This window comes from Colius striatus, chromosome 11, assembly GCF_028858725.1.
Source record: "Colius striatus isolate bColStr4 chromosome 11, bColStr4.1.hap1, whole genome shotgun sequence".
NCBI classification, from domain to species: Eukaryota; Metazoa; Chordata; class Aves; order Coliiformes; family Coliidae; genus Colius; species Colius striatus.
Genome location: NC_084769.1, coordinates 16,186,153 through 16,312,393, shown reverse-complemented (window position 1 = coordinate 16,312,393; position 126,241 = coordinate 16,186,153). Strand labels below are relative to the sequence as shown.

At 44.1% G+C, this 126,241-nt stretch overlaps 1 protein-coding gene across 8 annotated transcripts; it reads left to right on the top strand.

Annotated features, from left to right (window-relative positions):
• The first annotated feature begins 5,561 nt into the window (after positions 1–5,561).
• Positions 5,562–103,286, top strand: BIN1 (bridging integrator 1). Of its 8 annotated transcripts, XM_062004550.1 has the most exons (18): positions 5,562–5,676; positions 48,097–48,177; positions 55,159–55,213; positions 55,647–55,741; positions 57,542–57,637; positions 61,778–61,885; positions 64,496–64,588; positions 69,585–69,670; positions 71,999–72,074; positions 74,023–74,105; positions 81,507–81,657; positions 85,956–86,084; positions 88,856–88,963; positions 90,755–90,778; positions 93,953–94,045; positions 94,814–94,924; positions 96,290–96,391; positions 99,614–103,286. In XM_062004550.1, the coding sequence occupies exons 1-18, from the start codon at positions 5,593–5,595 to the stop codon at positions 99,719–99,721; spliced, it is 1,683 nt and encodes a 560-aa protein (XP_061860534.1). In that variant the 5' UTR covers positions 5,562–5,592; the 3' UTR covers positions 99,722–103,286. The 8 variants fall into 8 exon arrangements, with proteins under 8 accessions (XP_061860534.1, XP_061860529.1, XP_061860530.1 ...); XM_062004545.1 differs by lacking the exon at positions 64,496–64,588; XM_062004548.1 differs by lacking the exons at positions 5,562–5,676; positions 64,496–64,588 and adding an exon at positions 21,157–21,259.
• Positions 103,287–126,241: the final 22,955 nt, after the last annotated feature.

Genomic DNA, 126,241 nt, shown 5'->3' with positions numbered 1-126,241 from the left:
CTGACAAAGCTCTCAGCCTTGGAGTCTTCTCTATGCTATGCTATTAGGTAATTTTTTTTGTGTTTGAGACCCGTGAAGAGTCACTTAGGTATCATCTTCTGTTTCGCATTACAAGATAGCTAAGAGATTGATCAGAAGTGAGTCTGAGAGATGAGAGACAGAGAAAACCTCCCGGACACTTATGAAATCAAAGTTGTTTCATCTTGCTTTTGTTTTAAGGGACAGAATACATAATCAACAGGTTTAATCTATTATTTTTATGGCAGAAACTTCCTAATCCTTCCCAGCACCTTTCTATAGAAAAACAAAGGGAGTGTTTGCATGAGAATATAGTCAGTCAGAAAGGAATGCTAAAGCAGACTAGATAGTGGTGAAACTGATGTCTGAATTGCCCCGATAATGTTTTCAGGCTAAAAGGAAAGATAGAAGTCACCTTTGCAAGCTTTTCCTGAGTGTTGGAGGAATGTGAGATATGCAACAGAAAGAAAACAGTGAATAGGCTGTTCCAGGCAAGCAGGGCTGCAGTCAGAACTCGGTTAGATCTTGCTATCTAATATATTTTGTGTCATTTGTTGTTTTTGAGGCATTGGATTTACTGCCTTAACTTCATCCTTCAACTGATATCACTAGAGCAAAGGAGTGGTGCCGGCAAAGAGTGAGGCCAACTGACTTATAATGCTAAGGCTACAGCCAGAACAGGACTATAGATCCAAATAACCAGAGGCTTTGGGGTTGTTTAAAATGTGAACCTCAGCTTTGCACACAAACAAGATAACATGATTGAAATAGACCTATCCATACTCAGGAAAAAGGGCTTTAGAGCTCTTGGAGTAATTTACTGCAAATAATATTACTTAGTATGAATGAAAACATTTTCAGAATTCAGTAATGATATATTTGTATTTTCCATAAACATCTTTAACCGAGATCTACTAAGTATTTTTTTAAAACAATAGTTATAGATGTAAGAGCAGAACTGTTTTCTGAAAAGAAAAAACCCTACATTTTACTGGGTTTTAATCTTCTCTGTAACTGGAACGTGTACTTCTAGTTCCATGGGCAGTAGAGACCAGTGCTATCGTCACTTAAAATGATTTTATTTAAACGAATTGGATTGTACATGAAAGATTTTGCCACCAGTAGCAGAGAAGCAGACACATTTTGTTATCACACCTTGTAGCTCTAAACACAGGAGCTACAATTAAAAAGTTCAAGCCATAAAAACTAAAGATATGTTAATGGACACATTGCTGAAATAACTTTTAAAGAGTAAAATCTTATACCAATTTAAATTAGGAATCATGAAGAAAACATCCTGCTCCCAGATGGACAAACTTAGAGAAACAGGAATAATAATAATAACAACAAAAAGAGATGTAGCAATGAAGCAATTTGTGCAATGAAGGGAATAAATTGTACCTAAACCACAAAATAACAGACTCCAACCCAGCAAGCACTTAAGCATATGCTTAATTGTAAACAGGTGAGCAGTTCATCTCTCTTCAATGAGGCAACTGAGAAATGAATTGCACTTATGGGGCTAAGGCCTAACATAGGCATTATTGAGTAGAGTATAAATCAATTAAGAAAGCAATAAAGCAATGGCAGATATGGACATGTTAAATATGTGTGTTTGACAGTTTGCTTCTTCCTTATAAACTATGTAAATAAATCATATTGTCACCAATGAGATAGACTACAGGTGGGTTTCATAATCCACCTGGCTTTCTTAACTTGAGCTATTAAGCTATTAATCTAATCTTCCTCTGTAGCTAGAGGGGGATGGGAGAAGATTCTAGAATCATAGAATGGTAGGGGTTGGAAGGGACCTTTAGAGATCATCTAGTCCAACTCCCCTGCAGAAGCAGGGTCACCTAGATCAGGTCGCACGGGAACATGTCAAGGAGGGTCTTGAAGACCTCCAAGGAAGGAGCCTCCACAACCCCTCTGGGCAGCCTGTGCCAGAGCTCCCTCACTCTCACAGTGGAATAGTTTTTTCTTATATTTAAGTGGAACTTTTTGTGTTCCAGCTTCATCCCATTACCCCTTGTCCTGTTACTAGCTACTATAGAAAAAAGCAATGTCCCAACCTCCTGACACCCACCATTTAGATATTTATAAATGTTAATAAGATCACCCCTCAAACAACCTGTTTTACCTTTTGTTATCCTTTGGAAGTATTGACTTTTCTCTTTCTACTATAAAAGAAGCCTAGATGACTCGGCTTAAATTACTGGTTACAGTTAGGTGAAAGGAAGTGTTCTAGGATCTGGTGTTAGGGTAAATGAGACAACTATGCACATATTGAACTTAATTTCATTGCTGGAGATGGATATAAGCATGAAGTTCTATTTCTTTCAACTCCAATTGTGCAGAATCCATCAGTATCAGTTTCTAAAAGGTTAGACAGCTCTGTCTTGCCATGATGCAAAGCACAAATGAATTCAGCATTAAGGTGCTAGCCTGTGTGTTTGTTGCTATGTGCAGTCCTATTGACACAAACAATTCTTTACAAGATCAGAAAAAATCTGGAAGTTTGAGATCAGAACCATGGTGGATAGATGTGACCTTGAAACCTGTCCTGTCCTCAAAGCCACAACCTTCAGCATAGATCACCTGTCTAAAATGGCTTATATGTTTATTCAAACACATAGCCACTCATAGTATGTGCTTTTCACCAGGTCATGCTAAGGGAATATCTTTTGCAACACACCTGGAGTCCCACAAATGCTTTGCAGCTTTGGTGCTGATCCAATCAAGCACAGAAATAACTGGGAAATGACTCATGCTGAGAGGTGGATGCTTGCTGTTAATCCCAGCTGTCAAAATGTACATGGTTTGTCATCATTTTTCATTGTGGTGAATATGTGTGTCTGGCCGCTTTTGTTTCACAATTATCTGATATTTGCCATGGACTCTTTTCAGCTCATGAGCTGCAGTCATTGGCTTTTCACTTGAAAGGACATACTAAGACAAAAATCCCTTCAACACCAGATTCACTGAAGAAAAGACCTAAGCAGGAGAAGCATGAGGTAGGATGGAGAGGAATGTGTTCTGGCCCTGAAACATCTGCTTTTTTTAAACATGATGTAACCACGTATACATCTTTCACTCTTAAAAAGCTCATCTGAGGAGAAGGAGCCTGGGAGCAAGACACAAAGAAAATGGAATATTAATTATGTTCCCAGGTGATAATGAGCAATAAGATGCTGCAAAATTTCAGATGGTGCTGGACAAGAAAAGTAACATGAAAATACTGAGTAAGGCTGAAATTATGAGGAAAATTAGGTGCATTTGGGAATAAATATACAGTTGTGTGTCTGAAAAAAAAAAACCCCAGAAACACGAATACTAAATGTAAAGCTGGAAAGGAATGTAACAAAATTGCAGTTTGCAAACCAGTGTGGCATCACAGGTATGCATGTGCTTGAGTCTGAATCTATCTTCTCTCACCACCCTTTTCTCATATGCAACTGAAGCACATGCCCAAGTATTTCATTAAACAGGAGTAGCGTATCTACTAACATAACTGAAGCATAGCCTAGATTTAAACTGGTTTCTGAATGAGGGCTTTTGTAATAAAAAAAAAAACCATTGTCATAACAGACAAGAAATGCAGAGGCACTATCTCAGGAAGCCTCACAAAGAGGTGTTGACAGGTTCTCTGCCCACAGTTTCTAAGGGCTCTGGCAAGACAATTGTTTTTATTCCAATTTCAGAATGAACAGGAATAGTACTGTGGCAGAAATGGGAAATAAATGAAATATAGAAATCTTGCCTAGCTCCCTCAAATAGTCACCTTCAACATTTTTCTTCTGTCATTTTAGATCATGATAGCGAGCGCTACACTACTCCTTGTCCATCTAAAACTCTGGAAATAACAATCCTCATCTCGTAAAATAAAGACTGAAATCATTCTTGGAATACAGGTAGGTTTTGGCAGCATCTTTTGATTAAAATAGGTTTAAGAGATGAGAGCCTCCACCTTAAAGAAAGGTAAATGCAAGTTCCTTAAATAGCTAAATTGTCTACAGAGCATTGGTTTGGTCAATACTGTACTGGGTACTGTGTGCACACTGAGCAGCTGTAAGCTCCCACAAAGAAGAGGGCAAGTGTGCAGAAGCAGACTGGGAAGGAAGTTTCCCCACCACCTGACTGAGCCCCAGTGTGTGGAACTGACCAAAGCTTTGGGCCCAAGTATTAGGATGTGAGTAACAGTGCTGAGGTGGCTTCCTGTATTCCAGGAAGCAGAACTTTGTCCTACGTTGTCAAGGAAAGAGTTTCACAAAAGGTATTTGCCCAGTAGGTCTAGCAAAGCATGACCAGAGCCTCACTGAGATGAAAGTGGTAGTGTAACTGCAGCATACACAGCCAGGAAGTCCAGGCTCAGTTATGGAGGAGAAGGGCAGGCAAGGGGCAAGGTGCATGTTTGGGCCAGGAGCAACAACACAGAAAAGCAGTTGAGTCACAGCTGAAGAATAATACCATACAGACTAAGGTAGCAGGAATTCAGGGGAAGTTAGGCATATAAAACTGTCTATGCAGTCGTGATTGTTTTTTTCCTGGTCACTGCTATCTTCTGCAGTGGAGACCCACAAAGTACCTCACTCCACTGTCACCATTACTTCCTAACTGGAACAGCCATCTCGTGCAGCCATGCCAAATGCAAATTCTTGTGCAAATCCAAAAAACACTTAAGAAGCAGCACATTCAAGGTTCTGTACAAGTATTAACTAATTAGCTCTCTTAAAGTTCCCATGAGACATGCTGGTCAGTTGATAACTCTAGATTTCAAAGAGACAGGGCTGAGGTGAAAGCATTTACCTGACTGCCATAATAGGCTGGTACAGTAAAGGATGAAATCTTCTGAAATTTCAGCTCAATTTTAAAACCAGAGGTTTAATTCACTTACAAGAATGCAAATTTCTCACTTTGTGTCTGGAAAGATCCAGCAATAATTTGAAAAGTGTCATTGCTGTATAAACGTAGGAGTATGGACAAGCAGCAATAGCAATCGGTGATACACATCTCTTTAAACTAGCAAGAACGCTGTTTTGCTGCGGGATGAAAGACAACTGCAAATTCCTACAGGTCAGCCTCCCTAAGATCAATCACTCCTTACTGTACAAGCAGTCTCTAATTGTGAGTGGAGGCCAGGAGGCCCCCTCGGTGTCTCTTCCTCCATCCCATCTCCCTCTTTGCAATGATGCTTAAATTTTCCACACCCTGCCTGCCTTCTCTGGGACAGGCTGCGGCGGGGTCCCCCGCCGCAGCCTGTCCCAGAGAAGGCAGGCAGGGTGTGGAAAATTTGGGAGGTGTCTGCTCCAAGTTCTTTCTCCTAGCCAGCATCATCATCACCATCGCACACAAGCTGCCCAGCCGTGCTGCTGCTGCCCCCTCCCGGGGCGAGGCGCGGCCCCTTTAAGGCGGCGCGGAGGTGCGCTGTCCCTTTAAAAGGCGGCGGCAGGCGGGTGGGCGGGAGGCGGCGGTGGCGGCGGCCGGGGCCATCGCTTGCCCGCCGGGTTTTTTTCCCCCCCGCCCCTTCTTGCCGGCCCGTCGTTTGCTAACCGCCCGTTAAAAAGAGGAGGCAAGATGGCCGAGCTAGGCAGCAAAGGGGTCACCGCCGGGAAGATCGCCAGTAACGTCCAGAAGAAGCTGACCCGGGCGCAAGAGAAGGTAAAGGGGGAATAGGGGGGGATGTCTCTGTGTGTGTGTGCGCGCGTTGCTATTGCCTGCGATGCGGGTACCGATGCGGGTACCGATGCGGGTACCGATGCGGGTACCGATGCGGGTACCAGGGGATGACAGCCCTCCCCGAAGCAGAGATGCGTCTCGCAGGGGGTGCAGCAGCGTCTCTGCCCTCCCCTTTCCCCCCGGAGGTGGGGAGGCTGGCAGCTGTCTCTTGTGCCTGCGGATTTAGGGCCCCTGTGCATCCCGAGAATGCGAAATACCACCGTTGTGAGCTGGAAGGGTTTACCAGCCGCCTGCGCGCTCAGGAGGAGCAGAAACATGGCATCGGAGGGAGAGAGGGACGGAGCGCCGCACGCTTAAGTGTGTGGATGCTTATTGTCTCAGCAGGAGGAGAGCTGCCTTCAGCTGGTGTTCAGGTTGTGCTTCATGCGGCGGCTTCAGGAGCAGCGCTGCTGTGTTTTGCGATAGCGCTAAATACGTAGCCTCAGAGGCGGACAGGGAAAGGAGATGGACACTCGCTTCCTTATTTTCTAACAGCATAGCGTGATAGCTGCTCTTTGCTTTACTGACCTTGAGCTTCGATTTTGGAACGGTGGTAAAGTAAAAGCTGCACGGTTTTTAAGGATTGGGCCGATGCCTGCTGAGGGAAGGGTGTTTTTTTAATGCCGCGAGCCCTTCGCAGCTCTCCACCCACCCCTGTGTCAGCAAAAGGTGCCAGGAATATGCAATGGATACTTTTCGTGTTCATCTCTCTGGCATGCTGCATCTGATGCCAGATGCCCGCTCTGTGTAGGGATTATCGGACGTTTTACGCAGGGACATTGATCAGCTGCTTTTATCTCCGGCACACTCATCTTGGTTTTCAGTGATTTGCTGCGAGATGACATTGACTGAATAAGGACTGGTGCATCTTCGAGGGAGGGAGGGCGAACAGATCTGCCCACTGCTGCTCTTATTCCCTGGAAGTTATCTTTAGCAGCTAGATTTAATCTAGGAGTTTTGGGATTGGATGCAGCGCTGGCCTGAGCCTCGTACCAATTGCCAGCACTGTTGCAAAATGCTGCTGGGTCAGAATGGCAACCCAAACCTGTGGGGCCTAATGTTGCATATGCTGCTTCCACCAGTTAAAGCTCATTTACAGAGTCTAAGGAGCGTGATTTGAACTTGTCTGACTGCCTGGAAAAACTCCCAAGTGAATAGTAGGAACTGGCTGCAGCAACAAGGTCCTGGCTTTGCTCCCTACACCCCATCTGAGTGGCCCCATTTTCGGTTTCTCCCCTTACAGGTCTCCTGGTATCTGGTCCACCCTGAACTCATCATAAATGCTAAATTCAATCAGTGTTAGCCACCAGATGGCAACCATATTTTTAGTTAATCTTAAGGTAGGTGGTTAGTAAAAGGCCAAGCTCCTTGGCCTGCTGATGAAGTTGTATTTATTGGTGCAGCTTGGAGCCAAGTGTTGCCTGCCAGGCCCTTCCCTGGCTTCTTATCTGAACCCATGCAGGTTCTTTTCCTAGGCAGAGTTTTCCATAAATTCCTGTCAACTGGAGATCCAGTTCACTTCCTTGCTTGTTCCCTGGTTGTGATTGGGGATGTGGGAACACCAACAATAATAGAGAGTTTAATTGTGTATTGCAGGTGATTTGCACAATCTAAAATCTGTTGTTTGTCCCTACACAGAAAAAGCACAGGTCATTTCCCTCTAAGGCTAAAATCTAAAGCACTTGCTTATTAAGTTAACATGAATTCTAGGTCCTTCAGCTATTGTTATCCTAATGCAAACTAAGCAACTTTGATCTCTGGGCTCTCAAAAGTGCCAAAAAAAAAAAGGCATTGCTTGCTTCATCATCTGACTTGCCTCTTCATACTGCTACAGCTTTGTCTCTAACAGCTCTGTTGTGGAGTATTAGGTATGTTACCCTTCTCCACTGAGGCTAAAATGTGAATGTTAAATTTCAGCTCGTGCGGGGAAAAAAAAATGTGTTAGATTTTATGAAGGGATGCTGACTGGGGTTGAACTTTCCTTTTTGAGGCCTAAGCAATTTCAGTCTAGGTTAAAAATTCTTCCCTTCAGAGTGGTACCTCCTTCTTGATTTGAACTCTGAGGCTTTGACTTCAGCAGTTTCCTTCATGGTGAATTTAAGCCTTGTGTTAACCAAAGAATGGTGTCTTTCTGTTGGATGCAGAATTCACACTGAAACATTGTACACATCCTTTTTTTCCCCTTTTCTGAGATGGCTATTATGTAAAGTATGTAAGATATTCCTTCAGAAGTACTGTTTGTTTTGAGCCTTTCAGCAAAACTATTGACTATTTTTGGAAGACACTTTCTCAATTCCACAGGAAATATGGGGCAGAATGGTTGACTGTGCTGTTTGCAAATGGGCTGTGCACCCTTTTAACCTCTGTCTGTTCAAAGCCTCAAGTACAATACTTGGCAATAATTTGCCCATTGTCCAGTGCAATGTATCAAATAAGTCAATGCTTCTGTCCAGAAGAACTCACCTAGCAGAAAGGACTCGTGCAACTGTTGCTAATTCATATGTTATCCTTTGAAACTAACAATTAGGGAGATTTGGCTGGAAGTCATGCTTTATTCATCCTGTAGTTGGTTGAAGGATTTTAAGACCAAGATGTTGAGCTCTGAACATATGCTAGCTCTAAACTTCTGAAAATGGAGTAAAATCGTGTTGCCTCTAATGTCACAGTGTCTTGGAGAGAGCCTCATGTTTGCAACTGTTTTAAAGTTTGCCAGTAAGGATTTGAATTTTTTGTTCTCCATGTGTGTAATCCATCATCTTGGTTAAAGTTTATGTTTCCGCTATATGGTTAGTTTTTATCTTTTGACATTTCAAAAACATCTCCCCAGTTTCCACAGTTCTCAATTGTTTCGAAGAGCGTCCTGATTCTAGGTGTGTCAGTCTGCACGTGCACAAACATTTCTGCTTTGAACAAAATAAAACAGCGTGGTGATTTGATAGTCCTGATCCAAGGGTAACTCCCACGAGGTTCCGGGAGGATATTGAGCTTGGGGAGCCAACTGAATGGGGTTTTGTCGCTTGGCTGGCAGCGAGGATCCTCATCAGAGGATCAAGCTCTTTGCTTTCCTCCAGCAGATTAAGCAGAGATTCAGGGTTGAGAGACGGTATTGACTGTGTGGTCGCTGACTGATGATTTAAATTACATGGAGATTAGTAGGCATGTCTAAAGAGGTGGGTTGTAAAGTTGACATTGGAGAGAGAGATTTTTCCTCAGGAGATTTCTTTGTGTGGAGACTAGAATAGAGTTAACTGATTTTGTTAGTTTCTAGATGGAGGAGCTTCCCATGCACAGTCTGTCCTACAGGAGTGGTGGTCTCTTCATTCCTTTTTCTCCCTCTCTGTACCTAACCAAGCAGAGGGTAAGGCTTTGTTCGAGGACCTGGCAAAGTTTAGTTTGGACAAAGTCCCTTGCATTAGGATGTATCATTTAGGTACTAGACTCTGCTGCTGACTTGCTGTGTTGCCATTAGATATGTCACTTCTGCTTTCTGTTTTTGACTGACATTGTTTATCCCACCAATGTTTATCCACATCTGTGTTTGCAAAGTTTCTCTGATTAAACCTTCTGTCAGAGCAGAGTTCTATTTTCCTTTGGCTGTGCAGTCCAAGGAAGCTGGAGTGTAGTCTTGGTCTCACAGGGCTAGTAAGAGCATAGCTGTTGATAGCCAGGCTTGATGATGCTTATTCCCTGCGTGCTACGGTGCAGCAAAAGATTTATGTGCCATAAGTCTAAGGCTTTACTTAAAGAATTTACAGCCCAACAAGGAGAAATAACTGAGGACACTGGCCCTGAGAAGGAAGGCAGGCTTGCTTTTGGCAGGCCTTAGTGGCTTGATGTCCCAATGCTTCTTCCAATTAATTTGTCTTGTGTAGCAATTGTAGCACAGGCTGTGTCCAAAAAGTATCTTTTCCTTTCCCAGAACCTTAGACTTTGTTTCTTTCCCCTTGTAATTCCTTGCTGGACACGAGGAGATTGTGATTTAGGTGGAACAGGGTTTTGCATAAGGCATGGCTTGTGTTCCGAGTTTGCCCTGCTAAGACTTTTTCCCTCATAAGACATGCCCCAATAGGTGGAGCATGGCAGGTGAGAACACCTGGAATAAAACCTCAGCCAAGCTAAAGCAGATTGGAATCTATACCAATGAGCAGCATCCAGGAACCTTGACCAAAATTTAACTACAGCTGTCTTCAGGATTCATCTGTCAGAGGCTGTCTGATCTGCAGAGCCTCTGCACATGGGGAGGGAGGCTTTATGTAAGAAGTAGTAGATGCAGAAAGTTCTCTTAGTGAAAAGTAAGATCACATCTTGGGAGGAGAAGTTCCTTATTGTTTTTCCTTTGGGATTCTTCTGTCTCTTCAGAACTTCTATGTTTTTTGCTTGGCTTTGCATAGGACAGGATGGTTTGCTGGCATTCTGCTTTGTGTCAGTGAAGTACAAATAGCCTGAAGAGCTCCAAGAGTTGGAACAACCCATATGACAAGGAAAGGGCGTTTTACTTGATATCTGTTAGCGTGCTTTCTCAAGAATGTAGGGCTTAGGTTGACAGATAGAGCCTCTTTATGCCTAAAAGTTGCTGGAAAACAGGCACTGGATAGAGGAGAGAGATCTGAATTCATGCTACTAACATGCAGATGATTCCAGTATGAGCTCAGACTGTATTACTGAGTATCAGATAATATACATGAGAGGGACTAGGTGAAATAGGAAACCAGGCTCCATATGTTTCCTTGCCCATGGAGTGGTTTGATTGGCAGGGTGCTTACAGTGTCCTGCTGAAGGTGCCCCTCTGTCTGGGTGTTGGCAAAAGATTTCTTTTAAGAAGCAGAATCTCATGGATGGATGATTTTTTTCTGATTAGAAAAGTCTCAGCCTTATTCCTGGTCACTTTATCTTCTGTCTAAGTTCTACTCTCAGAGGCAGTCTTTCTCAGTATGCAGTTCTTGTGAGATCAGGTTCCTAAACTAGTATCTGGAAGATCTCCTTTCAGTGGAGACTTTTGGTGAGGCTCTAGGTGGGGTAGAGTTAGTTACGTATTACTAAACTCATCCATCAGGGGGATGCCATCAAACTTATCTGTCCTCTCCTTCCATTGTGCATGCTGATTGTTAAGTAAAGTTTTGTCTTTCCAGGCTCAAATGTTTTTTGCAGCATTGTGAATGCTCTTGACACATGACTAGCTAATGATATAGTGAGCCAAACCATTGAGGAAAGCTGTGTGCAGCCTAAGGTTTTCAGCATCTAACTGGGCTGAGGTATTTGGGGCCAATGCAAGTTTTCCTTTGTTCCTCCCTCTTTGGTCAGAGAGACAAGACCCTTGCTTGGGACCAAATGTGTCATAAAGCTCTGGTTCTATAAACTTTTAGAGTGACAAGATGATCGCTTAGGTTGACAGGTATCACAGTAGCTGTTTTTTTCTGCTGTTGTGATGGTGATCAGACACCTGAGCTGCTTGCTGTGTGAGTTCTGCAGCTTGGTAAGGATCATCTTACAGTCCTGGCTGTCTACCTGTGCATACAGGGGTCAAACTCTCTTCCCAGAAGTGTTGTACTGGCAACTTGATGTTATCGTGAAGATAGACTGGATTTGTCAAAGCAGAACAGACTTGTGGCCCTCATGTCTTCAACTGGTCACAGCCCAGCTCAGCTCCCTAAGTGGGCCGGCAAACTCACTGTGTGCAGACCTTGTGCTTCTGTTGTGGGATAAGACTCTATTAATGTTGACCAGGAGACTCTGCATTCTCTATCCCAGAGCAATGAGATGGGAACAAATATAAAAGTATGAATAAAACCTCATCAGAGAGCTGCTGGCAGGGGGAATAGTGCATCAAGGTCCATTTTGATGTTAGCCTGTGTTTTAGCCTTCTCTTGAGGGACTGTATATTTGCTTTTCTTAAACAATTGCAGTATTGATTATGTGAATGCCAGCAAACCTGTACCATTCTGTCATTCATACTGCTGAGCTAAAAGGGAACATCGCTCACAGGAAGGGTTGGAAGAGGGAAGTAATTTATGTTGTCTTGCTATTGAAAATCGATTTAAAATATGGTATTAGTTGACTATTTATACTGTCAAAACAGGAGTGAGGAATCTCTTCAGATTTGCCTGAGCTGTTGGCAGTGGTGCAAGAGATAAATAAATCTTGGCAGATTTTTTTTGCAGCAGGTGCATGCGAATGGCTGATGGACCTCAGACAGTTCAGGTTTCCTTTGGAGCAGCTCCTGGCTTTACTAGCCTCTGAACCTGCTTGATCTTCATAAAGCTGCAAGTACTGCAGGATAGGTCCTGGCCCACATTCCTGGAGAAAAATTGGAAATGCAATTATTAGCAGAAAGTAGGATTAGTGGATCTTTTTACATTTTAGGTTACATTCACATTATGGCAACTTATTTGCATAGTGTTATTTACTAGCTGCTTCTCAGAAGGTACCTCTCTTTAGATTTGTAGTTCTATGGTCTGAAGGAACAGCCCTGGTAAATGGGAGCAGAAACTGCAACCTGAATAGGATGTGCAGTTGTTTAATTTCCCCCTCACCCCCTTTTGTTTTTCTGTAAGTTTCTCCTCAACTTTGTTGGGAGCTTGCATTCAGGGAGACTTTGGACACTGGTTGTGTTTTGAGGAAGACTTAAAACCCACAGCTTGGGGAATTACATAGACCTGGACAGGGATCTCACAGAATGACTGTGAAGCAGCTTTATGAAATGAGGAACAGGTGCTGTGTTTGCTTGGACTTCTACAAATACACATGTATAACATAGTTTTTTGACTACTATTTTGGCTGTGCTGGAGTAAACCCGTGTCTGGCAGGTTAAAGTTTTTGAAAGTCAGCATTTCCAAAGGGGTGCAGTTAGAGTCATAAACTCCAGATAGTGTTGCTTTTCTTTGTGTCTGTCTCTGTAGAAGAAAGGAGAAGTCTGGGTTGCAGTTTGTTCTTAATATAGGCTGCCAGGCAGGATGGAGACTGCAAACTTTACCAATAAGGAGGAGAGCAATACTTGACAACTAATCCCTCTGTGAAAACCATGGGCTGCATTTAATCTCCTGCTGATACACAGGTATCAAAGTCTGAAGTACTGGCCTCCTAGCAAGGATTTGACATGCAGATTCAGAAAGCTGGTAACCTGTTCTGAAATGATACATTTTTTGGTAATTCTTCACTGATCCGATTTGGTTTGTTTATTTTAAGTAGGTTTAGAACTTTTAAAGCTTGCTTGAAGAGCCACACTATTTTCTCAGTTCTTTTCTAAGTTAGCTTTTCAGGAGGAAGATTAGAGGTTTACGTAGCTGAAGTACAAACATTTTTCACTGAGCAATTGCTAATACTCTGCTTTGAAACTGTGTTAGACAGAACTGCAATGCTTGTTTGCCAGCAGGGACGGAAGAGGAATTTCAATGGTACAGTAACTACAGTGTTTGAAAACACAGCTTAAAGTGTTTACGCTTCTTTTTCTTGCCTTTATGTTACTTGGCTTGATTGCACATTCTCTCAGGCCAGAAACAATAATGTGTGACTTACCTTCAAATTCATCTCTGAGATGGTTATTTGCAAAGTGAATTAGTGATTCTGTCCCCTTGGATTTACTTGGAGTGGTGCCATGGGCAGATGTGAATGTATACTGGGTAAGGTATAAAGCTTGGCACTTTCTTCCATGACAGAAATGCTGGTCCTGTAGCTATTCGGTACCCTTGTAGGTAATATTACATGTTCCTATAAGTTACTGTAAGTCTTTTGATCCTGCCATCTCCCAAAGCCTTGAGGGTGGGAGGACCAACCTTGTTTCCCTTCCTACTTCCTCAGCCATTATAGGAAAAACAGGGCAAAAAATTGACAGGAAAAAAAAAAATGGAGGGAATTCCTTTCTTGGAATTTGAAAGTTCAGCTCATTAATTTTGGATTTTCAGGCAGTTGTGTGATATCTAGGGGAGGGAAATTTTTCCCCTCTGTCTGTGGGTGCGGCGTGTGGCCTCTCTGCTCCAAGTGTTGATTCTGATACAAAAGACCGCACAAGGGATGGAGTTACTGTGGTAGGGAACAGCATGTCTTGAAGGTTGCTTTCAAAATATATTTTGGAGAAATTCTGGTGAGAGGGATGGCAGGTTCCATGAGTGCTTAGGAGAAGTTTAAATTCATTCAGACGGTGAAACATACTTGGGTTCTGCGTTGGAAACGCTCCTTAAGGCGTAGGTTCCTCATGACATTTACAGTGGGAGCATACTAGGGATTTTTTCTCTTTTTGTATCTGTTTAGACTGAATAGCCTTTGTGAAAGGCCAAACCTACCTGTGTGTTAATAAACTGGAGCTGTTGAAAGCACGTACCCACTCTGATAATGTTTCCCTTCTCATACATAGAGACAGTATGATTATTTCTTAGTACCTGCAATGTGAATGTGTTATATATTACCAAAAATAGCCATTCCCTACCCTGAAACAATTTGAATGTATATATATGTTGGATGATCTCAGTTAATTAAGATGCTTCTGCTTTGGTTCAGTAAAAGTCTGTATTTCAGAAGACTATTTTTTATAAGCAAAATTTTAATGAAAATAATTAAGCTGAAGAAATTGGAAGAAAATGATTGGCTTCTTTTTCTTGAGAGGAGGAGCAGCTGTATGTGCAGGGCTGGGAGGGAAGCATTTGGAAGACTGACTGTGGTGTGGCAGTCACAGAAAGTCAGAGGGATGATGTAATCAGTCATAGGGTCACGTAGTGCTGTTCTACATTCAGTTCCTCTTGGTGTGGGGCTTGTCGGTGAGTGAGTATCAGAGTCAGTTACTAGACTAGAAATTTTTGCTAAGCTGGAGGTTTTTGTGCTCCTTACTCTCTGACCTTTGGTGAACATAAATAATTCAGGAGAGAAATGTGCATTATCAGGGCTGCCATTACAATGAGTCTGTGGGTACAGTGAGTTGAAAAGAGATGTGTTGCTGTGCTAGATGAAGGTGATTAGCTTAGTGACTTTAGTTTGAGTTCTTGGTCCCAAGTGCCTGGTTGAGACCTTAATTTCTGAGAAGCAGAGTGTTGTGCTTTTCCTCTCCAAAGACAGTGTGGCATAGATTGTCAGCAAATACTCTGGCAAAGAAGCTGGTGGGATTACACCCATTCACAGTGGGAGAACTTGGCTTATCAAGCCCAGTTCTCAAATTTGTTGTTATTCATCCTTCACCTCTTCTGAAGTACAAGCAGACCTCTTGAGTGGAAAGGAAGAACTATTCAAAAGCCAGTTAGGAAGAGCCAACAAGAGCTGATCATCAGTGTTGCTCCTATGTTCCCACTTTGATGGGACAAGCCACGCTCTGTAACCCAGCCTGTGGAAGGCACTGTTCCTAAGTCTGTCCCCCATTTCTCATCTCTTGCAGCTATTGCTGTCTGTCTCGGGGAGTCCCAACAGCTCATCCAAATGTCCGTATCTTTTCCCTTTGCCCCATCATGCTTGTTAGTTTCTTAAGGGCTTTGCATCCAACTCGTCCCTCTAGTGTCCCTCTCTGATGTCCTTCTGCCTTATAAGACCTCTTCTGCCCCTCTCCCTTCTAGCACACACCTGCTCCTTTATTTCTTTCTCCAGCTCGGGCAGGGCTGCAAATGCCTTTTAAGTTTTGTCCCAGTTTGGTTGCTTCATTTTGCTTTAGGGCCTGCATAAAAATAAAAATACTTCTTGCTAACGTATCAGCATTTAAAATGAGTGTTGTAGAGGAGGAGGCGGAGGACTTGAGAAGGGGGATTTGTGCAAACAGTACTATTTGTGCTACCAATTCCTCTTGCTAATATTACTGTTGGCTATAGATAGGATTTAATTAAGCTGTGTTGAATGCCTACCCAAGTAATAGACATTGATGTTGCTGAAGTCCTGTTGCCTGGAATGTCACATTCATGCCAACGAAGTGTTGCTCTTCGGCCTTATTAACTACAGAGCTGTATTGTAGCTACTGTCCAGCTCCACAGTTGTTGCCCACTTTTTCTGGTCTCTGATTTAGTATCTCCTTGGGGCTGGGACAGACAGAAGGTAGAGTGGAAATTTACCTGCTTTCTTGGAGACCTTTTGATGTTTCCTGTTTCTTTATTTTCAGAGTAATGATAGATACATATTCTCCCCAGTCTCTGGTTTGCTGAGAAGCGGGAACTTGAGGGAATTCAGTGAAATTCAGGTTCAGAAAACCTGCCTGCTTTAAATAAGAGCAAACCACTGGGAAAAAGAATTGCCCAGAAAGTAATGAATTAGGCCTACAACTGCGTATGGCCAAGATGGCTTGGTTGCATAAACATACTTAACAGCTGTGGTCTGTGTCTCAGTCAGTTTTGTGGTAGAGCGGTAGACACGAGCAACTTGTGCACCTCAGATTCGACAAACCAAGGCTGAATGGTCAAGATGACCCTAATAGAGCCTGCATGTCTGGTGGTGAAGCTGTGAGTTTTCAGCACCTCTGGTATTGGGCCACCTGCTGAAGGTATCAAAGTTCAAGTATTTGAAATCTGAAAACTCTAGCTTAAGCTCCCAAGGTTCTTAATCTCCCACGCTTCTTGAGATAGATGGCTGCTTCTTGCTCTTGAGCTTGTTCTGGTCGAAGAGATCACCATTTCTGAATGGTTATCTTGCTGCCCCACTTCCTGCTCTCCACACCTCTGCTGGAGTGCTTTGTGCAAGTCTCCATCTGCTTGCCTATAGATAAAATCTCATCTTTGTCAGACCACAGTATGAATTGACCCAGCTACTTCCACTGAAGCAGCAGTTTTGCATCACTCTTAAACCACACCTAACACGGAGACATGTAATCTCCATCAGCTTTTCTCTTCCTTTCTGTGTACTGCTGCTCTGCTACCATCCCACTGGTTGTGATGCTTTACCTGTTTTTCTTTCAAGTCTCTCCTCACAAATAGGTGCATCGGATAGTAAATTGTGGATGGGGAACTAGAGGGGCAGCTACAAGCACAAGGGCAGGGGAAAGACAAGCAATCCAGGGTGCTCAAGAGAGGATCTTCCCTGAGATACTGGTAAAGTGGAAGTAAGCCCAAGTTTGACTCTGCCATGTGGCTGAATCAGCAGGACCACAGGGCAGTGGGGTGGTCCCTAAGCTGGTGCATTGGCCTCTTTCCCAGCTCAGCTCAACTAGGCCTATAGCTAGCACCTGGCCTTAATTTTACATTCTCTTTCCTTTATATTCTTGACTCTCTGAAAGCCCTGACTGAAGAGTATAAAATATATGGGGGAAAAAATGGAAGTGAAATCTAAATGATATTTACCAGAGTTCATTTCTATTCTCAGAAGCTTGAGTGGTTAAAAAGGCATTTCTGTGTCCTTAAAGATAAATAGGGGGCCAAAGAATAAAGGGTAGGAGAGGGAGGTATCTATGCTTGCTTTTTAACTGCTGCAATCTGTCAAGCAAAGAAAAAGATAAATAAACCCCAATATATTTTCCCAAAACTTTCGTGAAGCAAGCCAAGCTCATGCATTTCTAGTCTACTTAATGACACGGTGTGTTAGGCCTGGAGGGAAGGTGATATACCACTCGAATGTTTGGGGGTGGGTGAGGAGGGGGAAACATACAGATACCTAAGGAAGAAAAAAGCAATAAGTAATTCTTGTTCCTGTTTCTTGCATCGTGTTGATTATAGCTGAGAAACAACCCTTGAATTTGTGCTAGGGTACAAGCTGAGTACATGGGCTGTACCTATCATACAGGACAGGCAAAATGCAAAATTGCCTAAAGAAATGAGAGGGAGGATAGATACAGGAGTATCTTAACAGGACTAAATCAGCTAATGTAGCTGAAACTTTTAAAAGGGACCTGGTTTTGAAGGTGCTTGGATGGCCTAGGGGTAAACAAATACTGAACTGCATAAAAGTGTGTGAACGTAGCAGAATGTGACTGCAGAGACCGAGCTTTGACATTGTTTCATTGAGAAGTGAAATTGCTTTTCTATACTGTCTGGCACAGCACCACTCCTGCTGTATTGTGACTTGATTTAGGCTTGAATGATGCTTGAATCTAAACTGCAAAAACTGTGGGTGGAGGGAGAGGGAGAAAAAACCTAAAATGTTGAAGACGATAAAGGCGCTGAAGTCTTCATGTAAAAGTAATCCTGGAATATCAGGATTTGGGACAGTGCTTTATACACACCAAGAGCCCCAGCTAATTCATCATCTCAAGACTTGTCCCTCTTCTAAGTGCCCTCAGTAAGAGAGGAGATGACTGGTTTGAGCCCATGGTTACATATGCAAGAGAAACACTTGCCATGTGCAAAGGTGGTGAGAGATAATGCTTGCAAAACATCCACAGAACTGAGGATTTATTTGTGTGCTTTTGTAAACATGCTGTAGAATTGCCTTGAGGAAAACAGTTCTTGCATCCTGGAGATGTACTATGTATTTTCCTGAACTGCCACTATGGCTGAGAAGGGGGGAACAGAGAAAGAAGCTCGGAAGGCAGCAGATTCTGAGCATGACAAATTCACCTCCCCTTGCTTGTGGGAAGCAGTTCTTCTAAAGGCTGATATTAGAAATATAGAAGGTACATTAATTTTGTCTTGCAACAACAAATACAGATTTTTAACCTGAATCTTTGCTTCTACTCACATTTCAGTTTATATCAAACAACTAATATTCACCTATTTCCACAGCCTGCTTTTCGTTACTGTGGTATTGGGCCAGTCTCCCATTTGTACTGGCCTTTTTGTTGTTATGAGAGCAGTGTTACATACTGGTTATTGTCTTTACCTCCCTGATTGCTGGACTCCTGGCTGAATTCACAGTAAATCCCAGAGCTTGGGCTGGCAGGCGTGGGCGAAGAATCTGCCCCCCTCCCAGCCCATTCATATGTATGGTAAGCTGACTGTGACTTACTGCACGTAAAGGGAAATGAGGAGTGAGGCTACAGCTGCACAGATTAATGAAATCTAACAGACAGAAGAAAGCCAAATGATGTTGAAGTTCCTTGCCCCTGTAATTTAATTTCTTTAGTATTTGATGGATGCCAACAGCAGCGTTTCTTCTCTACTGGTTCGTGATGCACCAGCGTGATTTCTCCAGCAATGGATGCCAAACACTCTTTTTCGGTTCCTGCTTAAAGGCAAGTGGTTAATGTTCAGGAAAGTGGTCTGTTCTCAAGAGTATGAGTGGCTTCTCCTTCAGCATGCCAATGTACTGACTTTGACAACCGCAGTAAAGTATGGAATGCCAGTGACCTGAACAACTTACCAGCGAAGGAGAGGCAAATGATGCTGCTAGCACTTCTTAAAATGATTTTCTTCTACATAGGGATAAGTGATTCATCCAAAGTCAATCTTAAATTAGATGAGAAGATGCCTGGTGTGGTTGAAGGAGGGAACACTTTGATTCAGTATTGCAGTAAATTACTATTCAGCCAGGTATCCCTGGATATGCCAGGAAGCTCTTTCAGCAAAAGTGCCCTTTCTGTATTGCTGATGTCCTGTTCTGGGGAGCTGACTCCACAAATGGACTGTTTGGAGGCTCCAGAGTGTAATATTCCAAATCACATTACTTACTGGGTCACCATGCCCTCTAACACAGCTTGCAGCTAGAGAGTTGCCACTTCAGCTGTATACCTGAAGAGCATTACTCTGATTATCCAGGAGGATGGATTAATGAGAGTTGATAGATAATTGTAGGAAGGGAGAGGTGCTTGGGAGGTGAATTTGAGTTGACAGACTTGTTATGCAGAGCAGTGGAGTCTGCCTGTGAAAAAGTAAACCAAAGAAACTCTAGGGGAACTGTCTTGCCTTGAAGCGCCAGACAGCAAGGTGCCTGTGTGGTAAGTTGAGTCATTAAAATTGTCACTAAGAAGTTGTGGTGGTGTTTAAGGTACTCAGTAAAGTCTTCTGGAATAAAAGGTGAAAAAAAATAAATGATCCTCCAGATCTTGGCAGCTAAATTGCAGTTCCTCTAAAATCTAAATTTTCTAGCTCTCCCATGGTGTGAGGAGCAGAGTCCTACCCAGTGGAACCCTGGGATCACAAATGGGAGATAGGTGGAGGTAGCACAGCATCCTGACCTGAGTGGGCAGGACTGGTTGAGTTGCCCGTCTCTGTGGTAGAAGGGAATGAAGGGATGGCCTGGCCATCAGAAACCTTTTGATATCCAGTGGCTAAGAATATCAGTGTGTTGGGAGTTGTACAAGCTGTTTGATGAGGAAGGGATGGAAGTGTTCCACTGGTTACAGGAGAAGATCTGGTCATGCAGAGGGAACAAACGTGTTTTAAGGAGCCGAACGGGAAGAAGATCCAGCTGCACTAGGGGTAATAATGTGACTGCAAGGCCTGGAATGGGGCTTCCAGAGGAGGAAACAAGACCTTCTACAGGGGAAGTGACACTAGTGCTAGTTCTTACCTAAAAGTGCTACTTTAGGAGGACAGGAAAGAAAGGGATTGCCAAATAAATCCCTGGAGAGGGATGCTCTGTCTTGTCTTCCTGGAGCATGTGTTTGTAGAGACTCAGTCCTGCCCTTGAACAGGCTCTTAACTCTACTGCTGCTCTTGGCTGGGACTGCCTGTGCAGTGCTCACCCTGACTGTCTTCAAGCCCTGGAGACAGAGATATGTGTGCCCTCTGGTCTAGAGAAGTAACAGTATCACAAGTTGATTTCCTTTGAATGAGTTGAAGTTTCACCATTGTCAATGTGTCTGTGAATGAAAACCAGGATGGGATAGTGGAGTGGCAGGCCTTGGAGATAAAGTCCTTCCTGAGAGGCTGCTGTACCTGCCTGTCAGGCTCTGGTGATGGGCAGCGGGAGGCAAAGGGACAGCTGACAGGGAGACACCCTGCAGCACATTCCTCAAGCCTGGGCATGGTATTGGTCTGAAGCCAGCCGTGCTGTAGATGTGAAGAGGTATCAAAGGCAATGATGGATATTTTTAGCCAGAATGAGTAGGGGTGAGGGTTGAAGGGGCCAGAAAAAAATTACATGTTCTTGTATTTTCAGTCTCTTGGTGCTGAGGAGCCAGATGCCTTCATTAAGGGGTGCCAACTGAAACAAGTCCTTGTTTCATAGATGGAGAATAGAAAGTAAACCTTTTTTTTTTTTTGTCTCATCTGCTGAAACAAATACTTGTTTCTGGAGGTGAATTTGTCATGCTCGGAATCTGCTGCCTTCCGAGCTTCTTCTCTGTTCCCCCCTTCTCAGCGGATCTGTGGCACTAAGACCTGTCACTCTCGGCTCCCACACACTGTAAAATCAAAGACTTGACTAATGTTCCTTTCTCTTGGAAAAAAAATTAAAAAAAAAAGTTGGAGTGGGGAGGAAGCGTGTTCAAGCAGAATGTCTTGTTCATTTGCTCTGGTTTGTTGTTGTAGAGTTGTTTATCAAAGCTGGGCTGTATTTATCTAAACCCTTCCTGTTCCCTAAGCACTGCTTTCCCTTGCCTCCAAGGTCTTTTTTCTGTGGTGAAGCAGCTGTGTAAGATATGGGAAGGGGAAACTTGTCATCTGAAAGATGTGTAGACTCTTGTGCCATGCTTAAGCGCTCACCCCTAAAGAGTCTCTGGATGATGAAGATTTAAAAATGGAAAAGAGCCTCTGTGGTGAGAGAACACATTTCCTTCATTTCTTCCTCCTGATGCCACCTTCCTTAATTTTCCCACTGTAGTAACTCTCAGACAGTATCTTTAATCATAGAATATTACCATTACCACACCTGGCAGTGGCAGCTCTTCTGCTAACCCATGTGCATGTACCAACCTGGACAGATTTCTAATGTGTTATCCTGAAGCTGTGGCCAGGGTAAGCAGGGCTGTTAACAAGTTGGCTGGAAACTTGCAGAATATGTTTGAAAACAGAATCTGTTTTCATGGTGACAGGCTGAGAAATGAAAATTCATGTGTAATACTTACTGCCGCCTTTGCTATCTGGCTCTACTGCTTCCTTACTAAAGTGCCTTGATCTGCTTTCTGTTTGTTTCTGTCATTGTCTCTCATGTTTCTCTAGCTGTCAGTCAGGGATGGCTTGGATTGTTTTGTTTTGTTTTTTTTTTTACATTTATGTAAAGAAAAAAAGATGGAAGTTGAGGTATCCTCTGCTGAAGTCAGCTGTGGCTGCTTTGGGAGAGTCTTGCCAGGGGAGAGAAGAGGAGGAGATGATGTAGGGTTAGTCACACCTTGTGCTTTGTCCATGCTGGGCCAGTGCAACTCACAGAACCACAGAATCTTGATGGTTGGAAGAGTCCTTGAAAGAAAGTTCAACTAATTTCTTTGGGCTTCAGAACTGCCTCTAGCTAGTAACACATGGATGGCGAAAACAACTATGAGAAGCTTGGAGAAATTGTTGTGTATTTACCCGTGTTAGAATATTTTAGGACAAATATCTATGAATCCTGGATGCTTCAGTCCCTTCTCTCAATCAATACATCTCATTTTGTTTGAGAATTACCACGTGGGAATGTTATTTTGAACCTTTTAGACTGGCTTTCAGTGTGCATTAGGGTGACCTTGCCTTTCTGAAGGGAAAGACACCGTGTGGCTGAGGTTCAGCATGTGCAAAGCTGACTCAAGGTTGCAAAAGTAAACAGAGGTTTTCATCCAGCCTTCATTGAAACCTGGAAGTCTGAAAGAGAGCCAGGAACAAAATCAACATCTTTGTCTCCTCCAGCAATAGCTAGGCTTGCCTGTATGCCAGGAATTTTATCTTGCAAGTGTGCACTGATAACATAATGGTCTCTGCAAAGGTAAGGAACAATGTTCAGGAGTTCTGAAATCATGCACTTGATTTTTACTGTGCCTCCCCAGGAACTATGTGAGAATATTGGCCCTACTATGATGGAAAGGTAATGATACAGAAAGGCATCATGATTGGTACAAAATCAAACAGAAGCTGTGACAATAGCAATTTTTCAGTGCAGCTTTTCCTGGTTTTGAAGAGAGCTGTGACAGTTTCTCCATTCCTTCTGTAATAAAGGTTAATGTTTGGTATTGATCTATATGTAATTTAGGATTTCTTTGTAGCACTGTTGCAGACTCCTTGTATAGCCACGGGCAAGTTACTTGTAGTCTGGAGGTCTCCTTCTGACATCAGCAAATGATAAAGAGGAAATGATTCTGTGTTGAGGTGAAAAGAATGTTTGAATACACGCATAGGAGCGATAAGCCATTGCACGTAGCCTGCTCTCCTCAGGACTGCGCTGTTATAATGTGGCTGAGGCTGCCCTGCTCTCTGCAGTAACAAATTTATTAGGCTTGTGTTGTCAGTGGTGACTGCCTGCTTTCAGCAAGAATCTTTGGCTTATTTATGGCCCTGTTCTGGAGCCTGAGATGAGAAAGCGTTTTTGTTTTGTGCTTGCAGAGCGCGGGGGCAGCACCAGTGTTTTTGTGCGACGCATGTGTTTCTTTTGATGCAGAAGCAGGTTCTGTATTTGTTTCGGAGGAAGATGTAGCCTTTCATGCACATCAGCAGGTGCACATGGAAAAATAGCTGCAGCTGGATAGTTGTGCTTCACAAGGTATTGGTGATCAGCACAGTTTCTGCATACATTTATCTCCTTTCATCTACCTTAGCAAAGCACCTAACTTCTTGATAGCATCAGCTGCACATCATTAAAATTCCCCTTCCAATCACATCTTCCTTTCAATCCCACACTGTCATTGTCAGCCATCACCCTACTTGGCAGGAAACCAAGTGCTTAAGGGGTTTGATTGCCCTCATCAGACAGTGAGATCCAGGGAAGCCCCAGGAGCCTGGTCACGTCACTGTATTCCCAGTCCCTTTTTGTTGTAGGGAAACGTGCCTCTGCTTTGACTGTATTTTCTTGCTCTTGAAAAATCTTAAGCTGTCAAGTAGGACAGTTTGCTCTTCAGATATTCTGGCCTTGACCAGCTAAAACACGGGCAACCCTTCCTCTTTCAATCTAAGACTTCTTTCTCAGGATTTGTGTTGTTCCCCAGTATTATCTATTTAGTTGTTGTTCTAGATCCTTCTTGCTATCATTTTTGTTTTTCTCTTCCCATCGTTTTTACCCTTTGCCTGTGGCAGCTGTGCAATCAGACAAGAATCCAAATGAAGCTGCCTCTTTGATCTTAGCCTGCATTTAGTAGTAGGGTTCTGGTTGTTAAACACATCGAGGTGCATTGTCTCTTCTCTCATCTAAAAGTTTCATTAGAGATTTGCTCTCTATGCTGTGGAGTGGTGCATGGAGTTAGGGACCCTGGATACTCAGGAGTGCATTTCCTGCTCAGTGATACCTAAATGAAAGGAACGTGGTAGGTAGGGCAATGAGTTCATGATACCTGTGAAACCTCTGGATTCTGAGTTTTGCCTTCCTGTAAGTTTTTCCTTGCAGCATTTGATGCATTCTGGTACACAATCCAACCTGTTTTGGCTGCCCCAGAGCTGGATATTGTTTCTGTGGAGCAGCTATATGGAAGGTGGTCACACAGAAATGCCTTTGGAGTTTTGCCATTACAGGTTTATCTTCATAACTTTGGGTCATATTGTATGTGGCTTAAAATTTTTGGTTTTTAAACACTTGAGTCCTGGTGAAAACTTGAAGCATTATCGAAGTGCAAAAACTGAGGTTTGGAAATTACTCTTGGTGAAGTTAAAGTTTCCAGAAAATAAACTAGTTCCTAAGCCACTTCGAATTGGAATGATTTTGCTGTGTGTCTGACTTATCTGCAGCTCCCTGCTATACTGTAGAGTTTAAAAAAAAAATTGAAATGCCAAAACCGGAATTCGCCAGCTTGTCTTGAAATAGGAGAAGGCTTGGCTGTGATTCTCCTTCTTTAGAAATGGGAATGAATTTTTAGTTCTGTTGAAATACAAGTTTGGCAAGTCTAAACCTCGTTGTTTTCCAGGGATTTCATGGCTCGAAGTGGTACAAATTCTACTCAAACTGCCCAGCCACTGAATCTAGTTCTTGAGCTGAAGATTGACCCTCACAGTTAGTGTGACTTATGGAAAACAATGGCATAACACTTTGTAAGAGGGCATAAGTAGACACTGCTGCTCAGAAAACCAGTTCCACCCCTTGTGAGCCAGGCTGGGATGTCAGAAACCATTGGTTGCTTTTAACCTGATCCATATTGCTATTTTAGTTTGAGGTTTGTTTCTCAGTCCCATTCAGTATATGGCCACTCAAATTCTTAGGTTAGCACAAGGGGAGAAAGTGATGTGGGGGCAGAAAAGAGAGTGGGAAATGAAACTTATTCAGTGGCCTTGTTAGGAAAGTGACTATGGTCTCTCCAGAGACTCCCGTGCTTTGGCGAATTCTCCACTCCAAGGCAAATTTTCTTTTCATTCCCCAAGCAGGATAGCTCTACTTTGGAAAGGAAGATGGAGGAGATGCTCCTACTCATCTGTGCTGGAGAATGTGCTTCAAAGGAAGGTCCTATTGTTTCTTGCAGGAGTTGTGTTAGAGCAAAGCTTTCATTCTGGAAACTGACCATCAGATCTTTCACCTGGAAGAGATTAGGTGTCAATACTTTTGAATGCTTTGTATATATAAGCTGTCTACAGAAGATGGATGCTATATCTCCTAGCCTGAAGGTTTTTAGGGTATTACCCTTAGGATTGCACTTTGACAGGCAGCCCTGCTCAGTGCAAGTCAGAAGTACATGGGAGGTAGGAGAAGCTCAGCCTGTTTTTTCCTTTCCCATCTTGTTTCCTTGCACTGCTGGAATGGATCCCTGTTGGTTCTGGCACAGCTATGCTGAAAGTCCCCTGGGGACAAAGGCCCTTTTTGTTGGGAGCTGCAGCCAGGCCCACAGATGTGCTTCGTGGCACTTGCTTCTTCCTAGGGTGTCACACATGCAGTGCTCTCGCTGCCTCCTGGGCTGCCCGGCCCTCAGCTTGGCATTGCTGCACTAGCCAGGGAGTGTTTCCTGTCATGTTCTGGGAGAGGGAGGAGAGAAAGTGTGAGTAAAGTGGCAGTTGAGGTTTGCACAAAAGGAATCTAAATATTGGGTGAACATGACCCTTTATAGCCAGGTGCAGACAGCAAACAGTGAATCAATAGGAACAAATAGACTTTATTCCCTGTTCTACCTTCACTCCTAAAGATAACTTCATGCAGGTAATCTCAGTTGTGTGGTATAGGCTTTTTTGTTTCTAAGTTGTTTCCACCCCCTAAACCTGTCTTTGTTCTGGCAGTACAAGGTTTAATACTGTGCAGGCTGCATGTTACTAATACCGAATTGCAGTGCTTGCTGAGGAGGAGTTGGAGGAGCAGGTTGGGGTCCAGGCATAAGCTGAGGAACACCCACCTGGTACAGGAAGTTCTCCCTTCTCAGGTTTCTGTTCCCCTCGTAGGAGCACTCCAGTTCCTGTCTCTGCTTAGCTGTGTGCACAGAGCTGTTTAAGGAGGGGGAAGCGAAACCTGTGGCAGGATGGGATCCATCAGGGAGGTTTTATTCTGTGTCCATGACTGCTGGAAGATGGAGGCCACAGAGCATGTCTCTTACCAATGAGCTCAAAAGCCTGTGTTTTGTCTTCAAAACTCTGCCTCCTGTGCCCAGGAGGTATCTGCAGCATCATCTAGTGTGATGGGAAAACGAGCAGTTGCTGCAGCAACTGCTGATGACAACCTCAGAGCCTTCACCTCTGTCTCTCAGGTGGTAGTAGAAGTATTTAGGTGATGGCACTTGTCTCATGGGAATGAAGGCACAGAGCGGTGGGCACTGACCACATTTGGTTTCCTGAGCTGTTAGTGTGGATAGCAGCAGCTGTGGGATACTTGCTGGTTGCTGTCATGATTCATTTTTATTAAAACCATGCCAAAATTAGTCTGTACAAGCTGCCCAGGAGGCTGATGTGATTGTACTGGAAAGACATCTGTGTGGGTTAGCGTGTGCGGTGCTGACACTCTCTGTGCCGAGGAAGGAGGGACATTGTCGCTTGCTCCCAGCAGTTTGCTGCAGTCACAACACATGTATTGCTAAATGTGAAGGTTAGTGACTGGGTTATCAGCATTACTGGGTGTATATGGGACGTATCACGTTTGGACAGCTGTATTGGCTCAGTGTTTGGGGATCAAGAAAGGGATGTTACTCAATTCCTCCAACTTCTGCCTGAGAACTGTAGCAGACAGAGAAACCTTTGTAAGGTATTTGGAAAGAAAACTCGCCGCTATGGTTCTTTTGTTTTTTACCCCGTTCACTTCAGATTTCATAGAATCATAGAATGGTGGGGGTTGGAAGGGACCTTTAGAGATCATCTAGTCCAACCCCCCTGCAGAAGCAGGTTCACCTAAATCATGTCGCATAGGAACGTCTCCAGGCGGGTCTTGAAGACCTCCAAGGAAGGAGATTCCACAACCCCTCTGGGCAGCCTGTGCCAGGGCTCCCTCACCTGAATAGTGAAATAGTTTTTTTCTGATATTTAGGTGGAACTTTTTGTGTTCCAGCTTCATCCCTTTCCTCATATGAAAGACGCTCCAGTCCTGTGAAGATTTAAGTCTTTATTAATAATTGGAGTAGATTGTCTTGTATTAGTCTAATAAGGTGCTTCTTTTTCTTTTGTCAGACGCACCAAGTACTGGCCTCTCTTGGAGAGGCTGGACCTGGAAGCTGAGTTATATCAAAGGTGAAGGTTATTTGTTTTTTCCCCTTACCTTTAGCTGGGTGGTCTGCAAATATGTCAGCAAGATTGAAGGAGATTCCCTTAAAATCATGATGAGGAATATCTCATTAAAAAAAGCCTCATCCATGCTGTAGATGAACTAGAGCAGGGCTTCAAAACTTTTAGTCAGTCATCGGGCCTTAATTTTCTTTTCCAGGGGTTTGGCCTTCTCTGTAAGTGACAGAACTTGCTTTCCATGATTCTCCTTTATGGGCCTTGAAGTCTGCAGACCACATACTGACAATCAGGCAAAGTTCTCTTATGTTCATTACCAGATTTGTAATTTCAACCCAGGATCTTCTGGCACTCCATATGCTGTTTATACTTGGAGATTCTAAGCAAATAATAATGCATAGGCAGGTACCTGTGGTCTTTCCACATGTGCCTGAGTTGTCCTCAGCCTGTTTTTCTGAGGAAGGAGTTTTCAAATTCCCTTTTTCGTAAGAAAATTTAATTTAAAAGCTGAGATCTGTGTAAATGGTGCCGATTCTGTGTGTCTCCACTTGAGCTCTCTTCCCTGCCTACTCTGAGCATGGATCTTGAGATCATGGTGCACAAAGCTGTTTTTCCAGCTTACATGGGTGGACAGTAGATATGAGCTCCTCTTTCCATTCACTCCTCTTCCCATTCATTCTGCTCCACTTCTACCTCCCTTTATGCCAGATGGCCTGTCATTTTGTGATTAGGACTCAGTCAGTGGAAGCAGTATCTTACCTCTCTTTGGTTAATACCAAAGAGAACCTGGGAACAGCAGCTCTTGATGGCTTCTGTAGCCCATAAGGTATCTGGTTACTCACTGTGCAGGGGGATCTCAAGGACAGGCAGCCTTCCTTCCCACTGCTGCTTCCTCTGCCAAATATTTTTTCTTTCCCCCAAGATATCTAACCTCTCCTTTCCCATAAATTCTTCTCTGCTAGTTCATCTGAAAAGTATGTTAGATCACCATGGAAGTGTTAGCTTTGCTGTCCTCTGACATGAGGTTTGGAGATACAGAGCTGGGCATGGTTTGATCTCTTGGCAGCAATAGCTCTACAGAATAGCCTGATTCCTGGACAAAGGTGCCTCAGGTGCTATCCTAATGGAGCCATGGGTGCTGAGCTGTCCAGAGATCAGAGTGAAGACAGGCTTAGAGCGGGATGTGAAAGTGACATGTGGCATGTGTCAGCCCTGAGGATGACGCATGAGGGAACAACTCTGCTCCTTCTCAAACTCTTACCATTTCATATAGTCTCCTTGGTACAGACATAAAGCTCGCGATGTTCTGTGTCACTCAACTGAACTTCCTTTGCTTGACAAGTTTCTGTGTGCAGGAAAATGATGGAGGATCTTGTACCCTCATGGGAAAGTGTTTTTAGGGGTTTACAAATTGGAAAAGGTTGAACTAGCATCCCAAAACCTAGCATGACTTTTGCAAAGTGAGCTCAGGTCTTTATTTGGTTCCTAACATGGTTTCCTGCATCTGGAATCCTCTTGATCCCATGATGATCAGCACCTGATGTAGCAGATTGGTTTGTAGTGATGGTCTGAAACCTTAGTAGGGTTTTCTCTCTGTTCTAAAGATGTTTTTGATGACTGCTGACAGCATACCTTTCGTGTGTCCTTTGTATTCTTGGAGGTGCTCTTTAAGTCCATAGAGGCTATGTTGAACTGCTAGAGCACAGTATGTTGGTTAGTGCTTGTCACAGTGTCCATCCAAACATGAGCAAAGGTAAATTGCCTACTCAGATCTGTCTGCCAGAGTGGTGAGATGGCTTTGCACTAAACACCCTCCTCATTGATCCCCATGTCTCTTCCAAAGGGATGCTTTTTGGCAATACATGATAGAGGTTCCTTGGCTGATGCCTATGTCTTCCTGGCTGTCTTGTTTCAGCTCGCCTCCTGACTGATAATCGTTTTCAAGGGCAGTCAGAAAAGCAGTAACTAACTTCTGCAGTAGCTCCAATGTGTCAACTGTGGCATCTTTCTGATGCTTCCTATGTTGCCAGATCATCTGTTGATGTTTCTGCCTTACTCTAAGTGTTTGACCACTGCCACCCTCCCTATTATCATTGAACATAGATGTGCACTCTGCTCTTGCAGGGCTCCTTCTCTGGGAATTTAGTTTTCTGAGTAGGTGAGCAAAATCTTAAATCACTCTAGTTGTTGAAGTCCTGACTCCCTTCTGCTGGTTCTGCCTCTTCCCTGACTTCAGCAGCAGTAAGAATAGGAGCATAATGGGGAACCACCAGGATAAGGGGGACCAAACCAAAACAAAAGTCAGTCTCATGTTAATGATGGAGCAAATCCACTGCAAGGAACCGGGCAAGTGGAACTGGCCCGTGCTGTATTTCATGTGGAGGACAAGCGAGGACAAACTGACTTGCACATAATAATCTTGAAGAAAAAAATACTTAAAGTGTTGGCTTTATGGTAAAGATGCAAACATGGTACTCCCTGTTCCAGAGGCAAAAGCTTTAAAAATACCCATTTGGGATACTGATTATTACCCAAAGTTGTACACGACTGTCTGGAGATAGTTAAGGTTTAAATGAGGCAGATTTTAAAAGGGAGAACTTTTCGTGTGAGTTATAACAGAGTGTTTAAATGCATCCTGTTGGGTAGAAGCACAAAAGCTTGTCTATTCCTTTCTTGCTGTTTGGATTTCATCTGAAGCTTTGTGACAATGATCGAACAACAGAGGACATTGAATGGAGTGTTGGCATTTAAGCGCTTCCCTGTTGGGTCTGCCTCAAGGTCATGGCTTGCTGCTGTTGTCACTGTGGTGGTGAAGTGGCTTTTCTTTTGCAGCACAGAAAATGAGGTGATCTCAAGTGTTTCAGTGCACGCAGTCGGGTGTTTGTGTTTTCCCTACAGTGCCATCATGTCTTGTGGTAGCATTGCACAGTCAGCACAGAACAGAAGAGGAATCTGGCCAGCTTCCTCTTAGGGCTAACTTGCTGCACCTCCCTGTGGGTGGCTGGGACTTGAGTGTCCATGTTGCTGCAGAGTGAGTCCAGCACTAGAGGTGTACTAGCAGGTTTCTTGTCTAACTTCTTAAGTAGATTGTGTACTTGAATCCTTCTTGGTCATCCAATGTAGTGTAAGGTGTCTGTTGTATGTCACTTTTAAACATGTTGAATATGAAATTAAATGTTAGAGGCTATGAATGCTCTTAGCTTATAGAGAGGGACTTCTCCAGTTCAAGCATTGTTTATATGCTTGGAAGTTTTGGAAGTGGTTTTATAGTTGGCCTGTGGTCTGTGTCCTAGACAGGACACATACTCATACATTGGCCCTTGAGTAGTCCAACAAGTTAGCTCATCTGCCGCGGGACTACTTGTAACAGCCAGTGGGTCAGTTAATATGCAGTGATCTGTTTGGTATGGTAAATCGTGGAGGTCTGTAGTCATGAAAACATTCTTTTCTCTTGTACTGTAGACCAAGGAGAGTTTACAGCCTGTATAATCCCATACAGATGGATAGAAACACTCATATCCACCTTGATTTACCCCAGTGTACACATGCCAAAATAAAACCTCTGTGACTTAAGCTATGTAAGGTGGAATTTCAAGGCCCTGGCTCATGGTACTGCAAAGAAAATATAAAAAAGTTTGTGAAATATAGAAATCTTGGCATCAAAGACAGTTTTAGCCCCTGGAGATATTCTTCTGGTGGTGCTTTCATAGACCATATTGAGTAATAGAGAGGACTTAACACAGCTGTGCAGATGGTGGTGATATAACCAAGGTTGGGCAACAGTGGGGCACAACATCTGTAAGTAGCAGTGATGTGGTTAAAGAGTCTTGCTGTGACCCAGAGACTGAGCCTGAGTTTTACCTGGACTTGCTTTCAGCTACCTCTGGGAAACCCTTTGCAAACAAGCTCTTGGGCAAGAGGAGATAAAAGCAACTAGACCCTGTTCTGTCCCTCTCTTTCCAATGAGTGCTGCTAGCTATACAGTTAAGTGTACTTTACCATAGAATGTCAGCAAGACCTTTGAGCTCTAGGTAAACATCTGATTTTATCATTAGCCCGTATAACAAGATTAGCATGGAATGACTCAGAAGTCAAGTGGTCTTTAATCTTCTGTAGCTGGGTTTGTATGAATGAATTTTCATTATCATGACAGAACGTGGCTGACAGCCTTGACAAAATCAGGTTTTCAGCAGCAAAGTGTTTTCTGTAGAAACTTTCTGCTTGTGCTTTTTTCTTTTTTTCCTATTTTTCAACAAAACCCAACCAACCAAACCCCCAAAACCTGAGAATTACCATAGAGAACTCTTGAAAAGGTTTTTGTGGTTGAAGTTTTTGGTGTGACAGAAAATGATACTTTTTCCTTAGCTCTGTGGTGAGCCCAGAGGTGGTCCTGGACTTCCTATTGAGAGAGCAACACCTGTCACAGCTGAAGCTACAAGTCATACCAGATTTTCTTCTGGAGAGCAAGTTCCTTTTTGACCCTGGGCTGCTGTCACTTGTGTACTTTAGCTGCTTGCAACCTTACAGTTGCTCCAGCATGAGGACTTACATCTACTTACAAATACTACAAACAGTATCTCCATAATAAGTGAAATTTATGCTAAATACATAGTGTGTGTTACAACATAGTCATTATCTTTTTCTCTTGCCTGCTTCAGTGATCGTGGCTGGCCCATATGCACAAATACAGAGAAAAAAGCAGAGCTCCTGTTGCAGCAGTGGGCTAGGATTCAGACTAGAATACCCTTGTTTTGTTTCCATTTCAAGCTTCTGGTAAACAACATGACTGGCACAATCAAAAAAATAAAATCTGAGCCAACCTGCAAATATTGGTTTATATGTAAGCTCGAGAATGTTGTCGTGTTTTCCTTATGTTGAATTGAAGCTAACCTTCCCCCCCTCTCCCTGTCTTTTTTTTTAAATGAGAAACATTAACCTGTGTAAAAACTGCCAGGTGGCTTTGGCTTATCAAGAAGTAAGATGGGATGAGAAAGGGAGTTGTATTTTAAAAGTGGAGATCCTGGCTTGTTAATGAAAATGTGGCTGGAGTTAATTTCTGGCAAGATAAGATACCTTCCTTGAAACTTTAGATCTCTCCCCTCTAGTTTATTACCTGGCCGTGATAAATTTATGGTTCTAGGTTGTAACAGCTCAAGAGGTTTAAAGAGGACTTTGATTTGCACAACTTTTGCAAGAGAGAACAGAGAAACCCAGACTCTGATCCTTGAGTATCCAAGATACCATTTGAACTGCTTCTGAATGTGTGCTAAGGACAAAGTAAGCCATGCAGGAAGGCTGAACTCTTTTTTGCAGAAGCTGAGACCACTTATAACTGTGACATTAGTCCTATATACCTCCTGTGTGAGGATGGTGAACAGAAAGTCACAGAGCAAGGGAGAGGCTAGGAGTGGGTAACTGGGTGGCATCACTTGAGCACATGGGTATCTTGGCAACTTGTCTGCTTCTGATATTTGTGTCAGTCTTATAACAACAGAGAAGGACTGAAGGAATGACTGATGTCTGTAGACATGCAGGTGCTTTTTTAGTGGATGACTGTCAGATACTTGAAAGATGATTAGTAATGTGGTGAGCAAGGAATGCTCAGGTGCTGGTGGCTGTAGTTGCAGTGATACATAGCCTAAGAACCAGGGTGTGGGAAATATCTTCCTCCTCTAGGTACTGCCCAACTTTTCTCCATACAGAAAGCCAAAAATATGCCTACTTTTCAGTTACTCTGCTTGTTCTCTACAGACTATTTCTACTCTGCCTGAAAAGGCCTATGTTGGAGATTTTATGTCCATAGTGTGTAACAAGACTTTGTCCTTTTGTCCACAAACATTGCCACAAAGCTGGAATCCTTCAGCTGAAAGCAATGGGTTTTGCTCCCAGATTATTGAGAATCAACCTATTTCTTAAAGAATCTTACACTCATCTCTGAAAAGGGCTCTCTGAGAGACTGCAGGTGCGAGGCTGCTTCCCTCTCACTCTGTGATAAGGTGTTACTCAGGAACTGGATGATAAAAAGCAGATGCTGGCTCTTTGTGCACACACCTGAGCAATGATGGAGGTGAGCTGAGCACAGGCTCTGCTCGCGCTGCACATGTGTGCTGGTCAGCAGACCAGAGGCAGTACACTGATTCATATAGAAAATGATGCTGTTCTCCATGAGCCTTGAAGGTTCACTTACAATTTCAAGCCTTTCTAAGTGAGGTTGCAACGTCAAGGGGTGATGTGTGGAGTAGGGCCTTGGGAGAGCTATACGCAGGTTGCTGACAGCTCCCCAGGTTATTAATGGCCACAGCAAGGACTTGCAGGTTCTGAGAATAGACTCTATGTTTGCTTTAGAGGAGACAGCTGACAATGGTGTTGGATACAGCAATATATCTCTGCCTGAGTTTTGACTGACAGTAACACAAACTCGCTGTCCTCCCAGCCATGACTTAAAACTGGTGACATTTACAGCAGAGCTAACTTCTCCAATCTAAGTTTAGATGGTGATTTTTGTGTTTTTCTACATGTATATGCTTAAAAAGATAAAGCAGGGGGAGGGCTTCTGCAAATAAAAGTAGCACTGGAATTTTAAACCATGGCTGAATATGAAAGAGGGAAGTGTTAAACCTGTGTGAATTTTCAGATGCTGATTGCAGTGGGTCCTTGTTCAAGATCTCTTGAATATTGAAGGGTTGTTATCTGCTTTGGCACTTTTGGTTTGCTCATGCAATAGGTGCTAAATATTCATAACTACAGGGCTATCTATTTTATGGACTGTTTTGGGGCCTTTTGGGGTCAAGCCGAACTTGAAATTGGCTGATAGCCTTAGCGCCACCTGTGCACAGCTAATGACATGTATTGTGGGTGTATGGCCATAAGCCATCTGAAAATAGCTTGTGATCTTAGCTGACTGCTGAGACTTAATTTCTTGACATGCAGCCATGTTACTCTTTCAGAAGCTTCTTCTGCTAATGAATCCCTTTGCAAGAGAAAAATCCTTCTCCCTCCCACAGGAGACAAGCCCAGGACAAGAGAGCTGGCAATGTGCTTCTCAGCCCTGCCTTGAAGGATGAGCACTGTCAGGGAAGCCTGTCCCATTTGGTCCTCATCAGGTAGTGCTGAAGCACGGTGCGAGTGAGAGAGCAGATCCTTGTCCAGTGGTGGCTGAGCCAAAGGTGTCCTGAGTTTATATTTATGCTGTTAAATGGTGGTCGAGTGGGAACAGCTTTTGGATACTATCATTTAGAACCCTATTTCAGATGAATGACCTAAAGGAGACCTAAAGGCTTTGTCTCCCATTAGAGACCTTTTGTAAGCCTTCATTCTTTCAGGAACATGACTTTCTTTTGATACTGTATTCTCCAAGGCCTAGTCTGGCAGCAGGTCACATAGGCAGTTATTTCTGTTTGGGTTTTCAGACTTGGTTCTGAAGGCTAGACACTCTGTATCCTCCACTAAATGGGTAGAGGGTTGGCACCTATGTTATCCGGCATTATCATGAAAAATGGACAATGAAAGATGGTGGAACTTAACCCTTCATAAACAACTCATTGAACGTGTTTCTGGAGAGTTCACCTGTGACTTCAGATTGTGCTAACAGTTATTGGGCAGAAAGATCTGATGGCAAGGAGTGTCCAGAGAGGGTGTCTGCCTACACCAGATGAATCTATTTCAGTACAACATTAGTGTTTAAAGAAGGGTTTTCAGCCATCCATGATAGGGAAGGAAAACTTCCGAGTTTGGCTCATTTTTTTGTCAAAAATGAAGGTGCAAATGTATGATTGGGGCAGAGGGACTTGACTGCATCAACTGAAGGGCTGTTTTGTCCTGTCAGCAGTCCACACTCCTTTGCATCTGTTTTACCTTGCTGTCGAGTTCCTTGTCAGGAGCAATTGGCTCCCTATGACAGGTGGGAGAAGATTTGCTGGAAATGATTTTCTTTCACCATTCTTTTTCCTTTCTGTTTCCACTTCCCACACTCCCTGCTCTTAAAGTTTGCAACACTATGCTTACATAAGTAGTGCTAGGAGTGTTTTGCACTGTCACTTGATATTTGTTGAGTGAGCTGCATCTTTTGTCTGCAGGAGACTTGGGGGATTTCAGTTCCATGTGCTTCATGACCCTTCTGCACTTTGCTAAGCCAGACATGTGGTCCACATTCATTCTTGTGAGATAATGCTTTAGTACTGCAGCAATTTTGAAGGGTGAAACCCCCCAGGGTCAGGATCCTACCAAAGAAATCTGGAACAAGAAAGGCCTCTTGTTGTGAGGTTGCATAGAGTAAGTGATGGTGCAAAGCAGACCAGGCTTGCAGCTGCACTACTGCTGTAATTTGCAATCTTGGTTGCCTGGATTTGGGACTTTCAGGGGCATGGTGTAGTACAGATGCAGGTGAGAGGGAGGAGTTAGTCCATCAGCACTCCTATGAATGAAAGGTGCAGAACTCTGCTGATCTGATGAATCTTATTATTTCAGTAGCTACTTAACGGGATAGTATCAAAATCCCTAGGTGTTCCACCATCTGATATCTATAAAGCTGTGAGTGATAGATTGGTGCTGCTTTTCTTGGAGGAAGATGGAATGAGAAACTTCTTTCTTTCCACACCTCATCAGATGAGAGATGTTTTGAGCCATTTCACAGTAGCCCTGTCGTATCTCCCTAATATTCTCCTTGAAATCTTTTCAACAGCTTTAAACCGTCTCCCCTGTATTGTTTTGTGGAACAGTTTTTAATGGTGGTGAATAGCAGGAACAAAAGGAGTTCTGGAGATCTTTTAACAGACCCAACTCTAACTGATTTACAAAGTTTCCTCAGTGTGCCTTTTCCCTTGGGAGCGACAGCTCATGTCCACTTGTTCGTAATATATTCAGCATCTGTCGACACTCCTCAGTGGAGCTGAGCCTTCTTGTCCAAGGCTGGTAACTGAGCTCTCAGACTGCAGTCAAAAATAAAAGCTGCTGAGCTTGAATCAGATCTGGTTATCTGAGAATGGGAAGCTGCACGAAGAACAGAAGTGACTGAGTTGGTAATTGGGAGCACCTAATGCTTTGCCATGGGGGGCAAATCTTGACGTGAAGGTTTGAGAGGAGAAGATGAGCATGAAAAATTATTTCATTTAATTGCTGCATCCTGTACCCTGTTTAAGGATATAGCAAGCAATGCTGCTGCTTTAGCATATGAAGGAGCCTTCTGTCTGCTGCTCCCCCTGCCCTTTTAGAAAATTGAAAAAAAGAAAAGCAGCCTGTGGTGCCTCTCCCACCCTCCCCCTTCGTATGCCAAACTCTCAGATACAGACAGTCAGCAATCCCTGATGTGTGGTCTAAATGTGACAGAGGTTCAGCACAGTACCTTTTCTGCCCTGTGGCAATGTCAGCTGAACTGGGCTCTCTTGACTGGCCTTTACATTGTCTGTCACTTAAGAAGAAAACACTTGAGAAGTCTGCCCAGAACTGTATGGAAGCCATGGTCATGATGAGAAGGGAAGAGTGAGCAGCTGAACTGCTCATGTCATCGCCTGCTGTGGGAACACATACGTGACTGGTAACATGGGAAGAACATCCCCTTTCACATTGCCTGTAAATCCATGCCTGATGTGGGCAGGATGGTGAAGTGTGGAAGGTCCCTCTGTCATTTGCAATGTACCTGATATAGGTATGTCAGGTGTCCTTGTGTCCTTCACCTTTGATTTGTGCTTTTAGGAGAAGAGAATGAAACATTCTGGATATGAGCTTCGGAGTGATGGCAGCATTTGCTGCCAGGCCAACCTGGCTTAGTCTTTCGATGGTATCTTCCCTCTAAAGCTCTCTAAGTTCAGTGTTCATCTGCCTGATGTGGATGTGTTCAGAGTAGTTGCTGAAAGGAGAGGGCTTGTGCTTGGCAACCTGTTCTCAAACTCTAAAGAAAATTGGGAACTGATTGTATGACTTAGAAAACCTACTGACTTGCTCAGAAATGTCTTCTCACTGTTGACTACTGAGAGGGTGTTACTGTAGGCTCTCATAAAAGAAGTCTTCCACAATGCCAGTTTTAACAGTCATTGCAAGCATCTTTTGGACTTTTCCTAGGGCAGCTTGTAAACAACACTGCCTGTACTGCTGACAGGGGAGCAATTCTATTTCTGACTTTAATTTTTTTTTTAAAAAAATCATTACTTTATGTAACATTTTAGGTGGAACAATATGATTGTGGTGTAGCTTTTAAATATATCCTGGGGTTATTTGGAAGATCTGAGTTTGGAGTTTTGGTTTTTGGTTGGGGTTTTCTGTTTGATTTTTATTTAATTTTTGTCTTTAAAACTCAGATGGATCCATTTAAAGATAATATGGGCAATTTTAATTTTACTTCAAGTGCTAACTGAAGTAAAAGCAAGGGAGTGCATATAGAGCTTGCCTGTTTCTTAAAAGATTTTGTTATTTATAGGCTATTTGCCAAAGCTGTTGCCACAAAAAATTGACTGAGCCCCCTGGGCTTTGTGTGCACTTGAATGTCATCTTTATCTCTTTCATTACTGTGTCTGTAGGAGGCTGGAATTAGCACAGATTAGCTGCATGGTACTTGCTGTGCTTTTTGGTTTCAGATCTCTTGATTTGCAGCAAAGCTCCACTGCTCTTTTATGGGAAACCAAGAATCAATCTAGTAAACTTGCAGAGATTTAGATATTGTAGGCCAGTTGCATGGGGAGTAGAAGTGAGCCTTTGGGATAAGATAAAGGATTATGAACTTTTTTTTTTAAAGGCATCTCTGTACTGGATAGGAATCTTTACTGCACTCATTAAGCTATGCCAGCATGCTGTGAATCATATATAAGAGGTATAGAATGAACCATCTGTCAGTTCATGTTCCTGATGATATCCCGGGAACTTGGAGAAAGTACCAAAGAGGAGACTAGATCAGTTAGATGACCTTTCTGCATCAAAGCAAAGGAGTACCCTAAAAAGACTAAACACTGTAATGCGCCTTTAATCTATATTTATTGGAATGAAGGCTAATTTCAGAAGCTTCTGTGCATTATACACGTTTTCACAGATCAGATGCTTCTAATGTGTAACATGGAACTGTCCATAAAGTAGCAAGCAGCAGGGATGTCAGATCTGTAGGCAAATAAATGAGCTTCCAGGCTTCTCATAAGTACTCCAGAATTACATGCAAAGAGAGGAAAAAAACATGAAGACACTTGCTCACTGGAGATTTCATGGTTTTTTATCTTACTGGTTTCAAGATATGACTGCTTGTTCATGGATAGTGAAGATTTGCTTGATTTTGCCTTCTTTTGGAGGATTTATGTTTTAGAAACCTGACTGGATAAGTCCTGAAGGCTGTCTGGATAAAATAAATAGAAACACTTAAGATGTTTTTACTATTGTTCTGTATAATGTCATAGACTATTATGGCTTTGCCTTCCATAATGGTTTGCATAACCTTTCATGGGTTCATCGATGTTAATAAAGGCTGATGAGCTTTCTGTGCATTCGGTGTAGTCTCTGGAGAGACTAAATTCATGTGATAGGATGTACACAAATTACTTGCTACTCTGTACTGCCTCTTCTGTTAGCAGCCACCTGCAATGGTTCAGATTGGTTAGAGTCCTGAAGTCTTAGTGAATTATGCAGAAATATGCATGTTTAGAAAACTTGGGCAACACAGGCACCCACACAGTGACCGACTCTTGTCAAGCATACAGCATCTTGCCTTACAGGGGAGAGCACCTGCACACAGAACTTCAGCTTCTATCTTTGATGTTTGGAACAGTTACACACTACTGTCTAAACAATGTGACTTGAACTTGCCAAAAAGTGCTGCCTGTCCTGTATACAACATGTGGAAATGTTTTAAACTTCAGTGGTGAAGGAGGAACCTGCAGCCTAGGTAAGTATCCAAGAATAGGGTTTCTGGGAATTACTCTCATAACTGTTGGGGGTGCAGGAAACAGATTGAGGCTGGTAAAATTATTCACTCTATCCTCTGAAGTCATCATACATGATTTCTGAATAAAGAAACATTAACTTTTGAAAGAAAAAGCTCTGCTCAAGAGGTGGTTGTGCTCAACAGACTCCTTTCTCTTAAGAGGGAGGGATTTTGCAAAGAAGATTGTGTCATCCCTATCTGGAGCTTGTAGCTTGTCCTATTGTGCTGCTTCTTTCTCTCCTACTGTCTTCCTTTAGTTTACTTGTTGACAATATACTATAGTTAAAGTGTTAGCAGATGCTGGTTATGAAGGCTTTGCAGAGTGAGTGGCATTAAGGCAGGGAAATGTCAAAGCCTAATTTAGAAAAGTGATTTGATCACAGGGTGGAAATTGAAAGCAAAGTGTTTAGTACCTCCCTCAGAACCGAGTAGTGCCGGTGGGGTAGGAATGGGCTGGGAGGAGAATCTCCTGCAAGTTCTACTATAGATGCAGAGGCTCTTTATGCTGGTTCTCTGGGATGTTGGTCTTGCTGAGACAGGGAGGGAGGTCAGCAGATATTAGTGCAGATGCTGAGAGAAGTAGAAACAGGAAGAGCTAACCAAGGTAATGAAAATAATTCATCCTGGCCTTTTTCCTATAGCAGAAGATTAACTGAGGTTCTAGCACCATTTCCTTTATCATGGAAATGGGGCTTTACAGATGAGCACAGCAATATTGGCTTGCAAATCAAGACAGCAATTCTCCAACAACAGCATGGGAGCCAGCTTCTTCAGCTCCAGGTGTAGGAAGAGCCTAAGATCTGCTAGACTCATGGAGGTAGTGTGGGAGCAACGTGAGTCTCTGGACCTTGGACTCTCTTTGCAGTTTTGCTAGCCCTGTGTTATGCCACAATGCCATTCCTATCTTCAGCCTATGAGGTGGACACAGGAGACTGACCAATGCACAGAGCTGGAGTACCTGGACAGAGCCTTTTCTGCCCTCTTGCTGGCTGTCCTGGGCTGAACAAGTCTGAGTGTTAGGGTCAATTCTTCTTGTTCTGTTTACCTGTGGTCCTAGGACACTCAATAATGATGCACTATATATAATGATGTACATTTGATAACCAGTATTTTGAGTGATGTGAATCCTTTGTTTCATATCCTATACCTTGAGGAAAGTCTCCCCAAAGGGAGCCAAGCACAGGAGGGAGCATCTTAAAAACAAAAGCTTATGCAAGTTTGTTTCAGTTAGTCTTCCTAGTGAACATCATGAAGTAATCCAAGTGCCTCTACAGAACAGAGAATGCAGATATATAAGTGATATCCTCCTTGTATGAGTATCAATTAACATCTTTGTGTTTTCAGTGCAGCAGGTAGTTGAGTCTTTGTACTCATTTATGGTGAGTACTGACTGCCTCTCTCCATGGGGAGAAACTGAACACAATAACTTGGATTTGTTTGAGCTTTTGGGTGAAGCACATGGTGCAGTTGGGGATAGCGTGTCCCCATAGGGCCATTGCTACAGCCGTGTACCTTGTAGTTGCTTCAAGGAAGGCTACTGGGTTTGGAATGAGGATGGCAACTGCTATAGAAGAATCTGCTGCAGCCAGACAATCCTTTTTCTGTGCTTTGTAGGAAAAGGGGAAGCAGGCATTCTTAGGTGAGCATGGACATGTAACACGCAGCTTAGAAAGCGGGACAGGTCCTTTGTGTACTCCCCCTTCTTGGGGATATTGCTCATTACTTGTGACTCAGCCTTAAGGATAAACTGAACATTGGTCCAAGCCAGCAAGCCAGCAGAACTGAAAAAAGTCTTGCACCTGCTATGTTTATTTCTACATCTGCCTTACACCTGGCATGATCAGAAACACGGCTGTAGTCTTAAGATGCCGACTTCAGCCTGGTGAAACATTGCCATGAGCTCTCTCTGAGCCCATGATGGGGAAGTAAGTTTCTCCAGGACATAATTCAGAATGAGCAAGTGGAGTTCCTATATTTTCCCTGATTGACTACAGAGTGAAGGAGGCTGAGTATGACCATACTGAGTCATGTTACATCTGAGAAGTGTGTCCTTAATGTGCAGGTCATGGTGAGACTGTCAGAGGCAGATATTGGAGTTGAGCCTTCAAGGCAATGCATCATCACTCTTGCTTCTGCAGAAATTTTGCAATAGAGTGCCATTTAGGGAAGGTGGCAGTGACGTGTTTCTTTGATAGGCTTTATGTGTCATTGTTATCTAGTGATGCTTGGGTGTATGTTAACACTCTGGCTGTGATGTGGAGGATATTTGTTTGGAGACAAAGTGGTTGATCTTCAATTGCTGTCATCTACAGGATTTGGGAAGACACTAGCTTTGGAAGGGGACTTTATAGGGCCCTACATGGAGTGGGATCAGTCTGGCTTAAATCACACTTGAAATGCTTCTCTAAGTTGGTTGTGTTTTGGTTGGGGGTTTGTTTTTGTTTGTTTAAAAAAAGTCTTTCACTAGCAGAGGATCTCTGTGCAATCTATTCTAATGATTTAAATTCTTCACTCTTAGCATTTTTTTGGGGAAGGTTCTGAGACTTTGAACTGGCAATGAACTGGCAATGTGAGCAGAAAATTAAAGTTTTTGTTGCTCTGGGTTTTTTTTTTTTCCCCTAGTCAGGTTGGGTTTTGGAATATGGCTAAACATACAAACTCTCACATACTTTAATTAGAGGGACACATATGAAAATCAAACTCAATGTATCTTGAGCTGAGCACTCAAAACTCATCATCTCGTCTCTCTGAACCTCTCTTTCTCTCTATACCAGGGATAAATTTGGTGACTCTGTGACATGTTGAACAAACACTCCTCCTTACAGCTGGATGGATGTGACATGGGGCATGGTTTTTCCTAGTCATTCAGAAAGTCTCTAACAAAATGCCACATTTAACTCTGATTTCCTAACTCTTAGCCCAGTGATGGAGGCTATGTCCTGTCTTTGCAGAATCTGTTGAACCTTGTTAGCAAGTAAGAAGCAAATAAGAACTTCTCTGTCTCTGCCAAGTGTAATGTTGCCCTTTCCCATCTTCCAGTGGTCTGAGGGTCTTGCCAATTGCTCGGTCAGGGGAATAATTTTCTCAGTTTAAAATGAAGCATTAATATGGTGGGAGTTTCCTCCTCTCTACCCCCATTCTCCTTTGTCCAATTGTTTAAAAGAAAGACTGAATTGTGTCAGGCTTGCATGAGGAAATCCAGGCTCTCCCCCAAACTAGCCTAGAGCAGGCATGTAGGGGAGGAGGACATGCCCTGTTCCCGGGGAGGATCTTGGGGGTAGCAGAACTTCCACTGCTGCTCTTGCTTTTCTCACTGAGTGCAAGAAAGTAATTATTCCATGAGCATGAATCTGCTTTGCCAAGCAAGCCACGTTTCATTTGGGCAGAGAAGAAACAAGGCTTAAAAAACTTTATGAAACTTCCTTTGTTTGTACCTTATTAAGTCATGTCCATCTGACTTGGATACTATTTAATCTCCTCCTTTTCCAAGTGTAATGTCTTCCATGGAAGAATAGGCAACAGCCTGAGATCAAAGATTTATTTGTTCTGTTGCTAGTTGACCATTTGGCACATGCCAATTTGTTGCAATTCAAAATTAGTCACAGTGTTTACTGGCTCTGTGCCCAGTTGGTAGTTGGAGATTATGCACTGGAGTTGGCAGATACAGCAAAAAGTCAGGGGTGTCCTTGGTGAGGGGTGGAGAGGTCAGGAAATGAAGTGATTCAGGAACATTGGGTCCATATCAGTAAGATGTAACTGCAGCCCCTCTTCTCTTACAATGGGGAGTAAGATGTGCACAAGGCTCAAGTTCTCTGGCTGTGGGCTTAATGATACCTCCTTCAATGGAGCTGGATCATCTTAAATTCAGATGCTTCACATGCGGATTTAGCTCCATTTGGGATCCACAAGCTGCATTTATTGTTCATTTTCCTGCTCATTGCTTACCTTCTCTTAAACTGGTCTTCGATCTGGGTGACCTATGTGCCATGAAAAGTAGAGTGTTATTTGGTTACTGATTCAAATAATGAGTCTACATAGGGTTTACTGAAAATGTTTTGGGTTTTAGGTCTTCTGTTGTGGCACTGGTATTTCAGAGGAGAGCAAGGGAAGGTGCTGAGTGAAAACTGTGGATGCATTAAGCAGCTGGTGTGTATTTCTCTATTAGGAAGCATGAATGTGAATGTTATGGTTGGTTTTTAGAGCAAAGCAGAACTGCATCTTAGTTGGTCTTGATGCTAGCTGCTGCAGCATTTCCTGCAAGTACATGTCCTTAATGATGATTGCTGTTTGAGGTCAGAGAGTTTAGTGGTCACAGGGCCAATCTCCATTTCCATTTCCTTCATGCCCAGTGATCAAAGCAGAGCACCAGAGACCCTGTGCTAAGCAGTGTGGGGGGTTGCCCTTCAGTAACATTCGTCCTGTGTTCACATGGAAAAAAGAGAGTAAGCTGCAGGTAGATAAGATGCTGTGTTTTTTGTCCAACAAAGCTGTGGTATTTAGATAATGCTGAGTCATCCTGTGAATCTTGCAGTCAAGAAGAACCTGCAGCTTGGATTTCCCTAAGCAGTCTTCCAATTTTGCTGGAAAAAAATGTTGCTGTTTTTAAAGGCTCTTTTGTGCCTTTACTTCTCTGACCGTTGCTAGCAGAATGCCAGGTCTCTGGCACAGAGGATTTCCAAATTCCTATCACCTCTTCTGTGTTTTATCAAAGTCTATACATTCAAAGCTTACTGCAGATAGTTCTGCCTGCAACAGCAGGTTGCAAATACATCCATGATACAAGAGGAATGTGATCATTGACTTGCTTGTTAATAGCATCTTGCCTCCTAGGATCTTAGAAGTGCTTTTAAAGTTTCAGTCTAACTCTGCATTTCCTTGTTCCTTGTTGCTTTTACTCAAATGCAAGGAAACCTGAGGCTCCACGGTGGAATCTGGCTGTGTTTGGAGATGCTGCAGTAGTTGGTTGGGTCCCTGTGGTCCTCATTTATCAGAATGCAGAGCACTTGCAGATCTACCTAGTTGTTGGAAGGGACCTGGTTTCTAAGCAACACTGGAAAATGGTGTTTAAATGTCTGGTGCTTGAACCAGACCAGCTTGCAGTGTCTTGAAACAGTCGCTATCCTTACATGCTGCCAGGACTTCTCAGGTCAAGGGCAGACCAAGGAGCCTAGCCATGGTTGCTTCTTAGTCTTTTAAGTGCCAGATCCATGCCCGCTGCCTGGTGTGGTTTGCCTCCAGACAGCAGCTGACAGATGACACCATCTCTGATCCACCGAGATTTGTGAGCTGAGGTGGGGTCCTGACTGGTAAATCTGTTCTATTAATAGCTATCAAAGAGCCTGAAGTTTCCATCTGAACTTTATCTGGCTTTGCAGTGAGCTGGAGGATTAAAGGCTGTCGCAGGGGAAGGGAGGGAGCGGCATGGCTCACTCGGAATAGCCTGACCTATGACGGCACCTACCAGCCTGGGGAGAGGAGTTGTCCTGTGAGCTCATGGGTTATTAGCAGTGAGCACAGACATGCTTGCAATCAGCAGCACACCCATCTACTCCATCCCTAGCTGGTTTAGGGGGTCCAGAGGAATGTTAGTTAGCACAGCTTGCCTGAATGGCTCTTTGTCCAGAGAGCTGGAAGCAGGTTTGAGGGCCAGCTTTGTGGAGCCATCATTTCATGCTGCTCAAATAACTATAGGGCTTCATCTCTGGGCTGTTTGTATGGGGCAGATCTGTTTTTGAGAGACAGTGGTATGAGAAGATAACCTCTGCCCTGCTGCAGCCCAGGATTGTTGTCTCTGCTGTGTCATAAAGTAATAAAGGGATCAGAGTGGGTTATATGGCTGGGACTCACCTGTAGGGCCAGCAGGCATGAGGCACAAGCCTTCGTCTACCGGGGTGGGGAGGAGAGTGTAGGAAGCAAGAACAATTCTTTTGGTTTAGCTAGGGATTCAGTTCTCGCGGCTTCTCTTATAACTGGTTTTGTTTTCCCTGTCTTGCTCCTTTGCTGGCATCTGAGAGCCCTCTGTTTCACCTGCCCAATGTCAGCACTGTGGAAAGGCAGGGTTTCTTGTTACTTCCTCTGCTCTCATTCAGGGTTGCTCCTCAGCTGAGGGGTGCAGTTGTGGCAGGAATGTCTTCCTTGGAGACAGGCTGTGAATGAAAGCCCTTTCCAATGACCAGCATTTTGTAGGACTTGTGTGGAGCACCTCAGCACAGTGGAACAAAGTCTTCCCAGCTGGCCTAATGACCCCAGACTCAGTGTGCTTGTCCCCCAAGGAGGAGTGGAACTGCAGATTAACACGTGGGAAACAGGCTCATGGTCACCACAATGAACAGTCTGTGGGTGCTGTTCAGTGTTTTACACCAAGAGCACAGAGACTGTTCTAAACCTTTGACCCTAGTGGCATACTCCAGATTCCTCACAGTTAAACTGTCTCCTTCCCTCCCCTCTGGGCCCGAAAGCATGTTTCCTGACTAGCCAGATGCATCGCCCCATAAAAGGCTCCTTTGTATCCCCAATAATCTGCAAATATCCTGTGGATCTGCACATTGGCAACATCACTCTGCTTTGGAATTTGCAATTTGCTTACTTACTTGTTATTGATAATGGGTGCTACTGGTGTGATGGCTCTTTGGACATCCATGCTCCTTAGGTCTGGTAGCCCAGGCGGATACAGCTGAACCCAGGGCCCAGAGCAGCATCCTTTCTGAAGGATGAACCAGGAAAGGCTCACCATACCACCTGATGAGAAGGATGAGGCCATACTCAATCCTTCCCTCCTGCTGGCATGGCACTGGAATGTGTAGTCTCAGCAGCAGTGTTGCTGTAGCATGCATTTGCCTTCACTGGAGCAGAAGAGCAAAGGAGGCACAACTGGCTGCTGTACATGACTCTGCCTGTCCAACCAATGTTGTTTCTGCGCTCCAGCAAGCTCTGCTGTGCCAAGGGTCTGAGAGGAAGAAGGGAATATTTGCGTGGTCTGTGTCCTGATTCATAGATAATTTTAACAAGCATGTTAGGTGCTTGTAGCTACAGTGTTTGTTGCTGTGGCTTGAGCTGCAGAAAGTTGTGCAAAAACCTCTGGAGGTTTTTGGTTCAGCCCTTGGTCACAGGGAAGTCTTCATCTGTAAGTGTCCTTTCCCCTCCTTTTGCTGAGGCTTGAATACCTCAGCGATTTCTGTAGCTGAGGAGAGGCTGTTGAACAGAAATGTTACCTCAGAATGTCTGCTCAGTCTCTAGGATTTAGAGCCAAAACATAACTGTGCTCCCTCCCTTGACTGCTTCTTGTGCTTGCTGATTTTGCAGCCTACCCCATCAAAGGTGTCTGCACAAAAGATAAGTAAGTGCTGGCGTTTTTCAGTACTTTTAACCCTTTGCTCACAATTCTCTCATCACATCAGTCCAAGCTTGTATGAAATAAGGTATTAAATGAAGAGGATTCTATAGGAATCTCTGGAGTCTGGTATCAGAGGGAGAATGAAAAACTGTGATTCCCTCCTAGACACTCAATCCCAGCCTAAATAAGGGGACTTGTGAGTCAGGTGCCGAATGAATGCACTGATGTATCATGTCTAGCGCTAGAGCTGGTTATTGTGGACTGAGGTTAGCCAAATAGACACAAATGTCCTTCACCTTGGCAGCATAAAAAGCTGAGAGGGGGGAAGTAGGTGCATTGGCAGTTGGAAAAGATTGTATTCTACATCTTACTGTTTAGACCTCAATGCCATTTTGGGGCCTAGACACGAAAGTCTGAGGGTTACCCTGCAGGGGACCTTCTCTCCAAGATGATAAAGACCTGTGGCTAAAGGACGCCTGTGCTGAGCAAGAGTAAGAGAGATTTCTGCTTTTCAGTGTTTTCTGCCTTTTGAGTAGGCACGTTTTTACCAGCCAGGGCTACATTGCTTTTCTAGACGTTCCCTCGGCACCCTTCGTAGCCCATCTCAGGCTCTCCAGAACCTCCTGTGACTGGTGACTGAGTGGACTGGTTTTATTTACTGTCCCTGTGAGACAAGGTGGGTTTTTTGGCATGGTCATGTTTTATTTCTGATTAACAAAGATGTTGTAATTGAGGTGTTGTAGTTTGCATCCTTGTTCCCCTGCTGCTGGTATTGCTGGGGGCATGACAAATGACTGCAGCCCTCCTCTACAGCAGCAGTTTGCCCAGCCTTCTTGTGATGGATGCTCAGAAAATGAAAGGCTTTATTCAACGCCTGGGAGCCTGGGATCAGTCCACTTAGTGACATGGAGAGGTCATTAGGGGAGAAAGGTGATAAGAGAAGTAGAGTCTGATAAGGACTTTTTGTTTATCCTGTGGGGAGCTGTGTTGCACAGGGACTGGGTGACCAGAACAGGTCTGGCTGCTGACACTCTCAGATGTGACCCTTGGACTGAGTGTCACACAGATTCACGCTGTGAGGTCCCTAGTTGCTCTCAACAGCTAGCTCCTGCCAAGCATGTGCATAGTGAGAAAAGGTGTAAAGAAAGTGGGACTTGTACTGCTCCAGTCACCTTCTGTCTCTGAGGACGTCTCTGCATGGCTTTCTCTGTTTGAGGGCAGTCCAGCCGTTCTGGGAGCAAAAAACTCTACCCTGTCTGGACCAGAGACTAGTGTTAAGTCAGGATAAATGTAACCACACAAACACAAATCATATTAAGGATGTGGTTTGTTTCTTGCTGGTTCAAGAGAAAAACAACTGAGTTGCTATTACCTTGTCTGCAAAAAGCATTAGACCGGGGAAGGACAAACCTTAGTCATGTTCTTCAGTACAGCAAAGTATAAGAGGTCTGAGTTCATCCTGATATGTCTGTAAGTTGTTTTGAAAGCTATGACTATGTAGAGAAATATTCCATAAATTGAGTGCAAGAATAGGTGAGACTCTTAAACTTTCCTCCTTTCAGAGTCACGAGCAAAAACTTGTTACTATTTCTTTGTTTACTGTAAGTGTTTCTCATCTTTTTGTTTTGCAGGTCCTTCAGAAGCTTGGGAAAGCAGATGAAACAAAAGATGAGCAGTTTGAACAGTGTGTGCAGAACTTCAACAAACAGCTGGTAAGATAATTGGCAATATGTAATTACACCCTGGATTTCAATTAGCTTCCAGTCATCTGCTGCAATGTGCAATTAAAGCCCACTAAATTAGATGATGCCACAGACCTATTGAAGTGACCCACAACTTGTAGCTGTTCACTTATGAGAAATTACAGTGTCTTCCACTGTCTCTGTCATGAGTCAGTGAGAGTGTATGCTGAAAAATAATACTTGTTCTAGACCCAAGCTCAGGGAAAGAAATAGCTCAACCAGAACACTTCCTGCAGTCAGCAGCTGCTTTGTAATATAATTTTTCCTGCTGGGCTGGAAGCAGAGATCTTAAGAGCAACATTGTGTCTCTGAAAGATGGATAGGATGGGAAGCAGATTAGAAATCAAAAATAAGACAGAACAAGGCAGTTTCAGTTTCCTCAGCACAGGGGAGGGCGAGAGAAACAAAGGCGGCAAATGGTGAAAAGGGAACGTTGTTCCGTGGCCAAGATCTAAATCTGACTTCTCCCCATCCTTGCACAATCACTGTCAGGCCTGAGTCAGATCTATATTTTAGCATGCAAAAATATTTTAACAGTGTAGCAATTTCCCCCCACCCTCCTACTTAAACAGCAGTAGTTTATGTCTTGATATTTCTAATTTTTAAATCTGGAACTTTTCAGCTACCCAGAGGAGGGAAAAGCATCAGTTACTCCAGAGGATTTGCAGCCCAGTGCTTGGTGTTAGGGCAAGTGTCGCTTGTGTTTCATGGCAGGAAGTGTGCTGCACCAAAGCTCAGGTGGTGCTGAGGAAATCCTTAAGCCCCTTTGAGCCCCGACATGTTAAAGACCTTTTTCTAGAGCTGTTAGTGGCAGCTGTGTTGTGTCTGTTAAGACTCAGCAGATGTGGCTGTGTGAAACAAAACTAGTTGAGAAGGGATTTGCCACGGCTTGAATATAATGAACATTTTTCAGTCTGACTTCAACTTATGTCTCACTAGATCAGACTGCAGATTCCTGAAGACTAACACTCATTATTTTGGCAACAACAGTAACTGTTGCTCCGGAAGTTCATGCAACATCTCTGTAGCACGTCCACCAATGACAGTCTCTTGTGACAGAGGAATACATTATGGCTTCTTTACTGGTGACATGACATTACCAGATGTGACTTTTCTATATATATTTTTTAAATCGCCACTCAGGAACTAACTTTTTTAAAGGAGGAATACTGAAAAACTGAAATCCAGGCTTCTTAATCTGTCTGTCTGGGATAGCTTTTCATTTCCCAAAGCTATGAGTTTCAGTGGTGCACTGAGAAGCCTGTTAAAGAACTTTACCCTTTGCAGCTGAATTTCTTTCCCCATCTTATGGGGCAAGCCATGAACTAAATTTTCAAACAATTTATTAAAGGAACTGCTCTGCATTTTCTCCTTGGGCTCTGTTGGTTTTACTTTTGCCTTCAGTTTCCCTATCACTAAAATGAATGCAAACAATGCCTGTTTTACAGGGCAAGCCATAAATGTGAGTTAGCTGGATTGTTAGAATATCTGGAGCTGAGTAGTTGTTATGGTGCCAAGCAGACTAGGGAAAAAACTTCAGCTGTATGTGCATATATATGCACCTGGGTTCTTAATTTTGTACATATGATATGTGTGTATAATAGAGCTATGAATGAGATTTCTATGGCCTTTCCGTACAAAGTCTACTCCAGTGGGAAACATAAGTCTGGAGGAAAGCTGATCTTTTACTGTAGGCTTGTGACAGAGCCTGAGATGTGACCAGACAGTGGCCTTGTTTGCTTCTTGACTAGAGCCTTCACTGACTAATGACTGCACTGACCCACTTTGACACGCATTCTCATGCATGAGCTGTTAATGCGTGGAGAGCAGGTCTAAAGATGGCTTACTAACTTATGGCCAAGGCACTTTGTGGTTCTCTCAAATGGTAGTGGAGTGGACATAAGGGAAAGCACTGAACTTCCCAGCTCTATCCATTCATGTTCATATGAGAGCACCACTCTGAGGTCTCTCAGTGGAGGAACTTTTTAGCTCAAACAGATGCATTTGCTGTATGACAAATGAACTGGATGTAACCATGCTTCTGCAGAGCTACAGGGCATGCCTATGTCTCTTCGAGGCTTGACAAGCAGCATAACTGGCTCCCATATTACTCTCTCATGGCAGATGATCCTTGGCAATTAACCTCCCAAAAAGTTAATTCAAAGGCTCCTCTCTTTCCCAATGTCACTTCTGTTCAGATACCAGCACAAGAACCTGTCCTAGAATTGTCCTTGTGGACCTGGGAGCAAGAACCCTGCTGCAAAGGTGCACCACAGCCCCTGCCCAAGGCATGCTAGGCTTTAGTGGCTCTTCCACTGCATTTGAAACACTCACTGGAGAGACAGAGTGGCAGCCCTTATGCCTGACACTATGTTGTGTTTCTGCTTGGCAGGGTGGCTGCATTTTGATAGCCTTTGTGAGCTGGCACTTGTGTGGAAGTTCTGGGTTGGTTTACAGTGTTTCACACCAAACATGAAAGAGAAACTGCTGCTGGCACAGGCTGCCTCCATCTCTGCCCGTACCTCACAATGTTCAGCACAGCCTTAGTCTGCAGGACAGCCAGCGTGAACTTAATCTTTGCTCCTGTGGCATACGTTTGGCTGTGACAGTCAGCAGCTCAGAGAGAGACTCTTTCCAGGCAAGAACACCTCACACTCAGCAGTTTCCATTTCAGCCCTGTGTAGCAAACCAAGTTTAACAGCTTGCCTGGTACCCCAGGATGGGATTTTCTCACTGGTTGTTCATGCTTTATATCTGAACAGCTCTGAAGTTTTGCAGAGTGAGGGATTATTTGGAACTGTTATTTAAATGCTTCTCCAGCCTTTTCTTTATAATTCCACAGTCTATTCTTCCAGTCCTACATTAATTTGACTGAAACAGGATGTTACCTGCTCCTCTCAGGTGTAGAACATCCCTCTTGATAATAAAAAACCTTCCAATTGAAACTGCAAAACCAGGAAGGTTATGTAAAAAATGGGGCTGCAGACTAATATTAGAATTAAATAATTATTTTTGAATATTGGGGAAAAAAGGGGTTTAGGAAACCTGTCTTCCACCAAGAAAGAGCTCTGTGGAAAATCATATCCTTAGCTAGGACTTGGTGGAAGGTATTGTAAATAACAACCCCCTAAAAAGCCAAGAAAACACAAAAAGATACTATCAAACCACTCTTCTGTTTCCTTTCACAGAGCTGTAAGTAATAGATGGTTCATTAGATTGTCCAAAGACCTTTCAGACTCCCAAGCATAGCACTTCTATTTTTAAATATCCATTCCTGTTCTGCCTGGTTGTGTTAGATATAGGCTCACAGAGGTGAGTTATACTGTGATTGCAAGTAAGGTAATATCTGCTCAAACAAGATGGCACTTGTGTGTCTGAGTAGAACCACTTATTGTAGTCACTTATACATCAAGACACAGTGTCATTGTCCCTGTGTGAATTTTTTAAGTCAATCTGTTAATGCAGGGATGACAAATGAATATGGGGTTCAGAATCAGCATCAATCTTCCATTTTTGTCATAGTTTCCCTTTGTGGAGTTTTGTTCCTCTGATTATATATATTCTGATACATGCACACTATTTCTTCTTTCTTTATATCCCTGAAATTTAAACATTACTGTGTCACTATATTTTTTAACATTATGAAATTCAACTCTACATCTATAATGTTCTTTTGCATGCCTTCAAAAATAGGGAAGGGGATTAATTTTCCAGATGCTAGCTTTAACTCTGTTCCCTACTTTTAAAAACTTTTTAGTTGCATATTCACTCAAGAGTATTGAAAGCTTCTGTTGTGTATATTTAATAGTGTCTAAATGCATTGCAAGAGGTGTTTTATGCAGAATCATAGGAGTACTTGACAGCTTGCTATAGCCTGCTTGGAGAAAGAGAGAGAAGTTGCCAGTGTTTCTTGGGAAAGCATCAATGCTTAAAATAATAAAAAGAACTCCTTGTAGCAGGTGAGGGAGCTGCTTTACCAATGGACAAGAAATAAAGCAAAGGAAAATCACAGAATCACGGAATATTAAGAGTTGGAAGGGAGCTGGGAAGATCATTCAGTCCCACCCTCCTGCCAAAGCAGGACAACTTAGAGTAAGTCACACAAGAATGCGTCCAGGCAGTTTTTGAATGTCTCCAGAGAAAGGGAAATGCCATAGAGGGACTTGGATGGGAATCCCAGGTGCCCAAGGAAGCTGGAGACACAGGAGGATTCATGGCAAAACTCTCAACATGGGCCTCTCTTTGAAAATCTTTCTATCTACAGTTCTTGCAGGCTGTGAAGTCTGTTCACTCGCCCTGGCAGGCCTGATGCTTTAAAAAAACTTATGTTACCCTGTAGTCACAGAGATCAGCTGTAACTCTGACTTCTTCAGTCACCTTGTGTTAAAGATTAAAGACCACTCCAGTTGCAGGATGCAGCACTTGCATATTGGCTGACTGCACATCCTGATGAGACAAGTGGTGTTGAGGATGCCTGGAGGACACAGACGGCTACTTGTGCATTGCTGCAATTGCACACTCCAGTGTTCTGTCCCTGACTTGCAGGTTTTTTAGGTGATCTATCTAAAAAAATTCTCAAATTCACGTTTAATTGTGATGCCAGTGTACTTCTTAGAGGATACTTAGTCCCCATGACTTTGGGACTGGGTATCAAGACTTGAAGAGTTCATGAGTTTGTCTCATGTGCTGTTGTAGCAGGACCCAGGCAATTTTTATGACACAATTTTAGAGGTGGTTTCTGATTTTTAGATGCTATAATTTTGAGTTACAGTTCTAGAATTTGCATTGCCCAAGTGTGTGGTGGGCAAGGTCTGCAGAGGAGATTCCATGCTGATAGTTTCTGATAAAGTTTAATCATTCTTAAAAAAAGATACAGCTGAAAGATGATAATGTATTCATTTGAGAGATGTTGCATGATAGCTTCTTCTGTGCCATTTCTTCTTATGTTTTGATACGTTATCTTGTCAGTTTTGGTCTGTGCTTTCTAGGCAGACAGCCCTGCTTTTCTCTTAAGACTTTCTTGCTTCCTGCATTAGGCACAATGCGTTTTACAGCATGATGGAACTGTTGTTTGCCAGCCTGGCCTCTCTGATGGTCCTCTGTGTGTGCTTTGATTACTCTGGCACCTCTTCCCTGTTTGCTTCTGATTGCCTTCTTAGGACAGTCTCAGCTACTCGCGTTTCCTTAAGCCAGCAAAAAAGCTCTACATTGTTTGCTCTGTCTTCTAAGAACTTGTAGGACTTCTGTAGCAGATGTGGTCATTCCTCCTTTCTTCTTGTACTGTCTTTGGGTCAGTTGCCAATGTTTCTTCAGACTAGAGTCCAACTTTCTTTTATAAAAAAGTGACCAGCTCTTTCCCATCCCTTGTTTCCTTTGTTGATGGGAGTAGGAAAGTAACAAATGTGAACTCCTCCAGAACTTTCGAGGCAAGGAAAACAAACTGGGCCATATTGTTGGAAGCAGATGGATTTCTCCACAAAGCTATGCTAGCACTGCCACTGCAACAGCTGGGCAGATTTAGCCTCTGCTTAGAGAGCACAGCTGCACTGCAAACACAATGGATCACAGCATGAGCTCAGTTGTAGCAAGATGTGCCTGAGCAGTGGGGAGGACTGATAGGAAACATCTGCTTTTGAAGTGGTTAGTTCTGAGGCAGCTGTCAGAGATGTCCTGTGAGCTCCCTGTCTCTGTAGTTGTCTTCAGATGTCAAAATTCATTATGCTAGAGGCCCCTTAATGGGACACACATTAGGGAAGATGAGGAGGAATGGTGGCAGGCTCTGAGGAAGATGTGAGGTGTAGTTGTTGCTTTCATGCATTCTTATTTTTATAGCTAATTTGGGGCATAGTGAGGATGCAGTGAGATCCCACAGGATAAGAGAAACTCTTTGATAACAGAGATCTTTGTGTCTCAAACTTTTTTTCTATACTTCTTGCAGAGGCTGTCTGCACAGGTGTGCTCAATGTTCCCTTGCTTTGACATGATCTGTGGTGGTGTTGGTCAAGTTCTCAAGCCTTGCTTTTTCTCTCCCTTTCATTTCTGTTTATTTTATTTCACTGTTTAGATTTAAGTGTATTTCTGTGTCTGCTTTGCACCACTGTCAGTGACTCATGGCAAGGTAAAGGGGAGGTGGGCCTGTAGATGGTTGTCCTAGTGGAGGAGAGCAGTTTGTATGGAGAGACCACATATATCCGCCTGTCTGAGCCAACTTTTGCTGTAAAAGCCTCCCGAACCCTTTTTAATCTGGGTTTTTATATTTCACTCATCTATGTCATCAGAAGGCTCAGACTGGTAAAACATCCCAGCTTCTGGTTTTCATCCTTTGTTTCCTAGTTAGTAAGATCTTCTGCTGGCAGAGTCCTTCCAGTGAAGTTAAAACAAAGGATAATTAATTCTGCATTTGCAAGTCCTGCTGCACAGGACAATGTGGGTGAGTTGTTTTGGCAGGTCAGAGGTCTCTTGTACCCACTGTGCACCGGGGTTTTGATTTGCAGTGTGACAGGTTAAAGTGGTGAGCTAAACTGCTCCTCAAAGCAGTTCAAAGTAAATCAATTGCATCTATCTTCTATATCCTATAGTTTCCCTACAGTTACATTTGTTGCACAGACCCCCTGGCCCTTGGCTTTTAAATTAATTATTGCTCTTCGGACCGTCTCTAGCTGCTTGTATCAAATCTAAAGACTCAAGCTGGCTCTGCTGAGAAGAGAAAGTCACAGTTTTACTCATATCAAGTTACTTGGTATTTAGCGGTAATGTTGGCCAAATATGCCTGCAGGTCTAAGTCTGTGAGCTTACCAAGTCAGAAGGCTGCATCGTCTCCCTATTAACATTTATGTTTTGTGGTCTGGTGTGTAGTCCATCTTCAAGATCATGTTTTGTTATTTAGAAGTGCTTGACTCCTTGCACTCCCTTTATATGGGAGGATAACTGATGTTCTCCTTATGCTCACAGTCGGAAGGCACGAGGCTGCAGAAGGACCTTCGAACTTACTTGGCTTCTGTTAAAGGTAAGGTCTGCTTATGCAGAGAATTGTTTCCTCTCTAGTACTTACCTACATGGTGAGATTTCTGCAACTGTCCTCCTCCTGGTGTTTCCTCAGGCATGAGTTGTAGGAAAGGTCATCCTTGCCTGTGTGGAGGATCTTTCAGGATCCTTCAGCACCAGCTGGGATGGAATAGGGTTCAGCTTTGATGCCAAACAGGTGATGCTGTTTTAGCAGATAGACTCTCATGCCTAACTAACACAAAGGGTTTGATGTGATTGCATCATCGGTTCCTTTTTCCCACGGGTTACCTTCCACATCTGTGTTGTCAAGGGTAAGACATTCTGTAAGGAAGAGCTTAGCATTTCTTAAAACCCATTTAGCACCACCTGTGTCCCCAAACTGAGAGGAACATTCAGTTTCCCTCTTTTTGAAGCAGTTCCTTCTTCTTTCCTAGCTATGCACGAGGCCTCCAAGAAGCTGACAGAGTGTTTGCAGGAAGTTTATGAGCCGGATTGGCCTGGGAGAGATGACACAAACAAAATAGCAGAGGTAAGACTTTGTCCAGGATGTGGGATCGCCAGGTTTTGTCTGTCAGCAGAAATGAACTTTGGAAGCTGTGTCTGTGCACCACATTTCTTCATGTGGCTTTGCAGAGGAGCAAAGAGACAAACTCAGAGTTGGGAAGAAGGGAAAGCTGAAGGGACGTGGCTTTTATTTTTTGCCTGTGTAAGGTACTGTCTCCGGGTGTTTGAATGCTGTGGAGCCATATGCTTACACTCACAAGCAATTTATTCCCCTCATAGTGGTTAAACATGGACAGAGGATGCCAAAAGAGGGCAACTGAGTGTATTGCTTGTGCTACATGAAAGAGAAAGGGGAAGATAAATTTATGGCCAGAGCAGACATTATGTAGCTGCAACAATCTCCCACTCACAGCAGTAGCACCAGCTGCCATATTTTAGTTGCCACCTTATTTGGCTGAGCCATGTGTCAGCCCAACCTGCTCTTCTTCCCATCCCTTGGTAAGGTGATGCCTGTCCAACTTTCTCAGGTGTTTTCTATGGAGCTTAGGGCACAGCCTGTCATTTGACAGCTTGGATCCGCTTTGGCATGTGCATGTGGTGGGTCCAGCTGCAGGCAAGTACCCTCTGCTTTCCCGTTCAGCTGTTGTGCTGAGCAGCAGCTGTGGCAGTTCAGCTCAATGGATTCATCTGCCATGAGGCTGCAGGACTGGGCTTATCTGCAGCTGTTTGTGACATTGGAACAATTGGGATAGAGAGAACAGGAGAAGGATTCTTCCCTTCCCCTGCTTTCCCCTGCAGAAAATCTCACCTCAAATAAGATCTATGTCTTGCCTGGGAAATGCTGACTTCAAAGCAGATAAACCAAACAAAACCTGAACATTTTCAGGTCAATTCTTGCATTAAAATGGATATTTTTCATTAGGAAGTGCTGTTGCAGTAAATAATGGTGTTGTCATTTGGCTAGTTTGGCTTCACGTTCTCTGTTGGCCTGTTCTCTCTTCTAAAGCTACTGTGGTGCTTCCTGGGACACTGTCCCTTCAGAAAATTTCAGCCAGAGAGGTCAAAGAGAGCATGAGTCCTGAGAATTAATGGTAGCCACTCCAGGAGTCTGCAGGAATGTTTCCAGCATTCTACCTCCTCCCTGAATGTCTTTATATGTTTCTGTCTTTCAGGAAAAGACAGGCAGGAGAAAATTGCTATTTCTGCCCTGCGCCCCTATGTAAAATAGACATTTCTCCTGAATATTTTAGCAAAACCAAAAATTCAATTGGAAAAAGAGAGATGGGTAATTTCCACTTAGTCGAAGATGTTGACAAGAAGATACTCAGGTGAAGATAAGATCAAGGACAAAACATGCACAGGTTAAGGTGTAAGCCTTGGATGTGACCTCCATTGGGCTGTGGAGGGCAGGTGGTTTGAGTGAGTACTGAAGATTGCTAGAATAGCCTTCTGTTGTTTTCCATTATCCTCAAGAAAGACGTATTATAATGAAAAGCAGAAAATAGTGCCTAGGGAGAAAGAGATAAAGCCAGTCTAACCTTCATCCTCCCTTCTGTTGTACAGACCTAGGCTAGCATTGCAGGGGAGAGGGCAACCCCTCAAAGGAACAAAAGGCACTATGTCCATGTGGAGGTCACCTGAATTAGCAGCATTAAGCTTTCCTCTGCTATGATTCTGGCATGACTTCTCTGCTCTTTAGTTTTCCAAAGAAATGGCTACTAAGAGCTCTGGGGGACTGAAATTGTTGACTGTTGCACTCATGGAGGAAAACAGAAATTTGGGGCTCTGTGTTCTTAATAGTTAGCTCATTACTTTTGTTTTTCAGAACAATGATCTCCTTTGGACAGACTTTCATCAGAAGCTGGTGGATCAGGCACTTCTGACCATGGATACATACCTTGGCCAATTTCCAGATATTAAAGTAAGATTTTCTTTAAACCTTTTAATCTGCAGATGAAACCTTGTAAGAATCAGTTTCTTGCATCCCCATCTTCTCAGGGAGAATGTGTGTGTTGTGCTGCCGCAAGGTCTGTTTAGAGAAGCCAAAATCTTGTGGCTCTGGGTCATGTGAAAATGTTGTGTTTTCCTTTGGGCTTGAAATGAGAGTCTGGGGGAGAGACACTGAAGAGAAAACACAAGTGCAAGACAGGAGAATTAATGAAATTTCCTATTGTATCTGAGGGCCAGAGGGCAGTGTCAGCAGTAACTCACAAGCTCTATGTCTTTGGTCCTTTGTTTTTTAACTTCCTTGTAAGTACAAAGCATTGAAGGAAGCACTTAGTGGCAAATGCACTTTGTAGGTAGTGGCTGGTATGGAAGGCAGGTTTCTGTGTGTTCCCTGAAGTCCTGCTGAGCATGCAACTAGCTTTGTTGTAGGGAATGGGGAATGCTGGATAGGTGTCTTTTTTTGGTGGTGATGTCCTGTGAGCTTCCCTTCCCCTACAGTTTATCTCCTCTCCGTTCATTTTGTGGAGGTTTTGCAGGAAATGTCTTCGACATGGAAACACTAGTAATGATATCACCATATGTGAAATATGAGCTTGGCTACTTCCCAGTGAAAACAACCCTTTCCCCACCACATGTCTCTTAAAACGTTTGTCAATATTTGTTGCTTCAGGAAGATTGTGCTATATCAAAGAGGGGGAAAGTCACAGGCTTGTAAAATGAGCCCTGAACAGCAGTGTCCTCGCCTCCTGGGGCTCCTTGGTTTTGCTTCATTTTTCCAGCCTCTTCTGTTCCTGGAAGTCTGAAGTGGGGAAGGGTGAAAAGGCTTGCTGGTGCTTTCCACCAGCTCAAGGCCTTAGAGCTAATCACTCCCTGTAGTGTGATGCCGTGTGTCTCAGCAGTGCAGAGCTTCCGAAGCAGAAGATATCATTTCAAGTTTGATGTAGACTCAGACTTCTGCACTGCTTTAGTCCCTACCATGTTTTACCAGCCTTCTCAGCTGTGAACTGAGTTCCCTCAGTGTCACTTCTTTTCATCCTTTGTATCTTTGGGATTTCTTCAACTTTGTTGGGGTCCCACTGAGGTTTTACAGTGGGACTTCAAAAGAAGTGCAAGGCTGGGCCCACACAAATTCCACCAAAACTCAGATGATGCTCTAGAAATGTGAAGTTATAGCAATTTTGTGCACTGCTTGCCTCTGCTTCCCTTCTAAAATGAGTGAGAGTTTGTCTTTCTGTTGGTTCATATAGTAAGATATGGATATATTTTGTAAGAGTTGTCTATTTGTTAAAAATGGACTTTCAGCGGTATGAATTTAAAAAGGTCAGTATGTTTTTTATTGGTAGTTCAGCTGGATGCATCATTCTCCTTACTACAGAGGAGTGAGAAGTGATCAAATCAGGAAGTGGCTCAAATCAATTATGTTCTTCAACTGGTAGAAGTTCTCCAAGTGTTGTTGTTGAAGTTGTACAAAAGTGTAGTTTGCTTTCATGTAAGGAATTAGTGTTTTTGAGGTTGGCAGGCAAAAAACCCATCAGTTTTACATAGTTTACAGAATATTTGGGAAGATTATTTTAATTTAGTAATGTCTGTTTTTTGTTAACAGCCCAGTAAGTCAAATGTGTGATGCATTAGATCATACATGCTTTTTTTTGGGGTGAAATTCTAACATATTTTGAGTCCCTTCCACTTGAGGGCTTGGAAAAATTCCCTTGAATTTTTTGGACTTGCAACGAGATCCACAGCAGGGATTTGAAAACATAGCATTTCTTTAACAAAAAAATTTGTAAGTTAAAGAGAATAACTTTTAAATGTTGAGCGGGGAGGAGGCAGCAAAGCCTCTCTGTCTTCTCAAACTTGAAAAACGGGAATGCAAAAGATAGTTTATCCTTTTTTTGCAGGTCAATATCTTCTTGGAATAAGACTCTTGCATAATCTACAGTATTTCTGAGTGAGGTTTTGGTATTCAACAAGATTATGAGTCTTTGCAGTGAGCCCAGACAAGATAAACCATAACTTAAGTTATGAATAGCTATAGAACTGGTGATTTTCTTTCTTGCACTGAAACTAGTGCCCTGTTTCCTACAAGGTTTCAAACCAAGTATAAGGAGAGGAGGTGGACAGTATTGTCCACGTGTTTTGATTTTTTTTAAACTTCTTAAAGGAGGCTCAAATTAAGACGGATTTGTTGCAAAGCAGTAAACTCTGTTGCAGTTCAGCTCTTACCTTCAGATAGTGATGGGTAGCTGCAGCTATCCTAGAGTCATATAAGGAAACTGCCCTGCAGCCTTCCAGAGCTGGGCTAAGTCCCATCCCTGCCATCACAGATGATTGTGTGATCAGTGGTTACCCCAGGAGGACTCACACACAGTGTACCCATACCTTGCAACCTCCTGATCTTAGGAGCTACAAAAAAGGGCAGGAATGACCTTGTTTGAGAGATGAGTGACATCAAATCAAACTCTTTAGTTGAGGTAGCAGAGAAATCTGGAAGCGTCTGTTTGTCCTGCCAGAGGTGAGCAAACCTCCAGCTATTTCTACCAGTCTGACCTGGGTGAAAAATCCTATCTCTTAAATCTCAGATCCAGCCGTGTGTTTTATCTGCTATGTGTGTAAGATGCATTAACTAGCACCTCAGAATTTGTCATGCTGCTGGAAACCCCCTCTGACATCCCACCTCTGTGCCTGTCTGGCAGCGTGCTTTCCAGTGACCTTGTCTGCAGGGTGGCTCAAGCTACTTCGTGATTCCTCTCTTGGAGTGAGCAGAGCTTTTTGAGATCAGTTTGGGTGTGCGTGTGGCTCAGATCCTGCAGATCTGCTGTGACTCATGCAGAGCTGCACCAGCGTTTGCTGAGAGTGCAGAGGACCGTGTGTGGGAGACGTGCGAACTGGTCCCAGCTGGTCTGGCAGAAAGATCAGCCCTGAGTGCAGTTTTGCAGCTTATCTGCAGGGGCCTAGGGAGAGGAGACCACATCTCCCTGCCAAGGGCAGCTAAAGGGAGGGCAGATTTTGCTTTTGCAAGTAAATCCCAATGCTGATTTCTCATCTTGCACTTTCAATTTCCGTGGTGCTGTGGTTAATTTGAAACCATCCTGGCTCCTTGCCAGGCTTTTTCACTCCAGTTCTCCAGCCTGTCTCTAGACTGGTGATCACTGATGGCGGACTGGGCTCTCAAAGCTCGGGGAGTGCTGAGCTGAGTCAGGCTGGGAAGACCTGTGCTCCAACTCACGTAGTCTGGGTGTTGGTAGGGAGTGTGGCAGGTGAGGGTCTAAAGGGGGTGGATGGTTTATAAAATGGAACAGCCTAGCAGGCCTGAGCCTCGGTGAAGGGAAACTCTGCTTAGAGCCTGAGTTACCTTGGATGAAGAAGGGTAATGGAGGATCAGGCCAGATGCCTAATTGTCTGTTAGGGACTAGTCAGGATTCCATTCCTGAGTACAGATGGCTCCTACTATGCCTTTTTTTTACAGCTTCAGTGTGTCCTGCCTAGTAGTGACTCCACATTTTCCCTCACACTTATCATGCTAATGGATAGTTAATAGTAAATGGACCGCTGCCTGTGGCTGTGGTCACTTCTGTCTGGACTTTCTGTTGAAGGGTCCAAAATGCAGTCCTAGCCATATCCTGAGCGTATGGATGAGTGCTTTTGCTGTGCTAGCAATAGAAATGCCTTCTCTTGCTGACCTTAATCTTTTTAACTTGCCCTTGAACCCAGGGCTGTGAACTGCTTAGTCTTGCTGCAGCCCTCAGGAAGCCCTGAAGATGCTGAAGCAAGTGCCTGTAGGACACAGGTACACGTGAAGGCTTAGGAAACACTGAGATATGGTTCTGAAAACATTATGTTGTCCAGAGATATGACTGGTTTTGGTTGCATCTCTGTGCTTTCCCTGTCTGGGTCTACTCTTCTCCCTAGGAGCTCTGTCTAGAATGGTGATTGTCTGTCACAGATGGCTCCCAGGGCCACTTCTGTGGGCAGCCTGCCTGGAGTATCCAGTGAGTGCCCTTGTGTGGGCAGAGCATGGGTTACTCTGAAATTTGTGTGAAAAGGAGGGGAGTTTTCCTTTGGGATTTTGGCTGCTGAAGAAGATTGTCAACCCTTTTTTTCCATCTTTTTTTAGTCTCGTATAGCAAAGCGAGGAAGGAAGCTTGTGGATTACGACAGTGCCAGACACCACTTTGAAGCCCTGCAAACTGCAAAGAAGAAGGATGAAACCAAAATTGCAAAGGTAAAACAAGCAGAAGGATGTGCAGCCATCCTTTCGAGAGGCCGGCATTTGTCTGCTGAGCAAATTTTAAGTGCACCTGTACCTCTTCACTGGATGTGTTTGCATTGAATCAATTAGGTTGGAAAGGAACTTTAAAATCGTCAAGGTGATGTGAACTGGTGAAGTTTGCTAGGTATTTCCTTCGCATCTGTTAAGTTATCCTAGAAGGCGGGATGGTCTCTGTGTTGGTTCACACCCACCATCATCAGTCTGCATCTCTCAGTGGCCAAGGCCTAGGCGTGCGTTTTGTCAGATGGCGCAGGTCCAGTAACCTTTGTCAGAAAAGCCCATGTGTCTCGGGGAGAAATAAAACCTTAAAAATTGTCCAGTTTGCCTACTTTTTGGTACTATCATCTCTTCATCTTAGGGCATTGGTGAGAGTAAGTGTTTGAGTGTTGCTTGAGGTTGGTTGTGTTTGTAAAATCCTGTGATATTCTCGGACAGAGACCTTTAGGAGTGTGAATTACGAGTTGACTGGTGGAAACACACCCTGTGCACTATGATGACTGTTCTCTATTGGTGACAATTACTGAATAATAAACATGGCTGAAAGCAGAAAACAAGAGTTTTCTCTTTGACCCAAGGTTAACTGCAGAGTGTGGCCAAAACTCAAGTGAAGGATTTTATTTTTCATTAAATTTAATGAAAAAGAAAATCTAGATTTTCATTTAAATGTAGCTGAAGAAAGATGATAATGTTAACCTTGTGCTAGAGGAGGCATATGGTTTGAATACTTGCCCAGAAAATGAGTTGTGGATTACTCCTGTACCCTGAGTGGATTCAAATCCACATACTCCACTCCATAGAACAGGTTTTAACACAACAAAATAGTCCAGGGCTGGAGAGACATTACTAATTATCTTGAATGTGGGCCATGGCACATCAGGACTTTTCAGGCTAGATGCAGTGCAGGAAAGAAAGAGCCTGAATCTATTGTATCTTTTAACCAGATTGAGAAGAGTTGTCTTTCTTTGCATAGAGTTATTTCTGGTAGGGGGAAATATGGACTATATTGAGAGATGCCAGTGTTTCTCCTGCATGGAAGAGAGAAAGTTCCATCTCTCCCCTGAGCAATGGATCTGCATTTAGTGGCCACATAAATCATCAGTCATCTGCTCACTTGGTACTTGCACTGTACTAACCTTGACTGACAAAAGGGAGAGGGATTGATGGTTCAGGTGTCATTGCATCATTTGTGTGGCAAAACAAGTCTTGGTTCTGTATGCAAGGCATGAGGCCCAGCTGGTCGTGCCTTCTGTTCAAAGCAGTACTTCACTGCGTTTGGGGATAGCAGCAGAATTTCCCCGGGGCATGGTATTATTGGTGTGTGCCTGTGGGATCTTTGCTGCAGTGGAATTGTTTTTTGTAGGGATCGGTTTACTCTGATTGGAACATAGTGATCTACACCAAAGAGTCTAGTCGTCTTTGTCATTGCTGCACTTGCTCATGTTGCCCTAAAATGCTCACTTAAGATTTTATTGACACAGGATTGTGTGTTGCTCTTCTGTTAAAAGTATGGGGAACAGTGCAGCTTGAAGAATGAAATGTTGAGATTTAGGAGTTGATGCTCTGTTCCTGATTCAGCCTGTGCAAGTGTCTCTTAGTACTTGATTGGACTCCTCTTGTTCACCAAAATAGACACTGGATCAGATCTTTGAACCCTTTGTGAATTAGGCCATAAGCTCGTGCATGGGAGATGACACATCCCAGTGTCTTAATCCTGTAAAGACAGGAGCAGTGAGTCTCCCAAAGTTCTGTGTGCGTGCAGGATTCACAGCCCAGGCTGTGATCTCACACTGCACTCACACAGCTGTGCAGGGCTGTGGGCAGCAACCAGGGCTCAGCGTGCATTAGGCTGATGTAGGAAGTTCACCCCTCTGTTCCTGTGACTTCAGATTTTGCTCATGTGACCTTTGAAGTAGGACTGTTTGCAGTGTAAGGTACTTTGCAATATGCAGACAGGCCCCTAAGAAAAAGAAATCATTTTTATGACAAAGCATACACATGGGAACCGACTTAATTGATATTTCATGGTATAGTAACAGAAACAGCAATGCAAATATTTTTTTTAGAGCTATATAGTCTCATTTTTTCTCTAATATATGGATGTTCTTTTCTCACCCAGGACTCCTGCCACTTACTGCTAAATTTGCAACTCATCATTAAAATAAAGCACTGTGGACTTTCAACTGTTGCATGCAAATAATTACGATTGTTAATTAATCCTGACCTCTCTTTAAGGAGCTCCCACTTCACAGCCATGACTTGGAGTAGAGTTGTCCGTGTGCTAGGTCACTAACAACTCTTATCTGTTGCTCTTTGCAGCTACCTGGCTGGTCTGTGGTATCACAGCCCACACTGGAGCATTAATTACTGCTAAACTTGGCATGCTTCGAAGGATTTATAACTGATTGGTGCTGGGGTGTTTGTTTTTTCTCTTGCCTTGGTGATAATAGTTTGGCTCAGCCTCTAAATACACTCTCACTGTGATTTTAATTTTTTTATCCTAAAAGATATATGTTTGTGTCTCTCTTGTTCTCTTCTCACTCAAACATGCTCCCTCCCCCTCAGCCTGTTTCGCTGCTTGAGAAAGCTGCGCCTCAGTGGTGTCAAGGGAAGCTACAAGCTCACCTCGTTGCGCAAACTAATCTGCTCCGAAATCAGGTGACTGCTGATCTACCTGGCTCTAACCCTGCATGCGCTATTTTGGGCTCTAGATTGTACCATGCAGCTAATCTCTAGGCAACGTTCACTCTAGTCCTCTCTGTTAAGTGTGTCCTTGGTACTCTGAGCCTCGGTGGACACGTGGAAGTTGCTAATCCATCGGTGAATCTGCCCCATTGATTTCTACTCAGATGTGTTAATACTGGGCTGTTGCTTTCTCCCCCTAAAATGAAATGTGAGTGAAGAAAGGCTATGTAATAATGCTAAGGAAGAGGATGGTGTAGTGTAGTTCCTGCAGCTATTGCTTTCTTTTTCTTCTAAGCAGTCAATTTTTATGTTAGTCTTCAGAAAAAACAAAAAGAAAAAAGAAGAAACAGGAAACATTGAAGAATTGGCTTCTGCATTTGTTTTGTTGAGTAAAGCCAGAAGAAAACCTCACTTTACTTCAAAAGCAGTCTCTGTGGCTGCTGATTTAGGCTGCAACATTCTCCCGTGGTAAAATCCAAGTTTCCAAAATGGGCACTGTCCTGGCTCTTGTGGTCTAAAAGAGCCTTTTCCAGAAATACAGAGTCTCAGTCTGCATAGGAGAGGTGGTTGAGCCCAGGCCTGGGAATTTGCACACAGTGTGATAAATTTGAACAGCTCCAGGTTGAGGTCATGGCTGCATCATGTGTCAGAACTTGGCTGGATGTTTAGGTTACAGCATCTCGAGAGACATGGAAGCAGCTCAGAGAAACTGTAGGTACTAAGAATTTCAGTCCTACTTGCACTGAAGTGTGGCTTCCTGATGAAATCTCAGTTGGTATTTACCTTCTTAAAGGATAAAAAGGAACTGACAGAAAACTGTGTGAGAAGAAAATGCTTTCAGTGGGCAAGGGATAGTAAATCATTAGCCAGACTGGGAGAGCCCATTTGCCTGCTCACAAAGTTCCTAGTGAGCTCATCTGTTCTCATTCAAGTTCTTACATTAAAGTTTTCACATTCCTTGTCAGTGAATGAATTGCAGTTTAGAAACACTAAATTGCTCTCACCTTACAAAGCACCTGGGTTTTTCACAGTCAGTTTATGACTACAGATCTGGGAAAAGACTACATTACCACTTCAGGAAAGCCTGGGGAAAGAACAGCTGTTAGCAGTCTTGCATAGCAAAGGGAGAAAATATGTATTCATTCTTGATTGAAGGGAGGACATTTGGCAGGCTGCCGGAGGCTTTCCCTATGCCTGCATAGCTGTGTTTCTTGACTCCTCTGTTTGGCTGGTGGTATTTCTGGAGGACTAGAATGCAGGTATAGGGAGTTTCTCAAGACACTTATAATAAGTAAATCAGCTCCTGGGCATTTTTCCTCTTCTCAGGCTGATGGGTAACTGGGAGTAATACCACTGCCCACAGATTGCCTAGAGAAATATTACCTATGAGTGCTTCCTCATCTGTTGCACTCTGATCCAAGATGGGCTGCTGAGTCCATGGGTAATGTCACTGCACGGGGTGACTTTGCCCTGAATCAGGTGACAGGGGGATATACAATCTGTCCCCCCTGCTGTGTTGTGGGGGTGTTAATCTCCTGCTGAGGGACAAGAATATTTTCAGTCACCCCAGATATTGCTTTAAGTTGTCCTTTAAGTTTTCCCTCTTTCATTCTTCAACTAAATAATACTGTTGCTACCCTTAATTTTTTATTTTTATTTGTGTGAGTCTTTGTTTTTTTGTTTTACTTTTTAAAAAATATTTTGATTTGGAGACTAAAAATAAAAGTTTCAATACAGAAGATTAGTTTGTATGCTGACCCTGTAGGTTTTCCCCCTTTACTTCACAAACACAAGCAGGCAGGAAAAAGAAGCTTCAGGGTTTTTATTTACATGATTTAAAGACTGAAGGTGTTACTGGCAACCCTAAATCTCATTAAGCTCTTGGTAAAAGTAGGAAGGTTGATGACACTGCATTTACTGAAGAGCTTCAGAATGTTAAGCCTAAAAAAAAATATAGCCTTTCCCCTTCCCAGCAGCTGTGTTGCTGTCTCTACTTGCCTGATGCTTTTACAACCCCCAAGCAAAAATGGGGTCAGCAAGACCTATTATTTCTACTGTAAAACCAAGTCCCTCCCACCAGTGTGCAAGCTCCTGACTTTATAGGCCTTTAGAATATACTAACAGCAACAATACGGTGGGGGTTTTCTGTGAAGTCTCCTGAGTGGTTTGCTGTTGCCCAGCCTTCAGTTAGAGATTTTTGTGACAGTGCTTTTTGAAACAAAAAGGAAAATGACAGCAAATTCTGGCCTTTTTGCTAAGCACCCCTGAAATGCTGAATACTGGACTTGGGCTGGGGTGCCCAGTTGTTGTCCTTACCTCTGCCTCATGGATGTTTGAACCATTTACACAGCAGTGCATAATTGCCACAGTTCACAGGTAGTGTTTGAAGAGAAATGGTCACCAGATTGTGTGAAAGCACCAGGCTGGATGTTGGCAGACATTCATTAGTGCTGTGAGGTATGATGGTAGGAAAAGTAATGGGTAATAACTGCCTCCCCATCACAACTGGACTGGCAATCTAAGCCTTGGCTAGGGGAAAGATCAGTAAGGCATTTGTGTTCTTCAGGTCCTGCTCAAACCTTTCCACTTTCAGGCAGGGATAGGAAGAATTTTCTGGGATCACATTTTACGCACCTCAGCATTACGTCCTTCTGCCTCAGTTGTCCATCAGGTTGCCAAGTAGACAGGTGAAATAGGAAGAACGTGGATACAGTAGCAATGGGCACTGTCCCTGAAATCTCTTTCGTCCCTTCCCTACTGTACTGCATGAGCTGGCTTTTCTAGCAGAGCGCATAACCAGGTTTAATGCCCGTCTTCAGCTCTGGCTGGAAGCAGTCAGGGCTGTCCAGTATCAGGACTCTTGCTCCCAAGCAAAATAAATCCCACTGGTAAGAAGATATCTGGGCTGACAAAGGGGATGAAGAATTAATTCAATGCTATACCTGGATCTGAGACCACTACTTGAGCACAGAGTTACTACGTGGATCCCTGATTCCTCCAGCTGCTCTAGAGTGAACGTTGCCTGTTGCTGGTTTTGCCTTTGCCTTGGTATGTCACAATATTCACATGTTGCTTTCTAGGTTCTTTGACCTTCTGAACAGGTAAATGAGAGAGAGAAAGACTATTATTAATATTCACCATATCTGAAAAACGAGCAGCATTCTGTGGTGACTCATCTCCCAGCTATCACATCTCCTGGGTTGATTTGGATTCCAGTCTAGCTTGGAAATTAGAATAAGAAGAATACAAAGGATAGACTGGATTTGTTTTCCCCTCCCTTAAAAATTGTTACATCAGAAACATTCATTTGTAGAGAGATTTTAAGGCAGAATGAATCTTTGTGATCATCATCTCTGAGCCAGCATAAACTGTGTCTCTGTTTAAATGGATTTTTTGTGGGTTTTTTTTGTACTAACTCTCTTGAAATGTTGTGTTTTTCACGGAGTGTAGCAGGGAAACACAGGGGTTTCTGTGTGGAAGCATCATGAGCCTCTATGCCTCTGCCTGTTCCTCACAAGATCTGTTTAGCCTTCTGGTTTTGTCTTTTTTTGGAGGAAATTCTATCTTCCGATCCTGAATGCAAAGTCTTAGCGTTGCCTTGAAAGAAATGAGCTACTCTCTGAAAGGTGGAGCTGTCCGGGAAGTAGGAGCTTCTGCAGCTTGCTCCTAAGTCAGGAAAGAAATGTTGAATATAAGAATCCTACACAACACTGTGAGGATCAGGTCTCTGAGCTGCAAAATCGTTTCTCCCATCAATACTATCTTTGCATATACGTGTCACTAAGGAGCAGTCAACTGTGTTTCTTTAGTTAAGCTGTCACAAAGAAGGTAAAACTTCATTTTGTAGAAGGGGTGGGAATCAGACTTTGGGCTCAGAGAGAGATCCAGTTCTCCAGTGGAACTTTGCAGAGCCTTGTGGTGTTGGGACATTCCTGTTGTTGTCACACATGTCAGTAGGCCCTCATGCTGACCTACCTGTTAAGATGTGTTGTCAAGTTGCTTATGCAGGGATTTGCCATCCTGCATCCCACTGCACAGTTATGGGAGAATGCTGTGCTGCCGCAAATTACAGCACAGAAACGTTTTCATTGGCAAGCTTTGAGTTTCAAGTCAGAACATTGAAAAGAGAAAGAGGTCACCTAGGACAAACATGGAAAGAAGAATGTGCTTGTTGCTGATGTTTGCTGTCAGCAACAGAAACTAGGATCATCCTTTTTGTCCCTGAGATAGTTCATGCATCAGTGATGGGGTCTGTCAGTGTCTAGGTTAGATGAACAAATGAAATTTAGACTCTGAAAAGGGAGAAAGTGGTTCTGTAGAAGGCATATCTCCTTTGGTATTGGTGGTGAGCAGCCACCCAAGGTTTGCTCTTGGATTTGATCCTCACTGATGAGTGTACATGAGACCATTGTAATCAGGACTAACTGCTCATGTGCTCCAGCCTGGCCTTCTGCTGGCACAACTCATGCTTTGCATACCCTTCCTTGCTTCTCCAGTTGGTTTGTGAGGGAGCTCTGTCAGCCAAGGATGCAGACCCTGGGGCTTTGGCATCATTCTACCTGAGCAGAGAGTCCCATGAGGGATGAGTCTTCATCAGCACCATTTGGGATGGATTTTGTCTTTTTCAGAGATCTGGCAAGAGGGAGGGGCCACTATCATCTTAACCTGTATCAGAGCTGGAGGCTAAACTGACTGACCAGCTCCATTACTGGGTTTTTAAATTACTTTCTAAGTATCCAAACAGAGAAATCCATTGAGGGAAAACCTATGAGTAATATGTGCAAGCTAATGGGGCATCAGGTCATTTATGATACAACCCTGATTCATGGGAGGCTCTTTTAGAATGGGGATTACCCCATGCCAGTATTTTGCCTGGTCTTCCAAGGAAGTCAGAAGAGTCACACTTGTCCCAGTCTTGCAAGGTACTTGTCTATGTTGGAGCTGACAGTCTCCCTTCTCTGTTATTAAGGCTGAAGAAGAGTTAGTAAAGGCTCAGAAAGTGTTTGAAGAGATGAACGTTGATCTGCAGGAGGAGCTGCCTTCACTGTGGAATAGGTGAGTGTTGGAAGTTTTGCCAAGGGCTGGTTGGAGGGATGTGAAGACCCAGACTCTCCTATCTGTGTTCTTCTTGGCTGAGGCTGGTGTCATGGTTTAGGCCCATCAGGGAACAAAAGACCACGATTAGCCTCAAATACCAAAGACTTGAGGATTGCTAGAGGGCAGGGAGGGCTTATTTGCTGCTTAAGGTGCAGGACAAAACAGACCAGGCTACTCTGCTGGGGGAAGAAAACAGAAAATAATTTAATGCAGCATCAACGAAAGCAAAACCATAAAACCCCAAAACATAACCAACAGAAAACAACACAGAGTGGTACAACGATGAAGAGTACAACCAGCCCTTTAAAACCACCTTCTCCCCAATCCTCCCCTCTACCTGGATGGACTCAGAGTCCTGATCCCGGTGTTTTTAGCTCCACCCCCCTGAACAGCCCAGAGGGGCAGGGAGTGGGGGTTTCAGTCAGTCTATTCCTGATAGCTTCTGCTGTTTGTCTCTCCTCAGGACAGGTGGGCTCAGCACCAGTCCTTCCTGCTCCTACGTGGGGTACCTCACAAACACAGCAGCCCTACACGGGCTACTCTGACGTGCATTTATTCCAAAGGCTGCAGCTCCTCTCTGCCTCTCATGCGGGGCTGCTCTGGGGCCCACAGGCTCTCCAACACGGCCTGGGCCATGGCCACCTCCTCACACAGTCTCTGCCCATCTGGGTGCACTCACAGGGAGCTGCTGGTGGCTCTCAGTCCTGCCATGGCCCTGCATGGGTTGCAGGGGCACAGCTGCATTCTCACCATGGCTTGCAGAGGGATCTCTGGTCTGGTGCTCCTCCTTCCTTCCTCCTTCTCTGACTGTAGGGTCTGCATGGTCACCTCCATCTTGTATGACTCTTACATCTCCTGCCAGTGCTTCAAATTCCCGTCCCTAAATAGTGATGGCAGAGGCGCCAGATTGGCCCAGCCGGGCCGGAGGTGGATGTGAACCCAGGAGCCAGGGGAGAGTCCACAAACTCTTTACCGGGTCTTCACTGCAACCCACTCCCCCTGTTACCAAGCAAAAGCTGCTCCTTGCTAAACCAGGACAAGTGGGTTGTCTCCTTTTGTTTTCTGGATCATCTCAGAGACTCTGTCCTAGAATTCACCCTGGCCAGGTTCACCCTGGGCTTTCTGTGCTTTGCTTCTTGGCTATGTGATGCCAGGCCCAGGTGAGGTTATAACCAAGGTTATAACTCAATTTAACAAAACATAGCCTGGGCAGAGGAAAGTGGACTGAGAGAATAGGTAGACTTGAGAGACCATGGGTTTGCCATACTTTGCCATATCATTGTGGTGATGAAAAGAGGGGAGAAAGAAACATTTAGCTTGGAGGATGAACTGGAGGGTGCAGTGGAAAGCAGGCAATGTCCTCCCAGGAGTGTCCCAGTTTGTTGCTTTCAAATGCAGTGGTGACGTCTGGCTTTGTAATGCTGCTCTGCAGGGGATGGAGAGAGCGGGTGGCAGCAGGGCTGGAAAGCACAGTGCTGTCTGCCTTCACTCCCCTTCCCTCCCAGACTCTTTGCTCAAAGTAGCATGCAGGCCTGGCAGGGGAAGGAACTGGGACAGAAGCAGCTGGGTGGTTCCCTGTGTAGGATGGTGATGCTGCTAGCCTTAGGGAGCATCTCCCTCCTGCTGTTGCTCCTCCAGCTGTGTGCTGGTACAGCACAGTTGGCAGCTGGCAGGCTGGCTAGAGAAAGGAGGGCAGCAGGAGGCTGCTGAGATTTAAAGGTGCCCATAGGTTGTTCAAAGGCTCCTGCTGTCCAGATGATCCTTCTGCTTTCCTGTTGCTTTCTGTGCCTCTCCTGTGCTGTTGTACTTTTCTGCCCCTGAAGCAAACAGTTAATATATTTTTGTTTCCTCTGGTGCTGAGGGACTTTAGAGTGATGAATATCTGTACTCCTGCCAATTCCCCCAGCTCTCCTCACACTCCATCTGCGTCACAGCCTCTATTCTTTTCATCACCTTTCCACTGGCTCTCTTTTTTTCTTCTTTCCTTTTTTTTTACTTTATTCTCCACCCCACCTTGCTCCTCCCTCTCCCTTTAGCCAGTACAAAATTCTGATCTTACTCCACCTGACCTCCTCACCATGAACATGTTTGTTGCATACCTGGCCTTTGCTCCATCACCCCCTTCATGCATCTCTGTTCCCTTTATTTTCCAGCATGTGCCAGACCTGACAGAATTGAATGGGAATGGGAATGGTGGGTGGGAGGTAGCAGGAAAGGGCAGAATGGGAAGGTTTTCGGAGAGCATTGTGTCCATTAAGTTCTTCTGTCTCAATTTTCATTTGGCAGTCGTGTTGGTTTCTACGTCAACACATTCCAGAGTATAGCAGGCCTAGAAGAGAACTTCCATAAAGAAATGAGCAAGGTAAGGAAACTTAACAGCTTATCCTAGTAATACACCCTCTCACCACTGTTACTGAAAAAAACCCACAAACCCAAACTCTGAGACTGGAGGAAATGGTATTTGTTGTATGTCAGAGGAAAATGTTAACAGTTTTTTCTGAGGTCTTTGGGAGAAAGCCTGGCTGAGATAGTAACATGAAGGGAATAGAGCACAGTGAAGAGATCACAAGGCTAGGCAGTGGTGAGGAGTTTCTGTCACTTGACAGGGCTCATTTGCAGATCCACAGAGGGAGGAGAAGCCCTTTTCAGACCAGTCTTCTGCTGCCTTTTTTATTTCACCAACATTATGGATCTGTAACCTGTGACCTGAGCCCTCTCAGCCTGGTATCTATTTGTGCTGCTGCCTGGCAGCAGTTTGCTGTGAACCCTTGTCTATCAGCTGTGGGGCTGCAAACAGCAGGGAATCTGCCAGTCTGCTAGTTGGCTGAAGACTGAGACTTGCCTCACTCTGGTCCTTCCCAGCAGTACCTCAGTGCTGCCCTGTGACCCAGAATTAAGTGCTTAGCATGGCCCTTGTGTAGGCTACCAGTTGGCCATGAGCTGGGAATGGCAGGAGTGAGCTGTGTTGTAAGCTGGTGGTGGCAAGCTGATGTGCCAGTGCCCATGCACACCTCAGGAACAGTCCATGGGAAACCCTCCATGGAGGGGCATTTACAAATATGTTCTTGTTTTTTCACTTAAAAGCTAGAGAAGTCTTAAATTCCTTAGATCTATACGCTACTCCAAAGAGTTGCACACCCTCTGTAAATGTTGCACTAATCTTGATGAGTGACTGGGAGCCCAGCTGGAAAGCTGTTGTATTCCCTCCCCTCCCCAATGTCATCCTAACAACAAGACAGCCGCTAAGCAACAAGCAGCATTATAGTTCTATTCCCAGCAATCAGGGGCCCCTCTGCCTTGGTATAATGCATCAGTTTTGAGCTCTGCTGACATTTCATGGGGACCTTTCCAATTAATAGCCTGCTTTTCTCTCAATGGGGGGATGAACTGATTGTTAAGAATAGGGAGGATTGTTGTAATTATCAGTTTGTTGCTGTTAACGTACATTTGGCAAAACATGGGAAAGATACTTGTTAGACAGGAATTATCTTCTTGTATCATGCTCTTGGTTTTTTCTTTCCTGAGTTTTGTGTGAGAGCAGGGCTTTTGCTTTTTTCCATAAGAACCATCTGTTTCTTATTACTGCTATAGCATTCAATTAACTGCTGGTGTTGCCGGCACAATGCACTGGATCCCTCCTCCAACCAGTGATAATTCTGGCATCTCATCTTGTTTATGAACTGGCTTTTTCAGAATAGGAGTATCCAGAGTGAATATTTCAGTCTTTGGTGCTAGGGAGAGTTTAACCCCTAATATTGTGTTTCAGCAAGGATACTGAGGTCCTGCCCCAACCTACATGGCCCAGGCAACCTGTTAAGTCAGGGCTTGTTGTCGACTGAAAGTGCAGCTGCCTTTGGCTCCACAGTTGAAATGGACATGTTTCAAGCTTTATAAGCAAGTCTGAGGTCAAGCTTTATAAGCAGGTCTACTTTGGCTACAAATGCAGAGTAAAGCTTCAATTCTACCACATAGACCCTTAAGTAAACACTCTGCCTGCATCTGCAATGGTACCTGTCAGCAGACTGGCAGGGACAGGTGACAGAAGCAAAGAGGATGATGTGAAAGGGAAACAAGAGCATTCTCATGAGGTGCCAGCAGCTCTTCCACCAATTCAGGTGCTCCAGCATTTCACGCCCCATGGAGGAGTGGAAATGGATGGAGGGCTGTCTTCTTTTGGAATAGCTGAGTATATGCACATGTCTGGGGACAAGCTTGTGGTGGGTCAGCCTCTACAGGCCAGCCCAGACTCTCTTCTGACACTTGGACTCATTTCTCATTGTTTTCCTTTCTTTTGTTTTTGTATTTTACAGTTGAACCAAAACCTCCATGATGTCCTGCTGGGTCTAGACAAGCAGTACGCAGGCAATGCCTTTCCCGTTAAAGCACAGCCCAGGTCAGTAACTGTGGGAGTAGTGTCTTTCCCTCAGCAGGGGAGGAGGGATAGGGCTGTCTCTACCCAGAGGTACTGAAACGTCCATGTTGTCAGCTGAGGAGTGATTTGACTACATTTGTATAGCCAGCTAGTGCCCTCCTGAGAATCCCTAGAGCATGTCCAAGATTGCACTTGGTGCTGGATGACACAATGCAATACCTCTTACCTTTTTAGAGTAGCATTTGGAGATATAAACTTTCACTAGGTGCTGATGTTTAGGCACCGACTCTCCTCTTTTAAAGTCAAATTCCATGCTCCAAGATGTAATACCGAGCTGCCCTTCCTTCTGAGTCCAGTTGCCCAACACCTGTCCTGTTCTTTCCCCCAAATGCTTCCACCATGTACGTGCAGCTTGTGAGCTTGAGCACCAAGAGCTCATTTGTTTTCCCAGCGTCTTCTTTGGCCCTCCTTACTTTGAACCACCTTTTTCCAAGGCCTTTTGTCTCTCCTGGGTACCCAGCAGAGGTATATTGCCTCAGTGTGTGTTGTGGAAGTAGTTGCAGCCTCACTAATATGAGGCCTCCTGATCTTGGAGGACTTCCAGTCTGCATATAGGCAAGGAGTGAGTGTCCTCCAGGCCTTCAGTTTTCTTTCCTCAGCTGGATCCAGCCCTGTATGGTTAAGTGCAAGTCTGCACATTCTCCAGCACTGAGAGGGGAGGGAGAGGTTGGGGTCTGGATGAGGCTGTCTGGCTCCCATCCAGATATGCAAGTGATGAAACAGTGTCAGGCTCTGGTGTCCAGCTGCTGCTAATCCCACTGCTGGGTGAGCAAGGAGCACAGCCCAAGTCCTCAATTAGTGTATTGACAGAGAGAGGAGGTGAAGTCAGCATGAAGTAAGGGCAAGCTGCATTCTGAGTGCATGGATTCAGAAGGGCTAGATCAGCTGTTGAGACCTCTGTGCTCCCTTGTTTCTCCTCCCAGTTTAACCTCCTGTTGCAGTTGTGCATAAGATGGCTTATGTGTCTTGTCCCAGCAGTGTGCCTGGTGTTTGCCAGCTCTAAAGAAAGAGGATGTTTGAGTCAAATTTGGCCCCTGAACTTTGGATTGCCCACACCAAATTTCCAAGATGCTAGTAGAAATGCTTCTTGTGGGGAAAAAAAACTCAAAACCAATCATCCCAAAACACAGACTTTCTCCTCAGTTAGCATGTGCTAACTGAGAAGTTAGCAACACCACAACCCAGAAAGTCTGAAGCCTTGTGAGATGGCCATGGTGCTCATCTTCTTGCTGTGTTACCTCTGATAACAGCACCTTCCAGGGTTCTTGGGAGAGGATAAGATAACCAGACAGATGAAGGCTGTAGCCATTACTTTGTCCAGCTCCTTCCTCCTCTTTTCTTCCTTCCTCAGGGAGGTGATTGTGGTCTGTAGTGACAGCTGGGCCCAGGCATATTTGTCATTGTTGTGGCATGAAGTTTCTGGACTGAAAGAGCTTCTGATGAATAAATTGCCTGTCCTTACAATTCCTTCTCCTACAAGCCACTAGCTTCATCTAGGGCTGCATTGGGTGTTTCAGCTGCAGTTCTGTGCTCTTTGGCTGGTGACAAGACCACATGGGCCTAAAAGCTGAAAACAAGCACACAGGCCGAGGTTCCTGTGTGGGCAGCAATCAGTGCTGCCGCTTCACCATACTCCCTGCATCTCAGCTTGAGATGCCAGACCTATCCCAGAGCAAGTGAAGCAGAGTGCTGTAGGAGGTTGTAAGCAAAGGTTTGCCAAGGCAGTAAATATGTTTTGCAGTGACCAGGAAATGCTGTGAGGCACTTCTGTCTTCTCCTGCACATCTGGCTTCTCATTGTGGTGCAGGGCTGGAAGCGAGAATGTGCAGGAGGAAATAGCCCTTGCTGATCTTGATTGCTTGTTGTGGTCTGCAATGAGAACAGATGCTTCCCTAATCCTTCTCTACTGGGAAGGGGTTTGGAGGTGGATACAATGGCAGGAAATGAATTAGAAAGTGTGAGAAGAGAGGCAATTATCTGGCACTCATGCAAGGCCCTACAGAAACATTACTGTTGCTGATGAGTCTGACGCTGGCTGTGTAGCACAGCAGCACAGAGCAGCTGATGCATTTATAGGAACCTCAGGTACATGTTTGGCATTTGTTTCTGAAAGAGATTTAATATTCAGGCCTCAGATACCTAGAAGACCTAGGAGATGTGTAGCATTATCCTTGTATGATTGGACAAACTGGAAAAAGGTGTGGTAGGAAAGCTGCTGATTAGGTTCCATGGGTAGGACTGCTCACAGGTTGCATAAGTAAAGGAGAATGCAGAGCTTTTTTGTTGTGTACTGATATTTACAGGGGAGAGTGAGGAGCTGTGATTACTTGTGAAAAAAAAGCCGTCTATAGTTCTGTGCTGGTCTAGTCTACACGGTTTTGTTTTTCTTCTTCTCCATGTGCACCCTGGCCTTGTATTCCAAAGAGCATGGAAAACACTAATTTCCTCACATATATTCAGATCTTTGACAGGCACAAAAAGCCCACTCCTACCCTCTCCAAACCAGGCCATGGCTTTTTAGGAACCAAGGGAAGTGTATACATGTTTCTGCATGTGTGTGTATCTGTATGTGAGAGAGAAGAGATCTTGTTGTCTTGATTGTAGTGGCACTAAATGAATGGGTGCTTGGAAGCTTAACTTTTCCTCCCTGGTTTGACTGTGCCATCCTGTAACGGAAATGATTTGCGTGCCATCCTCAACAGAAAGAAAACTAAACTGTTCGCCAGGCTGAGGAAAAAGATGAGCAGGTACCGGTACGGAGAGCAGCATTTCCATATGTGTTTGATTTAGTTCCTAAAACTGGAGGGGCTGTTGCTGGACTCTAACAGCCTGGCACGTGTTAACCTTGTGATGGGAGAGGGGGTCCTCTGCATGATACCATGTGTTCATGGCCTGCTGGGTCCTGCTGAGTTCTTTCTGTGTCTGGATAATCCCATTAACTGCTTGTGTGCCTGGTTTGAATCCTTGCTTCTTTTCCTGTCTAAGAAGGTAGTGTGAAATCTTAGGCATTGTCTGTTCAGTTGTTTGTGTGACTAAAACTGTGGTACTGGGGTTTTCATGGGAAATACGAGCAATTTTGGTAATTAACAATGTGGTGGTTCAGCCCTAGTTGGGTGCCAGGTGCCCACCAAGTTATCTATAACCCCACCCCCTTAAACTGGATAGGGGAGAGAGAAATATAATGAGAGGTTTGTGCCTCAAGATAAGGACAGGGAGATCACTCCCTGTGATAGTTAGGTTGCAACAGTGCCTAGACTTACCATAGTCAAGGTCAAGGATGCTGACAAAAACATGCTTTGGAGCAAAGTGGGACTTGCTGCGTAATGGCATGGAAACTTCCTCTCATTTTTGTGTTTTTCTTAGTCTTTGTCTTGATACTCCTTCCATGGGGTCCTTAAAGGAGAAAAAAAAGGTTATAATGATGCCTTGCCAGCAGTAAAGGCCAGTGCTGGTGGATTGGGATCCTTGCTTTTCTGACTCTGGCTTCCCACTGACTAGAGCAAGTCATAAAACTATTTGTCTTTTATATACATCCTTTGTAAAGTGAGAAGTTGGAGAGTGGAAAATGGTAATTTCATAGGGAAGCTGATGGGCGAATTTTGGTTTTTGTGTCCTCAAATGAAAAGCAGTGAAGGAGTATCTTGTGTTACTGATATTCTGAGGTTTTCTACTGTAGGAAAAGGAGGATTCACAAGAGTGTTTCTCTGGATGTCTGTACCTGGTCCTTGGTTGGACTGCTGTTGTGTATGTGCACCAGACAAGAGGTCTAATATTTCCAGTCACCGAGAATAGACAGATGCTACAACAGAGGGAACAATAGTAAATCTCATCTTGATGAGCTCTAGCTACAACATCCTCCTGCTTCGCTCTCATAAAAATTCAACTGGCCCAGCAGTTAAGGTGCCTGACTTGGGCTATGTTGGGCGTTTCTGCTGTCAGAGCGGCTGCTGGAGTCAGAGAAATGTGCCACCCTTGGTGCAGGGAAAGGAGGGTCAGGGAGTTGATCACTCCTTGATCTACAACAAGCATGTACACCAGTGTCACTGTATGTTTGGGAATGTAGGTGCTTTTTCCTCCTTTCTCCTGCCTCTCATTTTTTTTTTTTTAAGTATTCCCCAGCCTGCTTTAGTGCTAAAAAATAAATTACTTTGGCTCAAAGGCCCTGTCTGAGCCTTACTTGAGATGACAGCTTTTTTTTTTCATTTTAACTTGAGAACTTGGCGGGAGGTGACTCAACTCGTCTGTTTTTACCATATTGGAAAGCCAGTTTCATTCTTTTAATGTAGGATTGTTACAAGCACATGGGAACCCCATCTGAAGATGTTACTCTGCTCTTTCAGAACAGATGAGACAGCTGTGTGGGATCTGGGAGCTCAGCAGCACTAAAAGGGGCTGGGGTATTTTGGCTTTCCCTTCAGCTGCAGTAACTGCATTAGACTCTGTTTCCAGCTCTCTATTTGTAGAAGAAAGTTGACACTCCCTCCCCTTCCCTGCTTGATATTCCTGGGTTTGGCATCACTTCCCAATTGCTCATGGGAAGGAAAGAGAGAGCAATGATCTTGTTTTGACTTGCTTTTACTGTGGTAGTCATGTTTGGTCAGTGGGGACAGTCCCCACACTCTTGCTTTTTCCTGTGTGACCTGGAGCAAACAGTCAGATTGCATACAGGGCTTTGCTTTGTGTGGGTAGTGTGTGCTCCACAGGCACCCGTGAAGGACAGAGGATTCTGGTAACAAGCTCACTTGACGCTGGTTGCACTGGCTGAGCTGAATGCGTGCAAAGCAACAAGTGCAGGAATGAAGGTGTTACTCAGGGGGCTAGAAAAGGCTCACCCAAAATTAGCACTGGCATTTTCCTAGGGGGATCAGCCAACACATCAAACAAGCTGTAAATAGTAGTGACTTAATGAGGGCTTTAGTATGAGGCCCTCTCATCCCTTGTAGGATCAGGGGAAGAAACTGGGATGCCTCTTGTAGGGAAGCCTTTTACCAATATATCTCCAGATTATGTCAGTGCCAGGACCCAGAAACAAGGCATTAAAAAGCTGTTCCATGGCCTTCAGAAAAAAAAGCTGAAGTCCTTTCTTACTGGGAATTACGGCCTTTTCAGATCCCTAGAAGAAAAAGTCTACCCTTGTGTTGGTAGGCTAGCTGGTAGCCAGTAGATCAGCTATTCCCAGTGTAGTCTCAGCATCTGAAGAGTCCTGGCAGTCTAGCTGTATGTAGATCACTTGTTCCCCATCTTCTCCAAAGTGCTTTTAACTCTAGGGGAGGTAACATAATACTTTTTTTTAATCCTCCAACTCTAGCATCAGAGGACATTTCCTGTCATTTTCTGTTGTTCCCTGGTGACTCCTGTTTAGAGCAGGAATTCCTTACCCTCATCCTCCAGATATAACTTCTTTCACTCTGTAGCACAACACTGTCAATTTTGGAGAATCCTTCACACAACTCACTGTTTTGAAGTGATTTCTGGGGATCTCTGAGGAAGGACACTGTAGGCATATCCAATCAGGCTTGCATACATGTTCTTACTTCCTCTTGTTCCCTTTTTCATCTTCCTTTCTTCTTTGTTCTCTTGACGTGTGTGCTCCTGGTTGAGAGCTGCTGACAGAGAATGTCCTTGGGTTTGTTGCCTCATGTTGGTGTGCTGCTGGCATCAGTGTTGTCAGAAACATCTGAGCTGCATGCGGACCTGAGAACAAGTGCTTGGTGGGGAAATGTGCGTGTGGGATGTGGATATGGGGGGCAAGGGGGGGAATGGATGAGGGCAAAGTGAGTGGGATTGGGAAGCTTGAAAGCTGGAATGCTGAGCAGGGGGAGATGCTTGCTTGAAAGGGGAGGTTTGTTGAAATGCCTTGCTGTCCCTCCCTCCTCTTGCTGTCCCCCTACTCATGAGTGTTTAGGAATGAGGCCGTCATGCATGTTAGCCAATGACCTCCACACCTCGGGCATCCAAGTGTGAGTGGATGAACGTGCCTGGAGCTCTGGGTTCTCTTGGGACAGAGGAAATAAATTATCAACTGCTTGGCCTTGCAGAATCAGGTCTGCATTGCTCTAGTTCTGTCTCTATGCCAGGATACATTGTCTCAAGTTGTAGGAAAAGATCTGTTCCTTTCAGGCTCTCCCAAGGCCTTTAACTTTGCAAGAACTGTAACTTTAAAAGCAGAGGCCAATGTCACACCCCATAGATGAGATTGTGCAGCCCTTTTGCACTATTCTGTAATATTCTGTTTTCAGCTGTGCATAGTTTTGCGAAACTGTAACCACTTCTGCTGAATGTCCCCTACCAATATCTGTGCTTCTGCATGACTTGAGGTAAATTGATTAGTAATTTTTTTGAGAACTGAATTTTCAGCCAAGATGATTCAGCTGTTCCTCAGAACTAGGCTGGGAAAATAGTTTTACCTTTATCCCCATTGAAATTCTCTGGTAACCAACTTTTTGCTAAATCTGTCATGATTGTGACTTGGAAGCACAGACTTGACACTTGGCCAGGGTGTGCCCTTAGGGAAAGGCGTGTGCCTCTTGCCATTCCTTTGAAAAAGCTGTCCAAGTTATGAACCAACAAATGCCATTGTCATATGCTCCTTGCATCTCAGTTCCTTGAAAAATTCCTCTTGACTGTGTGTCAGAAACAGTCCTGGCCTAAGGACCAACTGGAAAGGCAAGAACAGGAGGGGTTCATCATTGTAAACAAGTCTGGGGAGACTTTTCATAACAGAAAAATATTTGTTACTAGCCAGAGTCTTGCTGTTTCTTTGCTGTCTGGAATGATATGTGAAACTTTTTTCTACCTTGCCCCTCTTCCAGTGTAGCTGGTTTCTGCCATATGGAGGAATATTATATTCTATGATTAGAGCCTTAGTTCAGGTGTTGGGAACCGCTTAGTCTTAACCCCTGCAGATGTCAGTACACCACCGTGGAGAAAAATTCTTACCTGTGGAATGTAAAACTAAATGAACTGCACAGAACTCCTTCCCCCATCTACTTCTCCAGTATTAAAAAGACTATGAGTTAGTATCAGGCACTTAGGTTAGACTCCAGAAGAAATAAGGATGCCTGATTGGGTTTTGTTTTCCTGTATCTGAGGCAAAGTATATCCATGCAGTAGGAATTCAGTGAGTAGGCTAGTGTACAGTAGTGCTGCTGCAGTGTGTTGGACTGCAAGTGACTGAGCAAAGATGATTCTTAGAAGCCTGTGGAGGCTTCAAATGTCTTCATCAAGTGTCAGAGCAGTGAAGCAAAGAGCTAATGGAGGCCACTGAGTTGTGCTGGTAAGCACAACTCCTCGTAGGCCTGGCTCATACTTCTCTCTCTTTCTCTTTCCCTCTCTCTCCCTTTCTCTCTCCACGTCCTTCAGTGACAGCACCCCAGCGAAAGCAAATAAAAGCCCCTCGCCTCCACCAGATGGATCTCCCATCACCAGCCCTGAGAACAAGACTGTCAACCATGAGCTGGAACCATCCACTTTGGAAGCGCCTGGGGCAAGCATCCCAAAATCACCATCTCAGGTAGTGTCCCCATGACATTGGCCATGTCTCTACAGTATAACCGCTTTTGGTAAAAGCTCTGTGAGTCAATGACATCCATCAGTTGCTTTTTTGGGCCTTTTCCTGCTACAAAGCACAGAGAATATGACATGACTGTTGTTCTCCTTCACTGTTTTCTGAGAGGTTCCTGAGAATGCAAGTTGCTCATTGGTCATGCCTACATCATGTAGGGAAGAACTAAGCTGTCCCTGAATGCCTTTACAGGGGGAAAGCCAGTAATGTGTTTGCTGTCTGGTAGGATGGCTAAGAAGATCTAGAGAGGATGGAGTTGCAGCTAAGCAAAGAAGTTAGTTCTTTTTAATCTGTGAAATTCAGTCACCCACTTTCTTGTCAAGAACTTCCTTAACTGAGGAAGGTTCAAAGAAAAAAAGTTTAATATTGATAAGTAGGAAAACATCTGTACTTTGCATGATGTTTTAATTTAATCTCAAGATGAATATTACACCAAAAATAAAGGTGTTAATTTCTTTATAGCCTATGAATATAGATACCAGGAAGAAGACTGTCTGTTATATGGAGTCTGGTACCTTCCATGTGCTCTTTGTTAGTCCTTACACAGGAGATACCCAGCAACATGTTTGAAACAGCAGATGTAGCTTCTGCTACTCAGCATATCATATTATATGTTTTACTTTGGGATTTAGGGAAAATAAAACATTTACTTCCTCTTCCCATCCCTCTGTTGCTTCATGAGGGAACAGCCTAGAAGTAACTAGGCCAAATTTATGTCTGGTGCCAATCCTTGCATTTCAGTAAGTGGGACACTAGGGAGTAGTTTTCCAAGAAGAATTAAAACTGAGAGGGATTCTGGCCAACTGGTAACAGAAAACCTATTGCTTCAAGAAAAGAGATGAGTGCAATCCAGAACTTCCTTGCTATTATCCAAATCCAGGCCTGTGGTTTGATTGTCTCCTGTTTTTGAATAGCCTCTCACAATATTTTTCCCTCCACCACATTTTTTATTTTGATTGTTATCTAGGGACAAAAAGGGGTTGTCTGTACATTGGCAAAAGGGTCTTCAAGCCCTGTGAGATATGTGGATGCCTGGCAGTGTCTTGCGAGGATTTCTCCAGAGTCTCTGCGCTGCTCAGCATTGCACAGCCTAGAGTGGCTTTGTCACCCCACTACCCTGGCTAGGTCCTGTACCCAGGGTATGTATGGGGAGAAGAGGAGATAGTGCATCCAAAATTGCCTCCCCATTTTTTCAGAGATTGCAGTGACTTGATTTAAATATGGAACAAGAAATCGGACAGACTTATTGAGCTGTGCACTGCACTCACCGTGCCTGCGGACTTCTCTTGCTGAGTTTGGCTTCTTATCTTTCCTTTAAATAGTACACATAAGCCCTATTTTTGCCAGCCTGCAAGTGCTTTCTCATTCACTTGCTGCCTTCCTGCCCACAGGAATGGGGCTGGAGGCACCCCATGTTGAGCAAGCAGAATGTTCCAGTACAGCCCAGGCTGAAACCTCAGATGGGCCACAGGCAAGGCTGAGATGGCGTTTGCAGCAAATGCTGCCATCGCCTGGCAGCTCTTTCCCTATATATTTATTCAGCCTCACTACAGCGAAAAACAAGAGGTCCACTCTGTATTTGTGCTTGGTGCTAACAGATGGAGCTGGCTCCAGAAGGAAGGAGGACAATGACAGGGCTTTCACATTTGGAGCCAAGCCCTATATCTGTATGGATAAAGTCTAGAAACCAATGTGTGTCAGTGTGCCAGCCAGCTGCAAAACACAGAGCCAACAGTGCTTGACTTTTAAGACTGAAATTTTCCCAGGTGTTGTTACTTTTGACCTATGGGTAAGTGTTTTTTTCTGAGGACTTCTTAGGGAGGGTAAGGGCCTCATCCTCTTGGACCTCTGGCTTCTACCTTTCTGAAGTACAAATGCAAGCCATAAGTAAAAATACTGTGGAGAGAAAGACAGCAAAACAGGAGAGACCAAATAAATACTGAGTTTTGAACTGTTCCTTATGCAAGAAAAAAGCATCTCCTTTACTGTGCTTTAATTCTCCAAACTAGCTTATTTCTGTCTTTTGGAAAAAGCAACTGCTGTCAGGTCTCCGCACTGACTGACTTGATGATGACACAGGAATTCAGGGGTCTGTGAAATTTCAAAGGTCGGGCATTTGCTCTCAGTTACACCACTGAAACACTGTAATGTCACTTTTGAAATCAGAATACTGTTGAATTTAGGTGAAGCTCTGTGGGATCAACATCAGCAGAAAAATTTTAGAGGATTTGTTTTATTCTGAGCAGTAAAGTTGTTTGCACTTGATGAATTTCCAGGTATAACCCAGCATCGACATGCAGTCATGTTGTCTTTGAAATATGGTTTTAGACTGCTGGATTAGGTTATTGGGGGACTGGAACATCCCTCTTAGGAGGGAAGGCTAGGAGGTCTGGGGCTGTTTATCCTGAAGGAGATTGAGGGGAGTCTTTATCAACACTTAAAAAATGTCTAAAGGGTGGATGTCAAGAGAATGAGGCCAGTCTGTTTTGGACACTGGAAGTTCCACTTGAACATGAGGAGAAACTTGTTTCCTGTTCAGGTGAGGGAGCCCTGGCACAGGCTGCCCAGGGAGGGTGTGGAATCTACTTCTCAGAAGGTTTCCAAACCCACCTGGGCGTGTTCCTGTGCGACCTGATCCGAGGGAACCTGCTTTAGCAGGGGGTTGGGCTGCTGTTCTGTGATTCTGCTGCTGGAGGTAGTGCTGGACACTGTGGAAGTGGTGATTTCCAAGGCACTAATGCATTGGCAGGAAGGAGACTGACTACTTTAGGAAAAAAAATAGCATAATGTTTTTGACTTTTGAGTTTGGAGTTGGACCCTCCCATTTCTGTGGTTGGTACCTCTATTCTGAGAACAACTTTTCCTTGAAATTTCTAGTCTCTTCTTGCAACTGACAAGCAGGGTTTTTTCAGGAAGGAATTGTTTTCATAGAATATAGACACCACCCTCTGCAAACAGTGAGAAGTTGGAAGTGAACACACTACTTTCTTTATTTCCCCATGCCAACTATTCAGTGGAGAATGTGCATACTCACACTCTCTGAAGTAGGTTGACCCATTAGAAAACTGGGCATATTCTTAATCTGAATAAATGCCCTGTAGACCTTAGAGGAGTAGATCTGGTAGAGGAGTGTGAACACAGAACTAAGAGTTGAAGATTGCTGTGTTTCACATCTGGGCCTGACACTGATGAACTGAGTCCTCATTGTCAGGTCTCTGAGTCTTGTTGCTTTGTGATCCTAGGTATGATGAAAAGATAAAGTACCTGTAAAACATCACTGTAAATGGAAATCATTGTCATTGCTGAGCATTGCTGTGGTGCTGGGAATTTCTGTGGTTGCTTTGTTCCAACACAGTAGCAGCTCCTGATTTGATCTGTAAATGATCATTGTTCTTGGGTACAGGAAAGATCAATGGAGGGCCTACAACAGCTTCCCACGATGTTTGGGATGCAGTGAGTGTCAGACTGAGTCTTTTAGCGTGATGGTGAGTATTAGGAGGGATTGGAGCCACACGGTTATGTGTTTTCTTAGATCTCCATTTGGGAAACACTGCTTCATTAGTGTCACTGCTTCATTGGTGAAACTGAGAGCAGAATTGGACCTACAGCAGTCATAGCTTCTCAGGAGCTAGAATTGTTCCTGTGTAAAGCTGAGAAGTGGTAAGATGCTATCAAGAGCTCAAGAGCTCCTTCAACAGGGCACACTGATTACCAGTGCACCAGGGAACAAGTACTGGGGAGATCAGAGTCTGTCCTTGTGGTCACCTGCCCATAACAGGACAAATGCAGTCTGATCTCTTATTCCTTTAAGTGTGGTAAGTATGGCAAAGGGAGGCACTGCTGGCCTTGTCTATTGAATCGTGTTTTCAGTACCTGATCTGCTCCCTTCCCCTTCCCAAAAGTGGTTCTTTTGAAGGTTGCACATGCTTTAATTATGTATGCATGTCCTGTCAATGCATATTAATTGTGTTACGCTTCTCCTCTGCAGAGGGAAACTTGCCCACGGCTGAAGTGTAACTAATGATGCCAAACCTTCTCTGGACGCGTGTGGTTGTTTTTTGTGTTTTGTTTAAATTCAGCCCTTCACCCTCCTTCCCTCTCTCTTCAGATGGAGTTGATTGGAGCCTGCTCTGTGCCCGTGGTTGTGATTTCCCCTACCTTCAGTTTTTGTTGCTAACCTGGTTCCTGTCTCTGATTTTTTTGGGTGTCGCCGTCTGTGCTGTGGCTGTGTGCTCACTTGCATGCAGTTGAGGAAAGGGCCTCCGGTGCCTCCGCCTCCAAAAGTCACCCCTTCCAAGGAGATCAAGCAGGAGAACATCATCAGTCTGTTTGATGACAATTTTGTCCCCGAGATAAGTGTGACAACCCCTTCCCAGGTTAGCTGCTATGCCCTGCCTGATATTTGTCTGCCTCTGAACTTTTCCTTTTGACCTTTCTTCTCTTTGGAGGTGTCAAGCCGTGAAATTTGGTCAGGTAAAGGAGGAAGGGAAGCTCAGCATTGACCCTCAGAAGGCAAAGGGTTAGACAGCAGGCTAACTTAGATGGAAGAGTGGCTAGAAGGCAGCTCTGACTAACATGTTGCCCCTTGAGAGCTTTCATTCGTAGAAGAAACGGGAGAAATGCAACTGATGAAGATGACAGAAAGTAATACCTGCATTTGTTCAGCAGCAGTGCACATGGATATCAAATCCCATGATATGCTCTCTCCAGACCCACTCATCCTGCCTGTGGATAAAGCATGTGACTTCTGCTCCTGTACATTCTCAAGTGCTGACCCTGGCATCTGTGCCAGTTCTGGGAGAAGGCAATTCTGTGCTTTGTGTATCCTCACACATGGACTTTGTGGTTTAAAGCCCACACCTGCGTGGGAAAGGCCAACAGGAATTTCATGAAGTTCTCCTTGCAGAGAACAGGTACCTCCAGTTCAGATGGGCAGGACTACTGTGAATTCAGGACTGCTGACACTCTTCACCAGGCAACGGTTCCCATCAGAATATTTCTTTCTTGTCATTTGTCTCTTTTTAAAGCCCCAAAAGCAAAAATGTTTTCAAAATATCTATTTTTCTCTTCACTTTCCTTTCAATTGACATCACTGCAGGAGAGAATGCCCAGGTTAGGGAGTTGTGTGTTGGATCTAGTAGAATGGCAGTCCTTATGTATACAGGAGCCTGACCAGATTTCTGGCTGTTATCATGAGACACCTGCATCTACTTGTAAAAATATATCTACATCTATATATATTTTTTTTTTCTTAAATGCTTGTTAAAGCTCAAGTAATGTCTTTATCAGTGCTCACCTGTGACTCATTCCCTAACTACTCTTTGCGTCACGCTGCTCCATTGCCTCTGGTCTGCCACCTTCCACCCAGATGCTGGGGAGCAGATGTGGAGTGGGGAGGAAAGGTAGTCCATGTCAGATTTTGAATTGCAATAGGTAAAGCTTGCAGAGCAGAGAGGTGATTTGACATCAGTATTGGAAGGTGGGGACCACAGGCAGCTGAGCAACGATCATTTTCTGTGTTTCATTCTCCTTTCTGAAAATGGACAGCTCTGCCCCGTGATTTGTATCATGTATTTTTGTGTGGATGACAGCCCTTAGTCAGACATATTCTTCTGCACCTGCTCAGTGCACTGACCCAGGGTGGGATCTGCTGTGACTATCAATCAGATAGGAGTTCTAAGGGAGGACTCTGGTTGCCAAAACAATCTTCACTGAACCACGCAACAGCCACTAGCATTCAGTGTGTTGCCCAGAGCCATTCCTGTCAGATGTCTTAGCTCCAATGAGATGTCTTGTGGGAGTTCGGGGTAAAGACAGGAGGTGCTAGCCCTTGCATCTAAGTTCTGAATGGCAGGTAAAATTGGTTCATGACTGGAGCCTTTGATGTCTCACTATCAAACAAAACTAAAGCTTGGGATTGGAGCCTCTCTGATGTGATGTCTGGATGTGTTGGAGGAGTGTACTAGAACTTCAGTTGGCTTTCTGCATACCGGTCAAGGTTTACTATTGTGAGATGGAAGAGCTTGGTTCCTTGTCTTCATACCTGTGGATTTCAGAAAAAAATGTTCATAGGAGGAGAAAAACCTGTAAGGGATTGGAATAAGGGGAAACTAGAAGTGAAAATGATGGTGATGTGGATTGTAGTCAGAGGACTTTCTCTTAAATTGTGTCTCTTGCTGCTTTCCAGGAATTTTTCCATTACAGAGCTGCAATGTAACTGAGGAGACCAACTTGCCACACTTTGTATGTTGTTGGAAAAGTAGCTGAAGCAATAGGACCAGTGAGCTGGGAAGTCAGTGGGAACAGGGGCAAATCCTGGCACTTCCTGGAGAGACCAGCTTCCTCTGAAGCTGAGTACAAGTGTCTTGTATTGGTTAGGTTAAATCTAAAACCCAAAAGTGATTGTTTCTGAACACTAATGACAATGTCCTTTGTAGTGACCATTTTATTAACAGTAATCAGTGAATGTGCCGTCATTGTCTTTCAATGGAGTATTAATCAGTCAGAGGGACTTATTCTGTTGACTTTGGGAAGCTTAGCCATTCTCTTCAAACTTAGGCTTTGTTAGAAGATTTGTTATGTGCATGTATCTAGGGAGTGATCCAAATCCCTTAGCTAGGGTGAGCTGCCATATTCTTTGTTTCTATCTCAGAAGGATGGAGGGAATTAAGAGCTTTAGGAGTTAGGTCTGAAGTCTCTGCCTTGGTCCTTGTTCCTGGGGCAAGTTGTATGGATAGCAGCTCTTCTGTATGTGGCTGAGGGAGTGTGTCATGGGCTTTCAGTACAAAAGCAGCTGGATGAGCTATGTGGAAGAGATACACACAGAAGAGAAGCCCTTCTGAGTCATCAGTGGCAGTGCTCCTTTTAACCGTGGCAGGTGAGGTGCTTGCGATATGTCAGCTTGTTTGGCCAGGTGGGAAGATAAATGAGTCCTGTGGAGAGGGCTGTTTCGGGTTCCAGTGGCAGCCATGTGAACTGACTGTGATGATGGGCACCAAGCAGCTGGGAGTCACATCAGGTGTTTGCATTGCCACCATGTCTTCAGTGCTTGCAGCCTCAGCTCCTAGATATGGCATACCCTCCCTCTACTCTGTGTGTGTGTGTGTCTCTAATGCTCGTACTGCTTTTCTTCCTCACTGCTGCCAAGTTTGATGCCCCTGGGCCCTTCCAGGAGGGAGCCAGCCTGTTGGATCTGGATTTTGATCCCATTAAACCAGATGCCACTGTGGGGAAGACCCCCACACCTGCCTCCCAGGTTGGTTCATATCACCATTCCTTCTCCCTTCATAACTGACTTATTGCCAAGTGTGGTGTGAACTGCACTCATGTGAATAACATGGACCTGAGCTGTGGGTGGCTGGGCTTCATGCCCAGACCTGTACCTTGCAGATGGATACCTTGGTCTTCTCTGTAAGTCCAGTGAGAATCAGGTGGCTATTATCTTGGCCACAGTCTGGCACTAGGTGTCTGTGGGATGCTTGTGCTTTGCTCTGATTGACAACTTAATGTATGTCCCTCCCTAGATTAGCATCCTCTGTATGCTATATGGATTTAAACTGTTATTCTGTGTATGGGAAATGAGCCTCAGTTCTGTGCTCCTGCTATAAATTGCTCTTAAAGGGATTTTGAGTGAATAGACACCCTGATAATCTGCCATTACTTAAGGTGAATAAAGCCATAGATGGATATTCAAGTGACGTGAAGCTTTTCTTTATCTGGGTGGAACATAGCCTCTGCTCATACCTAAGAAGTTTCCTCCCTGAGCATAGTGCTGTGCAGTGCAGTATCAGAAAGACAGAAGGTGCCTAATTCTGGTCTGGCCTGTACCTTGTCCTGTCTGCTGGCAGAGGCAGGTGGACTGTGCTTCATTTTATGTCTAAATGACTGAAGGCGTTGAAATGCATCCTGAATATGGCTGTTGTCCCCACCGATACTTTCCATTTCATACGTACAAAAGGTTATTTTTTGCCCATGGTTACCATTAAAATTTGTAATAAACATAATTGGGATGTTTTCAATATTTCTCCAGTATTGACATGTCAGGTAGGGCTATATGATACAGATTTTTGTAATGAATAGACCTCTCATTAGAGAGATCAAACTTGATGCATTTGATTCTTCTCAATTAAAATACTGTCTCAGCAAGATACTAGTTATTGTCATAGCTTGACACACACTCATATTTCTAGAACTTGTAAGCGGGCAGATTGGCATTTTGTGTGTGATCTGCTGACAGAACAAGCTGCATGCCAGGATAAACTTTTGGAAAAAAATATTTACCAGTATTTTTTTTTTCTCCTGAATCACCAGTTCTGACTTGGATAACTGCTTATACTGGTGTAGGGTATGAGGAACTTAACATGGAATTTGACTTAAAATGGAATTATCTGTTACCCTTCCAGCAAGCAATAAATATTACACTGAGTGTGTTTTTCAAAACTGCTCAGCAATAGCATCTTTGATGTGCTAACATATTTATTAGTAGCTACAGAAAGTCATTGAGAGAGTCTGAAATCAATACCCTCTAATGGTAGCCACAGTACAAAAGTGAGAGAAATTCACCTAGTTTCCATAGCAGTGAAGTTGATTTTATATAGGATGAGCACTGTGGCAAAGAGGCTAAGATATCTTCACTACTAATCCAAATACACCAATTGTGTATTTGGATTAGTAGTTCTGAAATCATAATATCTCCATTGGGTGTGGATATATGGGAGCATATTTAACCCTGATGGACCATGATCTCATGAGATTTGTTTTCTAGCTATGTGGTCTGCCACTGATAACTGTATGGAGCTTGGCTAATCTCTCTTCATACTACAAGTAGAAGAACTCCTTACTCAAATGCCCTGGTATTTACATTTGAATATGCAGTGGGGAGGGGTGTATAAATTCTAGCACTAAACAAATATTTTTACAACATGTAAAGGTAAATGCTGTTGAATGTGTGTGTCTGCTTCAGTCTGATCAGTGTCTGTAATGTTTGTACTCGCTGAAGTAATCATGTATAAACATGTTTTATTTTGTTGCTCTTTGACATGCTTAGTCTTTACCTTGGGATTTATGGGAGGTAAGAACTTCATATGGCTTTCATCTCTCATTATGTACTGTTCATATGCCAGTGCCATCTCTGTGTGCATACCTGTCTCTTTTCCGTTGTTGCTTTTCTTTTCTGCACATCCCAAACCAAAATTGCTCCATATGCTGCTGATTCTACTTTTTCCCCTTCTGTGGAGTTCCACAGGCAGCCAGATGTTTGCAAATCAGGCCTGGCATTCTGAAACTTATGTCTCCACCATTGCACAACCCCATTGCCTTTCCCGGCTAACATATTTTTCCTTGCTTTGTCATGATGCTGTAACATTCTCCTCAAACTTAATCTCACTATGACATCATCCTCACCCTCCACTGGCTGATGTTTCCTAAACTCTGTACATCCTGTTTGTCTTGTCTGCAATGCATAAATGTCTCAGCTGCCTCTCCTTATGTCCTTTACCATTGGATATACATACATGTTTTCAATTATCTGTGGTGTTTGCTATTTGTTGGCCATTGGTTCCAAAAAGGCTGATGTGAAATCACTCAGCCTGTGTCCACACAGAAAATGAAGTGCAGGCCCAAGGCCTACCTGGCACATCTCAGCTGCAGCTTTGGAGCTTGCTGACAAGGGAGACCCTACACTGCATCTGAATCAAATCCAGACCCTCATTTATGCCCTCTAGATATATAGGGCCTGGAAAGGTCTCAAATTGCTGCAGATTAACCCATTGGGAGATATTTCAAGTGCAATTACTTTTGAGCCCTCCATGACAAACAGCCAGCAGCATGGGCAGAAAATGCTTGGTCTGGGTTCTCAAGCCCTCTCCTATAGCTGGCTATATCCTATGATGTAGATGCAAGCACATGTCCTTGGCTTATGCTGAGGAATCAGTACTGCCAACCTGTCCATTCTCAAGGACCAGACCCTCACCTAGAGTGAGTACCTGGGAGAACATGACTTAGTCTTTTTTGAGAGCCTGGCCTAAAGACTCACTGTAGCCAGTGCTCTCCTTCACATGAGCTTGGGTCGTGTTGAGGAAGATGTCTCCCGTGTGTGTTTTATCAGCCTTCAGTGTTTAGCGTCTGTCATTCACCTGTGTGTGCATTGTCAGCCTGTCTTAGTAAGAAAGAAAATAAATCTGTTTTGGCAAGGAAAGATCTCGTGGCTTTCAAGTGACTGGAAAGGGAGGAGGTATAACTGGATCTAATTGAGCTGTGCGTACAGTCTGGGGTGTGAAAATGTCTTTGGCCACTTCTTCTGTCCTGGAAACTGATTTCATCCAAAGGACAACTTAATCAACTGGGGAATGCTACTAGACAAGATGTTCTCACCGTGCCACTTCTCACTTTGCCATATCATACATGGTTAAAGAACTGGGGAATCTGCCTCTTGCTCATCAAGTCCTCTGCAGTGTTTTTACTCTAATCTCGTTCTTAGCCATTTAGGAGACTTCTTGCAGACTTACATAGTCCCATATTCTGTGAAGTTAACAACTGCGTAGAAACTTGGATGCAGCAGAACTTGCTTAGTTCTGCAGACTAGGGAACTTGGATTTGGTGTGTTTGATGCTGATCATGGAATAAGCAAAGTTTTCAAACCCCTTCTCCCTGTAGTATCTTGCTGTGACTGTAAATGCTTTTATAGGCCTTGGGGTGCTCACAGGTACATAAAATAGAAAAAATAAGTATCTGATATGAAAATGCCCTTTGAAATCCAGAAGACTAATTTAAATTTAGTTTCTCTGGTTATTAAATAATGGTTCTGCAAATTAGCTGCTTTTTAAAACAGGAACTTACCTTGATCTGCTTTTCACTTGTCCACATAAAAACTATGTGTGGCCAGATAGAGTTGGGCTGGCTTTTCTCCCAGTTCTTGTTTTACTGAATCCAAACAGAAAGCAACCTGGGAGTGAATCTAATTAAACAGGAGAAGGCTTTGTAGAATTTTGTAGGTACCTTAACCCTACCAAAGCTGGTGTGGGAATCTTCTGCAGGCAATATAGGCCTGTAAACATGGTGAGGGCAGACATGAGAAAAGAAGTGAGAGGAAAGCACATGCTAAATGGCACCACTGGGGCAGCTGAAAGCAAAGTAATGGCTTTTTGTTAAATCAAGGATTTGTTTCTTTGTTATTGCTGCTGTTATTAGAAAACTACTTTGAGTGTTGTGCCAGTGCATGGCTAGTAGCCAGTTGGGTGTAGAGGTAAGGGTTCCTGTGGTCATTGCTTCACTCTGGGCTTTTGTAGGGTTGGGACTATCCTCCCAGGTGCTGCCTGGCCAGTCTCCCAAGAAGCTGATCTATAGCATTGCTGCAGTTTCTGGAAGAAGCGAATAAATGTCTTTAATTTTGTGTTAAAACAGAGTTAGCCTGACTTCAGGCAAGGGACAATTAAAAATTGAACTGCTGGAAGTGTACTAGAAGTGTATGTTCAGTCTCTTGTTGTGCACAGAAACCTGTGTCCCCAGGCTTCCTAGAACACTCACTACCAGCTGGTGATTCACAGGTGATGCTGGTTTCTCTCTGGTGATGACAGCTTTTGTGCATGAGAAACTCCCCTCTCCACCATCACAAATGTCTGCATGTGCCATGTAGAATATTCATAGAAAATTCTTAGTAGTATTCACAGCAGAATCCCAATTTTTAACTCATTGCAGCCTATCCAAAATTAAATTGGGTGGAAGCTAGCACAGTTTTTAGTTCAGTTTGATTCAGTGCTAAGTTCCACACATTATTGCCATGCTCCTCTGTGTCTGGGGGTTTGCAAAGGCTTCAGTATTCCTTGACTGTTGATCTTTGGAAGTAGCTTATTGAGAGATCCTTGTCCCTTGGTATGTAAGCAGGCTTGTATTCACATACAAGCAGGCAATGTGTATGTAATGATAGATACTGTACATATGTAAAGTAGGTCTGTGATTTAGATTGTGAAAAGGAGGCACACAGGACCTCTGGTGTTTCATTGATCTCTTCTGGAGTATTGCCGGCTGCTTGGCGTAAGTGAGGGCATGCAGGCTTTACTCTGGTTTCACTGGGTTGCAGAGAAAGAGGGAGATTGAGTGTCGGGACCCTGAGGTTCCTCACCTATTTGTCAGAAGATGGCAGCATTCAACAGCGTAGAGCACTTGGGCAGGCTGAGCTGCACTTCTCTGCACACACACGTAGGTGTTACCAGTGTAACTCTCCACCTGGATGGCTTTTGTATTGCAGCCTGCAGAAGCAGCCCATGCAGGAGCTGAAGCAGCTGGATCAGAGGCAGCAGCTGGAGCTGAAGCATCTAAAACTGAAGCTGATTCAGGATCGGTAAGCACCTCGAGGGACAGAGTCCATTTTCTCCATTACATTCCTTTGTCATACAGCAGATCTAGGAGGCTGTGCTGAGAAGAGAGATATGTGACCTCTTGGAAAAACACACCCCTGCCACCCCAGCAGTTACAATGCTCTTATTCAGAGACCAGACTTAGTTGTTGCATTTTAGCTGTGTAATGCCAAGGGAGAAGCTCTGCTGGAAGATCCACAAAAAGAACTGTCCCTTCACCCATGTTGTGAAGCCAGCCCACAGCCTATGCTGTGCTAAGCCTGTGTTGTCTGCTGGATTCCTTCTTGCTCACCATTTACTTTACCTGCTCTGAGCTCTGCCAATGTCCCCTGAATATCCAGTGTTCCTCTTTTTGTTCTTGACACTGCCACCTTTTCAGGAGAATGGAGTAGGTCCCATCTCATGGCTGCTTGGTTCCTGTGGGCTGTCACGTTCGAGTTGTCTGTTCCAGGAAAGGCCTACAAGAGCTGTGTCGTGACTGCAGTGAGTGGGAAATGCCAAGCACCCTCTCTACCTTTCTGCAGCCTTAAGCAAAGGAAGACAGTGGTCACCATTCCTGTTTTACCACTGCTATCTCTGCTGTCCTTTGTGGTGTTTTTGTCACTGACTGCTGTGCTGGGAAAAGCTGCTGGAGCTGTGGGTAGGGCTGGGATGTGGATCCTCCAGTGTGGACTTGGAGCTGCAATTAGATTGGATTCTCTTTTCTCAATGTTGGTTTTTTTTTCCCTTCCGTGGCCACTGCTGCCTACCAGAGCTCTCTGCCTGCTGTTGTTGTGGAAACTTTCCCTGCTACTGTCAATGGCACTGTGGAAGGAGGTGCTTCGTCTGAAAGAGCTGACATGCCTCCAGGATTTCTGTTCAAGGTGAGTGTGTTGTGGTGGGGCACTGAGGTCCTGATGATTTTGTTTCTGTAACAAATTAACTACTTTTTCTCTGTATGGTCATGAGCTATGCTACATTGAAAGGGAGAAAGGGAGTTGAAGGAGAGATACACCCTACTCTCCAGCAGCCCAGCTTCATGCAGCTCTACATGCTTCAAAGGACTGTGTAGACCACTGGTGTCTTAATGTCTGTCTGTGCTGTGTAGCAAATTCTCTCTGCTGCTGTTATTTCTGACAGTGGTGGTGTCAGTCACAAACTCTGGATAGTAGATAAGAAGTTGTGCTCCAAACCAGAAAGGTGAAACTTTGATGCAAGCGGCAAATGAAGAAGAGCTGGAAAGATCAGTAGGATCAGAGGACTTAGTGTCTGGGGAAATTAGAAAGTCAGGATGAACGGGGGAAAATAGATGATTAGACAGGGAAATCTGGTGGATGTTCTGAATAAAGCAAAGATCACTCACAGCTTGTTTCAAAGGTGTGGAGGAAGGAGTGATTCTGGGTGAGGATAGGCCACAGATGTATTATGCATGATGGAATATGGTAGCAAGACAGCACAGATGCAACATGCCCTGAAAATGAGAAATTACAGTCTCCTGCTGTATGAATGTGTTTCTTCTGCTTTAGCCATGTCCAACCTTCATATTTTTTTGATTCTGGAAGTTCTGCCAAAAGGAAGAGAATGACAAACCAAACCCTTGAAGAACAATAGGAGTCTTGTCACATTTAGACTGGTTGCAGGCAGCATTATAGACTGCATTGCTCGAAGTAGAGAGCTGTGGTTTGTAGAAAAGCTGTAATGCAGACATTGATCGCAATTAGGCTGAAGAGCAAAGAGAAAACATGGCAGGATATAATCACTTGAATATCCAAACTGATACTCTTCCCTACCTTTCCCTGCTTGCTGTGACAGAAATGGGAGGCTGTAATCTTATATTGTTTTTTTTGCAATCCATCTGCAAGAAGAATACAGGGCACCATTTGAGTGAATATGAGCTTCCTACTACATGATGTTTTGAGGCCTACACCGGGGCAATTCAGCCCTCCTAAGGAAGGATGGGGAGGTGCTGATGCATAACAAGCTGAATGTCTTTGTAACAAAGGCCAGCTGCGTGGCAGGCTGTATAAGCAACTGTGCAGCCGTTAGGTTAAGGGAAGTGCTTATTTCTGTAGGTGTGACATTTGAGATCCAAGTGTGCCCTGCCTCTCGCAGCAGGTCAGATGGCACCAAAGGTACCTTCCAACTGGAATCATCCAGTGAATCAATGAAGTGGAAAGCCTCGTCACCCGTTACAGAGCTGGGTGAGAGAAGGCTGGCCTAACCCAAGCTCTCCTCTCCCCTCCCCATAGGTCCAGGCCATGCATGATTACACGGCCACTGACAGTGATGAGCTGCAGCTGAAGGCTGGGGACGTGGTGCTTGTGATTCCATTTGAGAACCCTGAGGAACAGGTGAGTGGGGAAGACAATGTGTGAGCATGGGTTGGGTAGGAGTCAAGGGGATTTTCAGAGCTGCTTCTTCTCTCACTAACAGTCAGCTGGCTGGATGCAGAGTCATCAGTTTGTGGCTGGGAGAGGTGGTTGTCCTTGAGCTCAAGATTGGCTTCCTGCAACAGAGGGGAGGATTCTGCTTGTTACTGTAAAGTGGAGACATCATCCTGCATAAAGCATGTGAAGTAGCTGTGGCTTTCTATATCTGGCCAGGGCATCTGAGCCAATACAATGGCTTCCCTGTTCAGGGAGCTCAACAGAGCTCACATTTTGCCTCCTCGTTGCTCCTAAACTTGATGCACGTTCCCTGTGACCACTTCAGTGCGGACTGAGGCATTGGCAGGAGCAACCCACAGTTTATGATGATGTTCTCTTCCCTTTTGAGAAATGCTGGAGCTCTGAGAAAGCAGCTTGCCATGGATGATGTCTTGCACTTCAGCATAGCAGTGGCTGTTTTCAAAAGACAGTATTTGGTCAGGAGATGGCAGCAAAATCAAAGATTGGAGCAGGTTGCCCGGCCCCAGAGAACAGTCTTACTGTCCATCTTGAATTTATTTGGCAATGTTTTTCTTTAAGCTATTTCTAGAAGCCTTGAGTAAATCCTCCTCACTTGCTGTGTTTGAGGGCTTCCAGCTGATAAAGTCTGTGACAGTTTTACTACTTTGGTTGAGGGAGGTGCTATTTTTGTAAAATTTATGCTCATATCTCCAGGTTTTTGTTTGGAAAAGAGAGGGAATTCTCCAGATTGATTCAGGAGTCACCAGCTTTTTGGTTTGGGCAAAGCCCAGACAAGATCTGGATTCCACAAGGGGTGAAGGGAAGGGGATGTAATTCATTGATCACAGCTGATGTGGATCCTTTTTGTGACTCAGCTGTTGGCTATCTGAATGATGGAGGCAGATCTTGCTGCTGCCTGTGAAATGGGAGCTGTAATGGGCCAGCAGTTCCTCTGGGGGAAGTATGGGGAAGAGACAGCGATTCCTTCTGGAGACAAGACTTCACTGAGTGCACCTGCCCTGCACAAGCCTTTGTGAGCATTTCTTTGTCAGAAAGCTTTCTAAATGGGCAATGAGTGGTGACTCCCCCAGTTTCTGTGGCAGGAGATGGCATTTGTGGAGCAGAGTTTTTCAATGCCCTATGTTTGCACTCTAGCTGGATGTGGGTGCAACAGCCATGAACTCAAGACTCTCCAAGCTGCAGAGGGTGAGCTCTGAGTGTTGCTAACATGATGCTGTAGCTACCCTGAAGCACTCTAACCCTCCTACAGTGTATTCCGTACTACAACTCATTTCCCTAACCTTGACCATACCCAGACAGAAAATGTTGGCTGTTAATATGTGCATGAACTGTGCACGTGAGTGGAGAAAGTGTAGGATAATAGACTGTGATCTGTGTCCCCATCTTGCAGCTTAGGTCTGTGGATACATCATCTAGGCCTGGATTCATCTCTCTTGATAAAAGAAAGAGTTGAGGGCAGCAATGCTTCTAAGCTGGGACCTCAAATGACATGCTTCAAAATTGTCAAGGGCCAATCTGGCTCCTCATGTCTAATCCTTAGAGCTGAGGAGACCCTTTGTAGCAGGCTGCAGTGGGAGTGATGCATGCTGTGTGGCACTGATGCTATGTGCAAATGACTGAGCTTTCCTGCTTGCTGTGCTGTGAGCTGGAAGCTGCCTTCTAGACAACGTCTTCCACCTGGTCGTTTGTCTTCCTGATTTATGGCATGTCAGTCCTTCTGCAGCCCCTGCAACTGGCTGCTGCAGATGGGCTCCCATCTCATGCCGTTGCCGTGACATCCACTGAATGCTCAAATCTGAGGCAGCAGCAAGGGCTAAGGGAGCCTGCAAACACCCAGTGCAGCCTGAGAGGAATGGGGATCTCAGATACAATGGCTGCACTGAGCTGCTGCCACATGAAATGTGCAGAAAACAGGACAAGAGGGCAGAAATGGCACAATGGCAGCAGAAAGCAATCTATGCTCCACAGATCACCCCGGTAAGGGCTACATCTCTCCTGCACTGTGCAGTTATTTTAAAGAACATGTTTCAAGTGAGACATTCCTTATCCTTGGGTAAATACCCAGGTAATTCCTGACAATTCCAGGAAAGCAGAAGTGTCAGAACAACTGTGTGAACCATATGCACACATGCCCTGTTTTCCCACAGCTTAAAGCATCTGGTGGCCTGAGTACTTCTGCCTTGGCAAGTTATGCAGTTGGATGTGATAACATATATCTCTTAAGTGAGCTGGGTGTGTGCTTTGCCCAGAGGAATGGATGCAGAACAGGCTATTGGGTATCTCATCTCCCATGTCCGTTGGATGGAGTAGAAATGTCAATCCTAGACACTCCGCAGGCAGAATGTCGGAGGTCTGGTTCTCCTCCTGAGCAGGTTCTACCAGGCAGGACCCCATTTGCCTCAGTGAAAATTCATCTCTGTTTATATACGTATAGATTTGGTGGCTAGGGAGGACCCTTCTGAGAGACCTCAAGACCTAAATTGGGAGTTTTGCCAGTCTCACCACGTAACGGTGCACAACAGACTGCTAGGTGTTGGCAAGCTGAGTTGAGCTCTTCAGCTTGCTATTTTCACAGCCCAGAATTTCAGCGTAGCAAACAAGACTCATTTTGCCTGTACCACCTCTCTACAATGCTAATCATCCAGGTGCCCTGACCTGGAGCAGGGGATGAGCACCTCCAGGGAATGATTCATCCTTTCCTGTGCCCACGATGAATGGGAACAATTACACTGTGGAGGTGCCCATCTCTTTTATGATTATGGAGAATGCTTAGACCCCTCATGTTTAGATTGTGAAAGGTGAGATAAATGATTCCTATCCTGTAGCTCTACAGCGTTTCTTTGGCAGAATTTCTACTGCTTCACTGTGTGTAATGATGAGATGTTTCTATTACACTTGTTAATGGTTTGCAATTTCATTGTCTCTAGACACTCTTGAGTCAGATAGGAGTTTGGTACCGGCTCTGGTGGGATGTAGCTTTCTCCCTCTCTAGAAGGGAACAAAAGCATTTTTTTCTTCTCCCCAATCTTCTTCCTGGATTGTGTCCAAGCCAAATATGAGCATGGCTTTGATAATGCCTTCACACCTCCTCGGCCTGCACTCTAAGAACAATAAATCCCTGCTCACATCTATCCCTTAACATCTGATCTCTGTGTTCTCCTCCAGGATGAAGGATGGCTGATGGGCGTGAAGGAGTCTGACTGGATCCAGCGTAAGGAACTTGACCAATGCCGAGGAGTTTTCCCTGAGAATTTCACAGAGCGGGTGCAGTGAAAGCCTGAGCCCACCAGCCTTATCTCTGCTGGAAGAGAGCAACACTTCTGGTAGATAATTGGAAAAGAGCGGCGAAATGAAAAGAAGAGAGTATTTTAAAGGAACAGAAGCTTGAAAAAAAAGTCAACTTGAAAGGGTGTGTTCGTCTCAAAGGGCAAGGTTTCAGAAGTAAATTGAAATTCAAAGTGTTATCAAAATATATACGTATTAATAATAATAAGGAGTCAAATACCCTCTTCCCCCTTTGGTTTTAACAGTATTTGGATTCAGAGGACTGATGCAGAAGCAACTCGGTGTGTTTCTCTAAATACTGCATTGACTGAATTGGTGAGCTGTCAGTCTGATCCCTGGAAAAGGCAGTATTTGTCTAATGGCTTGAGAGTAGAAGCTGCATTTGCTCTTGGGTGGGTTCATCTGTTTTGTCTTGAAGGTGGCTTGCATGGCAACCGTAAAAACTCAGCCTTCCCTACACGTTCAACCTACAGTAGGCCAAACTTTCTGTTATGCTGTTGAAAAAAAATATTTAGTGTATAGTGTTCACCAATACAATGTATGTGCGTGTGTGAGCGTGTGTGTGCATTTTATTTTCTTCCTTTAAAACAACGTTACACAAGCTGTGATTTTTTTGTACAAGTAAAGACAGGAGAAACTACACGGAAAAGGCATGGAGAAGGTGAAATGTGTGAAGCTGTGCTCAGTCCAGAGTTCTTTCAAATGCAAACACCGAAATTCTCACAGTAAGGTTGGCCTGTGGAGGGGGAAATGGACAAATTTAAGAAGAGGAACAAGACAAAACAAGAGGGTGCCATTCAGATGGCTGTGAAATTTAGGAGAAGGAATCCTCTGCTCCCAGAACCCTGTAGGTGATTTCAGAAAAGCTTAGATTCGTGTAGATGGAAGATAGCTCTAAAATCTGTCTGGTTAGAAAATTTGCTTTTTAAAGAAAGACATAAGGGAAGAAATTACTCTTTTTTTTTTCTCTGAAAGAACATCTAAGAAAAGCCAAATTGCTTTCTGTGTTTTTAATTGGAGTTGTTATTCATGGAATTGTGTTTCTTATTTTCCTTTGAAGAGTTCTGTAAGTGAAATACTGTTAGATCAGCTTTCTCCAGTGCTGTGCTGGTTATCAAGTTAACCTCTATGAAAACCGAACTCTTGAAGTACTCATTTAAAGTGGCTGCATGACTTCATGATATTTTAATGCATTAGAAAGGCAGGCAAGAATATCAAAAGTGTCAGTGTCAAGACACTCTGCAGTCTAATACCAATGATGAGACCTTTCCTTTTCTCCTGTTTGGTTTTGAGCTTTGTTTTTTTTTAGTTTAAAAAAGCAGATGACAGGGCTGTTTCAAAGTGCATATTACACCTGTTGAAATAAGCTGGTCTGACTCTCCAAGACTCTGAAGTCCCACAAAGGTACTTTAAACTTTACTTGAATACTGATGCAGCTGACAAGCAGGTTGGGCTATTATTTTTTGTATTGCTTTTTTTCTCCCCCCATCGTGATCTCTTTGCCTTGAAGGGATTTTTAACAGTGAGGATACCTCCTGCTGTAAAGGGACAAGATTACTCTGGAATAGCCTTCCTAACCGTTAGGAGCTGGCTTTTGTCAAAGATGCACAAAATGCTGACACATGCTAGTGAAAATCCCACCTTTTTCAATCTCTTTGATCATTTGTAGGACAATAGGGAAAGCATTGTAGGGCAAAAGGGGTTGGTTTGTTTTTTAAGTTTTAGTTCAGAGGGACAGATCAGATTTTGATTGGAAAATATATTCTTATAAGTGCAAGAATTGCTGGAGCTCCTCCTGCATCCAGCTTGGGAGATGATCTTTGCTAGTTATTTACAGCAGTGTAACAGACATCAGAATATGTCCCTTATACCCAAATCCCTTCTCTTCCTATTTTTTTTTAGGGAAACATTAAGGAATTTATATTTTACATCATTGTTACAAACCCCAATGGTATTTAGGAGTAACTGCTCACAATACAGAAGGACTGGACTCCAAATTACAGTGTTGTGAGCTGTTGCTTTCGAATACTGCCCTGTTGGATTATTTTTTTTGTTTCTTTTTTGCCAGGATTGGCTTTATTACTACTCTTTCCCCCAAATACCTATTTTTATGCATTTCTGACTCCCATTACTCCTTTAAAGAATATTCATAGAATAAATATACATTTAAATAAACATAGAAATATATATATTAAAAGTGGGTTGATCCAACTAACATAATGCTGACAGCTTAAAATGTTTATTTTTATGCAAAACCTGTGGATTATTGTTTTGTGGTTTGTTGTTATTTTTTTTTTAACAGAAATGACAAGATTCTAAGTACCAGAGCTGTGACTTTTTGTCATGTCAAGCATTTAGAAAGCTGTGCTGATACCTAATTTATTATGGGGTTGTGTTTTTTTTGCTGTTGTTGTCTTCTGCTGTGTTTGAACCAGATGACTCTCCCAACAAAGATCCTTGTAAGGCCTTTTCATTTTATTGAGCTTGCAGAGCACCTATCCAGTACTGTATTGTCCCTGCAGAAGTGGTAGCACTCTGTAAAAAAGGGATGTTGTTTTCAGGTCATGTGAATGATGCTCAGATGTTGCTAGTGGGGGAGGATGTTGCCTCTCACCCATTTGCTTCCCCCCAACCCCCCAAACCCCTTGCTTAGAGCATGCAGGGTATGGGTCTTGCCTTGCTCATGAATAAGTGGTGTCAGCACTTCTCAATCAGACTCTAAAATTGCAGGACCCAGCCCACAGTTTATAAAATGCCTTATCTGAGAGTAGGATGACATAGCAGGAAGCTTGTAGATGGCAGTGTTTTTTGGAGCCAGGACATCTTATCTCCTGGGTCCTGTTCAGCCCATTGTAAACAGCCACAACTCCTCCCATTTTCAGTATTTTTACATCTGCTAAATACCTTGATTCTGGTTGGTATTACCTGGTGAAATGAGCTTCCCATTTTCTTTGGCTCAGGACTGATTCAAATAGAAAGAGTGACAGTAAACTCCCAAGTAGGCTGTGCCCACAGTGGTTTTTCAGTTTGCAGGCTGAACTGAAAAATCTGGGGAAAAATGTTGCAAAGGTGACCTGAGACAACTTTTATTTGTTTGTTGGTTTTTTTCTCAATGAAAAAGGAAAAAGTTGAAACATACAAACACAAAAAAATCCTTTCAAACCAAACCCAAGCATTCATTGGTAGGGTTGCTTTTTCACTTTTTAGAATACATGATGTGACTTGGGCTATAAAATGTTCCTTTGAAGCAAAAATGTGAAACTTTGTTTTGAAAATGCTGAAAGAAAACGTTTTAATGTTAATAGTGTTTTTGCCTTTGACTTTTTGTTTAATCTAATGACTGGTTTCACTTAACCCTAAGCTGCATTTTTTGGTGAATACATTATCCACTGAAGAGAACCCAAAGAAGCCTTTTGCCCAGTTCTGCTCCACTGGACACATTTCAGGGATTACTTGGCATCTGGCCCAGCAAATCTGCTGTTTCCCCATCTAATAATCTTCCATGTCATTGTTTTACTGAGTGAACAATAAAAGCATCTCTCATCCCATGCCATTGACTGGTTTTGTAGCGTGGCTTAGAAAGACATTCTTGTTCTGTCGGTCTCAGTTTGTTCACAGATTTATGACTATAGATTTATGATGCTACTCCAATTTGAAGCTAATCCCATTGTGCAGTGGGAATTATCATTTGCCCAACTGATAAGAAATAAGACATTGCTTTTTCTTCCTTTCTCTATCTTAGCTGTGTCAGTAATATGTTTTATTAGGTTGAATTAGGGAAAGGTCCCAGGGTGAAGATGAATATGTTGTTCCAGATGAGACTCCTGTATAGTCTGTGCTACTTTCCATGGGCATTCCTCAACTGTCTGCTTTTACCACCTTTGCATTTCTTGGCGGTGAAAGTGATGCAGTAAAAAGGGTTGTGCACGCCTCATTCCAGCTGCTGAGAGCTAATCCTGCTTTGTGATATGTTTGCCACAACCCTTGAAGCTTTGTTCACAGTTGCAGAACCCTTTCCTATGTGACTACTGAAAGATCATGGCCAAGGCACACCCCCAAGTCAAAGGGATCCATCTTTCCTATGACCTGGAGGAGGTGTGAGGGCAATTGGAATGTCAGCTCAGTTAAGTTTTGCAACAGCCTGTTAAAGGAAAAAGGCCCAAGGCTAAGGAGATGCTGGGAGAGGATGGAGGGATGATATTTTATCTTTTTCATATTGGATTGTTGCACTGACTGCCTCCACCTCTTTATTTAGGGCTGAGAGCAAAATGTGACTGGTAAAGATGCAATTGGTCAATAAAGTGACAGATCTCTCTCCTGCAAAGGACACAGAGTTCAGAGTTTCTTGCTCAGTGCCAGACAGATTGAAGGCTCCCTGCCACTATTGTAGGTATTTTGGATGCTGTGCAGTCCATACTCCCAAAACAGTTCAGGTTCCTTGCTGGAGGATGCAGATGTGTCTCAGCCCTTTCTAGGACAAGCTTACTCATCTTCCACAGACAAGTCCTAAGTACTTCTAACTCAATAGCCTCTGATTTCAGTAGCCTTTGTGTCTTTCAGCATCTGATCCCACTCTCCAGCTCTTCTGGCTTCCCAGCCTCTCTCATGCTCATAAAGGATGACATTAGTATAAGGCACTTCCCACCAACCTAAAGTGCAAAGCCAGAAGATGCACATACATGTCCATCAGCAAATCCTGTGCAGTGCACCTTGATACTACTGATACAGGGAAAACAAACAACAGCTTTTCTTCTCTGAGCTGTCAAAGGGAAGGTAATCCTCAGCACACAGGTACCATCACACCTGGTACTGGTACCCATACCTCTCTGCTTGCATGCTCTGGTTTAGACATTTCTGAGTACCAACATCCTGATGGAAAGAGTTCCCGTGTGATACCCAGAGCTGGATCACGCTACCAGCCCTTGTTAAGTTTGGGGTCCGTAGCTGACACCATGGGGGCTGAGAGTTAAAAGGCCATTTTGGAAATTTTGGTTTTGGAACTAAATGGAGAAGCTACAGCTGTGAAGACTGGTCTGTATGAGCTTGTACTTTGACATGTCTTATGGCTATAATTCCTTCACTTCTTTTACAGCGCGTTCTGCTAACCCTCTCCCTAGTCTGCATTTCATGTAGATGGTCCCTACTTGAAACTTTCCAGATGCAGTTCTGGGCTTATTGCTTCTCCTTAACTGAATCAAATGGCAATGACTTTGGCAATGTATTGGCAATCTCTTTTCCTTCTGTTAATTCAGTCTCGGAGTTTAACCACAATGACCTGAGAAACGTTTTGGGTTTTGAGTGTTTTTTAAGTTATATTAGTTTTTGTTTTGTTTAAACAAAGCTGAACAATTCCCATTGTATTCAGAGCTGTGACTCCCAGTTCCAGTGACAAGTACTAGATGAATTTGTCATGTTTTGTTTCTTGGCAATGTTCAGAAATATAATTTGTGTCATCCAAAGTCCTGTGTCAGTTTCTCTCTCTTTCTCTCTTATTTCTTTCCTGCCTTTATATTAAGACTCGAACAATTCAGGGCTTCTTTCTCCTCAGAGAGGTGAGTAGCTTCAAAGAGGTTCAGTTTGTCCAGCTACCATTGATGCTGGGAATTCTTACACACACATAGGATGGAGAGGGCAATGCTTGTCCTTCCCTGGATGAGTACAATGGCAGAATAGGCTCTTCTAGCAGCCATCTCTGTTCTGTTCTGTCGTGAGGATCTGACACCAAGTGAATGCAATGTGTGCAACAATTTGAGACCCTGGGTTTTTAAAAGCTACTGACCCCAAGCTGACAAGATCCTCATCCTTTAAGTCAAGTTTGTTGCTGGGGGTATAACAGTGCATGGGCATCCTATCCCATCTGGCCTACCAAGTTCCCTTTGGCCTGATAGCACACCAGTTAGTCTCCAGGTTGGCTTTGAGGTCTGCTTTTTAATAGAACATTTTCTTCCCCTGTGAAAAGGAGTGATTTTGCGCTTCAACCACAGTGATTTGAGACCTGTGAGGATTAGAGGGTTCATAGCTGACTATTCTAGGGACACTGTCTTTGATGGAATGATGCCTCATTCCAGATGGGCTCTGTGTAGCTCCACATGGGATGTGGTGCGTAAATAGCAAGAGCTCACCAAAGGTTGGAGCCTCACCTGATGCAAATCTGTGCCAATTAGCACTTTAATGAACGGAGTGCCAGAGTCCTCCACTTCAGCACGTGATGTGCAAGCCTTAGAGCCAGCACAGGGGGCTGGCCAGACTGTGCTTGCTCAGTTCATAGAATCATAGAATCTCAAAGGCTAGAAGGGACCTTGAAAGATCATCTAGTCCAACACCCCTGCCAGGGCAGATTCCTTTGTTTCCAGTTGGCTCACAGGGTTTAGTACATTTTAGCTTCTCACCTTTGTGGCACTGGGATGGACCTGAATGAAATCTTATAGTGAAGGGAGGGGAAGAGTCATATTGTGCCCCTGAAACTATTGCTGCAGTTGCTAACCTGGGCTCTGCCTCAGCTTGGCATAATGGCTCCTGCCAGGTAGAGCTGGACCAGGGCTGGGAGCTTGTAGGGCAGGAGTTGAAACCCTGAGGCATGAGTGGGGTCTGTGTGTGCCTCTTTATGCCCTTCCTCACATGGTTTCATTCCGATCACCCAGAAATATAAAGAAAATAGGAGGAGAGAAGGCAGCTGGGATGGAGCACTGTGCATAATTCATTGTCAACCGTCTCTGCTCAACTGCATAATTCATTCCCAGGGATGGCTTCTTGCTCCAAAGAAGCAGCACTTGTGCTTATTGACCACGCGCAGGCTGTGGCCACATGAGCCCTGGCAGCATGTTTATTGCAGGAACAGGCTCATGGGCCCTAGAGTCCACCTGTGAGAGCTCTCACCGTGGTCCGGGGAGAGCTGGGCTTCACCTGAGGAACACAGCTGGAGGAGGAAGCTTCTACAGATGGAGAATGCACACACAGCACCAGGTGAGGCTGGGACTGGGCAAGGTGGAAGCCAGGGTATTAGATGCAGCAGGGGACTGGTGCATCTAATGTGCACCAGTTGTCAACTGGTTGTCAACCGTCAGTTGCTCAATGCCATCCCCACACCAAGGCAGGAGTTGGCTCCAGGATTGTCACTCAGTGGCAGGCCACACACCTGAGAGCACCCCATGGCAGTCTAAGCCCTGCAGTGGGACTGAAAGGCACTCTGCAGAGCCAAGGAGGGGGAAAATGGGAGTTTGGGGCAGCTCTCGGCACTTTTTCCCGTTGGCTGTCTGGGAGAAGCCGGTGCCCTTTGCAGAGCAGGGTTGCTGTTTGAGCAGGATTGCTGCTTCAGCAGGTGGAGGAGCCTCTGCTGCCTGTCTGCTGCATGGCCCAATCCACAGAGCCATTAATAACAGTGCAGGAACAGGAATTCAGCAAGTGCCCGTGATTAATTGACTCATCATGGGCAGTTAATGGCCAGCCTCCTCTCTTTGGCCTGATGATGCAGGTAATGGAGTAGGCATCACTTCTTACTGGGCAAGGCACAGTCCTCTGCCAGGAGTGATGGCCAGGATTTGCAAGCTGTTTTGATGCACTACTGATAGGTATTTGCTGAGATCACTTTTTCAAGCTCTGGAGGGATAGGTCTGTAAGGGAATTTGCTAGTTATTGGAGCCAGATACCCAAATCTCTGGCAGGGACCCAAGCTAATATCAGCTTTTTTTTTTTCCTATCAGCAGTGTTACCCCGTGTCTGGCCTGCATTTGGGAGCGTTCTCTCTTTATAAGACTGACTTCTTCACGTATACTCCGCTGGCCTCAGCACTTTCTCATGAATTAATACATAGAAATTCAAGTACCACCTATGCTGCATCAGGCATGAGGGGGTGACAGAGCTGTAGAGTAATGAGGACATGCAAGCAAGTCCATTTTTTGAAATCTTAAGTGGGATGAAACAATCTGCTCCATGGGTGATTCTCCCATGCCAGGGGGTTGCGCTCCTATGAGTGCAGATCGTTGCCTCCAGCCCAGCTGCTTTGCAATAAGATAGGAGAAAGAAGAGCTTTAGCAGGAGTGCAAGGCATTAAAATGAAGCTGCACAAGTTCACGTAGTTTGGTCAGCACCACACAGCTCAAGGTGTGAAATAAACATGATGGGAGCGGGGCTCCTGCTGTGCCAGTAAGAGGAGCAGTGTAAGCCTGTTGTCCTGTGTCCTAAAGGAAATCATGTTCACCTTAGGGCACCCTCTGTGACTGCCACAGAACATTGGCTATTATGGCAGAAGTCAAGTGTATTCAGAAACCTCTGTGACTGTAATTTCTCCTGTCTCCAATTCAGAGGGCTGCGAGAGCCTCCTGGATTCACTTCCCCTCTCTTGCTATCCAGAATTGCCACTGTGCATCTCTACTGAAAGCTTCCAGGAGAGACTTGACTACTGATTTTGCAGGATGTGCTGTATTTGCTGTTAAAGGCAATGTTGTGGCTGGATGTGCAGCAATCCAACTGCATGGAGGCACTGGTGAAATCTGCCAGTGCCTTACATCAATACAAACTATCCTGAGTGTCTGATGAACACTTTCCACATGCCAGACTCCTGGCCCCTCTAAGGAGGTTTTGATGAAAGCTGATACTGAAAGCATCTGTGCTGGGAGGAGGCAGGGTATTTTAGCATCTGGGCCATAGCTTTGCCATTGCTGATCACATTAGCCACAGATGATGCTTTCAGCCCTCTAAGAGTCTTCTCTGTAACTCACACCAGAAACTGGCTTTGCCCCTCTGTGAGTAGTTGGCCACTCTCCTAAATCCTCAGCAAGATGCTCCTGGAGCTGTCTTGTGAAGTCTCGTGCTCGTCTTCTGCCTTCCAAGTCCTCTTTCCCATGAGCAGGGAAGGTTGCACGTCCTGCTCCACAGAGGTAGTGATGTACCAGATCAAGACAACAAGTATTTTGTTTTGCTCTTCCTTTCCCTCTTTGTTTGCTCCCAGCATTGCTCATTGGTTTCAGGCTTTCTGCTGTGTCTGTGAAGCATCGCTGCTCTTCCCCATATGATACAGATGTTTTTGCAGGAGTGTAAATTACTCACATCCAATAACTGTTTTATGAAACACTTTTCCTCTGCACAGTGAAGAAAAATGTAACTGAACTTGGTAATTAAATGTTTACTGTTAATTACTTTATATATTATATACTATAGATCATTCCATCCATTAAACAAACCATTTTGCTTCCCTTAACAGCGTTATTGTCTATTATTAGGTTAATCAGCATTCATATCCTGTAACTCTGCATTTCTATCTAATTAGCCTTTCTTTTTTACTTCATATTTCTATTTAATTAAGCTCAGCATCAGAGCTGAATTCTCTGTACTCAGCAGTAGGAGAGTGCTTGATGCTTTCTCTGCCCGGAGAGGGGGGTGAGGGGCCCAAGTTTTATGCAGTCTCCTTGGGTATCTGCTAAGATTTTCTTCCCCGAGTCAGTCCCTGCTTAATTCTAGAGAAATTTGTGTCCATGTGAGAAGCTGTAGGTTTGACACCTTCCTGCCTATCTCCCATTGCCAAAGAGCTCCCCTGTGAGTGGTGCCTGCAGCTGGTGTATTCATGCTGCAATGATTGTGGGAAGCATCCAGCCACCACTAGCAAGAGGACATGGTGGGTTTACTGCTCTTGCCTTTGCCTTTAAGTCTTTCTTGTCCCATGGATGTTCTGCTACCAGGCCACTGGCAAAGTTAGTGTCATATAGGTGACTGTGTGTGGCATCCCTGAGTAAAGGCACTGAGAGTTTACAGTGCTGGGAGTCTGGCAGATGCCTGTTGAAAACTCTCCTGTCCTGTCACTGAACCAGTTTAACCTGCTGTTAATCTACTGTCTTAACCATTTAAGGTTAACTTAACAGTTAACCACCGTTCCTTACTACCCACACTGCCATTTGGGTGAAATCTGTGCGAATCTGGTAGTGCTGGTGATTGACCTGGTGATTGACCTGGTGTCCTCTCAGAAGACAACCTCACCTTGAACCCGTTCATGGCTGTCGCTTAGAGCACCAATGTGACAGAGGGTTTTGGTACTTTTTTCTCCCCAGTGAAGACAAATTTGTTCACCTGAAAAAGAAAAGAAATACTGAAAACAGGTCAAAAGGAGGTTCACAGGTTTTGAACTGTGGAATCATGTCATCTCACTGGTAGTTTCCTTCAGGTATGTGTTGGGTAAGGAGTTTATTTTCTTCCTGTCTAGACAAGCAAGGAGTTCATGTTGTGAGGGGCAAACACTTCACTCTATGCCCCATCCCTTGGAAGTGTCCAAAGCAAGGTTGGATGGGGCTTTAAGCAACCTGGTCTAGAGGAACATGTCCCTGCCCATGGCAGGGGAGTTGGAACTAGGTGATCTTTAAGGTCCCTTCAACCCAAACCATTCTATGAATCTGTGATATCCGGGTGAGAATCAGCAGCTGGGAATAGCTGTTCTCTTACCTGACCAGGGCAATAAAAGTAGATGCTGGTTGCTCCCAGGCTCTGGCCAGGGATGAGAGCTGGGCTGGTGGGACAGAACACAGTACCTGCCTGTGCATGGGATTTTGTCAGTGACTAGCGGTTTGATATGTAACTCAATGGGCCCCATTTGACAAGCCTTTGCAGAGTTGCTCAGGCTTTGGAGGGATGCACTTTTAACTGGTGTGCTAGTTAGCTGATGGCACTGGCTCATGGAATAGATGGGTACAAGAAGGCTGTGATGCTATGCACCAAGCTGCCTGAGGCTAGGCTGCGTGTCAAGCACTGTCGTGGCACTGTGGCTCTTATCATACCTGCTGAGAACATGCTCTTTTGGCAGAAGCACCTGCTCTGTTCTCTCAATCCCCGAGCGCTGGGGTCTGCTACAGGAGGCTGTCAATTGTCATCTCCACCCTTCAGACATTTATGAGGATACCTAAGGCATCCAATGTGACAGCATTGCTGGAAAGGAGACTAAATAGCAGGCAGGGAACACCTTACTTGTCACTGCTTGGTATCCAAACTGCAATGGCTTTGAGGAATTGTTTGAACCCCTCCAGAGTCCCTGAGCAGCTCTTTTTGCTAGTACCAGTCCAGAACAATCAGCAAATTGAGTTCTTTTTATTAACTTTAAAAGAAGACATTAGCCTCAGCCAGGAGAATAAAACCAATTTATGAGGCAATTAGCTCTGCAAAAACATTTCAGTCTCCCCAGAGCAGCCATCTGAGGAGCATCTTATTCCAGCTGCACAGCTTCTTCTGGCCTTGGGTTTACAGAACACTCCATTTATCATAAATAATAATAATGTATAAACAAATGGTTTCCTGACGTGTGTGTGAGTGAGACAGCCAGGAAGAGTGGTCTCTGCCTGAAACTAGATCGTGGTGTTGGCTTTCTCCCTTCAGGTGCTGTTCCTGTGGCCTGTTACTTGATGGTGATTGATTTGGATGCTCAAGCTCTTTGTGAGCAGTATTGTGGGCTTTTCATGGGATCTGCAACAAGATTAGTTGCAATGCAAAGAACTTGAACATCATGAAGAAGCCATAGCAGCATGGACTCGAGAGCTCTGTCTGTATTTTCCAAGTCCATTTACAGGAGTTGCCTGTTAACGCTGGAAGTTTGGGTAAAAGCCAAAAATGAGGTATTTTTCTGCCATAAATATCCTGAACAAACAAATTCTGGATGATGGAGGGGGTGCAGGGATGAATGTGGATTGGAGTTGACATAAAAGTTCAATTTGCTACTTGTGGGCTAGCCTAAGACTTCCAAATTTGCCTTGGAAGCAAATTGAGATGAAAAGTTAAAATTCAGTTTCCATGAGCTGATGCAAAATATCATTCTGTTGAACACAGAACTCTGTATTTTCCTGTTTCTGCTTTTCCATTTTATGATAAACATCTGTTTCCTGATTTTAATTACATGAGTCTGTTGTGGAAGTGAAAACTATGCTGTCAAACCTGGAACACTAGACTGTAATGTTTTTACTGCAGGTATTCTTGGCAAAGTTAGTGAAGTTCTACAAAACTTTGTGATTTCTGTTAAATCAACATTTTTTTGACATAAGGTGATGCAGCTGGAGGAGTGCTGACCAGCCTTGTTTGGCTTATAAAAGGAGTACTTCTCTGGAGAAGAGCCTCAGGCTTGCACCACTTTTCACTTCCATCAGCAGGAGGGAATCCTGTGTGTGTTAAGAAACCCAAGGGGAAAGGAGGTGCAATTACTCGCTCAGTTATATGTGATTATATTCAAATAGCCAGAAAAAGAAAGAACTAAACCCCAAGGTTTTCAATATGAATCAGGATACCCAAAAGACAGTTTCTATGCAGACTTTTCAGGCATTAAAACTGGGACTTTCTGTCCCTCTGTTTCTGAACCTCAAGAAGGAGGTGCTCAGACCTGAAATGCAGTAGCCTTTATATTTATTAAGCTGAAGAGCAAGAAAGAGCAGGGGAAAACTGATGAAAGCCAGTGTTCAGAGTCACAACCAGCACCCATCCTGTTGGTCACTGTGACTCCTGGATACTGCTTAGGAAGCACAACTCCCAAGCCAACCTTAACCCTTAAGGCCTTGAATGTCCCCTGCTGCCTTTGGTCATTGGATTTAAAGGCCTTACAGGACCACTGCCTCAGATGTGGTGGCTGCAAGCCCTCAAGAGATGAGCTGCCTGGAAGGGGACTGTGGGAGTGACCCAGCACAGTCAAGCCTTTTTCAGCAGCTCACTGTGAAATTTCCAGTTGTGCGTCTTCCTCGTATGCCATGCTGCAGATTAAGCATGGGATTTACAGCCACTCAGAAGTACTGCTATCAGTTGCTTGACCAGCCCAAGTCTATCAGGGGCTTTGAAGAGATTTTTTCCTTCTTTATTTTTTAAAATCCTCTCCTGCCCCACTTCTTTCTCCATCGAGTTAAAGGTCTGGTTAACATCTCCTTTGGAATAATTCTGCCTTTAAATTTTGATGACTCAGTGAGTCCAGATAAGGCTTTTTAAAAGCTTTTAATTCTAAGCTTTGGGGGTTTTACACAGCTGGTTAAATCTGTAATGGCTTTTCTTTATTCTCACTTGAACTTTCTGCTGTTCTGGTGCTCTTTAACTCCTGCAAGTCCTCATAGCCCTCATTTAGGTTCCATCAAAACACTTGTACAAGGAGATGAATGGTTCTTCCAATACCCTCCTTTTAATTAGTGTGCGGGTGTATAAATGATGCTGCTACTGAAGGGACTGAGCATAGTCTGAAGAGTACACAGCCTCCTAAGCTATTAGCTATCATGGCTCCATCATTCTGTGTGGAGTCTGTAGCAACTCACATGCTTTGTCTGTATGTGTGCAAGTGTGTGTAACACGCTATGCACATATAGCACCAAAATCATTCCTGCCTCTGCCATCCCTAGGCCTGTCTGTATACAGTGCTGTTTATTTTAACATTCAGGCAGTTTTCATACCTTAGTCTGTATGTGTAGGGACAGGAATGCTTCAACCAGCCATTAGAGGACAGAAGACCTTGGAGGAAGGACCTAACTCAATTTGGTGTTTAAGACTGAGAGGTGGGTTTTATGGTCATGGCTGGTGCCAACCATCCCACCTGCTGAGCATAAATATCTTGATCTGCAGAAAACAAGATTATACTCTCCATGGCTGAAGGTGAAGGGCCTCATTGGCACAACAGTAGCAGAGGGCAGTTTTTCAGCAGCCCTTCTCTGCAGGTTGAATAGCCAGGGCAAGCCTTTGCCACACTCCACTGCTGCTGACAGCCGTGGGGTGTCTCATGACAATGGCAGTCCTAAAGCACCTCTGCTTTGCCTGCCTTTTGGGTGTGAGACAGCCACTGGGCTGTTGATTGAGTGGAAAAAAGAAAAAAAACAGCAAAGAAAATAGGGGGGAAAAAAGGGTGAATGAATACATTGTGTTATACTTGGAAACAGTCTTCTGTTATCTGTGTTGTTACATGCATCAGCTTTGATAGGCTGCTTATTCGTCTTCTGGCCAAATATTCCTGTGCTGATGTACAAAAGCTGTCTCACTTTTATACTCGCTCATACAAACGTTAGCACTGCTGTAGTGGAAGCAGCTGTCAGCTGGATAATTGCACAGAGTTCTACTGGGTTTTCATGCTGATTATGAAATGATTCAGACATCCTAGTGGGAGGCTACAGTGTGATATTTGGGCTGGATTTTCAAAGGTATTTAGGTTCTGGAAGATTCAGATAAGTGCTTGTGGGGATTTACAATGCTTTAGAAGCCTCCATGCCTAAATCTTACTGTAAGCATGGGTGTTCTGGTGTTGGTGCTGCTGAGATACTTCTGGAAAGTGCCATTGGTAAGGAGAAACGTTGGTAACATACCTTGTGTCATGGAGAGGTGGCAGCTACAAACGTAGTCAATGCCAAGGTAGAATAAACCAGAAAAATGTATAATTTGATGCCCTCACCATTGAAATGGGGTTTGGATCAGGAATTTGAAATATTGCAGATCATCTACAAAGAAAGGTAGATGGGTCAGGAACGAAAGTTGATCTGGAGGAGGCTTTGGTCCTGCCCGAGACTGCCTGTGTCATCAGATGTCACGGAAGCCCAGTGTTTTGAGAACATAGTTTGAAGGTCTCCCACACCAAGTCCTGGTTAGTCCCTGAACAGGTTTTCATGGCCACTGTATAGAGTTTCCATCAGAAGTTACTAACACATTGGTCTCCTTTAGATGCTCGGGTAAGATGTGTATTTCTCTTACAGAAGGTCATATCTGCTCTGTTCCCCTGGTCTGTGGGGGGAAGCCCAGCCCCATGCCTGGGCTCAGCCCAACTGGGTCAGCAGCGGCCTGAGAAGCCATTTTGCAGGTACAAAACCTTGAAGGCCATGTTTAGGAAGTTCCTGTTTAGGAAATGGCCACATGTGGCACCTCTCACCAATGCATTCAAGGATTTTGCATCAAAGTGGACTTGGTGTTCCTTGTGCTGGCACCTTCTGCTGTGGGTGCAGGTTGTTGGCTGAGGATGATGGTTACTCTGCTGGCACTGTTCAATAGCCAGGGGCTTCCTATGTGATGAGATGGGCTTCTTTTCACCTCCAGAAGTGATGCTGTTCACATTTTCTCACCAAGAAACCTGTCACAACAAGCCCAGTATCATGCTAAGCTGATGTGTGTCTCCTAGGGGTTGATCTTCCTTTCAGGACAAGCTGGAAGACACATATCCCTCTTGTAAATGGCATTGCAGAAGGGATAAATGCCTTTCAGTGTTACCAGACAGCACTGTGTGACTTTGCTACTTCACACATGAGGTTATTGGGCAGCAGGCCATCTTCAGCTGTCTGACGCTGAAAACAAGCAACACCCTCTTCTGGCTTCTTTCAGGCTTGATTCTTCCTTATGACAATCAAACCTTGCTCTCCTCTCTTCTTGTTACAACCAGGGTCATGGCTGGCTCAGGAGCTGGGCTTTGACAGGGATGAGTTCTTGCTTGCAAACAGTTCCGTTACAGCTCTTGTAGGACTTGCTGCTATGGTATTTGGGGCTTTTGGTAAAGTCCTGTTGCTGCCACCATGTTGCAGTTGCCTTTCTTCAGCAGAAGCATCTCACACAGATCTCAACTCTGCAGTGTCTCAGCCCAGCTCTACATTTGAGGGGAAAAAAACCCGGGAGCAGGAGGGAGGCTGTGAAGCCCCAGCAAGAGGCACACTCCCTACATCCAGCCTCATGCTGCGTCTGGAAATTGTCTCGTAGGTGTCACTGGTCCATGGGATGGGATGAACGAAAGCTAACAGGCCTTATCTCAGCTGGGGAAAAGAGCTCAGTAATTAGGATAAAGCCCTACAGCTGCCAGCTTTATAATTTCTTTTCTGCTTCCTTGCTGTGGGGAAGCAAGTTGTCACCCGCTCCTCAGGATAAAAGTTTTGTTGTCTGAGGCCGGATCACACCCAGGAATGTGGTCTGGCCATCAGATGGAGAAGGGCAGAGAATAATGACAGCTGGGCAGGTTTTTCTACTGAAAAGGAGGGAGATGAGGAAGTGGGGAGTGTGTGTTACAGTCATTAGCAGAGTCTTTAAAAGAACCAGCAGTGCCCTGTGTTTTAAAGTCCAGTTGGTAGCACTTAATAGCCCTGGCTTCCCGCAGAACTCCCTCAGCCTGTTTGCAATCGCTCCCGGCAGTGAGACTGTGAGATTTATATGATTTTACAGGGCTACAAAGAGCTGCTTTGCAGCATGGCACCGTTTCCCCTTAATGGACTCAGTGACAAAACAAATTTCGGTGGTGTAAAAGTGCCGGGACTGCTGGACCAAAGTAGTGCATTTGCAACACCCTGCAGTGAGTGAAAGCCACAGGACTGGTTATGGCCGTGCTGAAAGGTAGCAAAAGAGCTGATCACACCAGGCACTTATAAAGGACAGATTTATGGCAGTGACCTGTGCATTATAAAGAACATTGTTCCTTTTGCTCCTGAATTCAGCCTAATGTTAAAGAGTTAGTATGCTGAGTGTTGCATGGGACATTGCAGGCAGGACACCTCCATGAACTGCCCTTCAGGGAACTGTGTGTGTTACTGACACACTTGTGCAAGGGTATATTTCTTCCTTTGAAATGGCTCAGCCCCTATGAAGAAGCAAATTAGTCCCCAGGAGATGACTGGGTCCCCTGGGAGCAGTATGGCCTCTCAGCCATGGGGAAGCTGCAGGAGGCAAGGTGCAAGCAGGGAAGGATGCCTGAAGGGTAGCCCTGTCAGAAGGAGAATAGCACACTGTGGGGAGGGAGAGATCTTACAGTCAAGGCTAAAACACAGCCACAGGTTCTAGTTAAATGCTCAGCTAGGCATAAGGACCTTTATGTCACCATATCAAGCAATATCTCTTTCCATTAAACGCTTTATGTTTCATCTGTTTTGGACTTCACAATTTCCCCCCTTCAGGAAAGTTTTGAGGTTCAATAATAGCTCCATCGAATTTCCTCTTCATTTCCTATCTATGCAGAACATGCAAGGAAACTGGATTGATGGACTGATGTTACAGCTGACAGGCTTTTATCTAGACAGTGCAGATATGGGTGTAATGTCTTGTTGACATATCCCTTGGACTTTAGGAATGAGATGCATCTAATTCACCTGGAAAGTTATTTCAGAAGTCTACACCTAAACTAGCAGTCCAGTGCCCTGGAAGAGAGAGGAAAAGAACCAATAGGTTACAATGCCTGGCATAGGCCCATTGGCTGAAGAGGGATTGAGCGAGCTAGCTCAGATATGGATAGCACCAGCAAGTGCCCTGGCTTAGGTGTGGGGAGCACCATGTGTGGGCAGAAATGGTTTGAGTTGTCCCAGGAGCATGAGGGAAGACTGAGGTTTCCCATGTTCAGCTGACACCTCCACACCCTCTTAAGTACAGGGACTCACACGGGGCAGGAAAGCAGCCATACTACGTTTGTGGACATGAGACCAGAGCAGAAGTTAGGCATATCAGATCTATTCAGAACTAAATTTAGACCTGTTATCACTTCAGCCCTCTGAGTATCATTGGAGAGAAATGACTTCTAATAGTCCTATTCACACTCAGTGCAGCTACCCAATTAAGACCAACCCTTGTTGTTACTGAGCTGAAATCTTATGTAAATCTCCACACAAGTACCTCAAAGGACAGATCATCAGCCACGTGGATGCTGGATGTGTGACACTGCGATAGCTTTGAATGCCAGGGGTATATGTAGAGCGGCATGATTCCTGCTCAGCTCTCCGGAACAACCCAGGGTCGCAGACACAGAGGTCTGAGAGTCTGCAAACTCTGAGTAGCCAGTTTGAAGGAACAGCTGTTCTGCAGGAAGAGCTGAGGGTGGCAGTGCTGCCCTGTGGTTTGAGTTGTTCCCTGGGTTGATTTCATTTGCTGACAAGCAGGGAGTTGCATCCCCAGAGTGAGCGCGAGGGGTTTCATATGGAAAAACCCCCACAAATGCAAACTGTGGAAATCTGTGTCCCACCATGCTGGGTTTAATTAAGGGCACACTGAAAAAGTCTCTGTTGAGTAACAGCTCTCTGCAGTCCCACTGTGTTGGAATTCAAGTGGCTTTATGGCAAGGCTGCTTTTGGGCTCACATCTGGCAATATTAAATCACTGCCCTGTAGGAAGAGAAGGTTATTTCTATTTTCTGCGTTCAGAGTGATTACACGTGCCAAACACACATTTCTGCTACAGCTGATGGCAGGAAGAAGAAAAAAAAAGTAGTGTAACTGCTGTAGGAAGCATCAGAAAGGAGCCATGTAAAATGCCACACTGTTGATTGTTAGTGCTGCCCAGTCCCAAAGAGAATATAGCCTTTGGAGGACAGCGCTTTATCTCGACACATCTGTGTGGAAGGCAGCAGTGGCACACATGCCTGGTGTGGATGCAGTCTTGTGGTGTGCTGGTTGCTGTTTTACTGGTGCTCCTGGCACTGATGTGTCTCCTGGGAATAGCAGGCAGTGTTTCATGTGTCTGAGAAACTTCAACAGCTGATATACCGATGCAAAATTTGCCAGCTAAATACGTTTCATTTATTTGCCTGTGTAGTGTTCCATATAAATCTGTTTATCTAATACAATCTACCTACCTACCTAATTAGATACAGTTGTATACATAAAAATGAAGGCAGTGATACATTTTTTTCCTAAGCATATCCACTCTATTCATCCAAAATTCATTTTCCAGGTTGGTTTTAAAAATTTCCCATATTTTTCCTGGATGTGCAGTATGGTCTGACTTAAGGTACCTATACTACATAGTTACCCCTTGAACAGCAAATCTGCTGTGTGAATGCTCTGTGTAGTTTATGTGGAACCTATGGCCTGTGTATTTAAAAGCACATATATTTGCCCAGCAGTTCCTAGACAGAAATAAGGCAGCCTTCAGGATGTTTAAAGAGATACAGAAATACATTTCTGTATCTATATATGAATCATAAATCTAAACACCCCCTATTTACAGCTGCTCTTGGTTTTGTGGTGGGGAACTTCAGGTGTTCTGTCATGGGGCACGCTGTATTATACAAGTATGTATGTGGAGCTGTGGGCTTCCTCTGTGTAACACATCACTCAGGACTATTTTACCCTCAGAGGTAGCATCCCATCCTGGTGCAGTGGCAGATTTAATGCTTAAAATATTCTTAAAGCTTTGTTTATTTGGGTAGAAAAACATCTCCACTTGTTTTAGGCAGCACTGGGGCTTCCCCTGAGCTTTGAGGAATGTCCAGGGCAGTCAGTTGGCTTTTGAATCATGATGTCTGCTCTTTGTCCAGCCAGAGACTTCCCTCACCAGCTCCCTTCCTCTTACTGTGCTTTGGATCTGCTCTTCATGCAGTGAGGTAACAGCCCCAAGCCATAAGACAGTTAATTCTTATGCTTACAAAGCAGACTGTCAACGGTGCTTAGACAGAGATGGTCAGGGTGGTGGATGACTATCTCCACCTATTTCTAGACCTCTTTTCTACAATGCTATGGCTATGTGGAGTCAAACTTGGTGCTGCCAAAGGGGAAATGGCTTAATCAGGGAGACTATGCCCTTTCTCTTCCTATGTTCACTTCCTCTGAGAGTAAAACAGAGACAATTCTTTCCTAAGGCTTTGGAGACCCTGTGCCTTGAAAGAAATTAATTAAAAAAAGAAGGCAAAGCACAAAGAATAAGAAATAGCAACATGTAAAATGGAGCTGAATACAGTTTCTAGGGTTTGCCAACCCCACGAAATCCAGATGGGACGTTTTATCCCTCAGAGCAGGGACAGCAATTGCTTTTTTGGAGGATGAGCGATTCTGTTGACTGTCTGCAGCACGAGTATCAGCTGCTGTGTTGCTCCTGCTCCTGCTATGAAGGGAGCACAAAGGCTCCAGTTTAGTAGACATGGCCAAAAATTTCTCTGAAGCATCAGATGTCACATCAACGTTTTCAATCTCATCTCTCTCTCTGAGTTGCTTTTCCTTCATCTTTCTTTCACTTCTTTTCTCCTTCTAAATCCTCCCCCTCCTTCTCCCTGATCAAACCTTTTCTCTCATGGTAAACATCATTACTACAGCAAGCAAGATGAAATATGCCTCAGTCTACCTCCATCCCAGTGCAGACAGAAACCCAAGAGAGAAGGGCAAAGAACAGCAAATAATGAGGTTTGCAGAATGCCAACACAGCAGTGGCAGTGAGAAATACAAGACAGAGCTGTTAACCACACAAGGAAATAAATACTCCTGTGGGAAGAATCATACACTAATGCCTATTAGCTTAATAGCCCTGTGGTTTAGGCAGAGGGCTGAGAGACAGGGGGTCTGGGCTCTGTGTGCTCCTGTAGCACGGCCTGGCTGTCACTTGGAAGGCTGGATGCTTGCTCTGCCCTTGGTTGTCTTTGCTTTCAGCTTTGCCACTTTCCAGTGTAAAATGGGGACCAATTTCTTCTGGGTTGATCAGACACCTGCAAAGGCCAGCAGCAGCTGGAGGAGCCCATGCTGTTGGATGAAAGAGTTCACCACGTGTGTGAGGGTCAAATCTCTTCCTATGGAGAAGGTTCCTCCTTCCCCATCTCACTCTCTGTCTGGGCACTGGAGGTGAGTGAAGGTCTCCAGCACTTCTCTTCAGCAAGAAATTGCACATCGTGTGCCCAGTCCAAAACCAAAGTGTTCCACAGGTATTTTGTTGGTTGTTGGGAGTTTGGGGACTGAATCTCAGAGCAAAAAGGCAAAAAAAGGATTAAATGGAAGCAAGTAGCAAAGCCAGTCCAACAGAGAGCAGGAGATATCCGACACTACCAGTTTACCAAGAAAGTTTATGCGAGAAGGAGAGTGAGGCTTTCCTTGGACAAAAGATAAAGAAGCAGATTATGCTATGCTTTACTTCATAGTAATTCCTCAAAAAGAGCTGTTTTCTGTTTTAATATTTTGTATTAAACATTAAAGGGATGAAGGCAAGGGGTCTGAGTAGCAGAGATTTTTAGGCTGGTGAGTAGAGGGACTTTATTGGTTATTAACAGGCTTTTTAACTCACAATGGACAGTTCAATATTTTTTGTTTTCCCTGCTGCTGTTTCCTCCTTTGACTATTAAATGCACTCTCTACCTAGAAATACCCTGCTTTGAAGGGAGTCTGCTCATACCTAGAAAGTGGCCTAAGGACACTGAGCATGGAGTCACTAGGGCCACTGCACGTATGTATCCCAGTCTGAGCACTGCAAAGGCTAGATCTGGGGAGATAAAGGGTTAGTAAGAGATTAACACCAGGATTTGGGGTATGAATGTATCAGCTCCCAGCATCCTTTTGCTATGAGAAGGATGAGACTTTAGGGAGGAGAAATAAGAGGATGAAGCCTTGTGTTATGGGTTATGAATCTTCTGAGCAAGAAATCTTAAAGAAAAGTGGTTGAATGGAGGTTCTACTAGTAACTCAGCTTATAAGAGCTTCCTTGCTTCAGCTTTAGCCTCCTAAGGCTGCTAGGAGTTATCATAAAAGTAACTGTCAGTCAGTGGGTGGGTAGATGGTGATGTGATGAACAGGCCTAGGCACCTTAGGGGAAAGAGGGGTCTCTAATGATGAGAGTGTTGCCAAATGCTGCAAAAGGCTGAATTGAGCCAAATATCACAGTTAGCTGTTGTTAGCTTGTGCTTCTCAAGTTGCTTAAAAAGGAAGGGTAATATTTCCTACACCTGGAAACTTTTCCAAGCATGGGGTTGAATTTTGAACAGATATTAAAAAAAAAAGATGAAATTTAATATTTTTCCTCTTATGACCATGTCACATCAGATTTACTGCCTTGTAGTGGCTGGCAAGAAACTTATTAGGAAATAATACTGCTACCTCAGAGCTGGGGTATTAATTTTTAATCGATTACTTCTTTGTGACGATGGTGGAAGTGGAATATCAAAGATGGGTGAATGCCCTTGCTGTTCTGGAAGCACACAGTGAGCCCCAAGGCTTTTCCTTCCCAGCTGGCCAAAATAAGCCTGCACCAGCCTTCTCCTGCATCCTGCTAGCTAGTGGACATCTCCCAGGCTCTAATGCATCTGTTATCACCGCGCCACCTCAGGGTGACAAGTGAGGAAGTGGAGGCAATAAGAAGGCTTAAACCCTTTGGTTGCAGTGGGAAAGAATCGTAGAAAGAGGAGTGGATGGAAATGAACAGAAATCCCCTGGCAGAGGAAGGGAGCCGAAACTGCATCACTTTGTGATCTGAAAGGGCCAAGCAAAGCATGGCACAGAACACCCAGACTATATTGGGATGTGCTGGGAGAGGATTGCAGTGGCAGCTACTACCAGAGAGGCATGAGCACACATCCCTGGCTCCTGCAAATGTCTTGCAGGAACTGCTATGCTGATAGCCAAAGCCTTTCACTATCACTGAGATCCAGCTGTTTGAGTCTCTCTTGCCTTTCCTATAAGCTTTGGATACCCAAAGCTCCAGACTGCCCAAAAAGCTCCCGGAGGCTCTGGGTGAAAAAGGAGCTGCTCTTTCTCCCTAGGCTGCTCTCTCTACCTGCCAAGCATGTTCTTCACTGCAAAGTGAAGCATCTGTTGCCTATGCGTCGAAAGACTGAAAAGCCAGAACCTGAGAATAAAATATGAAGGGAAAAAAGATTGCTTTGGTTGCAGATGCTGGCGGGGAGCAGCATGTAATCAGGGAGGCTGAGAGCCAGTCAGAGTAATGCCAGCCCTCAGGCCTCACTCGGTAATGTCCCTGGCAAACCATGCTTGCCACAAACGGTCAAATGTCTTGCTTGTTAATATCCCGAGGAAATGACCCCTCCATACCCCCACCCCCTTGAGCTGAAACAATTTTCCTACTAATGTGAATCATGAATGCTATTTTCCTGCAGCGAGCTGTGTTTCTCCTTAGAAACTTCCCTTGCAGTTGTGAAGCAGCAAACTTTGATTTTCAAAGAGCAGGTGCAATCAAGCTTCTGGTGGTGGGAGAGTATACATGTGTGTACATATATGCACAGATGTTACAAACAAATTAGGGTTTTCCAAAAGGACTTTTTGCCTGATTTTGGTGTGTTTAGCTTTATAAATTTAGCAAGTCTTTCTAACATTACAAGTTCACAAAAAGGTCATCAATCCCTCTTAATTTGAATCTGTTAGCTACATTGCTGTTTACTTCAGTGTGGGATGGGGAGCACGATCCCCAGCCTTCTCCAAAAAATGCATTAGGAAAGAGCCTGAAACAGCTGCCAAATAAACTGAACTGATACTTTGTGAGTGTGTGTGTATGTGTGTGTGTGTGCCTTATGTGCCCTTCATCCTCAGAAAACGGAGATCTGCATCCTATTTGATGAAAGAACTTTGATGCTCAAACAGCAAAACAAGCAAGCAACAACAGGAAGTGTAAAACAATTTTTTCCCCCTTTTTGTTTTTCTTTTGACCTTTTTGCTTCATAAAGGAATTCTCCAGTCAATCCTAGGGCATTTGTAGAAGCTTAGTTCGAATGTGCAAGTTAAAAATCATGCAGTGAGCTGCTATCTGAAGCTTGTTTCACTCAAAATGCTTACTTGAAACATATTGAATTGTATGGATACAGCGTGTTTCACACAGGCTCATTTCCTTGAAGGCAAGCCTTGAGGCTCCAAGAAATCAAAAAGCCAACTTTGCTCCCTTCATGCAGCTGAGCTTTTAGGGGAAACAAGTGGAAAAATAGAAGTGTGCTTTCATTCTCTCCTTTCACAGGGCTCATAGCAAGCACTATGCAAGTTTGTGGCTCCTTGCCTGTTATGCAAAGCAAGTACTGGCCCAGGCAAAAGGCCAAAGCTTTAAGAGTGTTGGAGGACAGTGCCCTGGGAAGGAGACATCAGATTTACATCCACATGAAAAAAAGCTCTCTGAGAAGAGGAAGCAACTTGCTGCTTTCTGTTTTCAAGAAATGGAAAGAGAGAGAAAAGGCTTCCCAGTTCCTACCAGTCTTACCTTCTGTTCTGACTACTTGGTGCTGGTTAAGGGACTGATACCAGCACATGGAGAACCTGACCCCAGCGAGAGCTGGGTCTGACTGCTCTCATTTACTTGTTAGAGTTTGTCTCCTAGAAACTGGCTGAGGACATAATCCGTTACTGTCATCTTTGGGTGGATGGACATCATCTCTGGCAACAGGGACAAAGCTGTCACTGGCCAGTCTGGCCTGAAAGGGAAGAAAAAACTCTCCTGTGATTTCAGAGAAAAAAATGTCTACTGGCTGGACACTTAAGTGTTGCTAGGCTCTTGAAAAAGTGACCTCTTACCAATTCTTTTTTCTCTGAAGGATTGAAAGCAATTCAGTAACACAGAAAAGAAGGAAAATAGAGCTGGGACAAAGCAAAAAGACTATTGTGTTTCAGGTCTGAACCCATTCCCTGGTTTATATTTCACCGCTCAACTTTGAAGAAAATTCAGTCCTGAGGTTTGCCTTCTCCTCTGCACTGAACACAGAGATTATGTTCATCCTATTTAGATTCCAGATTCAATTTTTCTTCCTTTTTCTGAGGCCTGTGATGTCATTTTCCATCCATCCACTCTTTCACTTAGAAAATGTACATTTGCAAGGCTGACTTGATTTTCTCTTTCTTTTTTTTGGGAATAATAGATGTCATGATGTTTAGAAAACTCAAACGAAAGGACCCCTTTCCATGCACCAAAGGGTTTGGGGAGAAAACCATTTAAAAAAGCTACATTGTAATACTGTAATCCAGAGCTGACAAAGATGGTCACAGGCTTATTTTCTTCTTCTGCCCCAACTTTCCTTTAGCCAAGGCAAACATTTCTTATAAGTTCTCCTAACTCCTGTCCCTCCAGGAAGTTTGACCCACGTTGTATCAAGCTTTATCCCCATGAATGTGGACCATCTGTGGAAGTTCTGATGATCTAAAAAATATCTTAATATTGTAACAAAAAAGATTGTAACAATCACAAGGTTTTTTTTGTCTCTTTCATTCCTGTCTCATAGCTCGTCGTAGGTGTTTGTGAAAGTCAGAGAGAAAGAGACATCTGTGGAGGCTAAAGAGGAGCTCTGGCAATTTTACACAGCTCTCCCCTGCCTTCCCTCCCTGCCTACCTCAGTAATATGACAATAAAAATGGATTTTTGGTATCTCTTTAACACTCCAAAAAGTAAGCCCCTTTCATAACATGTATCATTTTCCAAGGTAATTCGAAGAGAATACCTTTCACTTTCAAATTGCCCTTCGGCAGATTTGAAACCACTGTTGTTTTGTGAGAGCTCTTGTCATTTAAAACTGCTTTGTAAGAAGGAGGAGGAGGGAAAAAAAAAAAAGCTCCCAACCCTGGCTACTTCACGTTTCTTCTGATCTGTCCAGAGCTTTTCAAGTGAGTGGGAACACGCCGACAAATGCATTCTGAAGAAAATCTCATTTCTACCCTAAATGGTGCTTCACAATTTCCAATTCACGCTGTTGCCGTTTTTACAGGAATTGATGGCTACCATTGTTATCAAAGCTGACAGGCCTCTGGTAGGTTGCACAATCAGCGCAACCTGCTCGAGCCTTTCATTATTCCCAAGTGGCAGATTCTCATGATATCTCTCTTTTATAGGCATTGCTCATTTTTATTTCGTCTCTGACAGGGCTCCGCCGCTCGCTCGCTGCTGGGGTGCGGAGATAACAGGGGGCCTCTAAAGTTATAGGAACAACAGCTCTGGCCCGTGCTGAAAGGGATTGGCAGCTTCTGTCCTTCTAGTGTTTCACATCAGATGCTGCTCTGTGGATTAAAATTAGCAGGTGGGGAATTGCCCAACATGTGCGTCCATTCTTTTCAGCCCCTGGCATTCAGGCAGTGTTTTACAGGTATGCAGATGTTCTCTGAATCCAAACCAAAGGTTTGGTGGGCTTTTATGCTTGAAAAAATATAAAGAGGACAGTGTTTTTGTTGAGATGGTTTTGTCTAGAAATCTCCCTGCCTCTTAACTCAGCTGGAAGGATGCTGAAAAATCCCCTAAAAGAACAAATTGGTTATCAGGCTGAGAAACAGGATGAGTGGAGGAAGGGTGGCATGCTCCCCAGGATGGTGAAGGAGATGAATGGAAGATGAAACTCCCAGCAGCCAAGAGGTATTTCTCTGCACCAAGTACAATTTAGGCAACCTGAAAAGATGATACCCTCTTCCATGTCACATTTTCTCATTGATAAGACTCTAGCTAGAGGCTCCACTCAAGCCTATGTGGGGCCTATGAATGCACTGTGAGGTCCTTGTATGACACAGATAGCACTAAAGGATGAAAAAGAAGGAAAGCCTTTTGACTAAATATTCAAAAAGCTTATTTTCAGGATTTTACTCTGTAAGATTTGCATAATGTCAAATGGGAGATTCCTGGTAGATCTGAGGTCCATCAAATTCTCTAATGTCATCCCAAATGCTTTGTGTTTGTCCTTATTAGATTCCCTTAGGAATTCCCATCTTCCCTTTACCTTCAACCTCAGTTGTGCTTTCAGCATAATTTTTTCCCATTATTTAGCCTGGAATTGCTTTAAAGTTGCTTTTATGAAGAACACTATGAGGAAATTGCTGTGGTTGCTGGCTATGTCTATCCTGCTCAGAAAGTGATCTGCAGTGGGTCTTTCCCAGCCACTGGACTTGGGAAAGCTTTCTGAAGGTATTTAGACAC

Bases quoted from the DNA above. Each gene is read 5' to 3' on its own strand.
- BIN1 (XM_062004550.1), top strand. From the start codon at position 5,593: ATGGCCGAGCTAGGCAGCAAAGGGGTCACCGCCGGGAAGATCGCCAGT. The intron at 55,742-57,541 runs GTAAGACTTTGT...TTTGTTTTTCAG, and splicing joins ACACAAACAAAATAGCAGAG to AACAATGATCTCCTTTGGAC. The intron at 72,075-74,022 runs GTAAGGAAACTT...TGTATTTTACAG, and splicing joins TCCATAAAGAAATGAGCAAG to TTGAACCAAAACCTCCATGA.